General features: G+C 39.8%; 1 long non-coding RNA gene across 1 annotated transcript; it reads left to right on the top strand.

Annotated features, from left to right (window-relative positions):
• The first annotated feature begins 33,064 nt into the window (after positions 1–33,064).
• Positions 33,065–96,346, top strand: LOC309611751. The gene is made up of 3 exons (XR_014234714.1): positions 33,065–33,465; positions 45,549–71,028; positions 71,339–96,346. It is a non-coding gene; the product is annotated as an uncharacterized lncRNA (long non-coding RNA).
• Positions 96,347–144,179: the final 47,833 nt, after the last annotated feature.

Here is a 144,179-nt window from a genome sequence, read left to right as displayed (position 1 = left end):
AATATATTGAAGGGAGTTAAGATATTGAAATCAAAGACTTGAATTGAACATGATTGAAATGTTGAAAGAGAATTTGACAAGGGGGTTCCTAAATTTCCTGAGTGTTATTCCAGTTTTCCACCGTAAAGGAGAATAAGACATGGTCCAGGGCTCTGTTCCAGAAACCCAAGCACCTATCTTGGTCTAGTTAAACAAACAAACAAACAAACAAAAAGAGAAAAGGAGAGACAGAATTGACATGGCCCAGATTAGATTTATAATTGAAGAAAAGGGATCACAGCTAATTTATGATAGGTTATTTATCGACACCTTCATTCAGTGATTGTTTTTGCCTTGATGTCCTGTATATTTTTCCTATTTCACTTATGCCCCTCAAATATTTTATGGAATTAGAAATAAGTGAAGAAATAAATAAATATGTATTGTAACATTTGTTTTTAGACCATATTAATATAGTTTCACCAAACAACCAAGCAGATGTTTTCCAGGTAGGAAGAAACCATACGCACTGGTATTGCTTCAGAATATTTCCAAAGGTGAGACGTTTCTCTCAAATGCCCAAGTTTCAAACATTGTATTTAACGTGACAGGAACAAAAATACATTTCCTTCACCTGTCTTTGCAAATGAGTATCTTCTTTACCAGAATGATATTTTTCCCTCAAAAGGATGGGTGGGGTTGGAGGTGCATTAGTTTTTCCCAGTTGCTCCATATGAGGTACCTGTGCTGCTTCTAACAATAGACACCACCTTTTAACAGGCAGAAACCCATCTGCCTGCATCAGCTGTCAGGATGACTTGGAATGCACAGTTTTCAGAAATCAGCTTTAATTGTGGGCCTCCAGTGAATAGAGTCAATTTCCATGACTGTAGGGCCTCTTAGGCAATATAATAAAATAAGTCATCAGGAGACTTGACATTACCTTTTAACTATTAACTCCAAATTACGTATTTTAATAATAAAATGGCACGGTAGAAAGAGAAAGCTCTCTGGTGAAAAGATATGTGTTTAAATTCTATTGTTAATATTTTAGTGGACGTGCTACATTGGGCAAATTACTTCAAATCTCTGAAATATATTTCAAAATTTTTCAACAACAAAATGATAATAACCCATAAAAACCGGTATGGGAAGCAAATCATACGCTATATCAAAAGTGCTTTGTAAAATAGAAAACCATATTGTATTAAATCAAGCAAAGAATAAATCAATTTCATGATGAAAATTACATATATTTATGTTTTAAATAATAACATTCAGCAGTACAATAGATCATATAACACAAAAAGGGTATCTTTTTCCTACACCAGAGGAACCACTGCCATCAACAGCTTTTCAGAAACTTTTGTCTTCCAAAGATAATTTTTTGCCACAAGTATGATTTGCAAGATGTTGGCACGCTTTGATTAATGTAACTTAAGAAGGAAATTATTTTGCCATTTTATAAAATGCATTTGTTATTCATAAAATTCTTCCCAAATAAAAGACATAAAAATTTCTGTACTTTTTTCAGTTAAAGAAAAGGAACTCAATAGAGCTATGTTAATGATTTGGTTTCTTAAGTTTTATAAATACTTATTAAATAGTTAATGGGTCAGTAAGCACATATGGGTTTAGCAGAAGAACAGTCCCCAAAGATGTCCACCCACATCCTAATCCTGGAATATGTGACTATGTTAACTTACATGGCAAAGGGAAATGATGGTAGCAGATAGAATTAAGTCTGCTAATCACTAGTTCTTAAAATAGGGAGATTATACTGAATTATTCCAGTGGGTCTATTGTAATCACAAGGGTCTTGAAATGTGGAACAGGTTGACAGAACACTCAGTGTCAAATGATGTGACTTAAGAAGACTCGATTGGCCATATTTGACTTTGAAGCTGGAAGGGGCCATGAGCCAAGGAAGGCAGGTCGCCCGTAGAATCTAGTAAAACGAAGGAATGGATTCTCCCTACAGCCTCCAGAAGTCAATGCACCACCCAATATCTTGATTTTACCCCAGTGAAATCCATGTCAGATTTCTGTGAAATAATCTGTTTCCTTGCCTCTTCCAGCAGCGGTAGGCAAGTAACTGCGTTACTGAATTTGAAATTGCTTAAGTATCTGAATACTATGCAAATCTTAGAAATACAACTCAGCAAAAGAATATATGAAAGTTAATATCTGCTATACTTAAGTGAAAAGTATCCATTTATACAGCTGTGAGAATCTCTTCTCTTGTGTCACAAGAAGAGGAAAAGAAAATCTATTTGCCATTTATTTAGCAATTATGTAAATGATACTAATGAAAAGTCCCGCAAAGTCTACTCTTTGCAACAACTTTCTGTCCCGATTTGTTGCTACGGGAATTTTTATATTCTCCTGCCTCTGATGATTTCTCTTCTCACTCTTCCTATTCTTCCTGCCCGCTGCCCCACCGCCTGGAAATACCACATATCTGCTTTTCATCTCTACGTGTGTTATTTTCGCTGGTGTCCTTTTCCGTTCCCAAGGCTTCTACGACGCCTTCCATCTTGATAGAATCAACCATACACCTTCAGCTTGGATATTTTTCTCAAGTTGAATTCCAAACTGTCCAACTACCTCTCGGGGAGCCTCCCCCCACCATATCCAATCTACCGTATGAGTCTCCAGAAACAAAAATTCAGCACACCATGAACTGAAACTTCAATCTCTCCTCTACCCATATCTTTTTCGCTTGGAGTCTCAGGGAACACCTTCAGAGTCTCTATCCTCCAAGTCATTGCGCCAAGAATCCCAATGTTGTGCAATCTCTCCTTCCATATCTAATCAGCCACTGACTCATATTCCTGCAAATTCTCAAATGACACTCTCTTAGTTTCTATTCTAAGATCCCACTGGAAGAGCCTTATTACAGCTGGTCTTCTTTTTTTTTTTTTTTTTTACAGCTGGTCTTCTTTTTTTTTTTTTTTACAGCTGGTCTTCTAATTGGTCTTCCCACCTTCTGTCACTTCCTATCCTAATCAATGCTGTATTGTAAGTCCAGTGCAATTAGGAAAGCATTACTCTTTGGCTATAATATCTTCATGTATTGCTCCTGATAAAAGGCCAGCTCTTTGCAGTGACATTCTGTACTTCCACAGTCTGGAGCTAGTGTATCTTTACATATCTGTCTCTAATTACTTTCCTGATACACCAGAGTTTCTCACATACTTTTGTCTCAGTATTCATTTATACTCTTAAAGACTACTGAGGACACCAAAAATTATTTTATTTGTGTGTGTTATATTTATAGATAGTTAGAAATTAAACTTAAATTTTTGAATTATCTATTTGATAATTCATGTAAAAATAACAGTAATATGCCCATCATATATGAACATAGTATTTCTTGTAAAAAAAACAACTGTAATTTCCAAACCCCAAAAATTTTTGTAAGAAGAGTGATGTCATTTTCCATTTTGGCAAATCTCTAACATCTGACTTCATAAATGAAAGCTGGATAATCATATATGTTTGTTGATCCTATCCATTGTCATATGTTGATTTGTTTAAAATATACACAGGAAATCCTGTTTCCCTCAAATATGTAGTTGGAAAAAGGAGGAATATTTTAATAGCCCTTCAGATGTTTGTGACTATTCCACTTAAATGCAAACCAAAATTCAAGAAGCAGTAGTTTCTTAAAAGTTTACTTTCAGTGTGAAATCCAAAAGCCTATCAGTTAAGTTTTAGTATGCTTACCTTAAATTGTCTTGGTCTATTTTGCACTTTGAATGGATCATTTACCTATCATAATTTTGTAACATCATGCATTGGTCATTTAGAAAATAAAATATTACCTCACTGAGTTGTGCAAATCTCCCAGATGTTGGCATGTTTCATTGTATAATAGCTAGAAACAACATTTTACAATGGTGATTCATTAGTATCATCAAAAAAGTCTTTAAGTATTGGGATGCATGGTTGGGTGCTACTGCCTTGATTCATGGTAAGGCATTGGCAGTTTACCCGTCACTGTTTTTGTATCGTCAGGATGAACATCAGCAAATTTAAAAAGGTGGAAAATGTCTTGGTGTTGTGAAAATAGCTTTGACCTCATGGTCCCCTGACAGACTCTTAAGGCACCTCAGAGGCCCACAGACCACACTGGTACTCCCGCTCTGTAGTCACATTTAGTGCCTTTCAAATAATTTTAATTATTTTCACACAAAAAATATGGAGATAATATTATAAGGTTTAAAAGAACTGCTTCATTTCCAGGGGGAGTTGGAGACATGGAGCTCCTTCTTGCCATTTCCCCACCCCCCCTCCTTTCTGCTGTGATCCCATCCCAGTTTCCAGAGTCACAGTCTTGGAAACCAATATATTCACTGGTCCCGTTGGTATTGTATCATCTCACCGTCTCCGTACCATTGCTCACCAGCACTCGTCTGCACACCGTCCTCGCTAGTGGAATCACCCCAAGCCCCTGATTCAGAATGTTTCTCACCCTCACTTTGGTTTTTAGCCATAACTTATGAATGGCCCATCACCTGCCTTTCAATAGAATGAAGTCTCCTCCAGGGCAGGGACCATACCTAATATAATTTGCCTTCCAGAAAACACAGAGATGGTAAAGAGTTTTTGAATTTAATTGAAAATGTTACCTAGAAGAAAATAATTTTCCTGGGGTGTTCGATTCTTTTCAGGTTGTGCAAACTTTCAATGCTGCTACTGTGTAACTATCTTCCAATCTCAAGGGCCTTTCCCTCATTAGGTCTTAGAAAGGTTTCTGGTCAGGAGCTGATTGTTACAAAGAATTGCAAACCAAGATCATCCCTGTTTTAAAAGTTATAATTGGATGAAATTACAGAAATGCTTAGACAAGCCTAATTACAATCTAACACTCACTCTACATTCAGGCTTTTCAAGTACATTTCCCTGGGGTGTCTTCACCTGACCTGATGTATGCTATTGCTTCATGAGAATTTTGAGAGTATTCTCCGCATTCCTTTCCAGTGATGTTACGTATACGATCCCCCATACTCTCTTAGAGTCCTTACAGGTGCAGGTACCCTTTCTGGAGACCTCATTGCAAGCCTGGATGCTTAGACTCTACACGGTGCTCCCTGCCAATTACTGTCAAGGATCCTGCCGTTGTTTCCAAAGGGCCATGTAGCTGCTGATGGGGAAACAAAAGCCAGTAAAGCCAATGCAGCATTGATTAACTTGTTCCACTTCTTAGGATTCAAAAATGACTCATTTATGTCAAAAATGGAATATTTTAGGGGTAACAGTTGTATCTAAGAGGTTCAGTGTGTAACAAGGAAGAAGAGGGTTATGGTTCAGGAACCCAGACTAGGGAAACCACATTGGCTGTCACGGGGAAGACTTGCAGAAAGTTAGGGGATGTCACACCTCACCTACTGTATTGACACTCTCAGTAAAGCAGTGGAGGGACGACAACATTGGGATGAAGAGCAAAAATGCTAAATTTTAGGACATGGCCACCTTTAAGTCCATTTCCTTCCTCTTTTTCTCCTTCTAACCTATAGAATTGGACATCTGGCACCAAAATGTGAAATAAAATTTACCATCCCTAATACATAAATAATGGCTAGAGTTTAACACACACATTTTGAATAGGGCGATGGTTTTAAAAATTCCTAAACATTACATGAACAAGATGTTGTGCATTTGGAAAATAAGCAATATGGAAATGTTTCCTGGATTATTAAATTGCACACACAGTAACTCATCTTCAGCCCTTTAGGGTCTTACAAACTCACTTCTATCATCTTGTATCTCATCCCACCCCTGTGAGGCAGATACTATTTTCATCTTAGTTTAGTCACAACTTTCCTGATAAAGGTTCCGTAGCGTGTCAGGTAGGGGTGTATTTGATTGTTTTTCTGGAATCGGACAGTCACGGTCTGTGTGGTGGACCCAGGAAGTAATCAGAGCCCCGGATGTCTTCGTTTTTCTGCTGACATCATTTGCTTCCGTCTTAAAGGTTCAGAGATGCTACTACAGGTCATGGATCTTAGTTTCTGGCAGGAAAAAGAGGAAAGAAAGGAAGAACAAGACCATTTACTTCCTAGCTGAGTCACACCTTTTTTTTTTTTGGCTACATTGGGCCTCTGTTGCTGCGTGGGCTTTTCTCTAGTTGCGGCGAGCAGGGGTTACTCTTCGTTGCGCTGTGCGAGCTTCTCATTGCAGTGGCTTCTCTTGTTGTGGAGCTCGGGCTCTAGGCACGTGGGTTTCATTAGTTGAGGCGTGTGGGCTCAGTAGTTGTGGTGCAGAGGCTTAGTTGCTCCACGGCACGTGGGATCTTCCCAGACCAGGAATCAAACCCGTGTGCCCTGTATTGGCAGGCGGATTCTTAACCACTGCGCCACCAGGGAAATCCCTGAGCCAGCACACTTTAAAAGGTATTTTCTGGATGTACACTAGTGACTATTTCTGCTTACCGATAGTGGCCACACAGACTTGCAAAGAAGACGAGAATGCAGTCTTTTGTTGTGCATTTTGCCATCCCAAATAAAAGCCAGTTCTGCTCCTAGGGAAGAATGACAACTAGCAACCACTCTGCAGATTGTTATTCTGTTACAGGGCTGAAGCTTGAAGCTAAATACTCTTCTCTCACTCTGCCATGTTATATTTGAACCTACACCAAGGACTGTATGTGTGTGTGTGTATGTATGTATATATATATATATATATATATATATATATAAAATGTTTTAATTAACAAAAATTTATACAATTTTCAAGGTTACTTTCCATTTACAGTTATTACAAAATATTGGCTCTATTCCCCCTGTTGTGCCATACATCCCTGAGCCTGTCTTACACCCAATAGTTTGTACCTCCCCCTCCCTCATTCCTTAATTGCCCCTCCCCCCCCCCCACTGGTAACCACTAGTTTGTTCTCTGTGTCTGTGTGTCTGCTTCTTTTTTGTCATATTCACTAGTTTATTGTATTTTTTAGATTCCATATATAAGTGATATCATATAGTATTTGTCTTTCTTTGTCTGACTTATTTCCCTTAGCATGATGCCCTCCAAGTCCATCCATATTGCTGCAAATGGCAAATTTTCATTCTTTTTAATGGTGAGTAGTATTCCATTGTATGTGTGTGTGTGTGTGTTTATATACACATTATGAGCAAAAGATTTATATATATATATATAGTAAATAATCTTTACTTCTTTCAATTTCCTTCCATTAAATATATCCTAATTTGAAAACTTACTGTATAGAAAAGCTTTAAAATTACAATTTTTTTCAGTCCTTTCGTGAGCTCATACACACTTAGGGCTTCAGCTTTTTTATTTCTACAAAAACCTTTCTTCAGTCTTTCTTTCTGAAGTTCTGAACTTCACCAGTACTCACATTACACTTTTCAAACTACTTGTAGGTCGCTTCCCACTATCAAAGGAAAGTCTGTATTCCTACCTGATCAAACTTGTTCACTGTGTCCAATGGCTCCATCATTCTCCAGTGTTTCAGAACAAAATGGTCCCATGTCAATGGTAACCCAAGATCTAAATAGAACCCAACAAAAGTCCCCCCTGAAAAAGATCCTCAGATTCGGGATTCTGGCTTTCCACGTGTTACAATAAACCAAATATGAGAGACTGCAATCAAAGATCAGCAAACATACAAAAGAGCCACCATGTACATGAGATTCAGTTAGAAATGCAAGCAGCATATTTACACTTCCTGGTATTGGGATTATAAGATAAATATTATTTAGTGTTATGCATATCAGATATGTATATTTTTAAATTGGTGAACTGAGAAGGCAACAAGAAACTGTCCTAAATGACAACATAGCTTTGAAAAATAACAAATAAAACATTTATATATAGTCTAGATATACAGATATAGGTATAGGTAGAGATATATCTATTTAGATGGGTAGATATACATAGGTATAGATGTATCTATCTGTAAGTATATAAATGTGTGTGTGTGATATATGAGATATGAGACATAATAACCCAATTAATTATTTAACAGTTGATTAAATAAAGAGAAAATACATATTCTCAGATAAATCCACAAAAATCACCCAGAATGCAGCCTAAAGTCACCAGCGTCAGAAAATTTGAAGAAAAATTCAAGAGATAAAGGGGTAGTATGAGAAAGTCTATCCAACATCTAATGGGTACTCCACAAGGCGAGACTACAGAGGGTAGGGGAAGGGCAATACTTGAAGAGCTAATAACAGGGACTTCTTTAAGACTAATGAAATGCATGAGTCTACAGTTAGAGCCACAAAATCCACAGGAAGAACAACATGTGACAAACAGAATTAAAACAAAGAAAACCACGTTTAGACCAACTGTAGTGAAACCAGAGAACTCAAGTGAAGGAGAAATTTTAAATAGGAAAAAGACAGCTTTCTTACAAAGGAAAAAAATTACATTTACATTACACCCTTCAACCTAATAATGGAAGTTGGAAGACGGTGGACAATACGTCTTCAAAAAGATGAGATAAAAATAAATGCCAATTCTCAATTATGTATGCCAAACATGATCTTGTGGATAAAAGCAAAATAAAGGTATTTTAATATACATAAATTGAGGAATTACTATCAAAACACTTAATCGATGATAATAGCATGTGTGCAGAAATTCAGGGTCAGTGGAAGAAAGAATCAGCATAACAGATTCTAAAGTTATTTTGTTCTTTAGGATGGGACTTAAGACATAAACTTCAGAACTGAATAATTATACATGTTAAAACTGACAGTAACAAAATGCATAGAAATAGATGTTTTGCATTTTATCAGTTAAAGGAGTACTGGAATTGTAAATTATTTTTTTAAAACAATCAAAGGGGAAAATGAAAATAATGTATTGAAAAATCAAGAAAGTAGACAGTACAAAGTTAAAGGGGTGAAATGAAATATTCAACTCAAAATAAATGTAAATCTCTGTGATGATCTAGATGGGTGGGATGGGGGTTAGGAAGGAGGTCCAAGAGGGAGGGGATATATGTATACATATAGCTGATTCACTTTGTTGTACAACAGAAACTAACACAACATTGTAAAGCAACTATACCCCAATCAAAAAAAAAAAAAAAGAATGCAAAAATAATAAATAAATAAATGTAAATGGGGAAAACACTAATATGAGAAACATAGATTTAATAAATAAAAATATTACTAAATGAAGTTATGTACTATTTGCAAGGGGCACAATTTAAACAAACAAAACATTGGTAATAAAATGACAAAGATATATTGAGCAAATAATAATGAAAAAAGGCTTCGTAAATGTTAAGACAAAAAGTATTTTATGGATAAACAAATTCATTACAAAATTAATTTTAAAAAATTCAACAAGAAATACAGAAAGAACACGCACGCAGGGCCAGCTTCCTGGGTGTGCCCCAACGTGGTCATACAGAGTCCTGCACTAAAGAGGACCCTGCATCTTGGTTTTCATGATTTGCATTAGCCATCTTTAAATTTTTAATACTATTCACCTTGAAATTATTTTTATAACTGAAATTCAGTGAAACATGGAACACGTGCCAGTGGCTTGGAGCTTCAGCTCACACGTGGTCATGCCTTGTACCGCCTCTCCACCTCCCAGGGACAAGTTTCTGATCCTCCTCACACCTGCCCCCAGGAGCCCTGGTCTCCACCCGGCCTCCTCCTTCCCTGCTTCCTTGGTCACATCAATCGGGGGTGCCCACTTTCTGCCATTTCCCTCTGCCCTGAGAAGTGGACTGTATATGCACATGGGAAAGATGTGCATGGGTCCCACGATGTCTTAGAGCAGAGTGGCAGGACAGCACCGTGGTGCATTTGGCAGGTGACTTGATGGGGTCTCTTGCTCGCCCCCAATCCAAGTACCTGACCTGTACCAGTGTGAGTTTGCAGTGTACTGGGCATTATTCTTGGGTCAGGGCGGCAGGCCTGTGGGAAGAAGATATTAACCACTCTGCCCATGACCAGGGTCCTACACTTTTCCTTCGCATTGGGCCTTGCATAGTATGTGACAGACCCTTTTTAGATGCACTGGTTAAGTGGCCTTAAATGAGCAAAAATGAAAATATGATAGAATTGCAACACAGATACCATGCCCAGCATTATATTGGAAGATTTCAATACATCTCTCTCTCTCTCTCTCTGAATTAGTAGGTTAAGGGCATCCAAAAGTTAAAATGTTACATACAAATGGAAAATAAACATCAATAAACTTGATTTATTAGATATTTATAAAATATTGTACCCAGCAATTATCTACTGCTGTTCCAGAGCACATGTAAAACATTTACAAAATGTTGCCAGATGCTAGGCCATAAAGAAAGACTTAACAAATTTCAAAAATAAAAACCAAACAGTGTAGTACAGAGTACATTCTCTGAAAGCAAAGCAATTAAGTTAAAAGTTAATTACACATAGAAAATCAGAACTAATAAAAGCCCCACAGGCTCCTTGGAGAAATAGCTGATCCTAGATCTGGGTCATAAAAATAATAATGTACCTGAATCATCTCCTATTCCCCCAAAGGAAGGGAGGGCTCAGAAAATGAAAACAAAGAGTGGGGTTTATTAAAAGGACCCAAGGGGCCCCCCAAGGCCAAAAGAAGAACAATTAGAGAAACAAGATAAAAAATGTAATATTGGATTAAAACCAAGGGTATAAAACACATGTCCTGAGTCCATAGTGGTATAAATAAATGACTTTATAAATAAATTATTATGGGAGAAGAGACAAATCTTCTTTACAGGAGAATTCCAAATAACATATGTGGATAAGGTGAGTTAATTCCCTTCCTCACCGCTCATTCTTCATCCCCGTGTGTTCTATACTTAGTAACTTGCTTCAAAGAAGAGAGTATGAAAGGGGGATACACAAAGAAACTTTATAGTGAAAAAATTTGGCAAACACTCCATCACCCAGGTCGTCAAGGGGAACACCTACAGGATGTCATGTTGATAACAGGACTTTTGATGCTCCGTGGTATGAAGGGCACTTCTCCTCTCTGGGATTCTTCCCCAAAACCCATAACCCCAGGCTGACCATGAGAAAAATCTCAAGTCAATACAAATGGAGGATTATTCTACAAAATACTTGGCCTTGAAACTGTCAAGATCTTGAAAAATAGGCAATGTCTGAGAAACTATTAGAGACCATAAGAGGCTAAAAGACATGTTGATTAAATACAGTGTGGTGCCTTGGATAGAATCCTGGGACATAACAAAGGCACTATTAACAAATAAAAGTAAAATCTGAATACTGTAAGGAATTGAGTTAATAATACTGTATCCATGTTAGATTTTTATTTGTGACAAATAAATGAACCTGGGATATGGGAATTCTCTGTACTATATTTGCAACTTTTCTACAAATCTAAAAGTATTTAAACTATTCAAATATTTTTTTAAAGTTTGTTTAAATAATCAACAAACCTCTGGAGTGATTCATCCGAGAAATAAAGAGATAAGACACAAATAACATTGATGATGAAAAAGGGAACTCAGCTACATATCCAGCTGTCCTTAAAACAGTAAGAAAATGCCATCAAAACCTTTAGGTCAATCATTTTGAATGTTTAGAGGAAATGGGCAAATTCCTAGAAAACGGTTAACTTAAAATGGATGAGATGAAATAGAGGAATAATTATATAACATTAAAGAAATTGAATTTGTAACTTAAATACTTGCCTACAAAGAAAACAAGAAGCTAGATTTCCATAGAGGAGATTTCATTGAAAAAAAAAAATCTCACAATAAACAGATAATTCCATCTTGTGGAAACTCCTCCAGAGAACAGAGAATGAGACAGCATACCTTCTTGTGATTTATGACAATGGCGTAACCTTCTTGCCAAAACCAAACTTGGGGAGTAATACGATAGTAGTAAAAAGGAGGTAATGACTGGCCAAACTCATAATGAATCTCAATTACATGTTAAATCTTAAAGAAAGCATAGCAATCCAAATAGTGCAATACATATCCCCAAACCCTAGGTTTACCCAGGACTACACTTGTGATTTACAATTAGGAAATCTGTAAATAGTCTCTGCTGTATTATCTGATTCAAGGAGGGGGAAAATACATACAATCAACATTTGGGGGTGTAAAATGGATTACACTAGACTGAACAGTGCCTGTAGGAACACTTTCTGGGCTTCTCCTCGGAGACAGAGAGAATCACTGTGCTCTGTGTTGGGGGCAGAAGGCCCAGGAGCAGGAAGTATACTCCTTTCTCCCAAGGAGCTCGTTACAGACCCAGGGACACAGGTCGCAAAGAGAAAAAGAGCTGGTGGCGCACGGGTTAAACACCAGCTCGAGAGAGAAACAGCTGTGTCACTGAGTAGAACAAAATCAAATGTTTACTAACTGGTGTCCCTAGTTCTAGACTTATACCATCCAGACCAATTTCCCTATACGTAAGAGGCAGATGTTTGCTTCTAAAGATATTTCAGAAGCCCCAAAAGTAAAAGTAAAAGAAAAAAAGTTTTATCTTTATCCACTTCACACAACTCACGGTGCAAGTACTCCCCACCTATTAGATTCCAACACTCTACTTTTGTTTAAATAAACTGAGGTGTCAGGGAGGGTTGGGGTGGGGCAGTACTGGACATTTATTAGAAATTCAGGAAAGATACAAAATTATTAATTCTTAGAAAATATCACATATCGACACTGAATTACATGCAATGATACAGTTTTAACGGCAAATATGATATGACACTTGTCAATAGCGAGAAAAGGGTTGTATCAGTTACATTGTTTTTAAAATGTTTGGCACAGAAGAATTTCTGCACATAAGAGAAGTCTGAAGCAGTTAGTAGCAAAAAATGGTAATAGGATTTACTTTTCTTCAAATAATAAAAGCAATATATCTTACGATGAAAGGAAAAACATAAAAAATACAAAGATGAAAAAATCACTTATAATTTCACTTTCTAAAGAAAATGGCTGTTTTTATTTTATTATATTCCATTCAAAGCTCTCTCGGATTTATGTATTTTATAGACATGCTCATTTTTTCTCTGTCAATAGATAGATAAATAGATATAATAATGTGTTTGTATATATAGCATGGTTATAAAATTGAAAAGCTTTTCTTTCTTCTTTTTATTTTTTTAACTAAAAATCCATTTGAAATATAGATCTGTGGTAGAACTCTACCAATTACAAGAAAACGCAATGATGAGGCCCAGGACTAAAACTGTAGCCCCTGTCACTTGCCTATATCTTTAATCAGTAATTAAAGGGTTTTGCTGATTCCATTCAATAGCAGTTTCTTTCTTAATGGTCTGCAGTCATTCAGCTAGATCAGTGATTTAATCATGTTATCATGCCACCGGCTTTGGTCTGAAATCCTTTTGTAGAATCCTTTACAGTTTAAAGAGGCTTATTTTCAGGTTAGAATGATCTGAAGGGTTGAAGATTAAGGTCTAAGAAAACCTCATCCTCATGTACAATATTTACCCAGTATTGATCTGAAGCCAATCTGAAGCCAAATATACACACTAAAATCTCATTGTGCAGTTTCAAGAACACATGAGCATGGTTTGTTACAGAGAAATTGCCACCTTCTAAACCTTTTAGGGGCCTGACTGAAAATTTACTCTTGTGTTCTCTTCTTTTATACTTGCCTCCAAATGTGGTTATCCTTAACATATGTATGCTTGCAATCAAAACACAAATATATCGTAGTGTGGACTTGATGTTGAATTTGCTTGGCTAAAATCATCTGGGAAATATAAAAGGCTTTTGAAATTTTTATATAATTTGAAAGCATGATCACTTTTCATAGACATTCCACTTTTTTCTTTAACTTCAGAGATCTTCACTATTTAAAAAACAAAGAAAAAGGACATGTATGATGATAGCCCTGGATTATCATAAAATTATGATCATCACAAAGTATCAGAAAGAATTTTGTGCTTTTTATCAACGTCATATAAGAGCAAAACTTCATCACCATAAGTCTTGAGGCAGCAAGGATTATCTTCTTTGGAGTAGTAGATAAACCAGCAAAACGCCGAAGATGAAGTGTTCCAATTGGATTTAGGCAATTGGGCTTCTCACCTTTGCTTTCAATGAAAACCATCCCATTCACAGGCCTGCTATGTGAATATGTGTTTATTTCACTTGATGTTTACATCATCTCAATGAAAAATATGATATTTTACATAAAGTGTGTCTATATATGTAAATATATGAATGTATGTCTATGTGTACATGTATACATATCATGATGTACAAATTTTAAATTGTGAAGTATTTTATGAATACAGTCTTAGTAAATCTTTGCAACAAAATGACATCTCTATGTTAAAAATGAGAAAAGACAGTCAGGCAGAAAAATAACATGTCCATAGCAGTTACGCAGTAAATCAGCTTCCATTCCTTTTCACCGGCTCACTGTCTGTGCTATCAGCTACCATGAAGTGGTCTTTTTTCCCAGGTACAGTCAGCTGTACTTCTTCATTTTACTCACAGCATTAAAATATGCTACATTAGTTGTGGCTGGTCCTTGCTGCCCACCATGAATACTTACTCTTTGATATGAATGATCCATTGGGTCCGCCATAAGCAAGAGTCAAATTCATTCACAGTGATGATATATTACAATCATTTTTATCATTTTTTTAACCTGGGTGTTTTGTCCAATAAACTGGGAGTCCCATCATCATCATGATTCTATCTCCAGTATTTACCATGACTATATGTTCATTGCCACATAGATCTCATCTCAAGTGTCACCTCCTCTCTTCTGGCCTCCTCATCTAAAGTACCACCTCCAGGTTGCATTTATGCATGAAATTTGTCAATATCAAACCACCCTCCTTGTGTGTTTGCTTGTGTATGATCAGTTTGCACTGATTAGAAGGTAAGCTCTGTTTTTGTCTTCTTTGTTCTGGGATTCTCCACACTAAGAACAGTGCCTCGCATAGTAGTGCTTGGAAGGATTATTGTAAACTAAAATACACTGATTTGTTTTTTGTTTGTTTCCAAAGAATGTACAAACCTGACATTTTTCTTGAGCAGCAAAAATAAGACACATTTTTAGTGTCTGCTGCCTTCACATGATATGTTCTCTTGTCACTTAAAGACTGGCTATGGGTGACGTCACGTAGATTTGTTCACAAGAACCGAGGAGGCTACAGGGAAGCGATGTTATGGACACACGCCTGAAGATTCTTGAGAAAAGTATTATCATCCCCGTTTCACATACATGCACAATGAAGCTCACATATTTTAGAAACTTGTCAGAGTTACACATGTGATTGGAAACAAGCTGAATATAAATCCAAGGTTGTGCTTATTCCAAGGAGCTGTCTTTCATTCTCCCACTGTTAAAGGTGCTCTTGTTCACCTACCAGTGTTTACGAAGTCCTATATTTGGGATGCTTTTTCTATAATAAAATGTTATCATTTGTGAAAAGAAAGAAGGCCAAGTTAGAGAAACACTGAAGGGCAGATCACCTCCCGAAGGCTGGCTCCCAAGGTGTGCCCACAGATGGAGGTGGGGCCCTATGTGCTCACGGAGCCTACAGCAAGGCTCACATCCATTCACACACACACACAGTACTTCATCCATTGCATGTGTACAGCCTAACCTAAAAACTGTTACACTGTACCAACATGCATGTGTTTATTGCTTAAAAATATTCAGGTATTTAACTATCACAAAGTTTTTAAATATATCCGACATTCCATGGACAGTTTTCATTTTGCTCAAAACTCACTAGAATTTGAAATGGGCAGATCCAGTTGACACCTCCTGTGTCTCTTTCAAACTTCTGATTTTCCCTATGGTAACCCCTGGTCTGAATAAATAGAGACATTCTGATGATTTGGACTCATCTAGCTGATGATACCAATTACACTGATGACACTTGCCACAGTATATTCATTGTTTTTCTCCTTTCTGGTGGCTTATCCGTCATTCATCAGCCCACAGAGTACCAAAAACCTTGCATGGGGTGTGGGAAGGCTGGGTCCCGTGCATTAGTGCCTTTTGCCTCTAGCCAAAATATCTTCATGAATCCAGGTCCACGCATGTAAGAGGGATCTCAGAAAACTAGAAGTTGTGCAGATGTGAGTGACTGCAAGATTGAGAGGTTTTAAACCATATATTTTAAGAATTAGTTAAAGAAATTCCAACCCCTTAGCTTGATGGAAAACAGGCTGGGGAGAACATAAAAAATAACTTCATATGTCAAGGACACTCAAGCAAAACAAAAGAATAAGACTTATATACTATCTGGCCTGAAGGATTAAGCCAAGACCAAAAGAAACTCTTAGGAAAATTTTCACTTCAGTTTAAAACATAGCTATTTAAAAATCTAAGTTGTCCAGAGATGAAAAGATGGTACTGAGTTTGCTTTTAGCAGCAGAAGAAAAAATTATTTAGTAACTGTCATATGAAAAGCAACGTCCTGGACATTTTTGTTTGTTTTTTCCATAATAAGCTAATCAGGAAACGAACTGTACTCTTAATTTTCAGGGTAAAAAACAAACTCATCGAAGTTAGGCAAATTGCCTTGGGTTACCCAGCTAACTGATGACAGAGCCAGAAATCAGACCTAGACCTTGGACACTGCATCTTCTGGTCTTTTCTTTTCTCATATTCTCACCAAGGTAGATCCTCAATGATTGTTTCCTTCTGTAGAGGATTTCAGAACACAGTGTGGGTGGCCTGCACGGATTCAGGTTTGGTACAGCTGCAGGTTTTGGCTACTGATGATCCAAAGGGGTTTGGGCCCACGTCAGAGGTTTTCTTGGAAGGAAGCATGCAGGGTCCCAGAGCAGGACCGTGGCTCCTAGTCTGCTCCTGCTGGGATGAGCAAGCTTCAGTGGCAACGGCAGAACCACTGGATTATGACGAAGTACATGATCTAAGTCATCAAGCCACCATGAAAACAACTTGGACTCCAAGCTTGTAAAATTATTCAAATTGTTTTTTTACACTTGAGGCATAATATCAAGAATAATATTGAACCAAATCTGTCAAAAGGGACAAATAAAACCTGATCCCATTTGATTTTTAGTTTAACCTATGTTATTAAAAATAAGTGTCTTATTAAAGGAACAACCAGGAGCTCAGAGGCAAGGAAACAAAGACAGAAATATGGCAGTGAGTGTATCCCATTTTAAATTAATGGATGAATATGTGCTTGTTGTTCAGCACAGGAAACTCTGGGTCAAACTGAAGTTTGAGGGAGAAGAGAACCCATATTTGGACCAGCAATGTTGTGTGATTTGAAAGAGTCTTTGGGGAGATACCAATGGCCCCAAGCATCCCACTGTCACATGGGATATCTAAATGGGAGTAACCAGTACAGAAGTGTCTGGAATCTGGAAGCTGTGAAGCAGATTTACTCCCAAAGCAGGTGGTTTTAAATCTCCTGAAACTGAATAGATTCTATGACTTGCTCTGGATTATCTTTATAGTACTTGGTTCTGTAAAACAAATCCGTATGCTTAATTATGCATCAAGTCTTTCTGCTAAGGGCTACAGGGAATGCAAGGGCAGGTAGACCGGGTCTTTGCTCTCAAGTATCTGTCGTCTTGGAAAAAATAGAGAGAACAGAAGAAAACTAGGATATCTCAGCACCTAAATGAAGTGATAAGTAATTGGAAATTTAGTAATAGTAATGCAAGGGTCCAGTAATGGAACCTGCCTTGTACCCGATATGGTGTGAGGCTCAAGAATGAAAAGTCAGTATTCTCATTTTGCTGGTGAAGTAACAGAGGCATGGATGGTAATTTGCTGAAAATGACAACTTCTCAGTAAGTGATAACACTAAAGTCATAACTATGTCTGACCTCAAAGCCCATGTTCTTTGTGGTCATTATATTGTAAGGCACAGCCCTAGCTGGGAGGTCATCTGACTTTCAGAGGTCAAAGTAGAAGTTTCTCTTGACTGACATGTTCTCAAGTGCAGGCTGTCTTACCCTTCCTCCCGAGGACCATCTCAATCCAATGTGTTGTTACATGTAAATCTCTTGGGCATAAATGTCTCCCTACATATTTTTAACTCCTAATAGGTGTTTGTTTAATGCCCATTTTCTTGTCTGATGCTAACAGAAAATGCCCACCATCAATGCCTTAAATGTCTTCCAAAGAACACAGCACCTCTAGTTACAGGTGTTTAGATGGCGCTACACAGCAATTGTTGTTGCTGTGGCTTTTTTCCTTAATGTTTTTCCCCCCTAATTCCTTGACTAACTTTAAAGTGGTAGAAAAAAGATTGAAATTTTACAAGGCTAACTAAAAAAATTAAATAATTATACCCCCAAACTTCCAAGTTACTATTCAGAAATTATTTTTATTTTTCTTACTGCTTAGGCATTATTTCACAGTACTTGTTTCCCCAATTGTGAGGGGAATCCCATAACTAATTTAATAAACAGATTTAGAAATATCAAAAGAAAAAAAATGCCAATCATTAAATTAAGCTCAACCTGAGTCACCCACACAATGGTTGAACCTGGAAGGATTTGCCTCTAAACACTAACTATCTCTCTGAAGAAGGTCAAAACAAGCAAATTTGATTAAAAAAAAAAAAGCAGAAAGAGACTTTTATGGTTTATTGGGGAATTCTCTCTAAAAATATTTATCTAAACTCTTCAGAGTTGTTCTTCAAGATAATTTCCTCAAAAAATAAAAAGCAGAGTTGGCTTTGGAAACGCCTCTTATCACAATATTTTCCACAGATACTGATATGGTTCTAAGTCTTCTAAGTCTTTCAAACAGTGTCATCTGTTCTTTTGATTTGCTCTAAGACAGAAATTCATGAACACCTAGCCACCTGCCTTCTGATGTACTAGAGAGAAAAACTAATTTAGGTCTGCTCTGACTCATTTTGTCTTCCTTCATGACAAAAATAGCTTCTCTGGTTGTACAGTTCCTTCTAGGGTTTTCCCTGAAATGCTGCGAACTGGTTCTTGTGAAGAAGAACTCTTATGAGTTCCTTTGGTTTGAGAGAGAAAATCATGAGAGAGTCAAGGACGTGAGCAGGGATGGGCAGGGAGGAAAGATCAAAAACATCAAAAACAAGTTGCCCAGAGGTGGGAACTGTCCAAGAAAGGGAAGTGATGGCAACAGGAGTCCACTCTCCACGAGATGCTAAACCAGCCAAGAAAGACTGAATACTTTAAGCATGGAGCACGATAATCATCAACTTAGAAAGAAGAGAGCAAAGTGCAGCAGTGGTGAAACTGGGGGACGTATAGCATCTCAGTACAGCCCTGTTAGGACAAACAACTACACGCACACTGGTGCAAGGTCCTGTGCTAGGTTTTGGGGAGCCAGCACAGAGGACATATTCTTCACCCTCAATTCTTATAGCCTAAGGATGGGGAGGGAAGATGTTCATGGATGAAGGCAGCACACTGGGGTGAGGGGCGGAAGTTAGCAGAACAGACCTCAGAGAAATAGCACATCGCCTCAAGCATCATAAACAGGGAAGAGAAAGTGACCAAATTCAGAGGCACGAGAGAAAACATGACCCTAGGAAGTGCCAAACAGCTTGACCAGGTGATAAAGGAGGTGGAAGAGGTGGAAATAGGGCAGATCAGACAGAAAGGTTGAAATTAATCTAAACATTCTTAGTATTTTCTTACATCTAACACCTACTCAATGAACAGATGTTAACTGTGATCACAGATGAATTCCTGTGATCGCCTTGGTCTTTGAAAGACATAAAGGTGAATATAAGAAAGCATTTCTGCCCGCAGGGCTCACACTGTCTTTGGAAAGACCCCGGACAGAGCTGACCACCCACTCCTGCCCAGCTGTCTCATCAGGACCCATAATTGAGGAGGTCTTTACTACCGTTCCCTCCATTTCAGATGAGTAAAGGCATAAAATGTTTAAGGAGCACATCTAAGGTAATCCAATCATTAAGGGGCAGAGCCAGGATCTGAATTAAAACCATATTGTTTCAGAAAGAGCCCTTTTCATACAAACTCTAATTTCCAGTTTTATATGTGCATCATGTATGTTATCATGTAGTTCTATTTGTGTACCTGTACGAGAGACACGTATAAATTCACATACATGTACACGCACACACACACACACACACACACACACACACACAGCCATATGAAAAATGGAACATTTAATGGTTTGCTATAGGATTAAGTACAAGCTTAGCATTTAAGACCTGACCTACTGGGACCACCCACATGTCCACTTTTACCTCCTGTGGTTGCTAATTATCCTTAATTTCAGCCATGCCGGAATATTTGAGATCTCCCACCCCACCTAAACTTTGCTTATATTTTGTCCACCTTGCCCAACAGAGACCAGGGCTCTCTTCTAAGCTAGTGGAGTCCTATGTACTCTTCACACATAGCACTAAACCTACTTTCCCTGTGAAGTTTCCGTGAACCTCCTCCAAGAAAAATAATTTCTTGCTTCTCCCAAACTACTGTGTATGTTTCATTACTGTACTATTTGTCACATACTAAGGGTTATGTTTTCATTTATATTTTTACTGCTAGCTATGAACCTGCAAAGGATATACACTTGCTTCTCTGTCCTCATCAAACAATATGGTCCATAATACAGAATAAGTGCTCAATACACATATTTTGGGTGAAAAGAGCTCCCTGATTCTTCCTTAATGGGGTGTTAGTGGTGGTGAGGACAAACGTTCTCTAGCCAGGAGATCAAACATCAGATCTATGCTTTGATTTTGTTGCTACATTTTTTTAGGTCTTGAAATTCTACCTCTTCTTTCTATAACGTGTTTTTTTTGTCTTTGGTATGCTTTTGTTTTGGTGGTTTTGTCTATAGATTTAGTTCCATTTGACAAATATTTATTAAGTTGTATCAAATTTCCAAAACTTTGACAAGTTCTTGGGATGAAAAGAATAAAATGTAGATTCTAACCCCAAAGGGTTCTTGGGATAAAGAGAAGAATAAAATGTAGATCTTAATCTGGGAGAGGAGACATACTTGTAAACAATAATTAGAACAGAATGTGGCAGATAGGAGAGGAAAGGAGTGAAATAGTGAGTGATTGAGGGGATTAGGGAAAGCTTTTCAGAAGAGTTGACACCTCAACAGTCTGTTGAAGAGTGAGTTGTGAACTAGTTTCCAAGGGGGTGAGGGGTGTTTCCAAATCCCCAGGGTCTCTGTGTGGACCACTTTCCCACACCCAGCACACTGATTTCATAAAATATACTCCACGAATTCACATCCACGAAAAGAATGATGTGTTTTAATTTTTAGAGGTATTTTATAATTTTGCTTTGAAGATATTCATTATTGTTGGCTCTGCTTTCTTGGCAATTATAGATAATTTAGCCAAGCAAGTATGGAAATAAGAAAATATAACATCTGAACTCGTATAAACATAATATTTTTTTCTAGAAATTAGGAATTACAGTAAACAATAAAGTTGGCATAATGTATGTGTTGCAGACAAAACATTGGTTGCTTATAATTTTACTGTTTTTCGTTTCAAATTTTGAATCCAGCACAGATTTTCAGGATCCGGTCATTTAGATAAGCCCCTGGGATTTGGGAATTCTCTCTTAGAATTTCCAGTGGATGCTCTGGCCGTGCACAGAGGCTGGAGGAATGCACACACAACAGGAAGAAAGTGTGCAATGGCCAGGACACGTGAAATAGACTTATTAGTTAGGAAACCATGAAGGTTTGAATATTACTGGAGAATAAACACAAAAGGCATTTGCCAGAAACTCACAGATTGTCTTTGTATTGACAATCTCTGGTTAGTACTAGAGTTCTGCTTCTCTTGCTGCAAATTTGCTTTCAGAATGGTCTCCTTCGCTTCTTTACTTGTCTGTGTTTCCTCCCTTGCACACTTTTTTTTTTCTCTCAGAGGTTCTAAGCACTCCATTTCTCACACCAAATTGCACAAGGCATTTACCTTGTCTATTCAGTCAACATCTGCTCCAAGCCTAGGAGTAGACCTCTTTGTCGTGGTGTCACTGGTCCACTGCCTAGCTCACCACCTCCTACTGGGCTCTGCCACTTCCCAGGGACATCTCTACTGAAACCATGCTGTTCTATCCCTGTCCAAATCTGAAGAGACGGGTTGATGCCTTTACTTCTGGAAACCCCATCTTTTAAGCAGAAAAAGGCTGTCTGATTTAGGGACACCAGAAAAAAATATCTCTATCAAGAATATAAAACAAAATTATTTTCTAACATTCTGACTGTTTTCATTGCCTTAAGTAATCCCCCAGCCAGAAAATCTGCCATACAATATCAACTTAAGACCAGCTCCTTTTGTTTCTTAACCTTTTAGAACATTTTTAGGAATTTTTTTTTCGTTTGAAGCAAGCTATGTTTAAATGTTACTATTGTCTGAAAAAAATATGGTTTCTCACTATCTCAAAGGAGTTGTTTGCAATAAAAAACATATTGCCTATTGTGTTGAGTTGTCAAGTGACATCGATATTATTGTGTTTACATATTAAAACTGTTCATGGCATCAAGTGATTAAAACGGTTAGGACAATTATTACTAATATATGTATGTTTTTGGTGATTGAATGACAATACATGTCATTTTAAAAGCAGCTGGAATTTAATAATAAAAGAGAAGGTGAGAGTTGTGCAGCAACTATCACTCTATTGATTATTACACCAAAATCCTGTTAAAATCCAGTTTGAAAGCTTGGGAAAGATTTAGCAACGTCGGGCATTGATGGTTGGATCTGTTTACAATGATCGAATATAGTCAATATTTTGCTAAACCAAAAGCAGGATTTTGGCAGGACTTTCGATATTTTTATTTTCAACATGCAGTCTTTAATGTACAGTTATCATTAAACCAGTGAGCTTCTTTTATAATTAGCCTCCTATGCACACTGTCACAGCGGTTACTGAGGAATGATTTGAGAAAGGAGAGTGATAGGAGCTCATGGCTTGAATCGGTTCAGAGAAACGCCCTATGAATGGGTCCCTTATGGCCTCCAAGAGCATGCTTTGATCCTCTCATTCTCCCTTCTTTCTCTCTTTTTTTTTTTTGGTTGTGTTGGGTCTTCGTTGCTGCGCGTGGGCTTTCCCTAGTTGTGGCGAGCAGGGGCCACTCTTCGTTGCAGTGCACAGGCCTCTCATTGCAGTGGCTTCTCTTGTTGCAGAGCACGGGCTCCAGGCACGAGGGCTCAGTAGTTGTGGCGCGCGGGCTTAGTTGCTCCGCCGCATGTGGGATCTTCCCGGACCAGGGCTCGAACCCGTGTCCCCTGCATTAGCAGGTGGATTCTTAACCACTGCACCACCAGGGAAGCCCCCTTTCTCTCTTTATAATCACACGTGTCCTTTATTTCTCTGGCCCGACTTAGCAATTCTCAGTGACCACTGTCACCAGCACAATCTGAGGGGACGTGGGATGAAAACCATGGGAGTTTTTAGACGCAAAGGGCCCCTCATTACTTCCTGTCCAGAGTCCTCACGAATGTAAGGGGACACGAGGCGAAGCAACTTCCTCTCACGATGGCGTGAAGAATTCTGCATTCATGGAAACAGGCACTTTGTGGTTTTACCAACATATTTTCAGACCGTATTTGTATCCAGGGGTGTAAACATAAAATCCAACGTATTAGTTTTACTTGTGTAATGCTTTGCCAATATATTTGTGTACCTAATGTTTAATTAGGATTTGATATATTTTTTCCGATTAAATTTTTTTAGTTTAATTTTTATTTTATATTGGAGTGTAGTGGACTTACAGTGTTGTGTTTGTTTCAGGTGTACGGCAAAGTGATTCAGTTATACATATGCATATATACATTCTTTTTCAGATTCTTTTCCCGTATAGGTTATTACAGAGTACTGAGTAGAGTTCCCTGTGCTATACAGTAGGTCCTTATAAGTTATCTATTTTATATATAGTAGTGTGTATTTGTTAATCCCAAACTCCCAACTTATCTCTCCCCACCACATTTCCCCTTTGGTAACCATAAGTTTGTTTTCAAAGTCTGTGATATTGTTTCTGTTTTGTAAATAAGTTCATTTGTATCCTTTGGTAAGATTCCACATATAAGTGATATCAATATGGTATTTGTCTTTCTCTGTCTGACTTACTTCACTTAGTATGATCATCTCCAGGTCCACCCATGTTGCTGCAAATGGTATTACTGATGATCTTAAATTTGATAGATTGATGACCTTAAAGTGGCTTGCAGGATTTTAAAAATGAGGATAGTTTTACGTTTGATTTAAATTTATAAAACTAATACTCGATCAAAGTCTTTATAGTACCAATCACTAGTCCCTAAGTCCTAAAAGAAAAAAAAACATGATGGTGATTTTTTGACTGCACAGAGAGATTAGTTAGAAGCACAACTGAGTGGTTTATTAATCAATAACAATGTTGAAGAAGCGAGATTAATGCAATTAGAATAATTCACATAATTCAGCTCTTGCACACTCATAAAAATCAAATTGCTCATGGTTGGGTGTACAGATACTAAAGAATGATGTTTCTTGGCTTCTTGCTGGATGAAGGGCAGAACTGACATAGGAACATCAGGGCCCAAACAGCAGGGTCTTAGATGATCTGGTGAATATTCATTCTTCTATGCTTTTATTTTTTCCCGAGTAAAATAGACATGTACTTTTAAATATCACATTTTTAAAAATCAGAATCCTGAGATTTTGTGTAATCAGATTAAAAGCCAGATAAACTTTAGATATTTACTATTAGAGAAAAAAGAGGGGTCGTTAGTGGTTGAGGTGTTTTAAACAAGGGGGCGAACTCGTGGTTGCTAAATAATTGCCAGAATAACTTAAACAAGAACAGTACCTTCTGACTGAAACATGGAGGGCTTTTTTCAACTACTTTTTTGCCCCCCCGTTTTACTTCTGATTTAATCAAATTATACTAATAACTGATTGTCTATTTGTAAAAATCAGTAATATTTTCAATAACAACCCTCTAACTACCCTCCTCCCATCAGATCCTGGAGCTGAGACTTTCTCAGTCGGACCCTCCCTGCTTTCCCACTGCCTCTGTTCCCACACCTATGCTCAGCTCCTACACAAATCTTTGTCTTCTCCCACACATTTCCCATCTGTTTTACCTCCCTGACTTGGCGTAGACAAATGACTCAGCATGTGAAGTTGTAATTCTATTTCCCACAAGTATCCCCTGCTCATTCTCAAGGTCCAGCGCACATGCTTCTTCCAGCCTGAAAAATTCACTGGCACTTTCAAACAGAAAACCTTCCTTCCCAGCTACTCCTGCCTGATTCTATGCGCTACTCAAATGCCTTATATCAGGTGCTGATTCGCAGCACAGTGACTGACGTGACTGTTATTTCATTCTCCACTGGATTCCATGCTCTTTGAGGGCGGTACTCCTACGTTATCCTCACAAGCGCTTTGCCGATGGCGACCAGTCAGAACATTTTTTTACATAAAAGTGTTCATACAAGTAATTAGAATAACCTTTACATGTAAATATTTACATATATTAAACTATCTGTCTCCACCTTCACTCACTCATGTACTCCCAAAACAGGTGCTATAAACCTACAACTATTAAACCAGATCATGAAAATTTACCCCAAAACAAATTAAAATTGTAAAGAACCTTAGGTATCACACAGTTCAATTTCAACTGCTATCTTCCAGATGAGAAAATGAAAGCCCAGAGAGGAACAGAGATTTGCCCAAGGCCCTGGCTAGTCTGACATTATCTTAACTTCAAAGATACTGTTAAGATATCGTTACTGTCAGGGAAGAACTCCCCCTCTTCCAAGGCTCTTTTTCAAAAGAGCATGGATAAGTTAGGGGAATATTATTCAATATAGACAAACCCTTAAAAACAACCAGCAAGAAAAAGAGAAGGTCCAAAGACATGCCCATGTCTGGGTTCCTCATGTAGTTAAACACAAATGGCAACCTGCCCCTCCTTCCTTTGTACCTGTGCTATGTGCCCTCCACCAACACCTGGACCAGTGGATCTGAAGTCACCCAGGTGAATCACAGGACCCATGGGTCAGCCAGAGTCATTCCAGCTAATGCTTAGGAGAAATTGCTTATCACAGTGTGAGGATTCAAGCAGGATTCACAGGCCTGCCTGGGCCCTCCACCCATTTTCACTGGACTTCTGAGGTCCTTGTAATTCCCACACGTATGTAAATTTGCTGGTCTTCTGTTCTTCTAGCCCTGTCTATGTTGAGCTGCCAACCTTGCCCTCTGAGGGGTACCTTTACATTCAGAAAGGCCCGGTGGCTAAAATCAGCATTAGCAACAAAGATTCCTGGCTGGGAGTGCCTAGACTTTCTAAAGAAATGGAGATGGGAGTGGTATTTGGATTACCTTTAATATTAATATATTAAGGAGCTGGAAGATAGTCCTTGGGAGAGATGTAGGCCACTTAAAGAAAAGTAGTTTTTAAAAAAAAATTTTTTATAGAAGTATATTTGATTTACAATGTTGTGTTAATTACTGATGTACAGCAAAGTTATATGTGTATGTACACATTCTTTTTTTGTATTCTTTTCCATTATGGTTTTATCATAGGGTATTGAATACAGTTCTCTGTGGTATACAGTAGGACCTTGTTGTTTATCCATTCTATATATAAAAGTTTACATCTGCTAATCCCAAACTCCAAATCCATTCCTCCTCCAAACCCCTCCCCCTTGGCAACCACCAGTCTGTTCTCTATGTCTGTGATTCTGTTTCTGTTTCATAGACAGGTTAATTTGTGTCATATTTTAGATTCCACACATAAGTGATATCATATGGTATTTGTCTTTCTCTTTCTGACTTACTTCACTCAGTATGACAAACTTTAGGTCCATCCATGTTGCTGTAAGTGGCATGGTTGCATTCTTTTTTATGGCTGAGTAGTATTCCATTGTATATATGTACCACATCTTCTTTACCTGTTCATCTGTCGATGGACATTTAGGTTTTTTCCATGTCTTGGCTATTGTGAATAGTGCTGCTATGAACATAGGGGTGCATCTATCTTTTTGTCCAGATATATGCCCAGGAGTGGGATTGTGGGATCATATGGCAACTCTGTTTTTGGTTTCCTGAGAAACCTCCATACTGTTTTCCACAGTGGCTGCACCAACTTACATTCCCACCAACAGTGTAAGACGGTTCCCTTAAGAAAAGTAGTTTTGACTCTGGCTATAACATGATGCCTCATTGAAACATCATTACCTACAGGTCACAGGGAGAAGCACAGGAAGCTCCTCCTCTTCCAAAGGATAATTCTGAAATTCCACAAATAACAAAATACTTGTAAAAAAGCATTATGGCGTCAAGAGTGGAAAAATCCACATTATTAAAGGTCTTTATAACTTATATAAAGGTTATATGACTTCATAACATTTCAAAAGAGATTCATCCTTGTTTTCTTCAGTATATAAATCAGTGTTATAACAGGTGGACACAAATGGCATTTAAATGTGAACTTAAAGCTCCCAGATGCAGCATTCCTTACTTCACACTGACATTTTATTAAATCAGGTGATGGCTTACAGAGTAAATGATGCCCTTGTATGATACGTGGCGTGTTAACATTTCTGATTTGAAGTATTAATTGTAATAAGCTAACTCATGGTGGCAGAGACATTTGCAAATCTGACACTCAAAGCTTCAAATTCTGATTTTAGAAGGACAATTACTGGAGATAAATCCTGAGCCAAGCACTCCTGATGCTCTTTAATTGACGTTTCTGGTCACCAAGAAGAAAAGTTTGAAGAGATGTGTACAGGTGGGATGTTTAAAGCGGTGTGATGGATTGTATAATTCAGTGCGGCACTGGGAGAAAGATGTCCGTCTGTGGGTAAGTGTGTGAGCATGGTTATGATGAAGACAGAAATCACATTGAAAGGATGCAAGTTTGGCAAGAGGAATCATATGAACAACAAAATAAGCCCTGGTCTGACTCACTGATTAATCTACCTAGGCTAGATGTTTCATTTAGGGGTATATTTCCACAGTCTGGGACAAAATTCTAAACACAGAAAGAGGAGAATCAGAGCAGCTTTTATTAAGAACAGGAGCAGCATGTACAGGGTTTAATTAAAGCTACTTTAGAAATCAGAGAGCTAATACAGACCCTGTCTGACTTTTCAACAACTGTATCCTCCCAAATGTCTCCCTAATATATCATTAAATTATATAATCAGTACATCTTCTTTTTGTAACACCAGGAGTTCATTGCCTTACCAAAAAAACATGTTCTGATTATGGTGTGAGTATGTAGACATATGCATGTCTTTAGGTCAGGAAAGGGCACTATTTTGCCATCAAAATGTTCAAATTGTAAGCCATCACTCATTCTCTGTTCCAGCTTTCTTTTCTGCTCTATCTCTGTGTTTACTCATTCAAAACCTTTCAGTATTTTCAAATTCCTAGTATTAACATTCCTTCCTCGTAATGAGGGTGGGCGTATGACTACAGCACAGACCCTTCCCTCATGGATCTCATAGTAGGATAAGTGGACACATAGGCAAATGATCAAAGCAAGTTGTCGCACAACATGTGCTGGAATCCTCTGTGACCATAGAAGAGGGAGGTTGTTGTCTTAATTGGTTTGGGCAGCTACAGCAGAGTTTCATACACTGAGGGGCTTAAACAGCAAACATTCATTTCTCACAGTTCTAAGGCTGGAAGTCTAAGATCAGGGCTTCAGCACATTCAGTGTCTAGCCCCTGGTTCAAAGACAGCAACTTCTGCTGGGTCCTCACGTGGGGGAAAGGGCGAGGGAGCTCTCTGGGGTCTTTTATAAGGACACTAACTCCATTCATGAAGGCTTTGCCCTCATGGATCTAATCACCCCCCAAAGGCCCTGCCTCCTGATACCATCACCTTGGGGGCTAGGATTTCAATGAATGCATCAGGGGGAACACAGACATTCAGTCCATAGCAGTCATCATGATAGACTTCCTGGATGAAATTATATTTATTTGGATTTTGAGAGAAGCAGCTTGGTGTGACAGAAATAGCCAGGATTTTATAGTCAGAAACTTGTGTTTAAATCATCGGACACTTGGGAAGAAAATCTCTCTCAACCTTCCATTCATAGCTGCTCAGTGCAGATGATGATACACCTATCCAGTGGGTACATGCAGTAAATGATTTGAATGTGTGGTAATGAAGATGGCAGACGCATGGCACGATAATGTGTAGCAGAGTTAATACTAGTTATAATCATAACAGGTAGAGAGCATGGCGGAAGGGAAGAGCATTTAAACAGAGGTTACAGACTGCAAAGCCCTGGTATGAGGAGAGAGAATGGTATCGCCATGGAAGGGCAAGATTGTACAGCTCTCCTCCCTCCACGTATGGTGGGGTGGCAGAAGGGGAGCTGAAACATTAGGAGGGAGCAGGCAGTGAGGGTCGTGTTTGCCACACCGAGGAGGATGAAAATTCTTGTGGAGACAGTAAGAAACCAATAGAGGGGTTTGCAAAAGAGACTGGTGTGATCAGATTTGTGTTTGAGAAAGAGGACCTGGGCATTCGGTGTATAGAATGACTAGGGTTGGTGAAACTGTGTCTGGGAAAACAATTAGGCAGTCATGGGAGACGGTGAAGAAACCATCTAGGTCATAGTATGTAGACTAAATTAGAGATATGTCATGGGGAGTACTGCCAGGTGGAATGCGGAGGGTGGTAGAGAAAGACATCTGTGGGACTCTCAGGTTTCCAACTTGGCCCATTGCTGGTGCCCACATCTGAGATGGAAAAGAAAGATGGTGAGGGAGGGAAGATTAATCCACTTTTGCACACGTGGAGTCAGAGTTTCCTGTTGGGTGTTCAGGTAACAGCACATACGAATCAGCAGCGTGTGAGAGAGGTCTGCTTATGAATAGAGACCTAGGCGTGGTCAGTGTCTCTGGCAATGAGATTTGGGGCATGGGCGATGCATGTGTCTGTTCATATGACATAATCTTTGATGCTACCACAGTTGAATTCAAATAAAATTCACATTTCAAGGGCATATCACAACAGTCATCAGTTTGCACACACAAAACCAACTCAGGATTACCAGTGGTTTTTACCAGACAGGATCCAAAGGAAGCTTCAGAACATTTCATACCTACCCCTATTCTTTTAAAGCCTACACCACTTGCTTATGAAGGACATAGAGATGCTGAATTATTATTTTTTGTTCCGGTAGGTCACTTCTCATTAGTGATATTAAATATATTACTGTTATTAATGTTACTATTAATAAAGTCATATTTAATATTGCAAACATTCCTTTCCAAGTCATAAAAGTCAAATAATTCATACCCAAATTTCCTGACAGACAGACCTCAAGTCTAGTTTGTCTCACGCTAAATCCCATTCCCGTTACACTTGTCAGGTGCCTTCATGTAAGTTTTATAGAGCAGGGGTTGGAAAGGAGAATTCATAGTTCCTTTCTGCTACTATGTATAGACTTGGGTCTTAGTCTGGGTCATGAATTTGACTTTTTGGTATGAAATAACTTAGAAAACAATTCATATGCGACACAAAAATTCCTGGGACATTTGAATTGAAGTCAGAGTTTGGTGAAAGAGGAGAAACATGGAGAAGTCTTTAATGATGCTCACCCAGCGATTCTAAAGCTTAGCATCGCGATGCTCAAGGCTTCCAGCTTTAGAACACACCACTGCACGTTTTAATTTTCCCTAGCGCACTAACTTTATTTTTGAGAGCACTAGAGATAAACCGACATAGGGGTTGAATCACCACCCATTATTAATACACTAATTCTGTAAAGAGCTCCCGGCATTTGCGAGTTGCTGGAAATGACAGTGTAGCTAAAGGATTGTTCAGAAAAGCCACATACGTGCACGAGGTCTTTTCTTTTTAGCGCAATTGTGTTTACCAGATAGATGAAGCTCTCTCTCTCCTAAGAGTTTAATTTTTTCTAACTGCTGAGCATCGTGTTTTCAATCTGGTTTTGATATTAATTAACATAATCCTTTAAAAAACATTTAACTATGTGAGCATATTTCTCATTTGAAAATATAGAGGGGGTCTGGGCAAGATGGCGGAAGAGTAAGACGCGGAGATCACCTTCCTTCCCACAGATACAGTAGAAATACATCTACACGTGGAACTGCTCCTACAGAACACCCACTGAACGCTGGCAGAAGACGTCAGACCTCCCAAAAGGCAAGAAACTCCCCACGTACCTGGGTAGAGCAAAAGAAAAAAGAAACAACAGAGACAAAAGAATAGGGACGGGACCTGCACCAGTGGGAGGGAGCCGTGAAGGAGGAAAGATTTCCACGCACTAGGAGCCCCTTCACGGGCGGAGACTGCAGGTGACGGAGGGGGGGAGCTTCGGAGCCACGGAGGAGAGCGCAGCCACAGGGGTGCGGAGGGCAAAGCGGAGAGATTCCCGCACGGAGGCTCGGCGCCGAGCAGCGCTCACCAGCCCGAGAGGCTTGTCTGCTCAGCCGCTGGGGCGGGCGGGGCTGGGAGCTGAGGCTCCGGCTGCGGGCGGATCGCAGGGAGAGGACTGGGGTTGGCGGCGTGAACACAGCCTGAAGGGGCTAGTGCGCCACGGCGAGCCGGGAGGGAGTCCGGGAAAAAGTCTGCAGCTGCCGAAGAGGCAAGAGACTTTGTCTTACCTCTCTGTTTCCTGGTGCGCGAGGAGAGGGGATTCAGAGCGCCGCCTAAACGAGCTCCAGAGACGGGCACGAGCCGCGGCCATCAGCGCGGACCCCAGAGGCGGGCCTGAGACGCTCAGGCTGCTGCTGCCGCTACCAAGAAGCCTGTGTGCGAGCACAGCTCACTCTCCACACCGCCCTCCCGGGAGCCGGTGCAGCCCGCCACTGCCAGGGTCCCGTGATCCGGGGACAACTTCCTGGGAGAACGCATGGCGCGCCTCACGCTGCTGCAACGTCACGACGCCTCTGACGCCGCAGGCTTGCCCCGCCTCCTCCTTACCGCTCCCTCCCCCCGCCTGAGTGAGCCAGAGCCCCCGAAGCAGCTGCTCCTTTAACCCCGTCCTGTCTGGGCGGGGAACAGACGCCCTCAGGCGACCTACACGCAGAGGCGGGTCCAAATCCAAAGCTGAACCCCAGGAGCTGTACGAACAAAGAAGAGAAAGGGAAATATCTCCCAGCAGCCTCAGGGGCAGCGAATTAAAGCTCCACAGTCAACTTGATGTACCTGCATGTGTTGAATACCTGAATAGACAATGAATCATCCCAAATTCAGGAGGTGGACTTTGGGAGCAGGATATATTAATTTTTCCCCTTTTCCTTTTTTTGTGAGTGTATATGTGTATGCTTCTGGGTGAGATTTTGTCTGTATACCTTTGCTTTCACCATTAGTCCTAGGGTTAGGTCCGTCCGTTTGTTTTTTTTTTTTTACTTAAAAAAATTTTTTTTCCTAATAAACGTTTTCTTAATAATTTTTTCCTTATTTTCTATTTTTTTAGAATTTAAAACAATTTTTTAAATAAGTTTTTTCATATTTTTATTTTAAAAAATTAAAAATTTTTTTCTTAATAAATTTTTTCTAATAAATTTTTTTCTTATTTTTTATTATAAAAAATTAATAAATCTATTTTAAAAATAATTTGTTTCTTAATAAATTGATTCTTAATAATTTTTTTCTTATTTTTTATTATAATAGCTTTATTTTATTTTATTTTATCCTCTTTCTTTCTTTCTTTCTATTTTTTTCTCCCTTTTATTCTGAGCCGTGTGTATGAAAGGCTCTTGGTGCTCCAGCCAGGCATCAGGGCTGTGCCTCTGAGGTGGGAGACCCAACTTCAGGACACTGGTCCACAAGAGACCTCCCAGCTCCACGTAATACCAAACGGCGAAAATCTCTCAGAGATCTCCATCTCAACATCAAGACCCAGCTTCACTCAACGACCAGCAAGCTACAGTGCTGGACACCCTATGCCAAACAACTAGCAAGACAGGAACACAGCCCCATCCATTAGCAGACAGGCTGCCTAAAATCATAATAAGGCCACAGACACCCCAAAACACACCAGCAGACGTGGACGGGCCCACCAGAAAGACAAGATCCAACCTCATCCACCAGAACACAGGCACTAGTCCCCTCCACCAGGAAGCCTACACAACCCACTGAACCAACCTTAGCCACTGGGGACAGATACCAAAAACGACAGGAACTACAAACCTGCAGCCTGTGAAAAGGAGACCCCAAACACAGTAAGATAAGCAAAATGAGAAGACAAAAAAACACACAGCAGATGAAGGAGCAGGGTCAAAACACACCAGACCTAACAAATGAAGAGGAAATAGGCAGTCTACCTGAAAAAGAATTCAGAATAATGATAGTAAAGATGATCCAAAATCTTGGAAATAGAATAGACAAAATGCAAGAAACATTTAACAAGGACGTAGAAGAACTAAAGAGGAACCAAGCAACGATGAAAAATACAATAAATGAAATTAAAAATACTCTAGACGGGATCAATAGCAGAATAACTGAGGCAGAAGAATGGATAAGTGACCTGGAAGATAAAATAGTGGAAATAACTACTGCAGAGCAGAATAAAGAAAAAAGAATGAAAAGAACTGAGGACAGTCTCAGAGACCTTTGGGACAACATTAAACGCACCAACATTCGAATTATAGGGGTCCCAGAAGAAGAAGAGAAAAAGAAAGGGACTGAGAAAATATTTGAAGAGATTATAGTTGAAAACTTCCCTAATATGGGAAAGGAAATAGTTAATCAAGTCCTGGAAGCACAGAGAGTCCCATACAGGATAAATCCAAGGAGAAACACACCAAGACACATATTAATCAAACTATCAAAAATTAAATACAAAGAAAACATATTAAAAGCAGCAAGGGAAAAACAACAAATAACACACAAGGGGATCCCCATAAGGTTAACAGCTGATCTTTCAGCAGAAACTCTGCAAGCCAGAAGGGAGTGGCAGGATATACTTAAAGTCATGAAGGAGAAAAACCTACAACCAAGGTTACTCTACCCAGCAAGGATCTCATTCAGATTTGATGGAGAAATTAAAACCTTTACAGACAAGCAAAAGCTGAGAGAGTTCAGCACCACCAAACCAGCTTTACAACAAATGCTAAAGGAACTTCTCTAGACAGGAAACACAAGAGAAGGAAAAGACCTACAATAACAAACCCAAAACAATTAAGAAAATGGTAATAGGAACATACATATCGATAATTAACTTAAATGTAATTGGATTAAATGCTCCAACCAAAAGACATAGACTGGCTGAATGGATACAAAAACAAGACCCATATATATGCTGTCTACAAGAGACCCACTTCAGACCTAGAGACACATACAGACTGAAAGTGAGGGGATGGAAAAAGATATTCCATGCAAATGGAAATCAAAGGAAAGCTGGAGTAGCAATTCTCATATCAGACAAAATAAACTTTAAAATAAAGACTATTACAAGAGACAAAGAAGGACACTATATAATGATCAAGGGATCGATCCAAGAGGAAGGTATAACAATTGTAAATATTTATGCACCCAACATAGGAGCACCTCAATACATAAGGTAAATACTAACAGCCATAAAAGGGGAAATCGACAGTAACACAATCATAGTAGGGGACTTTAACACCCCACTTTCACCAATGGACAGATCATCCAAAATGAAAATAAATAAGGAAACACAAGCTTTAAATGATACATTAAACAAGATGGACTTAATTGATATTTATAGGACATTCCACCCAAAAACAACAGAATACACATTTTTCTCAAGTGCTCATGGAACATTCTCCAGGATAGATCATATCTTGGGTCACAAATCAAGTGTTGGTAAATTTAAGAAAATTGAAATCGTATCAAGTATCTTTTCCGACCACAACGCTATGAGACTAGATATCAATTACAGGAAAAGATCTGTAAAAAATACAAACACATGGAGGCTACACAATACACTACTTAATAACGAAGTGATCACTGAAGAAATCAAAGGGGAAATCAAAAAATACCTAGAAACAAATGACAATGGAGACACAACGACCCAAAACCTATGGGATGCAGCAAAAGCAGTTCTAAGAGGGAATTTTATAGCAATACAAGCCTACCTCAAGAAACAGGAAACATCTCGAATAAACAACCTAACCTTGCACCTAAAGCAATTAGAGAAAGAAGAACAAAAAAACCCCAAAGCTAGCAGAAGGAAAGAAATCATAATGATCAGATCAGAAATAAATGAAAAAGAAATGAAGGAAACAATAGCAAATATCAATGAAACTAAAAGCTGGTTCTTCAAGAAGATAAACAAAATTGATAAACCATTAGCCAGACTCATCAAGAGAAAAAGGGAGAAGACTCAAATCAATAGAATTAGAAATGAAAAAGGAGAAGTAACCACTGACACTGCAGAAATACAAATGATCATGAGAGATTACTACAAGCAACACTATGCCAATAAAATGGACAACCTGGAAGAAAGGGACAGATTCTTAGAAATGCACAACCTGCCAAGACTGAACCAGGAAGAAATAGAAAATATGAACAGACCAATCACAAGCACTGAAATTGAAACTGTGATTAAAAATCTTCCAACAAACAAAAGCCCAGGACCAGATGGCTTCACAGGCGAATTCTATCAAACATTTAGAGAAGAGCTAACACCTATCCTTCTCAAACTCTTCCAAAATATAGCAGATGGAGGAACACTCCCCAACTCATTCTACGAGGCCACCATCACCCTGATACCAAAACCAGACAAAGATGTCACAAAGAAAGAAAACTACGGGCCAATATCACTGATGAACATAGATGCAAAAATCCTTAACAAACTACTAGTGAACAGAATCCAACAGCACATTAAAAGGATTATACACCATGATCAAGTGGGGTTTATTCCAGGAATGCAAGGATTCTTCAATATACGCAAATCAATCAACGTGATACATCACATTAACAAATTGAAGGAGAAAAACCATATGATCATCTCAATAGATGCAGAGAAAGCTTTCGACAAAATTCAACACCCATTTATGATAAAAGCCCTGCAGAAAGTAGGCATAGAGGGAACTTTCCTCAACATAATAAAGGCCATATATGACAAACCCACAGCCAACATTGTCCTCAATGGTGAAAAACTGAAACCATTTCCACTAAGATCAGGAACAAGACAAGCTTGTCCACTCTCACCACTATTATTCAACATAGTTTTGGAAGTGTTAGCCACAGCAATCAGAGAAGAAAAAGAAATAAAAGGAATCCAAATCAGAAAAGAAGAAGTAAAGCTGTCACTGTTTGCAGATGACATGATACTATACATAGAGAATCCTAAAGATGCTACCAGAAAACTACTAGAGCTAATCAATGAATTTGGCAAAGTAGCAGGATACAAAATTAATGCACAGAAATCTCTTGCATTCCTATATACTAATGATGAAAAATCTGAAAGAGAAATTAAGAAAACACTCCCGTTTACCATTGCAACAAAAAGAATAAAATATCTAGGAATAAACCTACCTAAGGAGACGAAAGACCTGTATGCAGAAAATTATAAGACACTGATGAAAGAAATTAAAGACGATACAAATAGATGGAGAGATATACCATGTTCTTGGATTGGAAGAATCAACATTGTGAAAATGACTCTACTACCCAAAGCAATCTACAGATTCAATGCAATCCCTATCAAACTACCACGGGCATTTTTCACAGAACTAGAACAAAAAATTTCACAATTTGTATGGAGACACAAAAGACCGTGAATAGCCAAAGCCATCTTGAGAACGAAAAATGGACCTGGAGGAATCAGGCTCCCTGACTTCAGACTGTATTACAAAGCTACTGTACTCAAGACAGTTTGGTACTGGCACAAAAACAGAAATATAGATCAATGGAACATGATAGAAAGCCCAGAGATAAACCCACGCACATATGGTCACCTTATCTTTGATAAAGGAGGCAAGCATATACAGTGGAGAAAAGACAGCCTCTTCAATAAGTGGTGCTGGGAAAATTGGACAGGTACATGTAAAAGTATGAAATTAGAACACTCCCTGACACCATACACAAAAATAAACTCAAAATGGATTAAAGACCTAAATGTAAGGCCAGACACTATCAAACTCTTAGAGGAAAACATAGGCAGAACACTCTATGACATAAATCACAGCAAGATCCTTTTTGACCCAGCCCCTAGAGAAATGGAAATAAAAACACAAATAAACAAATGGGACCTAAAGAAACTTAAAAGCTTTTGCACAGCAAAGGAAACCATAAACAAGACCAAAGGACAACCCTCAGAATGGGAGAAAATATTTGCAAATGAAGCAACTGACAAAGGATTAATCTCCAAGATTTACAAGCAGCTCATGCAGCTCAATAACAAAAAAACAAACAACCCAATCCAAAAATGGGCAGAAGACCTAAATAGACATTTCTCCAAAGAAGATATACAGATGGCCAACAGACACATGAAAGAATGCTCAACATCATTAATCATTAGAGAAATGCAAATCAAAACTACAATGAGGTATCACCTCACACCGGTCAGAATGGCCATCCTCAAAAAATCTAGAAACAATAAATGCTGGAGAGGGTGTGGAGAAAAGGGAACACTCTTGCACTGTTGGTGGGAATGTAAATTGATACAGCCACTATGGAGAACAGTATGGAGGCTCCTTAAAAAACTAAAAATAGAACTACCATATGACCCAGCAATCCCACTACTGGGTATATACCCTGAGAAAACCATAATTCAAAAAGAGTCATGTACCAAAATGTTCATTGCAGCTCTATTTACAATAGCCAGGACATGGAAGCAACCTAAGTGTCCATCATCAGATGAATGGATAAAGAAGATGTGGCACATATATACAATGGAAAATTACTCAGCCATAAAAAGAAATGAAATGGAGGTATTTGTAATGAGGTGGATGGAGTTAGAGTCTGTCATACAGAGTGAAGTAAGTCAGAAAGAGAAAAACAAATACCGTATGCTAACACATATATATGGAATCTAAGGAAAAAAAAAAAAAGGCCATGAAGAACCTAGTGGCAAGACGGGAATAAAGACACAGACCTACTAGAGAATGGACTTGAGGATATGGGGAGGGGGAGGGGTGAGATATGACAGGGTGAGAGAGTGTCATGGACATATATACACTACCAAATGTAAAATAGATAGCTAGTGGGAAGCAGCCGCATAGCACAGGGAGATCAGCTCGGTGCTTTGTGTCCACCTAGAGGGGTGGGATAGGGAGGGTGGGAGGGAGGGAGATGCAAGAGGGAAGAGATATGGGAACGTATGTGTATGTATAACTGATTCACTTTGTTATAAAGCAGAAACTAACACACCATTGTAAAGCAATTATACTCCAATAAAGATGTTTTAAAAAAAAAGAAAATATAGAACCTGCAGCAATAATTTATTTCTACTAATAGAGTTGAGTCTTCTAGTTGGGTATATATTAAAAAGTTGTTATTTCTAGAAGATTTGTGTGGTATGACTGATTAAAGAGTTCCATCACCAGTGTCAGGGACAGGATTGTATCTTCTTTCTTGTACATTCATGGGTTTAGGGGTCAGTTTGCTGTGTGAACAGCAAATTCACCTCACTATTCACCTAACTGGAATGTGTCCATTTCTTCTAGGGCCAACGAGACCAGATACAACTTGCAAGATGTTGAACACAAGCTCGGCTCAAGAAGTACTAGGCAGAGAAAAAGCAGAAAATTTATTCTTTTGGTTCAGTCCTTTAATTATTTATTTATGCCACATATATAAATATATACATATATATACGTATATATATATCAACCTTAATGTAGAAATAAATGGGGGAAATATTGGGATTCATCAGTTTTTCTTTCAAACATTTATAGGAATTCTGATTTCAATTTCCATATATAAAGTAGTTAATGGAGGCCACATAGATGTTTTCTTAAATGTTCCTTCCTAATTTGAGTTAAATGCCCTTTAAAGGTATTGGCATATGGTAAATACAGTGTCGGATGAGTCCAGTCCCCACGGATGTTGTAATCTTCAGGCTCCTGCAAACAAGCTCTATTACAGCAGTTCTCCGTCAGAAGCATTTGCCTCCTAAGAGATATCAGGCCATATCTGGAGACATTTTTGATTGCCTCCACTAGAGGTAAAGGGGGTGATACTTGTATCTCGTGGGTAGAACCCAAGGATGCTACTAAACTCCCATAATGTACAGGACAGCCCCCCGCAATAAAGAATGAGCCAGTTCAAAACAGTGCTCTACGTACCACATCACAGGTAAATTAGTACATAGCGTTAATACTGTAGACCTGTCCCCACTAGAGTTCAAGCCTAGAGTGTGGTCACATGATAACAGGGATAGAAATATGCTACACTTAATAGGGACAGATGAAATAAAAACTTCCATCTGGCTTCCCTGCTGAGGCCTGCGGAAGTCTTAAAGACTAGATTTACTGTGGCTTGGGCAGGATCTACAAGTGGAGAGTTCCAACTGAGTATTTATTGAACTTGGCATAAGTACTAGTTTTTGTTGGAGGTTTGCATATCATTTTATTAATTCAACTTTTACCATATTCCAATATTTTTGGTTAACATGGGACTTTAGTGGGCCATCTGCTTTTGATGTTGCAGGGTATTTGCTGCCAAAGATTTGGAAAGATTCAAAGAATAAGATGTGCATATTGTCTCAGGAAAATAAATAAAATAATTAAAATGTTGCATTTACTATTGTCCAACTGAATTTTCAAAACTCTCATTTTCAATTTTTTGCTAACAAGCCTTATGAGCATTTAAATAAATCCACACACAGTGCCTTTTGATATGAAGTTTTCTACAGGGTTATGTCGGTGTATGTGTACTCTCCCATACTATATGCATTCTTACGCATCTTACGCATTCCCATACGCATTCTTCCACGTCAAGAAAACTTTCCATTTAATGTGAATTTTAACAATGTGGGGCGTATAGATATTTTTAACTTGCTGAGACAAATCGTGTGCATAGGTGCTCATTACCATTTACTCACATGTGTAAGAGATATCTTGCTGCCTAGAATGTGCTGATTTGGTGAATGAGACTGAGGTGCAATCTAGCACTTGGGAACATGGCATTTCCAAGGAGTTATCTAAAGTTCAAGAATTCCAATATAGTCAGTTCATCTGCTGCTCAAGTATTTCTTCCCCAGGGACGATTGCCATGAACAAATTTCTTAAATAGAACCCCTGGCCTCTCTTTACCTGCCTCACTATGCTTTGTTTCGCTTCATTGCATTTATTACTTCTAACATTTTAGTGTATATGTATTTGCTTATTTTCTGTTATCTGTTTTCCCCACTTGCACATGTGTAACTCACTGAAAGTACATTTATTTCCTATTAGCTGCCGTATCCCCAGAAGCTAGAGAGTGTCTGGCATTTGCTAAAGGCAAAGTAAAAAATGTTTTGAATGAATTCTAGGGTGAAGATTCACAAGATTTTATAGCTATAAACAGTAATAATAATGGTTTAAATGTGTGGACCACTTCCTATGTGCCAGGCACAGTATGTAAATATCTCATTGAATGCCAGTCACAACCCACCAAGGAAGATGATATTACTATCCCCAATTGACAGAAGTAGAAAACCAAAACTCAACCAAGTTTAGTAATTTGCCCACCTAGAAAGGAGGGAAGGTAAGATTTTAATCCAAGATTTTGATTCTGGAACCTGTGAATCTAACCGCTACGCAATACTCCGTCCCTCGTGGATGAGGTTAACCTTCGAGTTAGAACTTCACTATATTTACCAGCATCCTAGAGGTAACACAAAGGTATGTGCTTTACAACAAACACTTAACGGGCAGTGCACAAAGAATTTGTGATATGACAGTCATAATGAATTGGGATTTTATGTATCCTCTCTCCACTTAAAGGCAAATCATTTAGCTCTGGTCACCAAGGAACTCTCAAAGAATCATCCGCCAAAGAAGCACAGAAACGCTGCGTATTGAGTGTGTGTATATTTGGCATCAGAATCAGCAGACATGCTTTTTTCTTTCTGAGTTACAGCCCAACCCTACTGAGTTAGAGGTGCTGCAGGTGAGACCCAGGTGATTCTGACCACACTTGTTAAAACATCGGGCAAGGAAAAATTCTTTTTTTTTTTTTTAACATCTTTATTGGAGTATAATTGCTTTACAATGGTGTGTTAGTTTCTGCTTTATAACAAAGTGAATCAGTTATACATATACATATGTTCCCATATCTATTCCCTCTTGCGTCTCCCTCCCTCCCACCCTCCCTATCCCACCCCTCTAGGTGGACACAAAGCACCGAGCTGATCTCCCTGTGCTATGCGGCTGCCTCCCACTAGCTATCTATTTTACGTTTGGTAGAGTATATATGTCCATGCCAGTCTCTCACTTTGTCACAGCTTACCATTCCCCCTCCCCATATCCTCAAGTCCATTCTCTAGTAGGTCTGTGTCTTTATTCCCATCTTACCACTAGGTTCTTCACGACCTTTTTTTTTTTTTTCTTAGATTCCATATATATGTGTTAGCATACTGTATTTGTTTTTCTCTTTCTGACTTACTTCACTCTGTATGACGGACTCTAACTCCATCCACCTCACTACAAATAACTCCATTTTGTTTTTTTTTATGGCTGAGTAATTTTCCATTGTATATATGTGCCACATCTTCTTTATCCATTCATCCGATAATGGACACCTAGGTTGCTTCCATGTCCTGGCTATTGTAAATAGAGCTGCAATGAACATTTTGGTACATGACTCTTTTTGAATTATGGTTTTCTCAGGGTATATACCCAGTAGTGAGATTGCTGTGTCGTATGGTAGTTCTATTTTTAGTTTTTTAAGGAGAAAGGGAACACTCCTGCACTGTTGGTGGGAATGTAAATTGATACAGCCACTATGGAGAACAGTATGGAGGTTCCTTAAAAAACTAGGAAAAATTCTTGAAATGTCACACCAGTCTTGCTGATGGAGATCCAGCAAATATGTGAATGTTTTATAATTCTATAATAAAATACATTGCATATTCCTTTCCAAGCTACTTTGGCTCAGTGACCAATTTGACAGATACAAACTCTTCTCTCTCTAGAATGTCCTTTATTTGCATTGTTCCTAGAAAGACTGGTGATATCCCAATACTTACCTCTGCCTGTGTTTGTGCTAAGTTAGATAATAGCAGTTCTGCCTGTCTCCCATAGACACAAGACGCAGTTTATGGAAAACAAGATGATTTTAGAAACTGCTGAAGTTAATGCAATTTCTTCAAGCAGGATCAGTCAACTGAAGTTTTTTCTGATGCTCTAATATTTCTAACATGCTACAGATGTAAGGAGATGGATGCTTAGAATTTGGTAGAACATTAATCCATTATTAAATGCTCTTTTAAATATTCAATAATTTATATCAACATTTTAATTGCCACCATCCGCTAATTAATGCACTGTTGCTGTTTGAATTTGGAGGAATATTACTCCCTTGCTGTCTTGTTAGGTCACTTTGGTGCAAAGATTGCCAAGGCCTTGGTTTTGATCTGCTCCATGGTCCCTACGAGTGATCTTCACAACGTGAGTTATTACTTATAATAAAATTTGACAAGGGCATGGCGGGATCGGGGGAACTACCAATGAGATTGGGAAAACCACTTAAGACACACGTTGTGCAATTATTAACTTAATAGGCCTTGAGTCACAGGCATATCTATGGTGACTGCAGTAATACGTGAAGTCAGTATAACAGTATCAAAATGGTTTTTGCATATATTATTGAATTTGATCTTCCCAACTTCTTTATTTGCATCTGTGCTTTTTGGCACTTGACATAAAAGTATTTGAGACTCAGTTGTCTATCATCACACAACTTGTACATGATAGAAACCTACAAGAAATTTGTGTGTATTTGTGTTTAAATGGACACATTGCTGCCCTTGTTTATCTGAAAAATAATAATTTACCAGAACAAATATATACTGATAAAAGTCATTTTTTCTCCTACTTTTCCATTTTTACAGCTTTTGAAAGTGTTCTCTTTTAGTCAGTGTTCCTCTTTATCAATCAGTTTTAATGAGCTATGTCAAAGGAATTAGAACACTGTATAATGGTTTAATTCACAGGGTTTTTTTAGTTAAAAAGTTCATCTTTTTACAATAGCACCTCCACGAGGAAAAAAAAAAAATAGGCCCTATGATTTTACATCACTCTTCTCTGACCCCAAACTATTTTATTTTATAATTATCAACAGCAGACCCAGTTGAGGCTGAGAAAGAAATGTTGGGGGAATTAATTTTTCAGAATTCGCCAACTTTGTCTCTTACCATGGCAATAAACCTTACTAATTTAACCTAGGGGGAGAAAAGACGACGCCATTTAAAGAATAATCTAATTTCCTTGTCTATACCTAAAATAAAAATTGTGATTATAGCAGTGATTCCCAAAGTGGTGTCTGTACCCGAACCCCCAGGGGAGGGCAGGTCCCTGAGAATCTTTCAGGGGCCCTGAGAGGCAGAAACTATTGATAGTTTCACAAAAATACTAAGATGTAGTTTGCCTTTCTAATTTTGTTGGCATTTACCCTAATGTTGTAAAAACAGTAATGGGTAAAACTGCAGGTGCCTTAACTAGAATCAAGCCAGTGACACCAACCTGTACCCCTAGTCATTATATTCTTCACCTCCACACACTGTACAGAAAAAAAATAAAGCCAGTTTCACTTATGAATCCCCTTGATGCAGCATTATTATTACTTTATTAAATCTCAACATTGAGGGTATGTCTTTTTATTAGTCTATCTAATGAAACAGGAAGTATACATTAAGCTTTTCTGTTACATGCTGAAATACAATGGCTGTCTTAGGAAAATCATTCTTGTGACTGAGTTTCAAGTTGATCTGGTCATTTTTTTTTTTTCATGGAACACAATTTTAATTGGAAAGAATGACTGAGAGACAAACGGTAATTATTGAGAGTGAATGTTGGACAAAGGGGTCTTGAAAATGAATAAAGTAAGGCTGCCACTTCAAGGAAAAGAACTGAGAGTATGTGTTGCCTATGATGAACTTGGAACTTCCATTAAAACATTAGACATTTGGATAATTTGTAGCCAAAATAATCCAAAATAATGTAAAGACACATTCAAAATGCAAGAGAGGCCAACGGATTGTGCAAAAAGGCTCATTGGTATGATTTCAGATTCTGCCTTGTAATCAACCTTATTAAAGTATCACTTGTTGAGTTTTGGAATAATATTAAAGAAGATTATCCTCAATTATCTGAAAAGACTATTAAAATACTCTTCTTTTTTCCTCTACATATTTGTGTGGGGCTAGATTTTCTATATATGTTTAAAACAAAACAACATATAAAAACACATTTAATGGGGAAGCAGATAGGAGAATCCACCTGCCTTCAATTAATCCACCTGCCTTCATTTAATCCAGAAATTAATGCAAAAAATAATAATACACATATGTGTGAAGCTGGTAATGATTTTGCAAAACACATGTCCTCTCATTAAAGTGACACAAATATCTATTTCTCTTAATCTCCATGGCATCTCATAATAAACTAAGTTTATCTACTTTAACCAGAACAGAAGAGAGATACACAAGGACACAGGACATAATGTGGGTCAGACAGACAGAAAGGAAACATGTATTTTATTTTACCTACAAGAAATAATGTTTTGTTGTTTTTTTAGTATTGCTTTAGAATTTTTTCACACCTCTCGAGAAAACCAAGCAACCCTGAGCCTTGCTTGCAGTAGAAGATCCCTCTTGGTGATATCTCTGCTTCCTTAGGGAGTTCTACACTGATGCATCTTCCGTCACAAAAACCATAAAGGCAGCAAACTGGTCAAAAACCAGGGGCTTTGCCAGGTGATGCCCAAACCACTTAGGGCTCAAATACAATAGACTCAGCTAGGGCTTGACTTGGTGCTCTCCTGCCTTCATCTCATTTCTCATGTGGAATATGTCGTCAAGGGAGCGCCCTCGTAAATTTAGTGTAGCCTGAAAGGTTGACTTTTCAGGTAAAGAAATGTCCGCAAACGTTTATATCTTTATAAAACAGATAACTCATAAGGACCTGCTGTGTAGCACAGGGAACGCTTCTCAATACTCTGTAATGGCCTATGTGGGGAAAGAATCTAAAAAAGAGTGGATGCATGTATATGTATAACTGACTCACTTTGCTGTACACCTGAAACTAACACAACATTGTAAAGCAACTATATTCTGATATAAATTTTTAGAAAACTTTCTATCTTGACAATATGCTGAGTGTGCTGATGCCATTTCTGATGCCAAGCCCAGGGTCTGAGGAGGCCTTTTCAACCACCGTCCAGATCTCTCAGGAAAGGTGAGTCTTTAGATCACTGGACGCTATTTCAGTGACATTACATGACCTAAGATGTCACTATGTTTAAACCATTGACATCCGGATGCCTTTATGGCAAAGACAAGGTTAATAACTGCTTAGTATCCTTGTCTGAACTCCATTTGTTAATAAAATGACTCCAATTTTTGTGAGTGAAATCCCTGCTTTTTTCCCCAAACAGGCCGAATGGTATAATGATAGGATCATGCACTTTGGAATCAGGTAGAACTGAGCCCTAATACTGACTCTTATTACTAACTGGACACATAACTTACCTCCTTGGGTCTTAGTTTCCCCAATTAAAAACAGGAAAGGGGCTTCCCTGGTGGCGCAGTGGTTGAGAATCTGCCTGCCAATGCAGGGGACACGGGTTCGAGCCCTGGTCTGGGAAGATCCCACGTGCCACGGAGCAACTGGGCCCGTGAGCACAATTACTGAGCCTGAGCGTCTGGAGCCTGTGCTCCGCAACAAGAGAGGCCACGATAGTGAGAGGCCCGCGCACCGCGATGAAGAGTGGCCCCCGCTCGCCGCAACTAGAGAAAGCCCTCGCACAGAAACGAAGACCCAACACAGCCAAAAATAAAATTAATTAAAAAAGCAAAACAACAACAACAACAACAAAAAAAACAAAACAGGAAATAATACCATCTACCCTGCAAGGATTTTGTAAGGATTAGCAAAAATGGCATCCCTCATGCAACATGGTAACCTCCCCTTAGGTGGTAGGTATTACTACACGCAGGACCTGGAAAATTGCTGCCCTCGCTCTTTCTTAAATTTCTCCGTGTTCATCCTAATATTAAAAGTTGTATTTAAAAGATTTGAATTCCTTTTCACTGTATCAGGTATATTGGGTAAAAAAAAAAAATGTCATCTTTAGGAGGTAGGGACGATATATGTTTCGTATGGTCTGAGAACGTGCACTGTCGAGGGGGGAATGCTTTACAGAGCACTGGGGACATCAGATGGAGAACAGGCTGTTCATACTGCCAGCGCAGAGATCCTGACACTCTAAGCATAGGCCACGACTGGGATTAAAGCATGCCGGGAGAGGGCCAGTGCTGGGAAGGCTAGTAAGGGGCACTGTGGTGGAGATTCCTAGGATTCCCGAGTATCTGTTCTTCACTCTTTCCAGGCACGTGCGAGGAGTCCACGGCACTGCCTGCTTGCACTGAGCTGGAGTCCTTGACTGGTTCCGACCGCTAGGCTGGGAGGGGAAATGATGTGTGCAGTTAGGGCCGCAGCACTTCTTTGCCACAGAAGCAAGGAAGGAGGCCACAGTCTCACCCACAGCTACAAGCTAGCGGTTCCTTTCTCAGACTGGGTTCCTGGGTGGCGGGGAGGGGCAGACATCCTGCCAGATAATATGAGCCAGGCATGTGGAGGAGAAGTAAATTTCTGTGCTAGTAAATTTCTGTGCTAAACTGTTGCAATTTGGGCGGCTGACGTGGCAGGGTCATTTGTTAGTGCAGGGCCATCTAAACTAACCCAACTGATACATTTCAGGAAATTGGGACAGGAGACTGAGTGGTAACTAAGGGGGATAAATAAAAATGCTACATTGTTTGAAACAGAATAGTTAGTGTTTTATGGAAGACAAACTATAAAAAAGGGCTCAGTGATAACAGGAAAATACATCTGGAAAATTTACAAAGCAACAGTTGAATTTTTAGAAGAGAAGGTCTGCTGCTTAAAGAAATGGCATGCAGGTTTCTTCTGGAATGATGTGTGGTTTGGGAGAAACGATATTATAGTCAGACAGACCTGAGGTTGAATCCTGGTGCGTGTGTTCAACTCTGTGAACACGGCAAGTTACTAAAATTTCTCAGCTTCAAATGAGAATAATACTGAAACATTGGGGTCACTTTGAACATTACAATAATAGATGTATATAAATACCTAGCATTATTCGCAATAGCAAAAATATGGGAACAACCCAAATTCTCATCACTGGGTGAATGGATAAAAAAGATGTGGTACATAGTACACAATGAATATTATCCAGCCATGAGAAAGGAGGATATTCTTCCAAGATTACATATTGTAATGGGTAGCAAATAACCCATAGAGATCAAACACACAGTGAATATATGTCTATATGAATAGAGACAATAATATTGCACTATAAATACATAATATGATAAACATTGCTGCATCAATCATATTACAATACACAAATGTATCATGCCATACGCCTTAAACTTACACAATGTTACATGTTAAATTTATTCAATAAAATAAATACCCAGCAGATAACTTAGACTATGATAGACATTCAACAGTTATTAGTTTCTCTCTCTATCCTGTTCCTCCAGATGAATGACCAGAAACCCCATCGGGAGTTCTCTCATAGTAATTATGTATTACAATTTTTAACAGAAAGTGTGACTTCAAGAGGATGTTTGGTTAGGTACCAACATAGGCGCAATGATTTTGCCATTGAGAACTAAAGGCTTGCTTCAACCTGCAAAGGATTTTGACCAAAAATTTAAGTCTTTCTAGCAAATTCCATCCTAAGCCACTCTCACAGCTTCTTGATTGGCAGTGAGTTTGTATACGACAGGTGGCCTTGACATTTTTGGCTCTATTTCCCCTCAGAGTAAAACGTGTTGCTGTTTTTACATCTCCCTTCTTTTGAAAAATAAAACATGGACTCAGATACCACAAAGCTTTGTTCCTTTGTTTCTTTACATAGTTTGGGTAAACAGCTCACTGCCTATTCCAGGCTCCCAAGACCAGAGGAAAACAAGCTCCTAGCTTTTGGTTGGTCCCAACAGGTAATGGCCGAGCAGAAGGAAACAGTCCCCACCTGGATTAGGGCAATGGGGCCCCAGGAGCCTCGCGTCTGCGTGTATCACTAATCTTCAGGTTTGTGGGTTCTGCCACGCAGTGGGCTGAATGGAGAGAAGAGAGTAAGGTCCTTTGAAATTCCCCAGAGTGGGTGGGATGTCAGATGTCTACAGGAGGCAACCGTGCCTCAAGAGTGCCTTCTTCAGGGAAGTGCGATGATAATTCTGATCTGCAGAGCAATGGTGTAAATGAGTGTGAATCAATGTACAATACGTAGTCGGCCTGAGAACCCTCCCAGAGACAACATTTTCCACTTAGATCAGAAGTTGTGTTTCTCATCCTCATTGAACAGAATGCACGTTGAGAGGGCTTCTGGTTGAGAAAGAGAACATGTGACCTCAAAGAAGCAGCTCAGAACCTGTTTGTGAGGAGAGCCTGTACTTCTAAGTCGGGTAAACCCGGTTCACCCCTTTACCCGCTACTCCCCAGGTGTGAGGAGTGTCTCTAACGGGGTCTGGGCAGAGCTGAGGGGCCACCCTAAGAAAGACACCGTTTGGTGGCAGAAGAGGGGACAGCAAGTGGAACCCAGAGAGACGGCTTCCGGAGAAGTCTTCTTTCTTTGACACTGAGTTACAGACAAGGTTGGTGTCAAATAATAAGAAAAAGAGCCCAGAAATGCCTGCCCATGTGAGTCTGCTCGGAGCTCAGACAGAGAATGGAATGTGGGGAGGACCGGAGGCTCAGGTGTCTCTCACGCTTCAGATGAAGGTTCAGTTGCTATCATATAGTTATCCATTACTTTTCTGGTGTAAATCAGAGACAACTTTTCACTTCCTCCAAACATTATGAAATAAAATTGCAATGCACTTATGCAAGGGAAGAAGCTTTTCTTTTCTAAATATGTATGTGATACTGAACTTTTAAGGGGGGTGGGGAAGGACAGTGTAATTCACTCAAGTGGGCTGTGCCACTTAGGCACACCAAGGAGATGTTGTGTTGCCTGTTAGTAGGTGGAATTGATTAGTATGACACATAACTCACGGAGAAAATTGCCTGAAACTGACCAATGGTATCTTCTAAGAACAAAAATAATCTTCCAGCCAAATTATTGAGCACTTACTATGGACTTTATTATTTACAATATAATAATAATAAATAAATGGTTAAAGTTTACCTGATGGAATATCGTATAGTATATATTTATTTTAAAAATCAGACCTCAATACAAATTTTATATGGAAACAAATAATAAAATCACATTAAAGGTACATTGTTAAAGGAAGCAAGGATGATGGACGAAGTAAGTACCTGCAATCCAGAGGAATAGGAGAGTTAAGCTCTTGCACAAGGATTGCCTTGAGAGAACAAAAATCAACCCAATATTTGCAAACTGAACGAGTCCAAGAGCGGTGAGCAAGAAAGGGGAAGTGAATGACATGATTCTTGTAGGGGGGGTTTGTTGTGCGATTCACAGAGGAGGTTTCACTTGAGCTGAAGCTGGAATAAGGCTGCATGAGGGTTTACACGGGCCGTTGGAGTGGGTCATAATGAAGGTGACATAACAGAAGCTGAGCTTCCCATCCTTCAGGGAGTAGAAGCGATCATTGAGGGTTTGTGCAGCAGTCTGGAACACAGGAATCCAGAGTGTGGATTACACGTGCGTGCCAGCGAAAATGCACTGGAAATGTCTTGAGACTTTCGGGGTGGCTCTAGTTAACGACCCCTCTGATTTAATATGAGCTGTTGAAAAGAATCACTGCATTTCAAACAAATTATCATACCACTAAAAATGCTCGTCAGCCTGTCACTGCTGTGTCTGCAACTTGAACCCTCTGATGATTTACCTTTCCTGCAGTGTTCCCTTTTCTTACCATAAAAGTGTAGGTAAATAACTCAAGTGCACACAGAAATTCTTTTAATACTTTTCAGGGAGCTGCTTTAAGAGTCCAGGGACCTGTGCCCCTTGACTCAGTAGAACAGCTTAACACGAGAATCTTGGCTGCAAAACCCAAGCATTCTGCACTAGCAGATGGAGCGTGTGGCCATTTTTGAAGAGGAACAAATGTATGAATTTAATTAGAAAGGATCTGACAAGCTCCTTTCCTTTAGTTGCATAATTTGCAATAATTAAGACAATTGGGATAAATGCATGCTTTTTTTTTTTCTTACAATGATATACCGTTGCAACATTTTCTCATTTCTTCTTTTTTTCTGATTTTCTATATGCCTACCTCGGTTTAGGAGTGCATGAATGATACTGTTCATGCAACTTTTTTTTTTTTTTTTCAGATTTGCGGCAAAGACTGGCTGTCTCCGTGATGCTTTGAATACTTGGGCACTGAATCTATGGCTGACCGAGAGCTTGCAGCAGCCTGCCTTTGAGACCACGTGCCTCTCATCACCTTGAGCAGTTTGTCAAGGATGTTGTGGAGTGGAGCAGATGCAGTCTCTTCAGAGGGCAGGTCTCAGTGCATTACGTTATTTTTATGGAGGATATTTTAGAGGCCCAATCTCTGGCCTCACAATATATTAAAAGAAGAACTAAGGACAAAGGAAGCATCCTTAATCTCAGTCCAATTCTTGATATTAAACAGCACAAGTTCTCCAAGGGTCAGTGTGAATGGAGTGTTTGCAGAACTCTCAGTAGACATCAACCCTCTCCAATGCGTTTGACGCATAAGAGGATTAAATAAGAAACCAAGGGCACAGAGGTACCATAAGCAAGAATCTTTTTGACTCTTAGGTATTTCTTTTATTTATAAAATGTATATAATACCAACCTTACTTATACTTCAACCTAAGGCTGATTAAGAGCAATAATATATATACAAAAACTGGAGGCATTCAGATGTAAAGGATTAACACATTATGTGAGCCATTCACTAATCATGGTCTTGGAGGCTCCCCCAAAAGCCTGGGCCAGGCCACCTGTTCCTTGAGGACCCCAGCACCTGAACTGCATTGGACAGCTGAAATCTTTTGTTCTCTTTGTGACTCGTAACTCTTCATCTGCCTGCTCAAACCTGGCCCCTCATGAGATGCAGCGACACATGGAGGTGAGATTATGGATGGTAGACAGTGAGTAGACCTTGTGACTGGGCTTTCCAGCTTCTTCCATGTCAAGTGAAATGACAAAAGGGTCGAGATGTGACCCAGAATATCCCAAGTGACTCCGGAAAGTGGAAATAGAGGAATCCTTTTATGTATTCGCTGAACAAATACATATCAAGTAATTGCCACTTACCAGTCCCTTGTTCAATGTATAAGAATTCAGAGGAGATATAATTCCTGCTTTCTGAGAAGAGTTTAGCTGTGGACATCTATAATAAAAAGGAAAACAACAAATATGCATAATCAGGACTCTGGGGAAGAAAGCAGGGTAGGATTCAGGTAGTGAGTGGTGAAAAGACATCACTGTTACTGAGATGTTTACGATGAGACGTGAAGGTATAAAAGAAGCCACCAGGAGAAGAACAAAGAGGGGGTCATCCAGGCTGAAGGTGCAGCCCGTGTGTGGGTCCTGAGGCAGAAAGGGAGTCTCATTTCTGAAGAAACAGAATGGTAAGTAAGTGATTCTGGGTCCAGCTCACACGGTGCGTCCTTGGGCATGTAAGAAGTTTCTGTGTGGAAATGCACTGGAAACAATGTTTTGAAAAATTTTCGAGGTAGGTTGGTGGCTGTGAAACTGGAGAGAAATTGATGGATTTGAGGCTTGTGAATATATGATTCACAGGACTCTTTGAAGGGAAGAAGAGCGGTTGTTCAGAAATTACTCCAAATATTGAAGTAAGTTTATAGCAAATGATTCGAGATTGGTGCTATTGGCAGAGACAAGGGATGCTGAGGGAAAAGGATTTTTTAGGAGCTAATGACATGGATGTGTTTAGCAGAGTAAATATTAGAATTCAATTTAGACATGTCAATTTTAAAAATCAAAGCTGTGTCTTAGACGTTTACTGGGCAGCTAGATATGAAAAACAGAGTTGGATTTTGTCTGGGTACGAGATGTACATTTTGGAATTGTCAGTGCCTGGGTGGTGGTTAGAGCCATCAGATACAATGCAGAAAGAGAAAGAAAGTCAGGACTGAGGGTGAGGAGGAAGAGGTTCCTAAAGTCTACTGGTTTCAAAAGTCACCAGGCAAATAGTAAGAAAAAAAATAAACCAGGGCAGAGAGAAGCAATAGGAAGCAAAAGCAGGAGTAAGTGAAATCATGAAATCCTTGAAGAGTGATTAAAGAAGGAAGGATGGTAAACTGTGTCCAACATTCCTGAGATTGGGTAAATAAGAAGAAATGTAATGGTGCAGACTGCCATTTATTGAATTTGACAACATGTGAATATCTATTGGCTTTAGCAAAAGCCATTTCAGTTAACTGTCTGGGTGGAACTGACAGACAGAGGGAATAAGAAAATAGAAAGAATTGAGTAGAAAACCTCTCTGAGAAGTGTAGCAACAAAGAGGCTAAGAATCAAAAATAAGAAGGGCAAAATCTGGAAGAAGGGGAACAGAGAACTTGAGTTGTAGTGGGTGGTGGTGGCAGGTCAAGTGACATTTGCTGGGGAGATGCTCGTGCATAGACATGTGTGCCCATGAGGATGAGCCAGGTGAGAGGGAGAGGCAAAAATGCAGAAACTGGAGGGGCTGACAAAGAAAGAGGGGCATGGTATCCTCGGCCCTTGTGCAGAGGCTGGTCTTCCATCAAGGGAAGGAAGAAATGTGAGTGGGTATGTTTAAAGACACCTAGAGCAGTGGTCTGCAAAATTCTTACTACCACACAAAAAACCTTTTACTTTCCCTTCACACATTTTGTCTTTGAAATAGTTTATGTGCAATATTTACTTAGTTAATTGGTGTATCTGTTTTTTTTTTTTTTTTTTCCAAAGACGAATGAATCAGCAATCTGCATGAAATAAAATTTTGTTAACAACTGAAGTATGCACTCTCATGACTTCTGGTCATTGCTTGGCAATCACTATTCTAACTTGTCTATAGTGTATTTAGAGGTAATTCAGCAACTCAAAAGGGAGATAAATGTGAAGAATATGGACATCTTGTGAAAGGCTTCAGGTGTCACTGAAAGCCGACACCCCTTCTCCCCACCTCGACACTTCAAGACTGAGTATGGGAGATTCAGCCAGCTGACAGCCCTCAGCTAAGTGGTCCGCTTATTCAAAGGTTAAGGCCACTTTCTGGGGTAGCTTGAAACCAGTGACTGGTCCATGTAGGTGATACAATTTTCCAGCCCTTTTGTCCTAATATGGAAAAATTCTATGGGCTCATACCAGATTTAGAGTTTTCTCTCAAGTTGGCTGAGGTTTTTATTGTGACTTTCTCACCACTTAAAATCTTCCTCTGCAACCCTGCATTCTCCCCTTCCTAGAACATGTGTTAATCCCACTAACCCTCCTAAAAAAGTCTTATCTTAGAATCTACCTCCTAGAGGACCCATGTTATGGGTAATATTGTGTTTTCCCAAAGGATATGTTGAAGTGCTAACCCCAGGTATCTGTAAATGTGACCTTATTTGCAAATAGGGTCTTAGCAGATGTAATTCAGTTAAGGTGAGATCATTATGTTGAGCCGTACTGCAATATAACTGGTGACCTTATAGGAAGGTAAACGTCATGTGAAGACAGAGACACAGAGGAAGACACCTTATGATGACAGACACAGAGTTTGGGGTGAAGTAGCTGCAGGTCAAGGAATGCCAAGATCTACAGCTGCCACCAGAATCTGGAAGAGACAAGAAAGGATTCTTGCCAGATTCTCAGAGGGAGCATGGCCTTAATGGCACCCTGATTTTTGACTCATAGCCTTCAGAACTATGAAAGACTAATTTTTTTGTTATCTTAAGCCACCCAGTTTGGTGCACTTCGTTATGGCAGCCATAGGAAGCTAATACACCATCATTCAACTGTTACACCAACCGTGGTCCAAGAAAGCAGACACTAAAATTGGATTCTGTAGTTGAACTACCGCTTGGAGGGTCAGCAATGAGGAACCCACCACAGGCAGTATGCGGAACACATATAGTCCTAAGCACAAGTTGAAGCACAATGGTTAGAATTTTCACGAGGATGAACTGGGTTAACAAAACAGTAGAAGGAAATGGACTAAAAGATTGAATACATCAGATGTTTGAGAAACATGGGACAAATAGCTCTTATAAGGACAATGGAATTAATTGGATTGTAGGGAAAATTATTACTTGGAAAAACATAATGAAAGATGAGAACCTGTAATCAGCAATTGAAAGCTAGGTGTAAAAGTCAGAGGTGCATTTCGTAGACATGACTGTCACCTCCTGAACCCAGATGGCACAAGCATGTGTCACCTGGCAAAGAGCTAAGTCCTAGGAGAGGCACAGCTCCAAAATAGGTCAAACTCTTCACCCAGGCAGACCTTCCAGGTCAGACTGGGAAAAAGTAGGTCCCAGGCAGATGAGGTGGGGACACATGCACTGATACACTTGAAAAGTTGCATTCCAGACTCCCCTGAACCCACAGGACCCCAGCAGAGCCCTACTCCTCCTGATAGAGGCTAGTGGTCTCCTTTTCTTAAAGTGAATGTGGAAACATTGGTCTACCAGACAAAATGTGTCCCCATCAGGATCTAGCCCAACGTCTGCTTCTGAGCAGCAGACCAATAACTGGGGAAAGGCAGAGCCTGCTAAGAGAAGACCAAGGGGTCCACTTTACAGCAAGGCAAGAGGCACCTGGCAATAACATCCTTGGTTTCTTTCCCTTGCCCCTCCACACTGAAGCTTGTTGCCAGCCTCTCAAAGGCACAACAGAGACTCTGTATCTGAGACGACACCATGGTGATGGAAGACGTCTCCTTTGGTACAGCGGAGCATAGTGGTACTGCTGGAAAGATTGCACCAGTTGACACTTACGGTGTGCCATCTTTAGGAGCTCCACCTAAAATCATGACCATTGTATGGTGCTGGGTCCCCAGGAATTAGAGTACGTGGGTCTGGGAAACAACGGGTGGAAATAGGAATGGCTCTGCTTAAAGTCACTTCCAGGGACCTACTTTGGGGAACTTGTGGTTTCTGTTCCTGAAACTCTAGTCTTTGCAGGGTTGTAGGTTCTAGTTCCCAAAGGGAGAAAGATTTCATCAGGGGGCACCATGTGTGTCCCACTGAATTATAAGCTATAGCTGCACCCAGGCACTTAACATTCCTCATGGAAAAGCACCAGCAAATGAGAGTTATCTCAGGATGAGACATTCTGAAACTTTTCCCTCTTTTTTCTAATTTTAAAATCAGAATGTTATATTCATAATATTTAATTAACTTAGTATGTGTAATTTTTCTATATGAACTTAACTTCAAAGTTAAAATCAAGGATTATGCTACACAAAGAGCCATTCTATGTGAACTTGAATATAAATTCAGGGATTGGTATTTATTTCATGTTATACATGAGAAGTATGTGACTCAGAATAGACTACTTAATCTTTGAGATCTTTTCATTTCATAATTGTTAATATGAAGATGGTAGGCTTGAAATATGTTTGGAAAGTTACCTGCTGCAATATACTACCTGAAATCATAGAAACATGATGTCTATATATTTTAGTTATGGTTTCAGGAACATATAAAAAACAAAATTGTGGAAAATCTTTCATCTCTGGTATCTAGTATGAAATAGGTTGTTTTGGATATTAAAATGAATAGAAAATACAAAATTTACTTTGATGTCAACTGTGAGTTTATTTTTGAGTAATATTAACTGACAGTGCATCATTTCAAAATGGTCTTTAGCAGGTATTCTTATGCAGTAAAAGCTGTGTTGCTATAAAAAGTTTATAACAAGAAAAGATTATATTAAGACAATGTATAATAATCCTGGAACGTTAAAAGCAAAATGAACCCTGGAGCATCATGATTAGATTCTTATCAGTGCCAGTGCTATTGGAATGGGGCTGTCAATGCTGGCGATTACAAGACTAGGACATCTCAACTCTGGGAGGCTTATATCTGTTCCAAGAGTGTCACAAACTGTTGAGAGCCTCATTAGGGAACCAGCAAAGAAGGGCCGACTCACTGAAATTTGAATCCTAATCCATTAAAGACATGCACATTCTTCGGTACATCCATTCTGCATCCATTCTACGTTAAAAATTAACGAAAGGGAAATGTAAGAATATGTAGAAAATTTAGTCAGGGAATATGAATAGCAAAACTCAGATAAGACCTCTCAAATGCTCTATAGTTGGACCTGGGCAGAGGATAAGCTGAATTCAATACTGGGCAGCAAACAGCATAATAAATATTTATAATTGGCATGGAAAACAGCCACAATACATGGCGGAGTGAAAAAGGAAATCACAGTTTCAAAAAATCATCCAGAGTACATCTGTGCTTTATAAATGATAGTATATAAAATATCTTAAGTTTATTGCTGATATCTGTATATTTCCTTTCACTTTATGGAATTATCAAGCTTTTCCTGAAAAATTTTAAAGAAGTTTATTTTTCAAAATGTGCAACTTGTTACATAAAAAATATTTTGTTAAACAAACAGAGTGCTGTATTAAAAGTGATACACATTTGCCCAGGAGGTTGCATATGAACTATTCACAGTAATATAAAAGATTGCTGTTGAAACTGGTTTTGTGACTCTTGGCCTATTTCTGTAATTTGCTATTTACTAGGAAACACTTCTCATCACAGAGTTTACAACTACCATTAACCAACAAATGGTCCAATTTTCGAATGCATAATATTCTCAGACGATTGCTTCACAATGTCACAAATGTCCTGATTTTGAATTTTGTAATTCCCATCTTCCTTCTCACTTCCCTTCTCTTCACAGTTTTCAAAGAAATCATGCTGTCTTCATCTGATAATCAACTATATTGATAACCTACCAGTCATTACAATGGGGAAAATTAATTACAAAAAACTGTTCTAAAAGAAATAATAATGTAGCAGGCAAGTTTCATTTAATTCTAAACACGATCAGCTGTTTCTCACAATTCCTGTGTGATTTCCCATCTTGCCTGCTCCTATGCGAATGCTTTTATTTACCATTGGAAAGGGCTGCATACAGATGCAATATTCACCAGAAATAATAACACGCTTCCAGAAGAGAAAAGCATCCTCTAGCACTTGAAGAAGTTTAAAAAGAAAAAACCCACTGATGTTTAGACAGCATCTGCTGTTTAATACAAGCTTTCTCATATATTATATAAAGTGAGCCCCTTCTCAAATAGTGAGGCTTTCTTGTTAACCAAATATTACATCCAAGGATACAGAGCCAGGAGAGTTTTACGGAGACAATAAGCAGCAGAGTAAGTATCAAGCTAATAATCTGAATAATAATACCTCTGTTACTAATTAAAAGCTGAGGCTCAAAGAGGTAACCTCCACGTCCAAGACCATACAAGCTATACCTACAACGGCCCAGGTGCCCATCAGCCCTGCCCTATAGCCCAGGCCATCTTTAATAGTCTTTACTGCCTGTGAACATATGAGATGGTCTGAAAGTTATTTTGGGACAAGACATCAAACTAAATATATTTAACCCAATTATATGATAGATTTGGTTTGCTCCTATGAGTGTGTGTGCGAAAGCTTGTGACAGGAAGAAGGTAGAAGATATAAATAATGTCTTCAAGGAGTGTAACATCTATCCTTGTGATAGAAACAACTACCATGATGTCTGATGGAATACATGCTCTACACACAAAGTGCTGTGGCCCTCTGTAACCCCAGCGCTTTCCTTTGCCCCTCTTTTCTCCTTAGAACCCCTCACCATGCCACCGATCATATTTGCTCATTTATCTCTTTTATCAACTGTAATGTAATTTCCACAAGGGCATTGGCTTTGCCCTGTTTTGTTCATTAATGAATCCCTGTTTCTAAGATGGTGATGGTCATGTAAGAGATGCTCAATAAGTGTGTTACAATTTAAGGAGAAAAGCAGGAATAAGTTTACATTTTTGGTTCAAATTCTGGCTGTGTCATTAAATAGCTGTATAACCTCAGACAGGTAATCCTGTCTGAATGTTGATTTTCTCACTTTAAAAACTGGGATATTAGTAACAATTGAAATACTACTAATAATTAGCTTTATAAAGTTGTTAACAGCAAATTATATATGCAAACCATCAGCAAAATGAATGTCTCACAGCTATTAATACATGCATGATAGTGGTGTTGGTGATGATTATGAGAATCAATTAGATTTCTAGCATATTCTAGGTTTTTGGTTTTGGAGGTGATGGTGGTGACAGTGGTGGCATTATTTTTTCTTTCTGAAGACTGAGAAGGTAACTATAGTATATGGTTACAGTGTCCCATCCCAGGTTCCACTGGGACACACCAGTGACCAAGACCCGGTAAACATGGACCAGAGCTCCTCATTTTGACACAATCACTTCATTCCTAAAGGTTTTAAACTTGAAATTAATTAGCGTAAGTTCCTTCCTGGTTCACACAAACATGTGTAATGGGAAAACACTGTCTAAGAGGCTGCATGCACACACACACACACTGTGTGTGTGTGTGTGTGTGTGTGTGTGTGTGTGTGACTAATGTCCTGAATGTATATCTCTCAACCATTTTATTAGGTGGAGAATAAGTTAGTTCAATCCCATTATTGACAGCATCTGATGATAAGTGTACAGTGATTAGAACCCTGTTTTGTGATGTATTTTGTGTACTACTCATTGGCTTTGATCTCTACATGTCCCAAAGGAGGAGCCCATCAACTCATAAAACAATCTTTCTTCCTGTTCACCAGGAGCCCTTTTGAGCTTATTTGCAATTCACAAAAAAAGAATTCTAAGCAAAACAAATGAGCTTGCTCCAGCAGTAGCAGGTTCAACCAAAATAAACAGTTCATGTTGTGAAACTCATCCAGCAAGGGGCACCTGACCAGAGCTACAAGACACACCTTTCTGTTATCAAGGAACTGCTTCTGGAAAGGAGCAAATGTACCTCCACCACAAAAGGACCTGTGCAAGGCATTGAATTACCCATCTCCAAAATCATCATCAGCCCAGCATGCTTTATTGCCTCTATGAATTTGTAAGCCCCTCTTTGCCTAACTTGCCTCTTAACAGAGAGGTGGGCATGCAAAAAACAAACAAACAAAAAAACAAAAACAAAAACATAATGGATAGATAAACTGTCCTGGGGCCATTGAGAACAGTATAATTTAGAAAACATGGCTAGGGGAATTTCTTATAACATCCTAGGAAGTTGACTCCTTTGGAAGATGGTAGAAACTGAGCGTGCCCATTCTGTTCTTCTGTTTTTGCATAATTTTAAGCTTCACCTGAGAGAAGGTTCCATCGAATAGCTGACTGGATGTGAGGGGGCTGTGCTGTACTCTCAGATGACACAGAAAAGTCCCTGCACACACCATGCATTATGAAGACGTAGGCTCTCACCATTGTTTTGACAGCAAAACCCTTAGGTATTGAAGAGCAGACCTCATCTTTGCCTAGCAGCCTGAACACACAGCCTGTCTGAAGCAGTGTCACTTTGAGGCTGCTCTCTTCCTTTTCTCCCTGTGGGCTATATCCTTCCCTCCTTCATCTCCTCTCGTTGCACCTCTCCCTGGGAGGCGAGATGCACAATCACAGGCCAGCCTGGAAATGACACGGCTGTGGTGCCACAGGGCTTCAGCCAAATGTCCCTGGAGTCCACTGTCTCCTCTTAATTGGCCCCCATGGCTCTCTCTCCACTCATGCTCTGCTCCAAAATTAGAAGCATTTAATGCAGACGAAGCTCCTCAAATCCCGCTTCCTGACACCCTGCCCGTCCCCCCTCACTCTAAGAGACACACACTGTTGCAGACAAGCAGCCTCCTTTCCAGCAGTTATGCAAAGGTCAGAAGACTCTAGGAGAATCAGAGAAAAGAAAATGTCAACCTGGGAATTACTGAATGTGTGTATGTGTGGAAGGCCAGATCTCTTAAAAGACAGAGCTGAGGGAAACTTTGTGTTCTTGCCGTTCACTGGGAGCTTTATAAAGTCCAAGCTGCTTAGTCCAGCATTCAGTGCAGCTTTCAGATACCTCCATGGTCTAATGTCATTTCTTTTTCGTCCCACACCTGCTCCTCTCCATTCTATTGTCCCCGCATTTCTGGGAGTTGGGGCTTTCCTTGACCCAGTTTAGATCAAATGTTCATTACTGGATCATTTAAGTGTGGCCAGGAATTTAAGGTCATTTCCTTAAAAAAAGAATGCCTTTCAGAAGTGCTTAAAGAGGACACCGGAAAACAGTTTGTTAAGTATTTATGACTGCAAAAAACAAAAATTAGATCAAGGTCTCTACTCTTCCCACCTTCAGCAGTAACCACAAGAAGAAAAACAAGTTACTAGGTTACATCTGGTGGGTGACATTTGGGAAAGAGTAAACACAAGTGGATAGAGCAGAATATTCTCCAGGAAGGTCGCTCAAAACACGTCTTCCACTTTGATCCTTGCAGCTGTTCGTCTGACTAGTATTCCGTTCTTAAACTTGCCCTGGGGATACAGACCCCAGGCCATGGAGTTGGCCAGGTATGAATGCACTTTCAGAGCAGCATAGCTCAGACTTTGGGGTCACATGGGACACAAGGTACCTCTTGATCCGTCATTTCTAATCCTTGTGGTTTTGAGCGTGGTAGCTAGACATCACTTCCTGAAGCCTCCGTTGCCTCGCTTATACAGTGTGGGTGAGAACGATGCTTACGTCTTGGAATAGTTGGGAGGACGGAATAATGGGATGCAGGAAACACACACAGCACAGTGCCCACTGGTCTTCAGCTCTGATTTTCTACTGAGAGAAATCAGGCAACAATACCACGCGGTACACAGGATGATGGCCGTGATTAATATCCCAGCTTCTGATAACTGCAGTGACATCCAGAATGATTCAACAGTTCAGGTCTCTGTTTCTCAAAGGGCCAGAATTGAGCCCAGAGTGTAAACCTGAACCCCCTGAGTGGTAATTAGAGTCTGAGAAGGTAATGGAGTCTTTCCGTGAAAAATGGTACTATTACAGATCCTTTGGGTCTGCAAAATGCTCAATTAGGACTACACAGTTTTGTAGAGGTAGGTGTCTAAGGCTTTGAAAGCTAACTGCATGCTGACACATGAAGCAGAATTTGAGTGTGAGCATCTTAAAATGTACTTCCTTGTGATGGAAGATCAGGTAAAGCCGTGGATTTACTTTCCCCTAAAAAGCAAAATGCCAGTCGAAAACAATTCTTGTTGTTTCTGTGCTCAAATTAATGAAAACTTGGCAGTAATGTGAAAGACACTGAAAACTTGCTGATTTCAGAACAATAATGACTTTCAATAAATGGCTGACACCCACAAGATATTTGTTACAGCCGCCGTAAGAATGAAATTCAACCGCTGTATCTAATTTGAAAGGCTTGTTGACATTGTGTGAGCTGCATTTTTTGATGATTTATCTAATATTTTAGTTGCCTTTAGGTTTTCATGCTCAGGTAAACCAAACAACATCACAATGGATTATCTTCAGATGTAGAGGAAATTGTGATCTTTTTAAGAGTTATTTTCAAAAAGAAATCCTTACACTGTGTGGAAATTTTTTGTCACATCTAACTTCATAGAATGAAAACTCTTAAATGGTAGTTTCTCTTTTAGGGAAAACAAATCCTATACCATGTTTTGCTCTTAAAATGTTACTTTGAGTGGAAAGTGGAGAAACTTCACTGGGGCCAAGGACATCTCTACTGTGACAGAGCAAGGCTGTATGCCCTGAAGACAAGTTCTCTCCCCCATACTCACTATCCCTCCTGGAAACATCATTGCCATTTTAATTGCTCTGGACCTATGTGCCAGCACCAGACATCTTTTTAATGATCAATGGATGTGAAGCTCAAAATTTTCCCTTCATGCCCCTCATCAACAAATTGATCCCTAATTTCCATCTGATTAAGACAAAAATGTCTCTTCAGTAAGGGAGTTGCTTATCTCCTAGAGAGGTGTATTTGGAAAATAAGAAACATTCCAAACTGGCTAATGGAAAATTTAATTTTCACTGCTATAAGTATAAGAAAGAGCCAATTGTCCATATTTAAAGGGCATTATTTACATTGTCTCGCAATGTTCTAAGAAAAATGTAGTGGTGCATGTGAGATATAACTCTAGTACTCCTCACATGGGTCTAGGCATGCAACCCCACAAGGGTTTCTGAGTTCTCATATGCCCTCTCTTTAACCAAATACCCAAAGTGGGAGACATTTAAAAAATACCTTTTCTGGGGATCAAATGCCAGTAATATTAAGACTGTATTCTATTGTTTTGATGCAAGATATTAAGGCAGAAATGTGTGAGTATTTCCCAAAGACAGGTGCAGGAATGCAGCAAAAGAGAACATGATACAAGTCTCCAATCCAAAGTCCTTTGCATAAAAATTATTTTGTCGATAAAAAGTTGGCAGTAGCTTGCCACTTCCTGCTCCAAATAAGGTTGAGAAGAATGCACCTGGATGCCAGCATAGCCCACAATCACTTCTCTGGGTGAAGTGGGCAAAGGAAAGAAAGGGAAATGATCTTTCTCACCGTGCTGCTGGCATGGCTCTCTGGTGCACCTGACCAGTTTGGGTACCTGACAGGTGCTGTGCGGTCATCACTCTTTTCCAGAGAGCCATGGAAATCCCAGCTCCAGGGCCTTTCAGAAAGCTCACCAACCCCACTCCCGCCCTCAGGCTCAGCCCAAACGTTGTGTGAGTGACATTTTGTGTCCCTTGGCGTTGCATTTAGCCTGGAAAAGGGAGTGGGAAAGCACATCAGTCATCTTCATCCTAATGTGCTCTAATTTCCCTTTCTCACTAATTTTTTAAATTAAAGTATAAAATTTGTAACTATGTGAGGTGACGGATATTAAGTGACCTTATCATGGTAACATTCCCCAGGATATACACGCATCAAATCATTCCCCAGGATATACACACATCAAATCATTCCCCAGGATATACATGCATCAAATCATTCCCCAGGATATACACGCATTAAATCATTCCCCAGGATATACACGCATCAAATCATCATGCTGTACACCTTAAACTTATACAATGTCCTATCTCAATAAAACTAGAAAAAAAATCAAAGTATAATTTTGCTTGAAAAAGCAAGACTCACTGATCTCTACAGATTTTAATTTGCTTTAGGCCAGCCAAAGTTCCTCAAGTTACAAAAACCAAAACCTGTGGGTGGCAGCCTTTCTGTGCATTACAGGTTGTCAAATACTCTAGAGATGAAAGTTTAGGTGTAAGTGGTTCCATTGCAAATTGTGTTCTGATGTGCACTCCTCCAAAAGGAAAAAGAAAAGAAGAGAGAAAACCAAGAAATTAACTATAAACAATGAATGACAAAGCTAGAAACCACAAACACAACCGTCAGTTTGCTGGGCACCCAGCAATATATGACCACTCTTTCAGTGGCAGAGTGACTAGTGACAGGCGTGTTTCCCTGCATGACACTTGGCTTTCTTTTTATTGTAGAAATGGATGGGGAAGCAGGCACAAGCCCAGCTTCCTTACATACTTAGAAAACTCAGTGGTTTTTTAGAAGTGTTCACAGATGTAGTAAACAAGATTTTTTATATCTCCTTGAAAAACAGGGTTTCTAGTGCTTTGCCCTATATTTGTACAGAGATGTACTTAATAGACCCGATTTATAGTGAGGACGGGCCTCAGGTTTGCCTCCTGCGTGGCCACCAGAGGTTGGCTTATTTATTTATTTTCATTTTCAACTGCCTTTGCCCCCGAGGATCTCATTAGAGTGAGGAATGAGGATAAGGAAAGCGTGGCGGGGGGGGGGTGTTATGCTGCTCTTCTGTACCCCAGACACACTCACATTCCTCCACGTGTCCCTGCAAACCTGTGTAGATCCTCAGGGCACAGCACAACAAGAAAACAAACAGGAGATCTGTTTGCTCCCAGGGTCACTGGGAAAGCCGACTGCTGATGCAGATTCCCTCCTTTTTACCTTGAAAACCCAGGGCACATACAGGAAAGTAAAGGTTCTGGCACATCAGTAAAGGGAGGTGACCACACCACGGACAATTCAGTAGTTTCACAGAACCTTAAAGATGCCCCACCATTAAAAAATTATGTAATTAACCCACTGTACAACCCGGACATCAGAATTACTGGTGGAGAAATTCTAGGGTTGTGGAATCCGAGGCAGCAGTGGTCCTTGGTCTGGCTGTTCGTGAGAGTCGATGAGGCCTGGGTGGAGAAATGGCAATGAACTCATTCTGAGAGCCTTAGTCCGAGGCAAGCTTCATCTCTGCCGTAAAGGGAGAGCGGAGGTCAGGTGAGGACCAGGGGTCAGGACGGTAGGGCAGGAGGCGGCCGTGTGTTATTGTTCTACAAGGACAGAGATTTCCTGCCCATGTGAAGAGCTGTCTGGCCACGAGCAGGAAGGCATCTGAGGGACGGCTCTGCGTGTGTGAGAAGTGAGTTCCTACGTAACCCTATCTGACTGTCTTCCCCCAGTCATCCATCTTCCCTTGTCCCCAAGCTTGTAAAGGTGCCAATTCAGAATTAAATGTGAAACAAGCAACCAAAAATGTTAATGGTAGTCAAGAGCTTCATTTCCCCAGGTTTAATCCTGTGTATGAATGAGGTGGCCTCAGTATTCGTTTCAAGCCCTCTGGGTAGGATTGCAGGAGCTCCCCTGTGACTGATGGGCAAATCCAGGGCCTGTCCCCCCAGCTCACATGCAGTCCGGCGTGCCTGCACTGCCCAGGGGGTAGTGGACGGGGGTGAAATAAAGGGACAGCAGCGTGGTTCAAGATCAGGTGGCCGTGAGCATTTAACAAATCGCATAGCGTTCAATGTGATGGTTGTATCTGGAAAACCTCTTTCCTGGTTGAGCTGACCTGGATGGGTTCCCAGATAGCAGCCTTTGGAAACTGCAACTGCCAGTGAGTAATTTGACAGAAAGAGTTGAATCATTTTTTTGTTTCAAACACCTAGGACCTCATACAACTTGACTGGTTCAATTGTTTTGAGATGTATTCCTATTTAGGTATGGGGATTAGTTTTGAAACTGTGTGCCCTCTGAGTTCAGCACGATGTATACCTCACATTTCTAGCCAACTCTTAACATACAGCAAGATGGTTTATTTTTATTATGTTTTAATATGGAAGCAGACCCACTGCTCTTCCTCAGCCTCCAGAAGCTGACCAGCCTAACTGCTATCACCTGAGACATTGGTTAGAAATTTTTCTATTCATAGAGGGAAAATCCTGAATATTAAGAGGGGACACCCAAGAAATCTGGGTTCACTATTGACTGTTGTTAACTAGTTGTATGACTTTAAACAGGTCTCTGGATGCCAATTGATTAGCACTAGACTGACCATGAACTTTATTGATTGTCTGTACCAGATGCTATCAGAGTGAGAGAGGGCAGTACTCACAGTAACGGAAGGATGGTAAGCATAAACCAGAACAGTCCCGGGCAGGACACAACACGTGGTCACCTATTATGTCAATGGATGCCGCTAATGTTTCGACCACAGGGAAGCTGTTCAGAGAGACACTTTGCCCTCAGCACTCAGCAGATCAACTACGTGTCTTACATATTGTGATTCCAAGGAGGACTTCATTTGGAAGAAAAGTTCCCATAGGGGGAAGTGTGTCCTGAGGATCTCAGATCGAGAGAAGAAATGGTAAGAGAGTAGAAGGCAAATTCCAGTATGAGAAGCTATATGGCAGCCCTGCAAAGGGAGTGATCCTCTATTCCACTGTGAGGAGGGAAGGCCAGTGTGGACCCATCTATCACTTCCCAGGAGTGGAGGTGGAATTTGGGTGGCAACAAAGTAGAATTTGTCCCTTTCTCTATGTCCATAGAAATAGAGAGAGAGAGAAAGAGAGATCACCCACAGACCCAGAGATGTGGCACTGAATTCACCCAGACCTATATGTTCCTGATTTGAAGAAGAGAAATATCGCCTCTGCTTATGTCTCCTGTCTCCCACCCCAAGCCCCCATCTCTCTTCTTTCTGTGATTTTCCTTTTCTGCCCCCTCACTTTCCCTCTTCCCTGTGGATACCTGGGGCATGGAGCTCCCATAAGCTCCTTGAGGTTGGGAGACTTCTCTGTCTTGTTCAACTAGAACACCCAGGATACCATCTGGTACATGGCAGGTGTTCAAAAAGTACTGTGAAGTGACTAAAGAATGAGCTCAACTGAAAAAAAAAAAAAAGAAAAACCAACATGAGCAGGAGGTTGAGGACTCAGAAAGAAGGAGAGAAAACGTGGGAACCAACCCCAGCCTGCGTGTGCATCTCACTTTCTCCATCAGGTGTTCACCCTTCCACCTCCTGGAGCTCACTTCTTCTGCCATCTCCCTCGACCTCTCCCCTTCGGGCCTGACATGCTCCTCATATCTGGGTATCATAGTCTGAGCAGCTTATAAACTGCACAAGTTTATTTCTCATGGTTTTGGAGACCGGAAGTCTGGATCAGGATACCAGCACGGTCAGAGGGTGGCACTCTTATTTAGTTTTGCAAATGGCTACCTTCTCACTATGTCCTCTCATGGCAGAGAGAGATTCTCTCTCTGTCTCTCTCTCTCTCTGTTCCTCTCCCTGTCTCTGCCTTTCTGTCTGTCTGCCTCTCTCTCTCTCTCTCTCTCTTTCTCTCTCTCATCTCTTCTTATAAGGGCACTAATCCCATCATGAGGGCTCTGCTCTCATAAACTGAGGACCTCCCATAGTCCCTGCCTCCTAATACCATTACCTTGTGGATTAGGGTTTCAACAAATGGATTTGGGGGACACCAACAATGTCTATAGCCTCTTCATTTATGTATATACAATGGAAGACTACTCAGCCATAAAAAAGAATGAAATTTTCTATTTGAGGCAACATGGATGGACTTGGAGGGCATTATGCTAAGTAAAATAAGTCAGACAGAAAAAGACAAATACTGCATGATATCACTTATATGTGGAATCTAAAAAAACACAACAAACAAGTGAATAGAACAAAAAAGAGACAGACTCACAGATATAGAGAACAAACGAGTGGTGACGAGTGGAAAGAGGGAAGGGGGAGGGGCAATAAAGGGGTAGGGGATTAAAAGGTAAAAACTCTTTGGTATAAAATAAGGTGCAAGGATATATTGTACAAATAGGGAACATAGCCAATATTTTATAATAACTAGAAATGGAGTATAATCTTTAAAAATTGTGAATCACCATATTGTACACCTGTAATTTACATAATATTACTGTACACCAGCTATACTTCAAATCAGTCAATCAATCGATCAATCAATCAATAAATCAGATCCAGGAGTAAGGCAGGAGAGTACTGTGTGATATGAAAGTTTTCAGGAGGCAGGATTTAATGATCCATATGTCCTCATTTTGGAACTCTGGAAGTTTGAATGCGCGGTTTATGCTTGGAATTTTCTATAACTTAATTTTATGTTGATGACAGCCAATAATAGTGATAATATTGATAATAGTGATAATAATAGTGATAATAATAGTAGTTGGCATGCACTGAGTTCTCACGCTGTGCTGAGTACCAAACTCAACACTTTACGTGAAGACTTTCACTGCATTTTCAGTCATCCTTTGAGATCACATTATTGACCACTCGTTAGGGGTAAGGATGCTGAGACAAGGCTTGCGCTTTCACGGGAAAGGTCTGAGTGGAAAGAGATGAAGGGCTGTGTCCCGTGGTGGATCGCCAGGGAACTTAGTAGCATCAGGAGCGGATCGCGGATTGCGCGACAGGAGCGGAAGACGAGTGGCCGCTGCTCCCAGCACCCCCAGCGCCCTCTGTGCCCTCTGTGTCAGGGTAAGTGATGCCTTTCGAAATTAATTATTTGACTGTCTTCCCTTGCATTTACTTGTCTTTCTTAAATAATGGAATCACAGCCTGGGAAAAGGTCCGTGATAGTATTTTTCCCCTATTCCCAGATGAGCAATATTGAACTAAACTTGTATGAGAACGTGTTCTAAATGGCTGTGTGTCCTATACAGATTACTGGACAGAAATGCTTTAATGCCCCAAACAGTCCCGAAAGTGCTTTGTCTACTTATGTTATGTGATTCATTGATTCACTGTAGAACTGAATTAACAAATAAAGAGATAGCCAGAGTGAGATTTCTTCAAAGTAAACCAGAAAATCAGTGGCAGAGAAACAGACCTTCCCAGAGTATACTATTGATCAAATAAAACTCTTTATTTTCTAGTCAACTCTAATGTAAAAGCTTTTAAAGAGTATAATTGACAATATATTATATTAGTTGACAATACTGTAAAATAATAGAGATAATTTTTAACTGTATGTGAATTTAATTCTGTGGGTCTTTTATATGATTACGATGACTTTTTTTTTTTCCTTGTTAGCAGGCACTTTATTCATTTGATCTTAAAATCAAGGTTAAACAAACTCTGCATTTCAACCTCTATATTCCCAAGGTTAAACGTAACATATGCTCTATTCTTGAGCCCTAATTATGCTCCCAACCATTTTTTTCATGTATTATGACTCCCAAACACACTGTGAGAAGAAGAAATTACAAATTTAACAATTTTTGAAAGAATCCAAATCCAATTAGATAATCATCTGATTTATACGTTATATCTGCAGAGTGAATCACAATGTAAAAAAACGAGCTGTAATAGTTTTGGGAAACGTTCCAGAGACACCAGAAAGACATCATTTACAATAAGTTATTACAATTTCCTTTTCTTTGTTGTTTCTTTATATCCTGTAATTACAGTATTGATTATCTGAAGGATTAGTCCATGACTAAGTGAACATAACCTGCTTTGCCTGGTTAAATCAGTAAACACCTCATGTCACTGATTCCTAACATTTTGTACCAATTAGTAACCAGAGAGTAACTGCTCATGTATCATGAGCTTATCATTAGATATTTGGGATTTGTGAGAATTGCTTCATGCACATGTGGAACTCATCTTTCCCGATGCACGTGAAATGCTTCCTTGGAATAACAGATTGTTGAGATCGACATTTTGGCATTTTTGTCTGCTAAGAAACAAAAGCCAAAGACATATAAATGAGCTGGTCTCAGCATTTATACCCCGACTCTCATCAAGGACCTTAGACCTTTAGGGGCAATTCCAATAATTTGCTTAGTATTTCGCCCTAGAATTTTCTTGAGGAAAACCCAAGTCATAAGCATTGTTTATACACACCCTCACTGGAAGAAAATGTAGGCTTGAGTTTCAGATTTTTCTTAGAAAAATAGTGGAGGAACCTCAAGCCTAAGCATTGCCACCCACCTGGACTTGACATCTTCAGCCAATGGAGTGCTCATAAATGTTCATCCACTGCGGTGGGTGGGTTGTTTAATTTGTGTTACAGTAAGTCCCCTACATAGGAACCTTCAAGTTGCAAACTTTCAAAGACTTGAATATGCGTTCCATCAATGTCAGGTGCGAGTGGAATTGCAGCTTGCCCTCCGCCTCCTATTGCTGACGATACTTCAGCTCTACCATCTCCCATCTCCTCTCCCTCCTCCAGTCAGTAACTCTTCCTGCTGTTCCTCGATGCCAGCCCCTGGATGCCAGCCGTTGTACTGTACTGCTGTACTTTTCAAGGTACTGTACTGTAATATTAAAAAGTTTTCTTTATTTTTTGCGCTTATTTTTTCTGTATTATTTGTGTGAAAAGTATTATAAACCTATTACAGTACAGCACTATAGAGCCGATTGTGTTAGTTGGATACCTAGGCTAACTTGCTAACAAATTGGACTCACGAACAAATTAGACTGACATATGCACTCTCGGAACAGAAGTCGTTTGTATGTAGGGAACTTACTGTATTGTTCTTAAATTCAAGAAGGATCCTTAATTCTTTAGCTGTCTTTAAATGTCTTTCAGTTTCAAGTGAATGGAATCCTCTCAAATCAAGCAGGTCCATTTGGCATTTAATCCAGTGATGGACTACCTCTCAGGCAGAAAGAACTTTTCATAATTCAGAGTACTTTATGCAGAAATCCAAGAGCCTGCCATATACTTTTCTTCTTCAAATAGTTCTATCATAGCTTCATTTTCACACTCGATCCATTTCCTAGGAGTTCTAATGTGTCTTTTAAGTTCACATGTTTTCACTTCATCCTTTTAAAATACTCTTATGATAAACTTAATATGCAACCTATTTAAAAGCATAAATAAATACACCCAAGTGAATTAGGGTCAGAGGTCATGTTTGGTTTTACAGGCAAAGACATCATTTCTTTGAATAAGAACATCATAGAATTGCCCAGCCACAAATTGTAGGTTTTATGCCAGATCCTCTCCAACTACAATGAGCTTTTCCATTTAAATTATTTTTTCACTGGTGGAAGATTGAATAGAGCAATAATCCTCTGAAATACTCTGTGGAGCCTTTATGTATAAGAAGTCTGGAAGGTACTGCAAATCCTTATTTTTTAAGATCAATATAAATGGATGCAATCTGGTCATGTGTGCACGCATACACACATGCATGCATAAACAGGTAGCCTTTGCTGGTGGCTCTGAGAATAGATGTAACTCTTTTGTAAAAAAAAAAAAGTCAAAAAATAGCAAGAATCATCTATATTTGTATACTTTTACATTCCGTAAATTGAACTCCTAGAATTTATTCAAAAACTAATCATTTAATAAAAACATAAATATATACAATGGATATATCCCTCCAATACTATAAATAATAACAAAATATGGAGCATTACAATACATTAACATTATTATTATAGAATCCATATAGAAGAATAGAAATTGTAACATATTGTTCCAAGAAAAGAGTAGCTTTGCCACTATGATTTCAATTATGTTAAATTGATTACATTAAACATTTTAAAAAGTAATATCTTATTTTGTTTTCAGCTAAAATAAATGGGTTAATTGTAAAGAGATAAGTTTTAAAATACTGGTATTTGGCAGCTAAACATTATTATAAAACAAATAAGTTTAAAAAGCCTAAGAAAACCCCAGTGTCATCACATTTTAATTATAACATGGCATTAGTGTCACTCAAAAGTTTTTTTTTTTAAATTTTTATTTATTTATTTAGTTTTGGCTGTGTTGGGTCTTCGTTTCTGTGCGAGGGCTTTCTCTAGTTGTGGCGACTGGGGGCCACTCTTCATCGCGGCACGCGAGCCTCTCACCATCGCGGCCTCTCTTGTTGCAGAGCACAGGCTCCAGACGCGCAGGCTCAGTAATTGTGGCTCACGGGCCTAGTTGCTCCGCGCCATGTGGGATCTTCCCAGACCAGGGCTCGAACCCGTGTCCCCTGCATTGGCAGGCAGATTCTCAACCACTGCGCCACCAGGGAAGCCCCAACTCAAAGGTTTTTGAAAATTTATTTGTGTAAAAATTGTTAGATAGAAATTAAAAGGACGATGGCATCTGTGTGAAGATGAAAGTTAGGGTGATTAGGAGAGCAGTGGAGCCCTGGTTTTCGTTTTGATAAAACAGTGACTTCAGAATTCATTACTCTGATCTTGACATTTCAGGGCTAAGAAGCCTGCAGGTACCACGGGCACACACGTGTCTGTTCCACTGGTCCTTGTGTTCAGCGCGCGGTGAGTCAGGAATCAGGGAGCGTCCGTAATCCAACACAGGCAGCAGGACCCCGAGTATCGGATTTCCCCAAGGCCAGTCAAAGAGTGTGTACTGTTCAGAGGGGAACCATGCAAAGAGTGGAAATTAGGTCAGTGTGTTAGAGAACTAATTAGAACGGTCCCTTTATAAGAATCAGAAAATGTGTACTAGAGCTATTTCAGTAGATGTGGGGAGGATGTAAAAAGTAAGCAGAGCTTCGATGTGGACGCGGGGACACCTTTAAAGACAGAGATGCGTGTTTCAACTGTGAGGAAACACAGCTGTATTTGTTTATTAGGGGAAATAGTAAGTTATAAAAGCTCTCCCCGAACAAAATCACTTTCCTCCACTAAATGGAAGATGAACATAGGTGTCACATGGCAGACAGGCCATCGCCAATCCCTCTTGGGGGTTGGGGATAAACTTAGCAAAACCTTCAAATGTTTACTGTATAATGAGGTGTCAGAAACCTGGCCTGCTAAGTAATGTTGCCTCAAGAGTCTGAGAGGAAGATGGGTCTCAGCTTATTCCACACTAGGGACCAAATCAAACCCTTGGTGATTTTCATCAGCTGTCAGGAGCAGGCAGATATTTTTGCAGGGCTGGGCAGGAAATTAGGCTATTAAATTACAGCCTTTCTCCGAGAGGCGCTGTCGTTCTCTTCCCCCTTCCTACAGATGTTCTATCAAAGCAAGTCATTGTGGCCATTTATCTTGCCAAACTTAAAATACCTTCTCCAGAACTAATTTTTCCCTCAGTACTTGAGGTCTTTGTACTCTCTGTCTTGCTTCCCTGATCTCGTATGGATCTAAGATTAATTTGCACCAGCTAGGAGTTCAACAACAAAATCAATTTCAATTGGGTCAGACGGGGTCACTGTGGGCCCAGTAGTGTGAGGAAAGAAATAGATTATTATCATTCCAGAAGCACAATGCTAAGGTTCAGTATGAGGGGAGAGAAGCACATTCCCATAAAAGCAATAAATAATTCTTTTCAAAGCGTCAGAAACAAATAGGAATTGGGCTTGTTTTCCACCAGCCTTTACAGAAACTATACATACGCGGGTCAACTACGCCCTTGAGGAGGTGAGGAAAATTATCAAATGCGATTTGTGGTACCTTTGGTAGAATTGCATTAGGACCGTTTGCCCCTGTCACTGGCAGGACCACTGATAGATGTCCTGTCCTCTCTTTAGCATATTTAAATTAAGCACACACTTTCTATATAGAAATACTCTCTGGCATTTCACATGAAGCATCTTACAAGAGGACTTCAGAGCACTTCTCCTAAAAACAAACCTAAACAACGGTTGTATTTATTTCCCTTTGTCATTGAAATGAACCATCAGTGGAAACGGCATCCAGTGAGTAAATTAAAACCAAGCTCAGTAGGTCACATTTTTAACTTTTTGTTTGGTCATTGAGAGTAAAAGAAAATCAAGAATAAGCAGTGAAGTTTTCTCTGTTTCTTCCTTAAAAACGTCAAAATTTACAATGGCTCATGACAGTTTATTAGTTTAAAAATGTATTAGTTGCATGAAAACTATTCCTTATTACTCTTTACCTCTCTTCATTCAAAACGTATTAGTGGGTATCAGCCATGTAGAAATACACTGTGCTGGGTATTTAGAGCAATGGACAGATGAATCAACGCTGGGTCTCATCCTCAATGAGCTTGCTTCAGACTATCCCACACCTAAGAAATATGGGATTAACAAAGTAAGGTTACTTTTAATTGGAAAAAAGGTAATGCATTCTCTACATGTAAATGATTATTGTAGGTAGGTATAGGTATTATTTCATTTAATTGCCACAAACATCCTGGAAAGTTGTTGTATGACTCTGGTTTCAATCACACAGATTGAAATCAGTTCTAGCTTATTTAAACACAAAGGGATTTATTATAGGCTATCGATTGTCAGAAGGACTGAAGAAAAGCTAATCTAGGCTGAGGTTTCAGGGTTGATTGCCTTGATAACACACAGACTAGACTTACACCATCAAGGGAGCCGTTGGCCTGTGGAATCAGGACATGACACTTAATTCATGAACCCACGAAGCAGCCATTGGCTCCCAGAGCACATCACAGAATGGATGTCCCACAAACCCCCTCTACCCCCTAGGATCCATTCCCACATTCCAAGTAACTCTGATGGACAGAAGTGACAGTACATCTAGTATCTTTGCCTCTATTAGTCTGAAAAGCACAGTTTTTAGCTCTCCAGCCTCTACACTCCTGCACAGGTTTGGATCAACCAACCAGCAGTACCTGCCACAGCAGTTATGATCTATTTTTCACAGAAAGGACCAAATTTAGGGAAGATTTATGTAGAGCAAATTCCTTATAAAGCCCCAATGTAGCAGGGCTATGAGTCAAATATAACCCCAAAGCCTCTCTCCACCCCGTTTCACTCACAGTCAACCAACTGAGCAAAAATGTGCTTATGAAGTACTTCCGAGCATTTGTGGATTAAAGGGGAGCAAGACGCTGGTTCTAACTGGTGAGGAGGCCGAGTTCTACTGGTGATATTCACAGAGGTTCTCTGACGGGACAGGCACTCGGGATGTTCTTAGAAAGCACAGAATCTAAACGTGAGCGTGGAGAAGGAGAAGGGCCTTCCAGGGAGAAAAACACCACAACTGGGTGAAGACACAAAGGCAAATGATTACATGAGGGGCGAGTCTCGTTACAATGAAGAGAAGTGAAGAGCCTGGAAGGGGAGAAAGTGCACAGAAACGTGTGTTTTCCTCACTCTGGACTTTGCTCTCCAGTCGGGAGTCTGGCCTTAGAACGCCGCTGAGGTATCTGAGATGGGAAGGGACGTGGTCAGATTGATGCTTCAGGAAACTCAATCACTTCATCCATGCTCCTTCGTAATGGAATAAGAATTTTCCGTAAAGATGTGCTTACAGCACAATCAGAAGTGGCAACTGACCCAGTTAACGGGGCTGGACTCAGCTCCCGTGTGACCTGTCCTTGTGGACGGCGACCGTATGCCTGGAAGTCAGGATCCACGTGAGACGCACGGAGTCCTGTCTCATGTAAACGCAGCAGTGTTCGCTGTACACAAAACACTCATGTCTACAGACCTCTGTGATTGTACAAAGTGGTAGGGAAGGAAGCCCTTGGAATTCACAAAAGGAAGAAAAGATCAAAAAAAGTGAGAAGTGAATACAAATAGATGCTTGTAAATGTCTTTGTGGGGAAAATAATATACCTAAAGACCTGCTGTCCTGCATTTGGATAATTATAAAAGTGAAGTACAGAATGTGTCCATCACCTGGCTCTCCTGAATGTACATGAACTCGCTGAAACGGCATGGAAACATTCCTACATTTCCTGTGACTGGGGAAGGAGGAACTTCAGGAATTCAGTAGAATCCAATCTGCAGGCCACCAGCCTCCGATGGGAAGGTCCTGGAGCTAAATTACTGTCCCCCCGTGAATATGAATGCAACCCAAGCAAACCCTTCAGGAAGAGCAGCAAATCAGGAAGCCCACCCACCTGGTGGGGAGATGCTTGTTCTGTGCTCCCAGAGTCTGCTCTGGTCGTGGTTGAGGCACAGACGTGGGTTCTGGCACACACGTGCAGATGCACACACAGGCACACACACGCACCCTACACATGTGTGCACCAAAGCCCTAAGGTCAACGACATCCTAACTAACAAAAAGCCAGAGCCTTGGAACTTGCCCTTGGGCCCGTGCATTATAAAAGGCCAGCAGGGCAAACATTTACAGGAGAACGTCTATGGAGCTGGTCCTGGGGAAGCAACATTTCAGCCATCCCTTCTCCTGGTCATTCTAGCCCTACTGGCAAGAAAATTTAAAACGAGAAGGAAAAAATGAGAATGCTTATTCATGGAAAAGGTGTCAGATAAAAAGAGGTAATGATTTAATTGAACAAATGTAACAGGCCTTTTAAAATATATGTTTGTGAATGCCGAAGTTTGAATTTTATAACAGCCTTTCAACTTTCTAATGACCTAGGTAAGCCTTAATTTTGCCAATAATGGGGAAGGGCAGGAGGATGAACACAGGGGAAACCGACACAGTTGCCTTGCTCTCCATCAGGGAAGGATTATAGGGGGACATGGGAGAGGGGGAGGGACACGCCGGTCCTGTGTGAGGATTTGGGGGGCAAGAGACAAGAGGTGGCTGCAGCTTTGAGAAGGTCATTTGTAAAAGAAGAGATCAGTTCCAAGGATTTTATACTTTCAGCAATTATTTCAAATATAAGTTCTTCTTCCCTTTCTTCCCCCAGATCTTAAACAAATCACACGTTTGTGTTAGGGCAGCACCAGATGTGGACGTCCGTGTGTGCTGGGGAAAAGCACCCATGGTAAGGGGAGAACCTGGGGAAGAGGCACACATGGGGTTACATTCCTAAAATAATAATAATAAATAAAAGTGAAGAAGCGTATCCTCTTAAAAGAAAAATGAAAAATTCTCATAAACTCGGGAGACAGCAACACCAAATTCGGCAGCTGTAATTGAAGTTCCCTGTCTTTTACCTACTTAATGTCGCCGAGTAGAAATATCTGGATTTTACCCCCTGGACGGGAGTGCTGTGCCACTCCTCCTATTTTCACACTTAAATTTTCCTCTTTCCCATTCAGCTGGTGCCTTAAAACGATATTCACTCTAAGTTGACAAAGCATCCCCATGATATGGAGGTCCATGATAAAGCTGAACTTTAAAGTACATGACCTTGAATGCTAAGGTACACACACACACACAGATATATGAGTGTACACATGTGCACACATATACACATATATTCATGCATTTATGTACACATATGCAAACAAGTCTATGTACATGTGTTACACCTGCATGCACACACATGCATATACACACACAGATATATCAGTGTACACATGTGCACACATATACACATATATTCATGCATTTATGCATACACATATGCAAACAAGTCTACGTACATGTGTTACACCTGCATGCATACACATGCATATACACACACAGAGATATATCAGTGCACACATGTGCACATATACACATATATTCATGCATTTATGCATACACATATGCAAACAAGTCTACGTACATGTGTTACACCTGCATGCATACACATGCATATACACACACACAGATATTTCAGTGTACACATGTGCACATATATACACATATATTCATGCATTTATGCATACACATATGCAAACAAGTCTACGTACATGTGTTACACCTGCATGCACACACATGCATATACACATACACACACAGATACACACATAAGTATAGTTCCAATAGAGATTGTCATCAAAATATGACAGCACTTTTTTAACCCATTAAATGGTTAAGGAGGCGGGGTTTTTGAAATGATCTAACGTTGGCAGGAGAGCAGAAGCAACCCACACACTGCTGATAGGAAGGTAAATGTCTCTATGGAAGCTCATTTGACATGCTTATTGGAAACATTAATCATACCAGTGCATGGCAAGGTCTTCTGTTATTGGGATTTTATCCTAAATATAAACAAGAATTTACATATTGATTTACCTGCAAGGATATTCACTGCAACTCTGTTTATAAATAATGAGAAATTGAAAACAAAATACTCATTTTATAGTAGAGATTTGGTGAAGTAAATGGTGGTGAATACTTAAAATAGGACATGAAGCAGCCATTTAGGATTATATTATATTCATAAATGTAGTCACATATGAAGATATTGAGTGGAATAAAAATAGCTTATAAAACATGTTATGTACTATGAACACATTTATATAATGTAGTTATAAATATATATTGTAAGAGCTAGAATAATTTTTGAGGTGGAGAGAATACTGGTGATTTTTACCTACATTTCACTTATGTGTTTTCAAAATATTTTACTACTAACAAGTATATTAATGTATGATTTTATCATGGGCATATATAAATGTAATTTGTGCTACATATTTACACTCTGCTATTTACTGCTACAGGAATTTCTTCAACTTTTCTCTTTTTCTTAATATGCAGTCCCCTTCAGAAACTGGTCATAATTTTTAAAAAAAGTCTTTATTATAGTTTACCTCAATATTTTGACGATATCTGTAGTAGCAACATGTGATTATGAGATAAATCTGGTAAAACTATAGGCGATTAAGATGTAGCCTGCGATATTTTGGAAAATTTAATAAGTGCAGTTGTTAAAGTACTTCACCAGAATAAAGAGTAAATTGCCACATGATGGCATTAGAGTGAGGGATGTCATTGCCTTCCCTAAGTCACAAAAATGTTACCTTCCTAATCATCTGAAATTCTCATTTGGAGCCCTTTCCCGTCATGTAGAAAATTCAAATGTATTTGCCTGTGTGTGTATGTTTTTTCTATTATGTATTTGGTCATCCTATCCCCTTGCTCAGCAGCCTTCCACTTCAGTGAAGATGATGATTGTGGAAGAGAAATCTCCTTAGGTGTATGTTTTTTGTGGTTAGGACTCATGTGCCCAAATAATACATCTTGGAGAAGGTCAAGTCTGAAGTACAAAGGATCAGGAAATGTGACACGTTTCATCGAGACGGTGCCAGGTGCGGAAGAACCCAAGAAATCTGGGCTGGAGTCCCAGGCCCACCGTTAGAAATCTCTTTGTCTTCAGCCTGATTCTCATTCTCTCTGACTTTAGTGAACTGACGACCGAGTGAACTTCAAAATTCTTTCTCTGCTTCCTTCTTGCGAGTTTCACTTCACATGAATTGGCATGAGGACAAACTGAAGTCTCATGAGAATTTGACAAGTGTTAACATTTATCTAAATATTTAATATTGAATTAATAATGCATTTAATAATAATAAATAACTTAAATATTAAGTATAAGACAATCCTATCATTATCTTTAATAACTCTCTGGCCCCTTGTTCCAAAATGGAGTCACCTTCACAACAAAGCTCTTTCTTTGTCAACTCCTCAAGGCAAAAACAAATTACATGAGACCGAGGTGGGCTCCTTAAGTCTGCATTCCAATGCAAAGGGAGTAAAGAATAAAAATAAATTTTTCATCTGACACGTGAAGCAAAATAAAAATAGCAATAATAAATCAAATCATAATAAAAATCGTATAAACATGTATCACTTTATATGCCCGTGCTGAGCACTGTTGTAAATATTTTCCACAGATTGATTTATATAGTCCATATAGCAATCCTGTAAGCAGATACCATCATTATCTCCGTTTTATATTTGAAGAAACTGAAGGTGACATCTAGCATCTAACAGTCGGGTTCCATAACTGTCTCCTCTAACCTTATCCTCTGTGACTTCTCCATCTAAGAATCATTCTGAAGATAACCAAAGAAAAGAGACAGTTTTATTTTTTGTATGCTGTTCTCATTTGATCCTGTGTTCCAGTTGTGACTTTATAGAACACAGAACACTTTGATGAAAATGGAAGGGATTTCGAAGAAATGCCATTTCTTCTGAGAAGGATTTAGAGTCAGGTGGACCCAACCTTGAAACGTAAGTTCTGTTTCTCATCAGCTTTGTTGCTTTGGGCACATTTCTGAGCCTCAGTTTCTTCACATTAAAGTCAAGGAATAACAAGTATTTTGTGAGGAAAAGTAAAATATTTATGAATAGTCCTGCCACAAAGCCTTTCGGAGGAGGGGACCCTTAAACGCTGGAAGCAGCCTCGCCTACATCACATGGGGAACCAGAGCCTCCACTGCTCTGTAGGGCACCCCCTTGAGTGCCTGACGGGCCCATTTCCTGGGAACTGTCTGGCTGACATCACGTATATTTTCCATCATAACACAGCCCACCATTTACTAAGCTCAACCATATTCTCTTTGTCTGAGTACAATTTGTACTGAGAAACATAAAGATGTGGAATTGGGATCTTAGATAAATTAATGGTACAGTTCAAGGGTCAAAGCCGACAGACTCTGGAGCAGCTCTGTTTATTTCCTTCTCTTAGATTTATTTACTTTTAAAATTTTTCTCCCTACTTATAAACAAATCATAATTGTTTTCATTATTTTGCAAGGGCTCACTTTAGTTGTTTTCTGTTACTTTCAACAAAGAACTTGAACTAGTATGAGATCCAAGAGTCTCTTCTCACTCACTTATACTTTTTCCACTAACACACAGATCAGAGAATTTGGATGACTATCTTCACTGTGAACAATAGTGATGATATTTTGACTATAATGGGGTATAGACACATAGTTTTGCATTTCTTTCCTGAATTTAATGCTCTTTTAATATTTTATTTAATAGATTTGAAAAATTAGTGTTTCATGAGATCCTTTTTCCAGAATTAAATGTTCAATCTTTCACCAAACCTTAATACTTCTAAATCATTACGAGTTGCAGTAAATAAAAAACCCACGTTTATATATGTGTCTCATTTCACCAACAACTTGAAAATATCTGATATGAAAAATTAAAAGAAAATACTCCTGAATTGGCAGAATACTCAAGAATATATTGGTATTCTGCACAATGTTCATTGCAGCTCTATTTACAATAGCCAGGACATGGAAGCAACCTAAGTGTCCATCGACAGATGAATGGATAAAGAAGATGTGGCACATATATACAATGGAATATTACTCAGCCATAAAAAGAAATGAAATTGAGTTATTTGTAGTGAGGTAGATGGACCTAGAGACTGTCATACAGAGTGAAGTAAGTCAGAAAGAGAAAAACAAATACCATATGCTAACACAAATATATGGAATCTAAAAAAAAAAAAAAGGTTATGAAGAACCTAGGGGCAGGACAGGAATAAAGATGCAGATGTAGAGAATGGACTTGAGGACATGGGGAGAGGGAAGGGTAAGCTGGGACTATATGAGAGAGTGGCATGGACATATATACAGTACCAAATGTAAAATAGATGGCTAGTGGGAAGCAGCCGCATAGCACAGGGAGATCAGCTCGGTGCTTTGTGTCTACCTAGAGGGGTGGGATAGGGAGGGTGCGAGGGAGATGCAAGAGGGAGGAGATATGGGGAGGTATGTATATGTATAGCTGATTCACTTTGTTATAAAGCAGAAGCTAACACAACATTGTAAAGCATTTATACTCCAATAACGATGTTAAAAAAAAGAATATATTGGTATTCTGAATGTATTCACAGCATTCTAAAATAGATTTGTAGGACAAAATGTCAATACTTTGATCCAAAGAAGATTCTTTTTTTTAGTGTGTGTGTTCTTAAAGTTTTAACATTTTTCCTCCTCCCATAGTCATTTGGGGCATCTTTCATAATGAAATGCTGTTTTTAAGACAGGCTTTGAAATCCTAAGTGAAACAAAAATTAACAAGATCTTTGATTTGTGGTGCTGTATTTTGCAGGTCTTCGGGATTCCAAAAGTGTACAGAAGGTATAAGGGACATTTCTCTTCATCTGATAGATTCTGGTCTCTTCAAGGCTGGATGTGAGATCCAGGACTCAGACCTGAGATGAAAGGCCATGGCTTCTAGCCAATGACAACCTAACCTGAGGCTCACTGGCATTGTATTTCTAGACGGAGCCAAATTAAACCACATTATTACACATTAGTAATACTACAGCTTCCTAGAAAATTAAGTGTGTTTTGTTATTACAAGAACACACTGGCAATTAGTAGATGTGCTTGATTTAAAATTTTAAGATGCTTATTCAGTGTCACTGTTGTATAATATTATTCTATAGAGTTTCTGTCTTTTCAGCAGTTTCATTACAAGAGAACAACACCTATAGGCAGAAAAAGTTATGACTAACACACATACAATTAAAACATTGTGTAGCAAGCATTCTTTTTTTTTTGTTATGAGACATCTCCTTAATAAAATATGCCTATTATAAGAAGAATAACTTTGTTTTTTAAAAAGTTAATAGGTGGGTTGGTTGGGAACAGAAGCACGTTTTTAGTTAGCTATATGAGAATAAAAAGGAAGAAGGCTGGCCACAGAGGGACCACGTAACCCCTGTTGACACGGATATGATGCTTGCATGTGAAATAATGAAATATACACCTCCTCACTTGTGATCCCCTAAGTCTGATGTGTAGGTAGCCCATGAATGCAAAGTAAAAATAGAAAACGAAATTGCCAGCATTAAAATTCCCGGGAAATTCCTTTTACTCAAGTCTGTGGTGCCCATAAGAGACATATACCAACCAACACTGGAAGTAGCAATGAACCCAAAGCCTTGGCCCTCAGGAGCACAGGGTGCCTCTGGTCTAGCAGAATCACGTTTCTTTCAGCGATGAATTTCTTCAGCCGAGCAGAAAGAAGGGTCCCCTAGAGATCCAGCCTGGTGGCGCAGGTTCCTGGGATGTTGTTTCAGGTCAGGGCTGTGGGGTAGCTGCAACAGGGCTGTCCAGGGTGGTTCAGGGGGGGCTTGGATGATGAGTGAGCACCTGCACAGAGGACCTTGTGCGGCCACCCTGGGGCAGGACCCTCTCGAGTCACCACTGGAGCCCTTGGGTGGAAGCCAGTCCTGGGCTCGCTTCCTCCTCATGTCCAAATATGTCAGGTGAAAGTAAAGTGGACTTCAGTCCAAGGGTTTGCTGTAAACTAGGATCCCAAGTGAGAGTCCCTGTAATTTAGCCACACCTGTCTGCTCAGCTTTACTCTTCTGGGGTAGGTTTGGGAGATTTAGGCAAATTAAGAGTTCGATGAGAACTTTTGGCTGGTACCATTGAACTGTACCCATTGTCAGATAATGATGATAATAAAAGTATAATGATATTTCATCAATTAGGCATTTAAATTCCCAACTTTTGAAGTCCAGTACAGATTCATTGAAATAAGTCACTTCAAAGTGATTTGAGATGTTTTAAATCATACTTATATCTGTAGAGAGGAATAATAATATGTTAGGCTCTTCAAATGTTAAAAAAATAATCACTTTCAAAGAAAATATCATTTTGAGTTACTGACACACATCCTTACTTTTTGTTTTTCAAGTGAATAGTGGAATGAAACAGATTTATTTTAATTGATATTTTCAAGAAGTGAAAAATCTTTAAAAAGTGGTATGTTTTCCCATAAAACCACTAAAAGCAATCAAGTGTTAATATTAGTGATGTGTCTTCAAACACATGTATGATTACGTGTATGGATAATAGACAAAATGTCCTCCGTATGACATTTTATCTATGACTCATAGTTTACCTTGGGGTTCGCTCCTGGTGGTGTACATTCTATGGATTTGGGCAAATGTCTGATGACATGTATCCATCATTATAGATTCATAAGGGGTAGTTTCAGTGCCCTAAGCATTCTTTGTGCTCTGTCTAGTTGGTTTTTTTTTTTCTCTAACCCCTGGAAACCACTGATGTTTTCACTATATCCATAGTCTTACCTTTCTGCCTTGGGGTTCTCATGTCTCTCATGTACAGAAAGAAGAGTTTGCACAGCTATTTCGTAGACCATTAGTTGTCTGTCTCTTTCTGAGCATGTGGCCACCTAGCTAGAGATTACATTTCCCAGTTTTGCTGTAGATGTGGCCCTATGACTAAGTTTCTGCCAATAGAATATGAGCAGAAATTATGTATGAAATTGCCACTGATCTTGTTAAAAATGTTTTCTCCTCTCCACGGTCTCGAGCCAAATGTCGGGGTGAATCTTGATGTCTGCAGATAGAGAACAGACACTGGGAGCGAAGGAGCAGAAAGAGACCAGAAAAGCGCTTCTGAGTAACCCAAGAGGAAGAGCAGCCTCGCCAACCTGCATCAATCGTAATGTTAAATGAGGAATAAACTCCTGTTTTAGTAAAGATTTTGTGATCGGGGGCCCTTTGTTACAGCATCTTAAACTCTACCCTAGTATGCCGTTCTTTTATTAATGAAACTGAACACCACTTTGTTGTGTTATATTATTCTTTTTACATGATATTGGAAACATGCTAATATTTTTTTTGGTATATTCTATGTCAGTTTTTTTAAAAAAAAATTATAATGCTATTTTTGTTAAATATACATGGACGTGTGTGTATTAGCAATATTTTTTCTTTTCATCAAACTTTGAATGAGTTGGCATTATTGGCATTATGTACACTTGAATGTTGGACAAATTCCCCTATACAACTCTCATGGTGTGGTATTATGGGTACTGGTTAAGCCTTTGGCTTTCTTTTCAATATATTTCACAATAATTCACTTACTTCTTCTCTCTGTGCTCTTTAGAATATTAATGTTTTCATTTTAAAAGTCTACTTTTAAATAAGTCTTCAAATTCACGGTCATATATTTGGTAAATTACTCTCATAGAACCCACAATGCTTTCTCTGTGATTATTTACTAATTTAAACTCGCTGAACACGAGTGACTCCTGGCGTGGAGTTTGCACTTGCTGGGATTCTCCATTTGGCTTCACCACGTCAGTGTCGAGCACCAGTAAATGCTCTTTGGCACTAGCATCTAGCGGTTCTCACTCTACAGTCATGGGGATGGGGATTAAGACTCCACCAGGACATAAGAAATTTTAAGTTAGACTTTTCTAGACCCTTTAGAAATCCAAATGAGGGGTTGAGTTAAAAACAAACAAACGAACACTGAGGCATTGCTGGCTGCTATAGATTCAGGCAGTCTACACAGTTTGAACCTCCTGGATCTTTAATCAGCAATTTGAAGAAATTGCAATTTACCCCCGTCAGTTGCTCGTGGGAATGACTGCAGGACTCTCAGTTTATTCAAAGGAGAGCATCAGAAGGGTGTCTGCCTTATTAGACTTAGTTCCACAATGGTTTTCCTTGCAGAAAAAAAAAGTTGATGAGTTCTGCTAGTCTTCCTAGAAACCAGAAAAACAATCCCACCACAGGTATTAAGAAAAGATGGATCTTAAGAAGTCTGAATAGTGCAGAAAAGTCTATTGAGATTTGCAAGGCAGTGTTTATCACTACAGCAGACAAAAACCAACTCAAAAGCAAATGCCAACCCAAATGGAAACATCAACAGAGAGCTATAGACTCAGGGAAGGGGTGCAATAGGAAAAAAAGTGTGCGTTTACTGTCTACATACAATAGGTGAGGTGTTCAGCTAGGAGCTACACATGGACATAGCTGATTGATAACAGCTTTTGTGAACTAGTTCTCCCCATTTTAACTATGAAGAAACAGATGTGGACACAATCACAGATGCATAGTTCTTCTCATAGAACAGAACACTAAAAAGACTTTGACCTGGAGTACAGAAGTCTCACATTTTGTTCTATCAGCAACTAGTTGCATCTGCTTCCCTTGCCTTATCTAAAAAAATGAGAATGAATCATTTGCCATTCTTATTCAAAATATTTGTTGAGAATCACATATTATGATACATACATAATTGTTTGGAAAAGCAGAAACCACCAGCATTGATTTGCTTTTTTTTAAACTTTCTTATTGAAATAAAATATATATAACATAAAATTACCATTTTCACTATTTTTAAGTGTACAGTTCAGTGACATTATTTACATTCACGAGGTTCAATTTGCTTTTGTAGCTGATAAGATTTCTGTTTGAGGCATGGTGTGACTAGTGAACCGAAACATCATGATTGTCTTATTTTGGCTCAGAACAGGAAATAGTCAATTATTGAAAAGGATCCTTCCCAGAAAAGATGGTAGAATGTTTTTTTCCAAAATTAGCTGTGCAGGGGTCTTCAAAAATCACATAGTTCAACTGAGGTATAAACAGATTAAATGTCTTGTCAAAGCCACACCTTTAGATGGTGCAGATGTTGCAATCAAATTTGATGAGCTAAAATTTTAGCAAGATCCATAACTTATGTACTTCAGGAAACAGCATGAGTTATCTACTACTTAATGGCAATTAATGGACTTTGTACCAGAGTTTGGTAACTGCCCTGTACATCGTCTTGAGTAATGACCTTAAATCAATTCCAAACTGTGGAATTCTCATCCAAACACAAAACCCTTTTTTTGAAAGGAACATTATTAAGTGTCTACAGTAGTGATATGTACAATAATTGTTTACCATTAGTCGGGCTTTTTTTAAAACGGCTCTAGCTCTCCAACAGTCTGATTCTAACATTGAAGCTTCATGTTTGTTTTAGTGTTTTAACTGTATTGGATCTTTGTTTAACCCTTTTAACTCAACACCAGGGCCAGCTTTATGAGGCGCAACTCGTGAAGGCACAAAGGGTCCCACACGGATGCTCTGCTGTCCCAGAATTCCTAAGAATGTCATCTTGGAGCTCGTGTTTTGTAAGGGAAGTCGTATGGCATAGCAGGCAGGTGATCAGAGGACAGACAGACAGTATGTGTCCACCTCGCGTCTGTCTTCCTCTCTGTCCTCCTGGGGCGTTTATGATGCCATCAGGAGCATAGGATTCCAGAGGACCCAGGATGTGGAGTGTGGGATGAGACTCAAAGCAATGCAGGCCAAGTGTGTGACATCTGCCACGGAGTAAACAGGGCCACTGACGGCCCCAAGACGCCAGAACTTGCTTGAATGCAGAGAGAAGGTAATGGCGTTCTGAGGAACACCAATGACCAGGGAGTCTTAGCCTGTTCTTTCTCACTCATTTTATTTCTCTGTGTTTGCCAACTGCATACACTGAAAATGATGGAAGGAAAGGGAAAGATGGACAGCCCTCAGTTTTCCTCTCAGTCCTTCGTTTCTCATCATAAGCCTAAGGTGGAGAGCGTTGGGGGGATATGTGTGTAACAAGAAGTGAAATAAAGACAGAGAGTTTTGTGCTACGTTTCCACTGGTAAGAATGAAACATATATGCATGTGTGAGCCATGGAATATAAATCGTATAATTTTGGTGATTTTGCATACGAGTTAAATGGTGAAATACAAGCTAATAATTAAATTAAAAAAATCTTTCCTTATGGAGAATATTAAAGAAGCAAATAAAAACATCGTAAGTTGAAAAAGAAACTACACAATAAAGGGAAAGCTATATATTTTAATATTTTTAATGACAACCTTTTTCTGCTTTTTGAACACGGGGCCCTACATTTTCCTTTGCCTTGAACTTTGCAACTTATGTAGACGACTCTGCTCAAAGCACTACCAAATTTGACTTTGTTAAATGTTAAACGTGGTGATATATTATGGTTTTGATTCTAAGTGAAAGGCACAAATGTTGTATAAAATTCTAAATTGTTCCTGCATTTTTTTCTTTTTGTGTTTCAGTGCAAATAAGAAAAAAAGAAAAAAGAAAAAAGAAACCCACATGAAGTAAATTTACCTTGAACACATCAACCATTAACAAGAACAGGCAAAGTACTAAATATGTTTTTATTGTAATTAATATAGTTTGAAAGTTTTATCATTTCTCCCAAAATACCTAAGTTCATCAATCTCCAGTATAATGTAAAATATGATCCCCTTTAGTGACAAGTCAGACCTTATGCGTCTCAGTGAAGGATCTTCACAGCACCAAGGTTTTGCCAGGGGCTGTGAAAACCATCTCACCCTTCATGGGCACCCACAGACCAGCCCCTTTATTTTGTCTTCTCTTTTCCACCCACTGGATGATCGCTCATTTCTTATGTAGTTCTCAGGCACCACATTGCTACCTTTAACCTCAATCTAAGCAAAACCATCTGCGAAAACAGTTTTAGTAGAGAGGTTTTGTTTTTGAAATGCATTAAAATAAATGCCTAATTTTCGAAATAAAAAAGGTGTGTAATCCTTTTCCACTTTGATTCCACATGTATATTCACTTAGGATGGGCAGAAATAAAAATTAGTTTGCTGACTTTTCAATCTTGAGAAATTTCTAAAGTAGAAAAAAAAAAGTTTTTGCATCACTTGGTGACATGTTTTATGTTGATGATTTGTTCAAACCCCTAACTGTCTTTGACTGAATAACACACAAAAAAGGAAAATATTATCTAGGGCTTCACTCTCCTCCTGCGTCCCATGAAACGCTCCACTTGGCTGTCTTTCCTGGATATTTCTTAGGAAACCTGCAGTCTTACTTCTCCCTCTGTTTAAGATTCTCACCTCCTCCACCTTCTCAGGGCAGTGAACGCCACTATGTGGGGCACCAGTATCTCAAGGAAAGCATCCCCCCCTCCTCCTTGACCTGTTTCTCGAGCATTCCATACCATAGACTGGCAGCTCTTCTGGAAGACCTTCCATCGCCTTGAACCAGAATCTTTTTCCTTGAAAATTTACCCCTCGGTCCTTACTTCAGTTTGGAGGTGGGAGAAGGCGGCATAAACGCACTTGTTGCATTTCACTCTCCAGTGTAATTATTCTACTTCCTACATCTCCTCCGGGCCAGGTGTCTCCTTCAGGATCCTCCCAGAGGGCAAGTTAATCAGTTCTGTCTCCACTCTCCCCCTCTCCTCTCATCTCATCAGGAGAAAAAGCTCTTCTCCTGGATCTGAGCAAATGCCGTCATCGTTCTCAAACTGGCTTTAGAAATGGATCGGTTTTGAAAATGCATAAATTATTTTGTACTTTGCTCATGACAAGCCAGCCCCGGCTGTGATTTACAGAGTAACTGGGAGTGGCTTGCCAGCAAGCTTCTGCCGGCTCCTGCTTTGGGGAAGGCAATCATCTAATGAAATCCATGAAAATGGCGTTAAAGAATTTGGGAGGAATTGTGCAAATGCAAATGCTGTTAGAAAAGGGGCTTAAAGAACCCCTCCCTGTCTGCCTGGGGTGAGTTCATGTTGACTCACAGCACACACTTTCACAATCATATTTTCTTGACTCAAATAGGCAGTTGGCTTCTCTCCCTTTATTTCAACTGATCTAACTCAAAGCTTTGAGGGGTTCCAAGACGGATAATTGGAAGATTCACTCTTTCACTATTTATCAGCTGGCAATTCAGCATTTCGTTTGAATATTCAGCTTTACATGAAGACACCTTTATCCGCCTATGAATTTACAGTTTCCATAAACTGAAAGCATTTCTGTGGCTGTTCTAATCCACAGAGGAAAACACTTTTTTGGAGCAGAGGAGTTCAACCAGAGGCCAATCTTGGAATATATGTGAGGAAGAGAGAGAAACAGGAGAGGAAGAAATCTCGATGTTCCATTGGAGAGAAATAAAAATAGCTGTGAATGTTATCATTTTCAAGTCGGTACTAGGAACTGGGAGATGTGATCCAAATACCAAGCTACAGCAGGGTGCAGCCTCACCAAATAAAGGCCTGTGGTAGGCGTGTGGTGAAGGAACGTTATTATCAGCCGTGTCCAGAGCGGCAGGCGGCCAGGACAGCCAGCAGTGCTTTCTCCCCATCTGCTGGCCCTGCCGGCCTAACTTTGCAGATTCGTCTAAAGGGGAACCCTAGCATGGCTGTCAAATTGTAGGGGCATGGGGGAGGCGTGGGGAGGGGTGAACATTTCCCAAACCCGGGCAGTCTTAAACACTGTTTTCCTGAGCACAGGAAAGGAATCAGGCTTGTTGCTTAAGATGATAACAATGGAACATCTGCCTTTTTTGTTTCGTTCCAGTAATTTGAGATTCTCAGTACAGCCCCTCTTTCAAAAATGACAGTTGATATTTAGACTCACATAGCATCTCTAGTCTGGAAGAATGAAAGAGCTAACGCTAACGAAGAGAAGCCTCCACATTCTCAAAGCCCCGTCTTTGCTTAGCATCTCCTGTGCTGAAAGAATACCCGCCTCCCCTGCAACACGCTACTGGGGATGGGAGGTTAGGATGCGTAAGATAGATACATAGATATTACATATTTTGAATAAAAAGAAGGATTTAGGATGAAAAATAAGAGACAGATTTTAGACGTAAATTTTCTTAATTGGAGAAACCATCTATCCTGTGATAAGGCAAAACTGGCATCAGTGTTTATAACGGTAGATGCTTGACACAAATCCTTTGCGTGTTTGGGCAACACCCCTGCAGAGCCAGCCGTTCAGTGCAGAGAGAGCTTTATGACAGACTGAAAGCATAGCCATTTCCTACCTCGTGCCCAGCACTGTATTAAACACAAGGGACCTTCTAAAAAAACCTCAGGCCAGATCCCTAAACTCTAGAGCTGGGAATCCGTACACCAAATGAGATTTTCATGAAAGAAAAATTAAAGGCCACTGTTTATGTGTGCCAACCATGGGCAAAGGGTTAGTGGTAGTACGGAGAACTACTGCTTCTCCACTGGGAGACGTTCCATTGCCTTTCTCAAAGCACTGCCAGCCTCACATTTGGGCAGGGAGGTAGCTTTTAAGGAAATTACCCCCATATTACTATTGCCATTATTGAACGCAGCAGACTAAGTTGTCTACCATCTTGGCTTCAGCTGGATTTCTCTCCCAAACCTCTTGCTAAGTTCATTTCTAAAGACTTTGTTTTAATATTCAACATGAAGATCTGTATCCCACAGATTCACAGACTCGCTAAAAAAACGTGTTATTGTATTCAAACAAGTCGAAATAACATACACAAATTACATACTCTCTAAGCCTCTTTTTAGGTGTGCCGCTGGCTTGGGTATTCATACTGGAATTTACTTTTTTCTTTTTTGGTAAATTCACATCTTCTAACAAGACTTGGGGTAGATCTCTGTAATACTTCATATTGATGTTGCAATATTACATATTAAACTTCTTCCTTAATTAAATTGAAAGTGTGAGATTATATTAGAAAGTTAAACAGTAATGAAAGTGGCTGCCATCCAACAACCACAACTTTCTTTCTTTTCATTTTGCTTGATGTTGCTATAAACGCTGTTTTGAGCTTTCTCTTTTTCTTGAAGCCCATGCCTTTTCTCCTCTACATGAATAGTTCATACTCCTCATACTTCCCAAATAATTATTCTCTTATTGTGCCAAAAACAGGCCAGTGATGTGTCAGGAAAACCATAGCATCATGCAGGACAGAAAAAATATGGAAAGCAGATTCACTGAGGAGTGTAGGTCTGGGGTCGAACTGACTGTTCTAACTCCTGCATTCGCATGTGATTGATACTGAGCACGGCTGTAAGATGGGTTTAGACTCGTCTTTCTCTTCGAGGAAAAGCAAAATTCAGGAGGCACACACTCCGCATGGCTGTGCCTATCGGTACCTCCTGCCTCCAATTCACCACGTTATGTTGATGTACGAAAGGTCTTCAGGGCAGGTCACTGCCACCAGACCGCTTGTTATTCTCTGTCTTAAGGTATACACTAGAGAGTTTTCAACCGCGTTATTCTGAGACCGAGTCTGCAAGTAGGCACTCTACCAGGGCAGTGATGCAGCCCGGCTGGCGGCGCTCCAGAACATTCAGGCCGAACATAGGCCGTGCTGTCTAAGCAATGGCGTGTTGTGCCTGCCGCCTTGACAGCTGCTGGAAGACTTTCTATTATGACCCCACTTAGAAAATCACAGCACAGTGAAGTATGGACTTAGAGTGTGGCAGAAACGTGTGAACCACTGTGGAGGCAACTGTATGATCAGCCACATCTGGGTTACAGGTGTGAATATGATGCTTGCATCGCCTGCTAATTAATGTCTAGAGAAACACATCCCTAGTGAAGTGCTTCCCCCAAAGTTTTAGTGTGAAAGGGAATCACAGCCTGTGTTTGGAGACTTACATCATGTAGCCACGCAGATCTTAGAGGGAAAAAAAGAAACACATCTGAAACTTAATTGACATTTTTAAAGATATAAAATGAAGATGATTTTGTTGTTAATATCACATTATCCCAGGGAAACATTCCATTCCATTGACGGAGATTTTTGTTCCAAAACCCAAATAAGGAGATGAAAGCTGACAACTAAGAAAATGTGCATTGAACAGGTACACATTCTGGGTGGGACTTCAGGTTGTTCAGAATTTCTTTGATGCTCTGGTTACCCAAGTACTTCTTTTATAGATATAAAAGAGTGGCCAGCTGCTGTTAACTTAACAAATGTTCAACTAAGGACTATGGAAGAGCGAGAACTACAGTGCTGGTACCCTGGATTCCAGTGAGCAGCTCGTGGTGGGCTCAGCCTGTGCATGATACGAGAAGTGAGTTCCCACGGAAGAGTGTGGGCAACCATCCTGGTTCCATGATGGGTTCTACCTGCCCCCATGGAGGATCAATGGACACTCCTGTCACTCTTCATTCTGCTAGTCGACCAAGAGAAATACAGGCTAGGCTCTGAAAACACAACTGGACAATCCCCCAATCGAAACCTCTTATGCAATTATTATTCTTTAAGAGAATCTAATCTAGAGAAACAAGAAAAGCTGTGGAGAAATCTCAACTTGTGAGAAAGATCAGCCCTTAGACACAGACTTAAAATGCAAAGGCTGTGTAACATAGGTACTTTCACCTGTATTGGTGTGTTTTGAGTTTTCTTCAGATCACAAGGACTTTTCATGAGTTCTACAAGTGCCTCTTCCTCATCTCTCATTTCCCCTTTAGATTCAGAATGCATTCAACATTTTTTTTTTCTGTTGACTTGGAAAAAATTACCTATTCTTTGTTCGTAGGAGGAGGAACTAAGAGTTTCCCAGGAAACACTAGGAAGTGTCTGGTATCATAAAGATTCTGCTGGTCTTCTTCATTGGGTTTATTGCCTCCTCAGTCTCCTCTTTTCACTGAACTCATTCGCTGGGAGGCTCCTTTATTATTTCCTCTTAAGTCTAGCTCAAGTCATGGTGCCTTCTAACTCCACTCAAAATTCTGTAATAATTACATGTTTTCTAGCAAATAAAGCCCAAATACCTTAGTTGGTATTTAATCCCCTTTAAAATATAACCTCTGTTTATGCTGGTCTCATATCTCATTAGCACCACAAAGATCAATATTTCAAAAACCTGTGCCATGCCCCGCAGAAATCAAGCTTCACAATATTTCCTCTGTTTGAAATATGCCTCCTTCCTCTTCGTCCTTGTCCCTCAAATTGCTACTTATCCTTTAAGATTTCTTTCAAAGTCTATCTCAAAATCTCCATAAATGTGTATCTTAGCCAAGTAGAATGACTTCCTCTTTTGAAACGATATATATATATATATATATAAACAGTTCTGCCAGAACTGTACCACCTTTGTCCAGGGACAGGTAATACATTTGTCTTACTCATATGTGTGTGTCTCCTATAGAACTTAATACATTGAACATACAGCTAGTGTCTAATTTGTTCATATGTCATCTCATTTAATCCTCTTTACTACCATGGAAGATTAGTATTGGTAATAACACTTTATAGAAGAAGAGGAGAATCAAGGAGGCTAAGTTAATTTATCAAAGGTGTGGTTTTCTTCAAGGGCAGGTTTGAAATTTGACCCCCCTTGTCCCTCCAAGCTCTAGGTGTGCTTACTACATGACATCTTTGTTTTGGAAGGAATGGTTTTGGATGATTGTTCAAATGACTAGTGTAATGAGGTACGGCACCTCTACCAGATTACCTCAGTACTCTCGGTTGTAACTTCCAGAGCCAAGAAAATGTCATGTTAAGGACATATACTATTACTGTACAGCTTTACAATATTAACTCTTAAAGATTTTATAATTAATTTCTTCAACGTTTGAAGCAATTAAGGGCAAATGCAGAATCAAGTTACAGAAACATCACTGACACAGCATCATAGGAAGTTCTCCCTGTGGTGGGTTATCTGGAACCACCTGCACATTTCCAAAGATGCCATCGTACCTCTACTGTCACTTGACAGTCAACCCTCCATGAACACTTGCAAATGGTGGGAAATTTCAAACCTGCTTCAAGGAGACAGAAAAATAATGGCACCCTTTGTTTCTTGTGTATGCTACTATTGGAATAAGTTAGTATTGTGTAATAAGTTACTTATGTGTGTAACTATTGGAATAAGATATTTCACCTTCTCTCCTTTTATCTCATCTTTTCTTTACTTATACTTTTATCAAATATACAGCAAAAATTCTCCTTTCTTTGTGAACTTTACAGCACTCTTTTTCCTAAATAATATAAGAATTACAAGATGTTGATTACTAAACAACAATGCTAAGAAATTTACATGCATCACCTATAACGTTTATACTGATTCTGAAATACAGGTTTATTATTCCCATTTTACATATATAAAGAAATAAAAATATCTGCTTTTTGTCAAACTTATTAATTGATAGATTTTAATTATGAATGTATTTTTTGAACTAGACTATACACCTGTTGTTAGAGAATCAAATACTCCCCATAATACATTTATGGTTTTGTACCTGTATGTTGCTGCATTCAAAATTAGTATCGTCACTATAGTAAAACAGGTAGAACCTCAGGTTGGAAATATCCAAAATTAGAAGTACTAATGTGATCTTTATAAAATAATTCCCTTTTCTCATACATTCTCAAAGATTCAAAAGTAATTGATCCATTCATTTTCTTCTCCTTAACCTTTAGATATATAAATAGACCACATCAATGGGATTTACTTGTTTTTAAAAATCATGAGGATGTGAGTATAAAATGGTCTGAGCTCACAGAAATTACTATAAAAGAAAGTACACAAGATTCGGTATACTTTTCATCCTATGATAAAGGTAAAAAAAATAAACATGTAATTACGATGAATCATAAACCAAACAGTATTTGTTACCATGTGTTCTCACTCTAACTGCCTTGTCAGTTGAGGAAACTGAAGTTTCAAGAAGTTAAGAAACCAACAGGCAGAACACACACGAACTCCTTCTTGTATTGTGTTTCATACGCAGCCACACGTGCATGTATACGCAGACACGTGTGCACACACGCACGCTTGCACACTCTGTGTTAGCTTTCAAGGTTAGTGCCTGACCCTCCCCACTGGTGTGGTCCAGCTGCAGACTCCAGCCTCTCAGCGTTCAACTTGAAGGGACACAGCGCCTGCCCCGTGGGGTGGGTGGTAACTCTTCCGTAAGGTTCCACGTGATTCTCCTCCAATACCTGGTTATCTGTAGTTTAGTTCAAATTCTCTCGATGCAAAACAAAACCAAACAAGAAAAAAAGTGTAGTTTGTGTGTTCTGACTGGAAACTGATAAACATACATACATACACACATACTTCTTTCATCCTAGTTTTGGAAGAAGAAAAAAAGCAAAGGGGAGACACAGTTGGACCACGTTCCTCCTGTCTGCTCCGCCAGCTTCCTGGGAGCTGTGCTGACTGCGTACGTCACCTCAGCTGTAGGACCTCAGTTTCCTCTTCTGTTAAAAAAAAAGGACGTTCTACAGCCAGCTCCAGGACTGCATAAATTAGTTGACAAGATGTAAGCAAAGGGTCCTAGTACAGTGAGACACACTGAGGCACGTAGCAGGTCCTTGACAAGTCAACTGACTCAGGGAGCTGCTGTGCAATGACTTAAAATCCCTCCCTTTCCTCAGTCAGTGACAGTGTCTCTAGCTGTTCCCACGTGGAGGTGGGCACCTGCAAACAGGAAATAGAGCCCAAAGATCCACCCTGGGGTAAAGTGAACCCCAGGAAGAGAGAAACAGCTTTCCAATGATGATAAGCAAAACGATTCTGAGTTTAACTCTTTGGAAAAGTTATTTCATAACTATGAATAATGGTGAAGTGTGATTCTGTGATGAAAAACCTATAAAATATCATTCCAACTGACAGCTTTGGGATGCATTTTATAATGTTTGTGGTTGATGATTTACTAGATATGACAGTATCTTTCTGTAATATAAAAAATATACAAGAACTATCATTCCACCAAGACTACAGAAGAACAGTTTTTGTGATACTATGAAAGTGCATGCAGCTCAGCAGAATTGGAAACAGTGTTATGAGGCATTCAATATACCATGAAAAATGAGCTTTTTCCTATGAATTATCATTCTAGGAGGCTACAGCCCAGATAATTCAGGGATATTTCTGAGGGTCTGCTGCATGGCAGGAGGTGTGCAGGGCCCTGTGGAGAGGACGGTGGCCTTTGTCACTTTGTCACTGAGTGCTAGGTCCTCCCATTCATCACCTCTAGGACCCCCTAGAGCAACAATTTCAGACACGTAGGGGGGGCTTGATCATAGCTGGGGGATGCTTCTTTGAGATCCCAGAGAGATAGATGGATTTTTATCACACTAACATGTAGGAACACTCCCAAATTTCCAAATGTATTGATTCTAACTAAACAATAAGCAATGGCACCAGGTCAGGATGGCCCCTACCTAACCAGGGATGCCATTACATATCCCATCTCCCCAAAGTGGTGATGTCCAGGTGAAAATCTATGGGAAGTTACTTCCTTCTGATAATAGTTGTCAGCTCGGACTGCTGTAACAAACATATCAGGGACTGCAGGGCTTAAACAAGAAACATTTATGTCTCAAGGTTCTGGAGGCTGGTAAGTCCAAGATCAAGGTGCCAGCGGATCCACTGTCTAGTCAGAGCTCTTTCTGACTTGCAGATGGCTGTCTGTCATCGTATCCTCACGTGGCAGAGAAAAGGGAAGAGAGAGAGAAGAAGCAAGCTCTCTCTTGGTGGCTCTTCTTATAAGGGCACTAATTCCATTCACGAAGGCTCCACCTTCATGACCTAAGCACCTCCCAAAAGCCCCACCTCCCAATACACATTGATGGGTAAGATTTAAACATGAATTTTAGGGGGAACACAGACATTCAGTGGATAGAAGAGTATTCCTCAAATCTATGCTCTAGGAACCATATTCGTGCATTCTGGCAAAGGATTCTCAAGTTTCAGCTTGAGCATATTGCTTACATTAAATGAGTGAGTTCTCTGTCACTATTCTCCAAATTAAAAGTTATTGCAATAATGTTTCCTGAGGCCCCTGGTTTGATGACCCCTAAACTTTGTCATTCAGGCAACGTTGCAAACTCTGAATTAAAACACTAAGTCTGGGCTTCCCTGGTGGCGCAGTGGTTGAGAATCTGCCTGCCAATGCAGGGGACACGGGTTCGAGCCCTGGTGTGGGAAGATCCCCCATGCCGCGGAGCAACTAGGCCCGTGAGCCACAATTACTGAGCCTGTGCATCTGGAGTCTTTGCTCCGCAACAAGAGAGGCCGCGATAGTGAGAGGCCCGAGCACTGTGATGAAGAGTGGCCCCCGCTTGCCGCAACTGGAGAAAGCTCTCGCGCAGAAACGAAGACCCAACACAGCCAAAAATAAATAAATAAATAAAATTAAAACAAACAAACAAACCAAAAAAAACACTAAGTCCTAGTCTCCTGGGATTTGGGGACTGTTGCTTGACATCCATAACCTTTGTTTTCCCATTTGTATAATTTGTTTAATAAATGAGCATGTTCTCTGCCAGGCTTGTGCCGATTGTTAATGAGAAAAGGTCATAGATTAATTTATAAAAAGGAAATAAATGAGTCTGGGTAACTTCCATGTGCTCAGGACTATGTGTGTTGCTATTTTGGAAACATTATTTTCACTTTTTTTAAGCCACACAAACAAATTTATAAAGGTTAGGTAATTTGTCCAAGGTCCATGAGAAAGACATTAAATAACTAATAGAGCCTGAATCCCACCCAAGTTTGAACACAAAACACTGGCCATTTCTACAAGGCCATACTCTGAAATGAGATCTCTTCCAGCACACATATGAAAGTCTGTGGCTTTGAAGAAGACCTTCTCTACCTCCTCAGACATATCAAAGCTAGGTGCTGAATATAAAATCCCCAATTTTATACTTCTCAAGTTAGTGAGAAAAATCAGAATTGCAAACTAGTAGCTACAGCTATGAAATCACAATGATTATGAAGATGTTCTGCAGTCTATAAAAGTTACTATAGATTGGTCCTGTTAAAATCCCTGTTTATTTCTGTTGCACCGGGAAAGGATAAACGGAATTGCTTTTTGCTAGAGACAGAAGATTATATTCTCATCTGAGGGTGAATCCAGTTGCAGCTGGGCCTTTATAATTGTGACTCATTTAAAATGCCTCGTTATTAAAACTGGATTGTTTTGGATTGTGACTTTATTCAATTGAGGCAATTATGTATTCTGTGTGATTCAAATCAATGATTTCAGGCAGCAGTTGATTATTTCAGCTTAATTTGTTGTGCCTTTTGCTTTTTTAGACAGCCATTGGATATCAAAGTCTGAAATTAGATTTGAATTTCCTTCTGGGGAAATTTCACATGTATATTGCTTTAGCTTTCATAAGTGTCATGGTGCTTTCCTCCCTATGCAAGTTCATACACAAGCTCAGGGAATATCTATCCATTGACAGTATAGGTTCATAGATTTCTGGGCAGTAGCCTCTGTCCTCTGTAAGGCAGGGCTGTCTCTGAAGCCACGGGATAGTTAAGCACACCCTGTTGGGACAGGCCCATCATATCTACCAGCCCAGCTCCAGAGCACTTTGATGAAGCAATTTCGTCATCTGTAGGCTCTCTTTTCTCTGCTTTCTAGGAGGAAATATTCAGAAGTCAGTGGCAGCCCCAGGAAATGCTGCCGTGAAGATGAAGCCAATATGTGCCTCTGCAGGGGGAAATGGCCCAAGCCCTGCTCGCCAGGGGTTGCTGGCAATCTGTGGTACACAGGGACGATGAGACATATTCTGGTAAACAAGTCTTCCCTCCAACTTATTAAGATGCCTGCAGGCTCGAACGTGTCCTGTGGAGGTGGCCATGTCCTCATAGCCTCGCTCATTGCAGAGGTCATTTCTATTGCCATGCCCGGCCTCTTCCCGGTCATGCCCTGGGGGTTGGCAATAAAATCATCAGATCCGTGTGTGAAATGATGATTTTTAGTTTTGGAAATACATAAAATCACGAGAATGTGAAACTCATTTCTAGCATTGGGATACATATGCTTAATAATCCATCGTAGGAGTTATCCGACAAGGGAGAAAAACACTGTGGTGAATGAGATGTGCTAAAGAAGGGTGAGGATCTCCATGGACCAAGTCAGTGTGTAAATTATGAAAATATTCATGTTTATAGCTATCATCAGCTTTGGTTTTCAAAAAAATGGAACGAAGACTATGAGAGATTGCAGAGGCAGTAAGTAGCCTAATTGGAATTTGAATCAATATACGTCTGACTCCCAAATCCACACACAGGCTGATTCGCAGATTTTGAAACAGCAGGTATCTATCTTAAAAGATATGCAGGTATATATACACACTACCAAATGTAAAATAGATAGCTAGTGGGAAGCAGCCGCATAGCACAGGGAGATTGGTGTTTTGTGTCCATCTAGAGGGATGGGATAAGGAGGATGGGAGGGAGACTCAAAAGGAAGGAGATATAGGGATATACGTATATGTATAGCTGATCCACTTTGTTATAAAGCAGAAACTAACACACCATTGTAAAGCAATTATACTCCAATAAAGATGTTAAAAAAAAGATACGGAGGAGATAGCATTTTAAGGGAATTTGGGTGTCGTGATATTTAAATGCCATTTCAACTTAAAGGATGGATGATTTTATGGTTGATTGAGCCTCCTGTGGGAGATGAGAACTGAGGTAAGGGAGGTTTTAAGAAAGTACTGAGACTTGAAAAACAATCTATTCCTGTATTATACAATTTCAAATTAAGACCAAGAAGGTCTTACAGAGATGACTCATTGCCCTAGGGAATCATGCAACCTAAACCAGAAATTGGTATGGCTGTGACCTCGAAGCTCCAAATCCAAGCCCTCTGCTACTTACAGAGAAGAATTTATGGATAAAAAATTTAAAATTATATCAAAATAAGAAATGCTTGACTATTTAAATGTGGTCAAACAAGAATCACTAGCACAGGCCAAAAATCATCTCAGTGATTCAGTGTGCATACTGTGAGCTGCAGCAGCGATTCCTGAACCAGGTAATAGATCTACACCAGGAAATAGATAGCCTAAATAAATATACAATCTGAACAACAAAGGCCCTACCTTGTGTAGGTTTTCCATTAGAAACATCCATGTATTACAAAGGAATCTTTTCCATGGGAGGGAATGACGACGCTCTAACTCGGGCTGGGGGGCGGATTCAGTGTAGGATCATAGCCCGATTCTGTTCCATTTTTAAAAACATGGTGTTACAGCTTGAAATCTTCGATCTCCTGGACATTCTTGGATGCCATGTGAAAGACCAATACTATTTTACAGCTCACTAAGCTTAATTTGTTGATGTCAATCCCAATCTAGAGAATCGATAAAATGCCAAACTCGGGGGGAGACTACTCAATTCTCATCGTGGTTTATTTAATTGTATTTTGCTTGTTCTCACCCAAGGAACATTTCTAAAGAAAAATAATATTTTTAATGGTTAGCAGATCAGAAAACACATCTTACTCTCTCACATCCACTTTGTGTGTTCTCTGTCCCCGGGCCACCTTTCCTGTTCAGCTCCTTATTAATTATCTAGACTTTTGCAGTTGTCTGCTTATAATACGTCCAACAATTTCCACATGAAAATACTTAGCTGCCATAGTTTTAATTTCATAATCTTGCTTGCGCATCCTGCCAATTTCCTGGAGTGAGGAGGGAGGAGACACAGTGCTTTCCTCACTAATTATAGGATTGTTTTAAATTCTGTAGTCTGCTATTTAGAGCTCCATCCAAATAATTCCATCTACTTGTGTAGCCCCATTCCTCACGATACCTTCATGTGTATTTTCTACAGCACGTAACTGTGGGGCATCTATCTCCCCTGCTCCCATGGCTTCAGATAATACCTAAGTACTTATAACCCTCAAATCATGAACCCAGGCTGTTCTTTTGATATTATATATATATAATTTCTGCCTCATTTAGATGTTTGACAAACAGTATAGCTTGAAGATTCTTGTGTTTTGTTTTGTTTTTTTACCCAAGCAGTTACTCCTTCCTGTGTTTTACATTTTAGTAAATGGCACAAACATCAATCCATTAAATAAGGTGTCACACTTGATTCCTTTCTCTCATTCTTGAGTGTCCACAGAATCACAGTGTCTTTGGTTTATATATTAGCTCATTTTCCATTGTCTCTATTGCTCTGTGTCCCGACTATACTATCTTTGTCTCTGTCACCAATTTTCCTCTCCAGGAACATGGGAGTAGCCTCCTAATTGACCTATAATCTCACCACGGTCCAGCTATTCCACACTTCCACAGAGCAGTGTTTCCAAAATGCAGATCTGATCTTGACATTGAGACCTGGTCTAAATGTCCCAATGAGGCAGAATCTGGATTCTCAATGTCATTTGCTCTTCAGGACCTGTTACACAGCCCTAAGCTCCACTATTGTGACATTTATCAAATTTCAGAAACATGTGCTTAAGTTTTTGAAACAAGTCCTTTGCATGTTTTTTTTTTCTCTTTGCCTAAAACACTGCCCCTTTGTAATTCTCAATCACCCTTTAGATTTCTCCGTAGAGATAATTGTCTTCAAGGATTATTTGATGGCACTACAGCTAGATTAAATGTCTCCCTCCTATGTTTTGCCAGATCATCTGTTCTAACTCCTAACATAACATTCATGTGATTTCAGAATTACCTGTTAACTGTTTGCTTCTTTCCCCACTGGAAAATATACTCCTCAGGGACAAATTTCTAAGGTGTATTCACTGTGTGTTCTTAGCATACAGTATAGTACCTGAGATACAAGACAGACTCAATGTATTCTCAATGAGTGAAATGTTCCCCCCTTCCCGGGGCTCTCACCAGTAAGTCATTCTTTTCTGTGTCAGTGTTAAGCTCCCTTCACGCAGTGCATTCACCTGATCTCAGATCCTAAGAAACATTAAAAAAAAAAAAAAAGTAGCTTACCTTTCTCTTCTTCTCAGAAATCCTTCCTGAAGACACCAGTTCATGGTGATCATTCTCTTCTTTAAAAATCTGCAGAGCCTATTATTAAAAAAACAAAAATTGGCATCTTGTTTTATGTCCTTTCCACCCTCTCTTCTCCCCATGCAATAAGTTCATGATTTTACCTAAGGGAAGGTTTTGTTTTATTCCCCAACCCGTAAAAATATTAACGAATATTTTCTCATCATTAAATGACTTCCAAGGACATAGTTTCTTCAGAATTAGAAGCCATTTTCTTCATACTTCTTCAGAATTAGAAATACCAATACCATTCGTCTGTAACCTTCAGAGCATTAAAATAACACAGCAACCAAAAGGCTCTGGTGTTTTGTTTGTTTCTGAGTCTGAAAAATATTCATGAATTGTTGGCTTTTTGTTGATTTACCACTTGTAGTCAGTTCAAGGTCCACTGTATCATGACAACTGTGTCCCAGAATGAGGAGACATATTTAACAAATTAGGTAGAATGTATTTTGCAAACTCAGCTTCACATCGATTCTTGATGATTCCAAGTATTAACTTGGGCTGGGCAAACCCACCATCAAGCCCAGGAGCCCTGATGTTAGCCCAGATGTAAGAGCTGCCATTCAACTTGCTTTTCCTGAACTACAATGTCAACTTATGCAGGGCCAAGCAACTGAAAATCCTGAAGCAATTTAGGAAAAGTAACCAGCAAGCAACCGACCTGATATTAGGGGATGCCCTATATAGACCAGGATAAGAAGTCAATTATACCTTTGATGATTCTAAAAAAGAAAACTCTTACCAGAAAGTCAATTCTTGACTCAATGTCCTGTATTTAATATATTTCATAAAGCTTTAACTTTTTGGTCATGGCATGATTAGATTTAAATTAATAAAGTAACATGCATAGAGTTGCTACTTATGTTGAGTAAATATATGATAAGATATAGGTAAAGGTTGTTTCTCATTGTCACTTTATCGGTGTGTCTAAACCAAGGCCTTTCCATCTTTCCTGCATGTATCCACTCCCATCCACTAAAGTCAGACCTCATCTTTCTCTAAAGATCTCCACTCTGTTCATTACTTGTCACCCCAGTAAAATCATCTTTATACAGCCAGTCAAACATGAGCTTGGGAGTTGGATTTAGATTTAGATAACAAAGCTGATGGATTCTTGTTATTCACAATTTAAAAAATGAGAGAGTGACATGGACATATATATACTACCAAATGTAAAACCGGTAGCTAGTGGAAGGCAGCCGCATAGCACAGGGAGATCGGTTCCTGTTTTGCCATGACCTAGAGGGGTGGGATAGGGAGAATGGGAGGGAGACGCAAGAGGGAGGGGATATGGGGCATATGTATGCATATGGCTGATTCACTTTGCTGTACAACAGAAACTGACGCAGTATTGTGAAGCAGTGATACTCCAATAAAGATCTATTAAAAAATAAAAATAAAAAATAAAAATATTGGAAACAGACGGAATGTTTTTGGCTGTGAATATAATAATCAAACAGTAACACACTCATGGAGCAATACCTCTTGTTAATAAACAGGAGGTCTGCTAATCCTCTAAACAAAATGGGTGAATGTCAAATGCACTATGGCTGGGGGAAAGCCAGGCTCAGAAAGGTTCACATTATATAACTCCCTTCCCATAACGTTTAGAAAAAAGCAAAACGATTGGGACAGGAAACAGGGGAGACTGTACTACAGAGGGGGTAGGGCACTTGGGGGAGGGGTGATGGGATTCTTCTATGTCTTGATTCATTACTTATCACTCTGCCTTTGTCAAAAAGTCATAGAACTGTCACCAAACATGGTGATTTTTTACTGCAAGAAACCTCACTTAAAAAATTCTCTAGGCCCAAAACTTGATAAACATAGGGAAAAAATAGATTAAAACAAAACTAACCATTGCTTTGAATGAGTCTAAAAATGCCTTACCAGGTTACAGCGTTGACACTTTTCTTTCTCAAATTTCTAACTCAAATTTTGATTCTAATTATTTAATTATTAGAAATAGTAAAGTGAAAATATTTTATTTCAAGTAATATTTTAAATACTGTGATTTGCACAGCAGGCAGAGCAAAAAATTATTGCAGTTTGATCCAGGAAAGACACATTATACATATCTTATTGGGAAGCCATGGAAGTTTAGGAAGAAAGACTTGTGCATATTCTGCTAATGACTTATTTCCTGTGTTGTTCTCAGCACATCTGCTCAGCTTTAGTCAAGGGCAGATCACTATTTTGAGAATCTTATTCCCGTTGGGAAGGATTTATAATAATTTGTGATGCAGCAGGATGGGATTACAAACATCACATGGAATCCTTTGACATCTGAGCACATGAATTTTACTCATCAATCCTTGTCTGTTTTCTGTTTCATTTTGTTTTGTTTTTTTCTCTGAAATGCAAACCCAGTGTTTGCTACTAATACAGTAACTTTGCTCAGACCTAAGGTAAATAATTTGTGTGAGGAAATTCTAACCTATTTTAGACAGAAGTTTGAAAGGATAGGCAACAGAAGCAGTGATTCATAGGAGAGATTCCTGCAGTGCACAGGCTGAGAAGAAAACATTTTCTTGTTTCCTCTCCGTCAGCAAGTACTTGAGAAACCTTAGGGAAAATCCCAGTCTCTTACTGGACTTTATTACCACCCCCGTGTAGGTGCTAGTCCCCTGGAACCTCACCAAACACTCCTCTAGCCTAGTTAACTCCAGGAGTTAATATGACTTTACAAGAATAAAGGAATCAGAACAGCATTGCAGCTTAAGGCCGATGCCTGGAATCGTCAAGGGCAATCTTTGTCTTTGACTTTGGTCATGGCAAGGGACGAGGAAAAGCCAATGACGTTAGTAATAATTGCTAGCACTCACTGAACACTTAGAACTTGGTAAATGGTGTGCTAAACAGCTTCACACCCATAACTCATTTCATTGTGGCATCAACCCTACAGACCTGAAGGTCACAGAAGTCATCCTGCACAAAATTATAGCAGCCTATATGTGTCCATTGCCAAGTCTCATGCCCAGAGCTGTGTGACCCCCAAAACCTACTAACCAGTAACTAACCAGTAAGCAAGGTATATCATGTACTAAAAAAAAAAATGGCCTGAACCCTGAGTTTCAATTTTTTCACCTGTAAAATTTCAATAGTTATGAAACAGAAGAAAAGCCACATGGGCAAGTTGTTATTGAATGTATACTACATGCAAGATTTCATGATAGGTTTGGGGTTTCTAGGAAGTCGTAATGTGATTAAAGATATGGGTTTGTATGATTAGGTTATATAAATGTAACTGCATAATTAATAATATGTGGATAATTTGTTATAATTTTTAAACCTGTGGAATTTGTCTTTAGCCATCATTATAAGGGATGTATATTTTTATTACTATAAAACAATATGACATTCATTAAGGGGACCGGAGAGGGGGAATGGACTCAGGGCCTTGTTCCAACCTCACAAGTTGCTAAACAGTGTTTAATTATGTGAGGGAGGAAGTGCTCTCGTAGCATAGAAAGACATGGCCAGGGTATTTAGCTCCATAAATGTGCATGTATTTATGGCTTAGAAAAGAATCTTGAAAGGGAGAAAAGCTTTTCACAAATTTCAGGAAAAATGATTCAGCAAGCTCTGAGGAATTAGAGAGAATTTTGAAAGAGTGTAATTATATTCTTCCTATCTAATTTGCCAAGGCAACTAACAAGAAAACATTTCAAATGGAAACACTCCTTATGTGGCCAGAAAGAGGCCATTATTATATAAAGGGCCTAATCCATTGGGTTTAGAGTGTACATAAGCAACATTACACAGAAAAAGGAATAAACAAAAATAATTTAATTAATGACATGTAAAAGTAGGATGTTTTGACCATGAAAGTCCCTCAGATTTGGCACAGTCCTGAGCTATTGGCAACACACAACTATGGGGTAGCCGCATATGGGGTGAGAGAGTTCTCTTCTATAAAACACCAAGGAATTCTGTGGAAAGTTATATATGGGAGATGGAGTCATCTCCTAGAGCTGTTATAATAAGAACCATAGCTGAGTGAATTAAACAACAGGAACTTATTCCCTCTCACATTTCTGGAGAATAGAAGTCTACAGTCAATGTGTCAGCAGAGCTGGTTCCTTCCAGGGGCTGGAGGGAGAATGTGGTCCAGGCCTCCTCCTTGGCTTACAGATGCCCGTCTTCTTCTGTGTCTTCATACTCTCTCCCATCTATGTGTCTCTGCGTCCAAATTTCCTCTTTAATAAGGACACAGTGATATTAGGTTAGAGCCCACCCTCATGACCTCATCCTAACTTCATCATCTGCAAAGACCCTTTTTCCAATTAGGACCATATTTATAGGGGGCTTAGGACTTCAACATATGAATTGGGGGAGACCCAATTCAACCCATAGCAGGAGAATTTTAGCACAACTAAAATGAGGAAATGATAGGACTGGCCTAAAGTGGGCAAGCGTGAGTGTGTGTGTGTGTGTGTGTGTGTGTGTGTGTGTGTTTGCGTCTCAGGTCCACCAGACCCTATTTGTTCCCCCTCCTTTTTCTGACATAATTACAACTGTTGGCTGGATGACAACAAACAATAATTCACAAATTCAACTATTGACTGCCAGCTCCTTTTTCAAATGTCTGCTATGTGAAACACTTGATACAAGGCCTCAGAATCTGTAACAGAAAACATATTTCTTTATTTTAGGTGTTTACAATTTAGTTGAAGAAAGGTATCTACACAGAGAAAGGTAGTTGAAGTAAAATCACTTTCAAATGAAATAGTTATACAAGAACTTACAAAAGATATAGAATTAGCGCCAGACCTTATTAAAAATATTAGTAGGGCCTGAAGACATTGGTCATTCCTTCTATATATATTCCTTCTCTTTTTTTGAGAACTGAAACATGGAAATATGGAAATGCAGGATTTGTAGCTCAGCCCCCAAGGATTCCAGTGCAGTCCCATTGGAAGCCAACTTTGCCCCAGATGAGTGAGAGGAGCAGACCTGCCATTTTGAAACGCTCTCCTAGGCGTTTCTGCTTTACCTAAGCCATGCTGAGTTCCCATTGCTACGGCAGTTCAGCCTTTACTTTAATCCATACTATATGTTGTCTGTAAATTAAATGATATATGAATCTTATAAGCTAGTACATGCAAAAATGCTTTATAGACCATAAGGACATTTGCAAAATGTGATTTTTAGTACAGGAGAGAGTAACCTCTACAGAGCTGATGATGTGATTGAATACAGGGATTGAAGGAAAGAAGGATACATTTCTATCCACTCCAAATTTGGATATAGAGCCTAAATAAATTGTCAAAGAAATAAAATCTTCTTAGTAAAAATATGTAATAATAACAATGATACCTCATGAAATTGAGAATGCTGTTGTACCATTTCATCCTTATAATATACATACAAAGGCAGGTCAGTATGGAAATGTTTCTCTTGGCAGATGAACAAAGTAAAACAAAGAACAATTATGAAAATTGTCACCCATTTGTGGTTAACCATTTGTGGCAGGACTGAGAAAAGTACTCAAAAGTCCTATTTTTCCCAGGTCCATAACCCACCTTTCCACTCCTACAGAAACTATTTTTAAAAGAGCAGATCACACATCACAGGTGGGCTCGGAAGGGAGAAACCCAATTATTAAAGTAATGACTTTTTAAAACTCTATAGACCTAAAAAATATATATATATTTTTAGAAATGTTTCCAACTCTTTTGTGGTTGTACAATTATCTGTGAGGTTGTCCAAGAATCCCCTAAATGATGGTCCTTGCCTATAAGAAATTTCATAAGGAATCTTCAGGTGTATAAACATAGACACAGTTAATGTTACATGAGACAAGTCTATCTCCATTTCCATGGGGATGTCCAGAAGGAATTCTGAATTATAAGTTCTAAACAGTCATTTGCAATATTGAAAATACATGTTGATATTTCTCTCAGATAAACTCTGATCTTTCCAATTAGAAATTCATTCAGAATGTCTAAATCTTCCCTTAACCAGAATACTTTTCTTATTTTAAAATTTAAAAAGTGTTGAGAAGAGCCAGTTTTCGGTGAAGATTCTCCATTCAGTCAAGGGAGCCTCAGAATAGAAGAGGTGGCACAGGCAGAGGGAGAGGAACAGGCTGATGGTGTCAAGGTGACTCATCTGTGCAGGTTCCTCAGGACAGTGATGGATTCTCCCTGCTGACCTGGCTTAGACAAGGGGAACACGTCTGTTGGATGTCCATAGGATAGACAGCCATGGGGTGGAGAGTCAGAACAGGACACTGCAGTGTCTCTATCAGAAGATCTTAGATATTCCAGAGGAAATTAAAGAGGGGATCTTCTGACGGAGGCGATTATAGCACAGACAGGAGGGAAAAGGATCATGACATCTTCAAAGAGGCAGAAACAACTTGGAAGAGCACCTGTGACAAGGAAATAACCACAAAAAGCAAGTTGTAGAAGTGAACTGAAACAGATGAATAAAAGCAGGGGAGGGCAGCCCGTGTACCAGAGTTGTGGTAACTTCCACAGCCTAGAAAGGAGGTGGAAAGACTATCGGCAAGATCGCTAGATGAAGAGGGAAGAGACACTGAAGGCTGATGTCACTGGTGTCAGTGGAACGTAATTCTGCTTCACAGGTACTGGACCATTGTATGAAAAGGCTTTACCCAGTTCCAGTTACTTAGGAAGAGAAATTAGGAAGGTTGCCAGATAAAACATAGAAGGTGCAAAGAAATTTTAATTTTAGATAAGTAAAGAATATTTTTTAGTACTGGTATGTCCCAAGTACTTAAACTAACACTTTGCAATATTTGAGACATAATAAGGAGGTATTCATTATTTAACTGAAATTCAGATTTACCTAGGGACCCTGTATTTTTATTGGCTAAATCTGGCAACCTTATTTGGGAAAAAAACAGAAAGACTGACTTCTCACACTAAAACCTGCATAAGTCATAACCCAAAATAAACAAATGTGTTAGCACTAACAGAGTGGATACATAGGAGCAGGGAAGTTTAGATGACATTTAGGTTCATGTTCAGTAGCATCTTTGGTCCCAAAGGAACTTTGAGGTATCAATAGTCTATCTTATTTTCCCTGGGAAAATTAAGAGACGTCTAAGGCCTTCAGAGTCGATTATATGATCTACCTGAGCCTAAAATTGGTGATCATGCAGCCAACAGCATTCCTAATTGGTAATAAATATAATAGCAGTTTCTAAGACTTTGTAGAGAAACAGAGAATAGAGTTTTATGTGATGACATACTTGTAGAGAAAAAAAGATAGGAAAGAGGCATCCTTGTACCAAATGCTTGCTGCCTTTCAAACTTTCTGAAACAATTCCGTTCAGCAAGTAGCCCAGCATGGTTGGGAAGGTAGTGATTGCATAAGGCTGACTGACGATGGCTATTTTTTGAGCCTCCATTCAGGTCACACACTCATCCTGAGATGAGTCTCACACTGGTTAATCCCAAGCCCTGCCTTCCTCGTGCTGGCCGAGTAATCCCCCCCTGTTCTCCTATCACACCTCACCTTACCTCTCACTTAATCCTGAACATCTGGTGTCCAAGTCAAGTGCTCACTTGTCAATCTCCATACCAGCCCATCTCCCAGATTATCAGCTCCCACTGGGCAGGGGTCAGACTTTACTAGGAACAATAAAAATGATGAATGAACTGCCCCATTATTTAATTGTGCATTATTTACTTAGTGTGAACAAATACAAATGAAACACAAACACTCATGAGTGTATGATAAAGCCTTAGAATATAAAGCCAATCCAAACAACAAGGAAGGCAAGAGAAAGGTAGCTCTGAGCAAGTCTGGTGGATCCGGGATATGGTATTGGTAGAATAGGAGCCACGAGGAAAGACCCCAAAGCAGACTCGAGGGTGTTGATGGGGAGAGTCAAGAGAAGGGCAGATAGACAACAAAATCAGGGGGCAGACAGCATGGGGGCCAGGAGGGGCTGGGGGTTAAGGGGCCCCCAGATATTGTGCCCTTGGTAGAAAATAATAAGGATTTAAAGTGGAAGAAATGTAGGAAGCAACATGAATCCAAGAAAACATTTAAGGCAAGGTCCTTAGGTCTCGTACTAGGGAGACTTAGCTGGACAGCAGAAGAGAAAAACATTGTCAGATATGACAAGTAGCTTAGAACAAGAGGGCCTAGAAAATAGCTTTTCTGGAGATAGAAACAGAGAAGTTAGGAAGGAAAAGACAGTTTGGGGAAGAAGATAACTCTTGATTAGCTTTGCTAGAAAAAACCAACAATGGCATATATAACTCAGTAATGCAAACAACCACATTCCCACTGCTACTATTAATTTAATTAGAAAAGATCCCCCATTTTTAACAGTTTTTATTTAAGGAAAACTCAAAAGAATGCAGCAGGTGATCTCTGGTGGAGTCTTTAATGAGTCACCATTTTAGGAAGTAAACACAGCATATAAAACTAGGAATATCCAGAGAACCTGAGATTGGTGGCCACAATTTTCACACTCCCATACTTCCAATAGTAACTGAGTAGTGACGTGTGTAATGTAAGTCCCAAAACCAGTCACTTAAATGTGGAAATAAAGCAACATTTAAATAGGGGAGACAGCATTTTGAATGTTTGTCATGTGCTCAGAAACTCAAAACAGCAAGGTAGTAGACTGTACTTTTTAAGTGTTTTGATCATTGACAATGAAATTTTACATTTGCTGCCGCCATAATGAGCTACAATGGTAAATTAAGAGCTTAATTTAGATTTGTTAATAGAAATCAATGAATGAACAATTCAAGATTTATCCTTTAAGTATAATTTAAAATATGTTGCCTAAACATGGCATAATACCTGTGTACAAGCAAAAAGGAACCATGAGGAGAAATCCCTTTAGGTTCTCAACAAAACAGACCAGATTCAGAGTCTGGCAGGCTGGTACATTTGCTCCCCAGCTGAAATAGCTGTACCTTGTAGAGTTAGTTTCTCAAACGTTGAAGCTTTATATTGTTAAGATGACACTCCAGGAACAATTTTTGTAGACCAACTGGTATGACTGAGTGGTCTCCAGGTGGCAGGCACCTGCATCCTCATTTGCATTAACACAATTCCTCTTTAATCTGGTGATGATGTAAAGAGCAAAGACAATTTTTGGCATCTCACTTTCTTATTCTGCTTTGGAAACTGCCTAGACGTACATTGCAGGCAATTTGCTCTTTTCAGCACGCACAAAAGATGGATTCACTTAGGCAAAAATTAGAGTGACTAACTGCATATCTGACCTCCAAAATGCATCTGTGTTTCTTTTTTCTTTTTTTTTTTTTCTATTGTGTAAGCTCAAAGGATTTATAGAGCTGGAGGGTTCCACTCAAAAACACCAGCGTGAGTCCTGGTCTTTTGTCATTCTTCTTCCCTCCATCTCCCCACACCTTCTACACATGCCCAGAGGCCCTATCTGACCAACTGAAAAAAAATTAAATCTAGGATTTAAGGCCACAGTACAGGTGTTATATAAGAACCTGTCCTATTAATGTTATGTCTGTTCTTATACAGCTAGCAATGAAACATTTACTGTGAAAAGGCAAAAAAAAATAAAGCAATAAGAAGTGTCTTTTTTTATGAGTATTCACTACAAACTAAATCATTTCTGGCACTGTGTTTTATTAACTGTGCAAACTTCTCCAATTTAATCTCTCCGAACTTCTCTTTTGAAAATAGAGACAGTTACCAATCTTAGGGGACATGAGAAGTAAAAAGAGAGCAGTAGTAAAATAATGTCCTGTACTACAGGTTGGTAAATGCTAGCTCTCTTCCCTTCTCCAGTTCTGGTCCTACTCTGGACAATCAACGTCAAGCCTACCTGGCCGTAACCAGGAGAAAGTCGGTGTCATCCAGGCGAGTGGAGTCTTGTCCTGTCACAGCCCCTGCATCCCGACCAGAGGCAGCTGTGGCTGGAACAGGAGCCCACACGGGAATCACAGCTGTGTGGCTGCGTTGCTCTGTCTTTAACACCAGACACAGTGAATGGTGAAATGATGGTCAAGCAGGATTTACGTACAGTCAGCAGCTCCTTATCCCAAAGGTCTGAATTTATAAACAGGCTAAAAATGAACGCCTTTCATCAGCTTTAATTTTCTAATGCAGTGACCCATCCTAACACTGTGTAGTAACAGGTCCCAGAGTGACAATTAAAATAAATCACCCTATAGAATATGCCATTAGAAGCATTCACGCCTCATCAGTAACCGAATTGTCTTATATAATGTATCTTAAGAAAATATTTATAACTTTAGCTTCAGCTCCCCAAAGCACAATCTGATTAATATTCTGCCCTTGTTGTAGGTTTCTCGGAAATTGAAACATGGTTCAAATATTACTTTCCGGGTGACAGCCTAATTTTGTTTTAATGAGGAATACCAATGGCTAATCAGGAACCAATAGCTATTGATCTGAAATGGATGACCTTCCCACAGAGCCCAAGAGGAAGATGAACCTTTGCACATCCCTCCCTTTTTAAGAAAAACTCTTGAATGACTGAGCCCATTTTTCCCTTTCTTGATAATGCGGATAAAATCTTTCTAAAGGGACTTTGAAACATAAAATCCATTCCTCTTTCACTCTTTAAAAAAGTTTATCCTGGGCTTCCCTCGTGGCGCAGTGGTTGAGAATCTGCCTGCCAATGCAGGGGACACGGGTTCGAGCCCTGGTCTGGGAGGATCCCACATGCCACGGAGCGGCTGGGCCCGTGAGCCACAATTACTGAGCCTGCGCGTCTGGAGCCTGTGCTCGGCAACGAGAGGCCGCGATAGTGAGAGGCCTGCGCACCGCGATGAAGAGTGGTCCCCACTTGCAGCAACTAGAGAAAGCCCTCGCACAGAAACGAAGACCCAACACAGCCATAAATAAATAAATAAATAAAATAAATAAACCCAAAGTTTAAAAAAAAAAAAAAGAGTTGAGGGACTGGTCATTCGTTGGTTATAAAAAAAAAAAAAAAAAAAGTTTATCCTAAGTGTCAAAAGAATATATTGACAGAAGCTGGTCTGGGGTGAAGAAGCCTTGGGGGTCATTCCATCATGACTCCTCACCCTTTACCTCTCAAGGGAGTCTCAGGCGGCTTGACCATCTCCTGATGAGTCTCTCAGCTCCTATTGGCTAAGACAGCCAAGTATAAAACCTAGAGAAAGACACCAAAGCAGCATATTTAAGTAATCGATTTACTTTGGCAAACACCGAAAAGGGCTTTGAGGTGACCTGTGCTGCAATGAGTTGTGGCCACAGCTGCTGTATTCCAATTGACACAGAAAAAATTAGGCATAGACCTTGGAGACCAAGGCACGGCGTCTTGTTCAGCTTGGGCGGCTGTAACAAAATGCCACGGACTGTTCGGCTTAAGCAACGTACACTTATGTCTCACGGTCCGGGAGCCCACAAGTCCACGATCAGGGAGCCAGCACTGTGGACTTCTGGGGAGAGATCTGCCCCTGGCTTGCAGGTGGCCGTCTTCACAGTGCTCACTCCTGGCAGGGAGAGAGCCCTGGTGTCTCTTCTCATAAGGACACTAATCCCATCCCAAGGCCTCCATCCTCAGGATCTCATGTAGCCTAATTAACTTCCAAAGGCCTTATCCCTCCCCTCTGGGGGTTAGGGCTGCACCATAAGAATTTGGGGCAGACACGTACAGTCCATAACACACAGCAAGGAAATGTCTGGCAGCCAAAGACCTTGTTGATGTGGCCCTGCTCCAGGTAAGAGGTTTGAAAGGCAGCTAGTCAGGGATTGACTCATCCTGGGACCTGAAGTTCAGGTGGTTTCCTCATTCCTTGAAGACTATACTGCTGGAGTCTTAGATGTGTGTATCCTCATATATATGCTTCCCACATATTCTTTTTGTGGTTGATTTTCTAGTTTGACAGTACACTGAGATCTCAGCAATTAAGGTGAGTTCAAAGAGATAGTTTTGTGAATCATGGTCTCCAGACCAGATTTTGTGTTCTGACCTAGCTTACATATACTCCACGTTTCAAAGAACTACACAGGAAATGCGGATACAAGGGGACCTCTAAACCCACGGCCAAGAGGAAATCAGATCAAGTGTGCCTTCTGAGGTCCAGGGCACAAGTGCCCAGACTCCAGCTCTGCCATCTGGCATTTAGAGTCTTGGCTTTTGAGACTCTTTTCTTCACTACTAAGGAAAGATATAAATATTCTGAATTTGAAATCTCTACATTATTTACCTTCCTAATTTTCCATGTCCTCTTTTGCTAAATAGATAAAACACCTGCGAACAACCTGAAAGGGTAGCAGTAAGAATTAATGGGATTACATGTACAGCAATGTCAGCTTTGAGAGAGAGAAGCATTAATATGAATAAATTGGCCTCTTCTGAACAAGTGTTTTATGTTAACAATTTTCTAGCAAATTTCTCCCTGACTCATCACTGGAAGCCTTTTGAATGCAAAAGCCTTGACCTTTTGAAGAGGACTTCATCTTCACGATTTGTTTTCTATGGATTTGTCACACCACACAACCCTGTCTCCCACCCTCACTCTCCTTCTAGCCGACGAGTAGTCACTCAGAGAACATCTTCTGTAAGATGAAGAGGCTTTCAGAACACTCTGGTTCTGAGAGGAAGAGGGAGAAGTAGGAGGAAGATATTGCTTCTTTACTTCAACATGGAAACGTAAAGACCTTCTGGATTATAATTAAAAACCCCGGGAAACTGCTTTTCGGGGCCACACAAGGGAATTTTGGAAAATAGTAGTCGCCATCGGGACCGCGGCTTTCTTCTCTGCAAAATAAAGACATTGGATTAAATGATGTCTACTGTCCCTATTGAGTTCTAACATTTTATCCTTTACTGTTTGCTGGGCATTTAACTAGACTCTTGAGTTTGGTTTGGTAGAAGGTGGCAGGAGCTTGAGAGTCTGCACAGTGGTCTCTGGAGGAGAGCTCTTCCAGAAAATTCTTACATGGCAAAAATCCATATATTTCCCACTCCCTTGATTTTACTTGTCTCCCTAACCCTGCAATCATCCCTTCCGCAGACTGGTCCGTAGGGAGGGGAAAGAGATAGATCCAACAGAAATCTTACCTGAGCGTAGAGGATAAGAAACCCTCCCTACTGAAAAGTTTGCATTTCAAAGCATTCCGTCTTGTGACTACTCAAAAGAGAGAGAGCTTTTTGCTACTTGGTGGAGATTTGTCTTTGTCCTGAGGTACTTATTGGCAAAACCAGACCTTGAACCATTTCCTAAGAAGCCTCAAAGTGTTTGGGTGAGAAACAGCAGAGGATGCCAAGATGACCCATTAACTAGTTTGCTTAAGGCCACAGAGCGCTAAACTGCAGAGCTAGGAACAGGATAGAGACCCCGGGGTTTTCCTGGCCACCTGCCGAGCTCCAATCCCTGACTCCCACCAGCCAGGGCTTTCTCTTCCTTCAGCTCAGAGACACTGGCCGCACCGGCCCAAGGCCTGAGCTTGTTTGCAAAGCTTCTCTAACTCTGCACTCCCACTTGTTGCTGTGGTGACTGATGGACAGAAAACAGGGGCAACCACTTGTCTATCAACTCAGTGAAAACCAAGTGAAGACTTTATCAGACAGATACTGGAAACAAATATATATGCAGCTATTTTGTTAAGAAGGTCTTTCCCTCCTTATTGCATTTGGTTTATAAGATTTGGAAAATGATACAGGCAAGAGATGTATGCATCCCGTGGGCTCAAAGGACTAACAAAATGTGGAGATGCCCTCCAGATGGGCCTGGAGCTGGGGGTCACTGGGCCACCTTCTCTTAATCCAGTCCCAAAGCAATCATCAGACGCATTGTTTGTACCCGATGAGTGGCAGGCGTGGAGCCGATGTCTGCAGAATGGTCAAGAGAGAGGTTTTTACTCTTCCTGGAATGTTCAGTGCAGGTCACAAGCTCTTGGGTTCGCCCACAGCTCTGTGACCTGGAGACTACACCTCCGTCTGTGAGCAGGAGGGCCCTAGAAAGGGAGGGAGGGAGGAAAGGAAGACCACTGTTCAAAGATGTGTAAGCAAGGCAACTCCAGAGATTGGAGAAAAATCCTAAGCTCAATATGAATCTGCGCTCACGTTTCTTCAAAATCCTATATGTCCTCACTCTGCTTTAAAAAACCCAAATTTAAAATCACAGACAAACTAATATGCTAAGATTTATGAAAGAAAGATAACCAGAAGATGGAGTTCCACCCCTCATCTCCCACTCAAATCAAAGGCTTTGGAAATTATACATATATGAAATGAATCTGCAATATATGTCTTCAAATATCAAAATGTTTATAGTTATTATGAAGTGCTGCCATAACCAAATCAGTTTAATAATGGATTGACTAACGCAATGCTCTGATATTGGCAGGCCAGAGTGCTCCTTTTATATAAGACAGCATGAATGCCCACATATTTTACATCTCTTTTTATTAGTTTCCTTTGTTCTCATGTTTAATTATTTTAAAAGTATTCCAGTACGGTATGTGTCTTTCTCCAAAGCATTTACATGTCTATGACTTACTCTTACTTAGATATTTCATCCTGCTGCACAGAGAGTTTGTGGAAGAAACCCTCTTCCTGACTTGATTACCCAAGTTTAGAGTATCAGGTTCCAAAGTGACATGCCCATGGTTTGCAGCAAAGCTATGGCTAAAGGCAGAGAACAGTTTAACACAGCTGGTCAGTGGCAAAGTAACAAGGAGGTCTCCGTGCCCTGATTCCCTGTGAAGGCTGAGGTGTGTGGATGGCATTGAGTTTCCTTAGACTCGTCCCGGTTTCTCTGTACTAGCAGAGCAGTGACGGTGCCAAATCTCTCTGATTCGTGTGCTAAGACAGTACAATTTTTTAAAAAAATATTGAATCAGAAAAGTATTTGTCGAGTTCTGTTGTTGTTCCATAGCAAAAGGTACCCAATTTATGACTGAGAGCATTTGACTCTGCATTCTGAAAGTGTCTTATTACATTTGAGTTTCAGGCTGACGCATCTCTCGAGCTTGTCCACCACAGAAATGAAAGCCTCTCAAATGGCATTTATGTGCGGGATCTAAAAGGTATGAGACAAAGGCATGCATTTCATTCAACAAGAGTTCTGCTTTCCCAGAAATGATCACACTATCAGTTCTGATGATTTCAAGGTTATATGGTGTCTTAAAGAGCCGCGCCTCCTGCTAAAGTGAAAGCTTGAGTGTAATGCGTTTTGGGGTGCATATCTGTGTGCACACATGTACGTGTGTATGTGTACACGTGTGCATGCACACGTGCAGGTGTGTTTGAGAAAGTAAGCCATCACCTGCTTTGCTTTGTGTTCAAGCTTTTATAACACACTACATCTGATCAGCCAGTTTCCTTCATTCCGGGGGACGGGGGTTGTTGTTACGGCTCTGGGGCCAGTATCCCAGATGAGGGACACTCCTGTCTTGTCCTACGTTGTATTTTGCTGTCCTTCCTACTGGCTGTCCTCTGAACTTAAACATGGTTTGTACTGTCCCCGACCTCACAAACATGTCAAAAGTCTTAAAGCCTGTGTACCCTTTGGCCCAGCCATGCCAAATCCAAAGATGTGCCAGAAGAATCACTAGGGATGTGAGCAAAGATATAGTAATAAAGGATGTTTTGCATAAATACCTCCCAAGAGAGAATTGGTTAATAAACCATAGTTTGTCACATCTGAATATATAATTGCTTGGAACCTTGTGCTACTCAGGTGATGGGGAGAAGGAAGGGTGAAGTGGGAGGCCAGGAAAAGGTGAGAGAAACCAGGAGCTTTAGCAAGTCTAAGGGGAAAACTTGGAGAGTGTTTTAGTAAACCAAAGTAGTTAACTGACATTTGTGTGTTTTTCTTATCTCCATTACGTCAAGAAATAGAAAACATTCAGAGGAAATTGTGTGGATAAAATGCAGGGCCATGCCAAGTCCATGTGTGGGTACCCGTTAGCACATATATTCAAAGTTCAAACATTTCCCTGAGGAAAAAGGTCTTCTTTCATTGGTGTTGCCCAAGCTGGGAGATGATTGGGATGAGAGAATTTTGAAAGAGTGGACCTAGAGGTGAGACTCACAGATTCAAAGTGCCTTCTAGGAAGAAGAGGAAAAAAAAAAGACACTTTCATCAGCTTTAAATGAGGATCAGAAACCTAGTGGCTGCGGGCACGTTAGGGCACTGGTTTTAACCGGATCATCCTTACCCTGCTGAAGTGATTGACCACTTTTCCCTGAATTCTCGAGGCTTAAGGAACGGCAGACAAGAGTGGGGTTTAGTCCCCAGGGACCTACAAGGGTAGGTCACTCCTTTCAAATGACCTACAAGGGTAGGTCATTTGAAAGTCACTCCTGGATTTCTCGAGGACACCCACGCTTGTACCCCACAGCCAGGGATTCAGAGTCAGTTGGTCTGGGGTGGAGCCCAGATATTTGAATTTATTTTTAAAGTTCCCTTGTGTTTATAATAATATAAAGGATCATTGTAAAGCTCTTGGCCTGAGGCAACTGGAAGAATGGATGCCTGAGTTTTGCATCATTGCCCTAGTTTACCATGTAACTGCTGAAGCACGGATTTATTCTGTTGTCTCAACAAATATTTATTCAGAGAAAACAATGCTCCAGATGCTATTCTGGACACTTGGTACATGTTAGAAAAAGAAAAAGAATCGTTTCTCGGCCTTTTGGCTAAGATCAAGTGTAAAAGAAAAAGAAAAAACATTGTTATGGCTAAGCTTAGATTATATCAGGGGATACAGACGATTAAGCCAAAAGCATGACACACAAATATTATAAAGTAATATATGCCATTAAAAAAAATAACAAAGTGAGCGGACTTGAGATTGTACAAGGGGTAGGAAGCAGATTTCGGTATTAACATAAATCGTATTAGCCTTCACTAAAAGCTAGACACTTGAGAAAAATCTTGAAATTGGTAATGAAAGGAAAGACTATTCCAGGCAGATGGGACAGCTAGTGCAAATGCCCTAAGACTGGATTTGACACATGTGCTCAAGACACAAAAAAGGTGACTAGTGATGTTTGAGCAGGATTGATGAGGTGAAAAGATTACAACCTAATTTGGAAAGATAAGGGGAATCACATTCATTATAAAGGGCTGTGCCATTGTAAGGACTTTGGCTTTTACTGAGCAAAATGGGAAGCCAAGGGAGAGTTTGCAGCCAAGATCATCAAACATGATTTGACTTATATATTTAAAAGCACCAATTTCACTGTTATATTGAGTCTGAAGTAGAGATGACAGATGTAGAAGAGAGATCAGTTAGTAGACTATAGCAATTCCCTGGGCCAAAGGTGGATGGTGGCCTGAACAATTGTCTCAGAGGCAGAGGTGGAGCTAAGTGGTCAAACTTTGCACATACTTAGATACTAGAGACAGTAATATATTCTAGAGATTAATGTAGAAAGGCAGAGAAGGATAAAAGGTGACTCTAAGGTTTGCTTTTGGTCTAAGCCAGCTGGAAGGAGTGTATTGTCTTCAACAGAGAGAGTGATGGTTGTAATAGAAATGGTTTTGGGGGAGAGCATGAGTTCAGTTTACGTTATGTTGAGTTTAACATGTTTAGGAGGCTAGTGAGATGCCAGGTATATGTTGGATCTATGGATGTAGAGTTGATAAAAGAAATTTGGGCTCGAGATATAAATTTGGGCATCAGGAGCATAAAGAGGTAGTGTTTAAAGTCATGAAAGGAGCATAGTGTAGCTTTTTGTGTCTTTTTTTCTTTTCTTCCTCAATTGGAAGGACAATTCTGGAGGGCAGGTTCTTTTTTTTTCATCTATTATATTATTTAGGTATTGATATATTAATTTAGGTATTGATACAGGCAGATATTTTATAATGTATGTATCCACTCACCTATCCCCAAAGTGTAAGATTTAAGAAATAATTCAGTGACTATTTTAGGGTTGTGGTCCATGACCTAATATTCATTAGAATTCTAGTATTCATCCCTAGCTAGACCCAAACACACGGAGATGAAAGCTTTATTTCTGTACCAAACTCACTTTTTCAGTTGACTGATAAACAGTAGTTTTTAATCACAGCAGAGAAGCTGAAATAAACAGGTGAAATTTTTCTGAGAACATGGCAGGCATATAACTAAAAAATCTAGGGAGGGATCTTACCCTCTGTGTTAGTTTTCTGTGGGTGTTGTAACTAATTACCAGACACTCAGTGGCTGAAGACCACAGAACTTTATTCTTTCACAATTCTGGAAGATGCAAGTCCAAAATCAAGGGCCGGCAGGGCCGGGAGTCCTCTGAAGGCTCCAGCGAGAGTATTTCCTTGACGTTTCCAGCTCCTGGGTCTCCAGGCGTTCCTTGGCTTGTGGCAGCATCACTCCAATCTCTGCCTGTTTTCACACGGCCTCTTCCCAGTCTCTCTGTGGCTTCTTTTCTATTAACCAGGACACGAGTCACTGGGCTTACGGTCACCCTAAGTCCACCATGATCCGATCTTGAGGTCCCTAACTTAATCACATCTGCAGAAACCTACTTCCAAATAAGGTCACATTGTGAGATTCCAACTGAACACCAAGTTTCGGGGGACACTGTTCAACTGACTACACCTTCTAACCCAGCACTCCCCCTAGTCTAAGAAAATAATAATGTATTTAAATAAGTGCACGTACACAACAATTTCATCCAGCATTGTTTGTGAAAGCCGCAAGGAAGGAAATGTTCTAAATATTCTAAAGGAAAATAGGTAGCATACATGATAATATGAACTTATATAGAACTTATATAGAAAAATACTTAATGACATGAGGGATTGTCCATGGTACTTTAAAAAAAAATGCCAGTTTATATGTACATTATAATTACTTTTGGAAGGGAAAATAGAGTTTACTATATGGATACAAGTAGGAAAAACTGTGAAAAGAGTACACATCTACATTTAATAAAAATTGCTGGATTTAGAGATTATAAGAGGTATTTTTAATGCTTATTTTTATATGTATTTGAATAATCTAAATTCTTTAGAAGAAGCATTCTTTATTTATAGTTTAAGAAAAAAATTCAAGTCTGTCAAAGAAAAATACAACAAAAAACAACCTAAAATGGAATACTAAAAGGAAAGAGAGATGAATTCTAATTGATCTGCTCTTGTTGAATTTTAGAATTTGAATACTAGATCAATTGATACACATAATTTATTCATCTGTACTATTAAATGAAATAAATTCATGATAAAGAATAGTGAATAAAAGATTATAAATATGTATTAGTGTAAAAGTAAGCAATAGCTGTGTTTTAATTTCAGTATAAAGAATTCCTAAGGAACAGAATAAAAATTATTTTGTAAATTAGTGTGAAAGTTGAAACATTCCAATATTAGATAAGGTCTTGAATGACAAGTATATATTTTAGTCACTTTTCTCCAGTCTACATTTAGTTCAGATGTAGGTGCATTGAAGGAACGCTAAAATATTTGTTCAATGAATGAGTGAACATTGTAGGAGTCTTAATCGATAATTAAAATATATTTTCAATGATCACTCTTGTAAAGACAAGAGTGTCCTATAACTAACCAGTTTGGAAAAACTATCTCAAAGAGCTTTCTACTGCCCTCATTTTTTACAGTAATCCATCATAAAAACAACCCTTCATCTGGGACCCTCCACCCCACCCCTCGTTCTTTCCCCAGCACTCTGCCAAGTCCTGGGCTCCTGGAGAATTTCAAACTTCGCTAGAGAGAGATCTGGTTTTGAGAATGCTTATATTCTGGCTTTCACTCCAGTGTTACTAACAGTTGGTTCTGGGTTGTGGTTGTAAGGAGGCTTTGTAAATCAGCTTATGTTCTTTATGGTAAAGCTCAGAGAAACACATATGTCATGAGGATGTTTAATCACTGTAGAGATTTGATTACTCACAGAGAAGAGAGTGCAGCCGCGTTGGGAGTTCTCTCTTTGGTCATCCACATACCTGAACACAAAGAAAAGGGAGACAATACAATTTTGAGTTAGCCATCAAGTCATTTTAAAATCAAACCTTTCCCTTCCTTTTTCCTATGAGATTGAATCATTCTTCTGAGTATATGTGTTTAAATCACAAGACGATCTTGGTGCCCAAGATGTAAGCCATCTACAATTTTACTTTAATTATTTGCCTCTGCCCATCACTTAAATACTGGTGTTCCCTTGTGTTGTAACCATAAGGTCTTTGTTGCTCCATCTTTATGCGGAAATTAAGTGATCCTATCAACTCCTGGAGATTTAACTATCATCTTTTCACAAAATGATGACTAGATCTCTCTATTCCAGATTTCTTCTAATTTCCAGATCTGTATCCCAATCTGTATCCCACATATATTTTATGCCCAGCTGAATCCATTTCCACTTCCTAAACCTTTCTTTCCTTTAGTGACGAGAGAGACAGAGGGCTTCGTCTAGGAGAATGACTTAACGGATACACCAGGTCCTCAAGAAAGAAATACGCAGTAAATCTAGATTTCTCCCCTCTGTATTCCTCACTTCCACTATTCACACCCACAGGGTTTAATGCATTAAAAAGGAGCTCCCTAAAATTTTTCTCTACTTCGTCTCCACTATCTATCTATGTATCAGCCTCAAACCGTCTAACAGATGGGTACTGTTCTTGTCTCCAATTCATTCTTCCTAGGCTGGGCTAACTGTTCCAATGTAATCCCTCAAAATATTATCAATCCCCCATTCTCAACTTGGTAAATGCGTCACCACACTCCAAAAATGTACTTTAACTCAGGTATGTCCCCCATAGGAGAGTGCCTCTAAGTCTTAATTTCAAATTTTGTTATCATCTATCTATTTGAAGAATACGTGTAACTCTGGATAGATATTCTGACATAATTGGTCTGGGATGGAACACACGTACTGTAGGTTTTTCAGTACGTAGGCAAGGTTTGGAACTCCTGGGTTAAGATGTAGCAGATGCTATGAATCGGTCCTTAGCCCAAATCTCTGTTTTGTCCTTTCCACCCTCACCGTATCTTCATATTCAGGTGGAAAAAGTTTTGTGAGCTGAGATTAGATTCCATCAAGGTAACAGATGCTACTTTCTTTGGTTTGTTAAGAGGCCTCCAAACACCACCCCCTCAATCCGTTGCTCCATCAATCATGGGACACAAGAGATCAGATTTAAGGATTTGTATTTTCATGCACTCTCCAACAGCAAATCTGTGTTGGACTGAGGAGAGGCCTGTTTATTTGAAGGGAAGCAGGACACCTGCACTTTGGAGCTTTTTCAGACACCACGCTGAGCAGACCTGAACTCCTTATTGATAAGCTGAGTGATCAGTGGCCAATATCTGCCAGGAACCCAACCCCAAAATCCAGGAAAGAAGATGGGAGCTGAAAGTGGTATTTCCAGAAGAATGGCTAAGATGGGGCTAAAAACAATTGAGAAGAGGTATCATTAAAAAAAGATGAAGAAAATGGTAGTTTTGCTTGTGGACTAAAGGAAAAACTTATCCATAGAGTTTCATAGTTTAACTCAACTGACTCTTCAGTGCATGAAGAGCTTGCCTCCTCTTGACGTTTGACCTAATCAATGATATGGTGTGAGTTGATGGTTTTCTTCTTGACACTTGTCACTATTTGCATGCACATATTATGTATGCGATGTCTATTTGTTCAGTGTCTTCCTCATCCACCAGACATGCCCTCTGGAGTCTGTTTTTCTCCTCCCCAATGTGAAGCATCAAGAGGTACTTGCTTAAATCAGGACGAGGCCCTGTGTGTTGTGTGAAGAGGGGGTAAGACCACATAAGCATGTTATACTCTGTCCACATATATAAACGAAAGACAGAGTCTTTCTAATGAAAATAAAAAACAACACCCCTGGGCCTTCTGCCCCAAGAATGATGCTTAAATCTTACATTTCTCATATTTCAATATGACAAGAAGATGAATATGCTCTTTTTGGATACCTTCCAGTTTGAATTCATGCTTCCAAAAATTTATATTTTGGTGACAGGAGCCCCAACTTCAAATGAGAGCATATTTAAAATGTGTATCCAGTGATTTCTCTAGGCTGTGGGATTTCTATATCACACAGTGATATGTTTTCATTTGAAACAAAATTGGTGGTTCACCAGACTACAAGTTTTGTGTGGGCTAACTGACAAATTCCATCACCACTCAGAATTATTCTGGATAACATCGCTAACCTGACTGTTGATTTGCACTTATTCAGTATTCAAGGATTGTTCTCTTTCAAAAAGAAATTTTGCTGTAGAAATAAAAGATGTACTTTTTTTCCTTTAAAAAAGTTTCAGCACAAAATAATTTGGATTCTTGGTGAAGAAGCTCAAGAGTGAAATTGAGTATATCACTCATTTTTGCAGCCAGTTCCTCATTTCACACCTTTTAGGCTCCAACTCAGATTGACCATCCTTTTCCCCAACTGATCCATCCCAAACCCTCGATAATGTAATAGACAAAATGGAAACAATTGAGGCTTTCTCATTTTATTCAAGCATTTCTATAATTGTTGCACATTCTGACTTGGAAACTCTTAAATGACTAATATAGAGTTTATTTCACCAAGGAGAACTAAATGCACAGGCACTTCTATCTGACAACAGTGGTTCAGACTGACTAGACTGTTAAAAAAAAAAAAAACTACTTAATGAAAACATAATATATATGCTCCAACTAAACGTGATGCGTCTCAAGTCCACATAAAAGATAGAGATGCATAAGCAAACAACATAAACCCACTATGTCAATTTAAAAGTGGTAAAACATTCACAAATGCAGAATATCTTATAGAGCATTTTAAGTCGATGCATTTTACCACCTGCTACATATTAAGCTCTCAATTGTGATGTCATGACTCAAAATGTTACTCTGGCTTTTTTTTAAAAAACAACAAATGATTTTCACACACATGCCTACACACACACACACACACACACACACATGCACACACACACACATACTGCCTTAATTTGAGTCAAATTCCATGATATAAATCTACTCAAGCACGTTAAAGTTATGTTCAGAGAGATCCTTGCTCATACATCAAGAAATATCTCTTTTAAAACTGCATCCATCAGGTTCTTAATAGTAACTTAAGGGACTTCCCTGGTGGTGCAGTGGTTAAGAATCGCCTGTCAATGCAGGGGACACGGGTTCGAGCCCTAGTCTGGGAAGATCCCACATGCCGCGAAGCAGCTAAGCCCTTGCACCACAACTACTGAACCTGCGCTCTAGAGCCCACTAGCCACAGCTACTGAGTCCACGTGCCTAGAGCCCGTGCTCCGCAACAAGAGAAGCCACCACTCCCCACAACTAGAGAGAAAAGCCCAGGTGCAGCAACAAAGACACAACGCAGCCAAAAATTAATTAATTAATTAATATTAAAAACCCAGGAACTTAAAATCTTCTTACTTAAAGACAGATACTAACCTTTCTATATTTCTAAATAAAACAAAAACTTGATAACTAGATGATAAATCAGATCAGATCTCATCACATTTTGAAAAGCACAAGTGGTCTCTTTTTTCCACTACAGATGATTGTCACCAACGTGGATACTTCTGCCTTATGTAATAACTCAATGATATCTTTGGCCAGAATATCAGGAAAGGGATGTCAGGAAGATTTTTGCCAACTAAAGTTTTGTTTATTTATCTTAACATTTAACAAAGAATATTAGCAGGGATTAAACAACAACAACAACAAAAAAAAAACAAAGGAAAAACTCACCCCAAATCCTCATACCTTCAAATGAAAGACTTTATCAAGATTTCAAAATACTATTGGAGACATCAAAAGAGCTGTTAGATAGCTACTTAGATAAAAACCTGTGTTTTCAAACTCATTTTCTATAATCAATATACCACCACATCTAGTCAGAGGAAGGATTATTCTTTCCATCAATGTTATCCCCTTGTTTCGGGAAATTAGGAAGAGTGAGGGCCGATATGAAAATCTGCCTTATCACCATCTGGGAGGTGGGGAAATGCACACTGATGAAATCTATTCCCATCTTTCGGATTTATCAAGGATTTCTGAAGTAAGAACGGTGTCACTATTCTGAATTTATTCAAATTTCTCATAGAGGTGCTTTTGGGTCTGTTTTGCTCCAAATACAGTGTATTTAAGAAAAGAATACCAACACCTTAAAAATATGAAACTCTAAGGAGTCTGCTATAGAGATGCCTAAAATCTCATATCACATCCTCTTTTGGATTAAGGTAAATTGAAGAAACTTGTTAAAAAAGGGAGTAAGACGTTGGATAAAAATAAACCCCACCCCTCTTATATAGATAGTTGAAATGAATACCTCTAGAATGGAGGCTGTGCAGTCTGTATTTTCAAGAAGTGATTCCTCAATCAGGTTGTCAAGGTAGCAGGTTTTGAGAGAACGAGGCCCAAAGCTGGTGGGTTGTGCAAGGCATGGGGGTAGGATGGGGCTGGCATGTGAAGGTCCGCATTGCTACACGGCATCGAGTGGCTTAAGGGATGGGAAAGGATACACCTTGTGTAGACACAGAGACTACCACCAGCAAAAGACATAGACAATTGCTCAGTTTGATCCGTCCCCATTCCACCCACCTTCTCACCCCAATACCTGCATTTTACAAAGGAATAAACAGAATGGATATTGTAGTTTCCCAGGCTACATGGCCAACCACTGGACAAGAGAGCCTAGAGCTCAACTTCGGGCTTGTCTTCCATGGCACGAGGATCTCCTCAGTGCTTCGAGAATTACATTCATTTCAAACAAAAAATAAGAAGCAACAGGGAAAGGCCCCATAAAATTCTGCCTTTCCCTGAAAGACAAAATTCAGAATGGAGTTAAACGCAGAGTCCCCAAAGGGCCTTTTCTCATCACACAAATTCATTCTCAAAGCAAATCATTTGAAACCAACAAAAGGTACTGCAACCCCATCTGACAATATGGGTGGGTTTGCTGTGATACAACTAAAAACCAGTGGAGAGAGACTGGGAAACTTATTGGAAAGTGAGGGGAAGTGATATAATCTACTGATGGACCTCAGAACATGTGCTGTGTTAACTGGAGACTCAATGAGGCCATGCCACAGTGGGCAGATGGAGTGTTTTGACAACTTGTACAAGCTCATTTGAGAGAGACCCAGGAGGATTCAGAAAGGGTGCCAGGCACAATCTGAAGACTAGTTCTGAGAGTCACCTCTGTCCCCACATGGCCCTGTTCTCCTGGTCAAACCCTTTAAGCCTTTTGAGCTGCAACTCTCTCATCTTAAAATCCAGAAACAACATGTATCCAACCCAGTTCTGCACAGAGATGCTATAAAAGCCAAAATGAGATATGCCAGAAAACACCTTATCAGCTCTAATTCCTCTACACTTCCATTCATCATTTTTTGAATGAGGAAAGAAATGAATGAAGTGAAGCTAAACTAAAATATCTTGATCCTTGCTCTGCAGAGATAAAGGCCTTATGGAAAGGAGTTACTATTAGATGCCCAAGAATTGTTATTACTTTATTCTGCTTTTGCTTACTTCATATTGGTCAGGTTTGCATATTACTGGTTAAGATTGAACTTTGCTTAAGAAAAAGTTTCTAGAGAGTACCTTGGTCCTAGTTGGCCAAAGACCATCTTGGTATTTGTTTATGGCCAGAGATTTTGGTAAAGAAAATGGAACCCTGATGGATCATGCCATTTGAAAGAAGGGAATTTGAACAGTGGAGAATTTCACCCCTTTATTCACCAGTTGTCTTCAGGTCACACTCTCTGTCTCTTCAGCCAGAAACTCCACAGAGAAAAAAAATCCACCCTGCTTCTCCTGGGGATACCTGCAGAAAGTCAACTATATTTAGGCAGCCCTGATTTTCTTGAGTGTTTATCCTTTGTAAGGGCTGCTACTACACCAGAAGTCTCTCATGGGTGTATGTGGTCTTGCTGGGACCTGCTTCTCTGGCACTGCATGATCCAAAATGTCCAAAAAGAGTGGTCCAATGAGAAACCTTAAGAAGGAAGGAAAAGAGAAGAGGAGAAAGGATCTTTGAATGGAACAATAAAACTACATCTTGGAATTGGGTCACTGAACCCAGATCAAATCTGACAATGGATTTTGTGAGGTGGAGGAACAGCTGTGTGTTTCTGGGTGTATCACCCAGCAATCACATGCGTGGTTGGCCTCTGCAAGCAGGGGACCAGCAGATAAGGCTGTGGCTCCCACAGTATGTGTGTTGTTCCAACTTATTAATAACTTGATTATTATAAATTTACCAAATTAATTAAACTATCGCCTCCTTTTATGAAATGAGTTTACTTCAGAAGGAATTTTTAGAGGTAATCTTTTTTTGTAATGCTGTGTACTTTACCTTGCTGAATTTCTTCTGTAGATACTTCTTTGAGGGTGTGCAATGTTTTGGAAAAAAATTGTACTGGTGACAAATTCATGAGAAGAAATCAGGGCTTGAGATGGCGAGCATTCCCATGCAAGTGCGATCTGAGTGTTTTGTTTTTGTTTTTGTTTTTGTTTTTGCTTTTCACTCCAGCTTCAACATGATTTGCAATTCAGAGTTGTAACTTGTTATGGTCAAAAAAAGTCTCTATTGTCCTCTGATGCATAAGGATGCCGGTGGATTGACTTTCTCTGACTGAGGGGGGAGGGTGGAGCTGGTAAATCCAAGTCAATCCTGGCATGGGCAGGCCAAGGGCCTGGTTTATCTAAGGTGCCATCAAAAGAACACTGAACCTCAGGAATATGGTCCTTCACTGCCCGAGCTGACTGCCTCACTAGCAGACCCTGGGCTGCCCACTGCGTACTTCTCAGTCTCAATCCCTTATTAAAAATGAAAAAGAAAAAATATTAATTTATATAATCCCTCCATTAAAAAAGAAGAAAAACTATTGACATACTTTAGAGTTTTAAACTCTAAAATATTGTAATTCTGTAAATTCGTTGAAAGTTAAGAGCTGCCAAGCCTTTCCCCTGTCTCAGCTAAGAGTATGTTTCCCTGGGAATGACTCTGAAATTTGATAAGACACTTGTCTCAGGTCCAAGAAAATTACCTTAACCTACCTTACCTTTTCACAAGAACTGATAGGGAAAACTAAAAACTGCCCTGAGTCTAGACAAGTCTGACACAAGAATGTACAGAGTATTAAGACAAAAGTTTAGATCAAGCTGATAGTTTGAAGCGGGGAGATAATCAGGTGTCAGAACATAAACACGAATCCAGATGCCAATTCAGTGAGATCATGAAACCGTTATATAATAGATTGGGCCTGACATGCAATGTACTGCTGGACCAGTGCAAGTTTGCCTTGGGATTCTGGCAACCAGTTCCATCAGAAGACCCTTATTACAGTCCTGCCTAGTGTCTAGGCTTAGAAGCTATGGAAGAAATAAGAAAGACAAAATTATAAAAATGGAATTTATAAATAAACATGAATTTTTAATGAAATTAATCAAATTAAAGCAGATAATAGTTAATAGATTATATAAAGAGCTCATGAAACATTATATGAAAACCACTAAAGCCTCCAAAAATGGGTAAAGGGTATAAACAGATGATTCACAAAAGCAAGACTGGTTAATACAAATGCTCGCTTTCCCTCAAAATCAGAGAACTGCATGTTTGCTTATCAAATCAGAGCACATTGATACACACACACACACACATACATGATAAAACTTCAGTGTAATAAAATGGATTCATTCATGCACTGCTGATGGAAGTACAAAACTAATTAGTTTATTTAACAGCAATTTGACAATATGCGTCAGCTATGTATACATACAAATAAAACATCATTATAAATAGGATTAAGAAATTCTCATAGGGAACATACACTACTAACAGTGGCTTCTGTGTTTTGTAGCATTATATGTAGTTCAAAATTATTTTTTTGTATTTTCTATTTTCTTAATTTATAAGAAAAACAGAATAACGTTTATTTATAAAATGATGCTTATTTATTTATAGAAACATAAACTCCCTCACACACTTCCTACGCATGAACTTTCGTGTTAGTTTGACCCAGCTCATGCAGTCTATGGAAAGTTTATTCCTAAAATAAATTTTTAAGGCTATTACAGAATTAAAATGCTGCTTTGATATTGAAACAGATCCCTGCGTTGGAAGGTGCGTTCATATTAATACGTAATAATGGGTCCTAGGGAAAGAAGAATGGTTCCCATAGAATATCTTTCAAAATATTATTTAAAATAAAGTCATGCTGCAAAGACATGATTACATCACTGCAGTGGAGGTTTAGCACATCTAATTAGGGTTTAAGCAAATTTTAAATGCTCGACCCGTGTGTCTGTGTGAAAGCCAACAGAAGGCACGTGGAGTTGGAGGTATCCTGCAGCCGAGGCCCGGTTCTGAGAGAAAGCTTCCCCTAGGCCTTGCTGTCCTGGCGAGTCCTCCACCTGCCAGCAGGTGTGTCACCCAGGCTCCTGGCCCATGAGAGCAGCCCAGCAATGAGTCCTCAGCCCCTGTATCAGGAAGACTAACGAGAGCAGCGACCTCATTCCAAATTACCCATGTATTAAAACATTTCCTTACACCTTAAATACGGACTCGAAATCTTTCAGCTCCATCACAGTAATGAAGAGGGCTCGGCCACAACACACACCCTTGGGAAAACCAGCTCCTTTGGTCTTTAGTGGGTCGGGGCTACTTCCTGTCTCACAGATTTTTCTCTCTTCCCTCAATTCTTTTATTTCTCATCCTTTGTTTGTATTCTGAACCCAAAGTCTTTAATATACACTCAGAAACAAAAAGAACTGTCTACTTTGGAGCAAATAAAAACCAAGCCACAGTAGCCAAGCAACCTCTGCAAAATGCAAACCTCCCTGTTCCCCAGAACCTGAAGTTATGCTTGAGTTCTTTCTTGTCATTTGCCCATGATTGACAGGCAACAGGATTTAAAATGCAGAGCCATCTGACAGCTGCAGTACAACGCTCAGGGAGAAGATAAAGCCAGTGTTCTCAAATCAGGGGCCGAGGCCCAGGCTGCAGCCCAGCCGGCTCAACATGTGTGCACATCCATCCGAGGTCGAGCGTCCCTACCTGGTGGGCTAGATGCTGCCCTGTGCTTCCTTTCCGTGGGGCCGCTGACCACCTGTGCAGGATGCACAAAGATAAACTCAGCCCATCTCATGTATCCATAGAAACGTGACAGATTGTGGACCACTGAGCCACATGCCATACAGTCTTTTACGTTCAATAGTGATCTTGTTTCTGTTATGATTTCATCCATTTAAAAATGAGCCAGGGCCACGGAAAAGAAACTTATCTTCTCAAAACAGACTTTTCTTGGAAACATTCCACTTACTTATTAGAAACTGACATCTACTTATAATCAGCATGGTTTAATTGCTTTAAATAATCTCAACCTCCCTTTTAAGAGGCCAAAAATAATGGGTAGACTTTTCTACCGCTACTCAGAGCTCAGGCATGCACAGTTCCTGTGGTGTCCATTCCAAGTGGAATGTATAAGATCTGGGTGAAAATAAGATGAATTTCAGTATTTCCATGTAGGTAGCTGCTGCTCCTTTTTCCCTCCTTTTGAGAATTAAGAAATTACATATGATAATTTCATGTTTTCTGAGTAAGTGCTTTGACAGCCCAGATGGGCACACATGCATCTTTACAAATTATTATTTGTTTCAGATAGTCCAAGCAACCTATCCCTTCTTAATTAATTAAATCAGTTCTCCCAAGAAATGTTCTCCAAGTTATAAAGCCTACTGTTGAATATGGGTGGTAATTCATTTATGAACACTCTATCCAATTAAAAAAAATGTATAAAACCAAGAACTTTTTCTTTTTGTTTTACAGATTGCTGGAGTGAACTGTCCATTACTTGTGATGTGTCCACAGCTCCTGTAAACTGCGATGTGCAAATGCAGCTCTGGCACATCCCTGATGCCCCCCTGGTGAGTGTGAGTTTCATTTGTGAAGATGAGAACAAAGCTTGTTCATGTCAAGGCCATGTGACTTCAGTCTGACCCAATGAGAGAGGGACTAGCCTACATCTAAAACTAAGAAGAAACAATTAACTCTCAGAGATGCAGTAGGAAGTGATGTATTCCTAGAATCAGTAGGATTGCAAATACTGTCCATTACAACTACTTTACTTGTACTTATGTGTGAGAAATGGGTCCTGTCTTTGGCAGTTCCTGTGTGAAACCAAACCTCGCCAGTCAGGAGCAGGCAAGTTCATCAGCACAGATTGGGGAAAGAGGGCTTAGGAGACACAGCTGGTGTGGCAGGTTTGGCATTGCTGCCTCATCATCTCACCCATTCGGCAGGATGCTGGATTACATCGTCTAGAGCTGACTTAAAAAAAAAGATTTGGTTCCTTTATTTAATCACTCTCCTGCTGCCTTCTTTTCCTATTGACAAAAATTGTGCTCTGGCTAGATGAAGGTGCACAAATTTAAAAGTCATGTTGGCATCTGGTAAATGTTCTAGAAACACATCTATAGTCATGGTATTCACCACCTGTATTCTAGAAACACATCTATAGTCATGGTATTCACCACCTGTATTGAATTGTCATTAAAAAATATTATTTTTCTACTGAGACCCCCATTATACTTAGTAGACTACTCTAGTATGCTCTAATTGCAATACATTTAAAAAATCATTCTACATGGGAAACTGCAGGCCTCCCATGAATTTTTAAGTCTCTGCTACCTGCAAGATAAAATTATTGGCTAAACAACAATCCCCAACACTGTGTTAGGCATACTGACCTTACACAGCAGTATCAAACTTGGGGTACATTATTTTAAAGTACTGGGCTAAAAATTATACAGCGATAGCTTTATTTTACTGAGGATAAGAATTTCCAATTTACTGCTGTTTTTAAGCCTACTAATCTTGGTTAAAACTTTTATTTGGGAAACCAGAACTGTGAAGTGGATTCTAGCTACATCTTCTTCTCTAAGGTGAGTATTGATTACTCATGCCACTCAATAATATCTCAGTTTATCCATCCAATTGCTAAACAGTAATGCTTCTCCCTTTTCATTGCAAGCAGAGGTGTGCAGGCATAAGACGTAACATTTCACAGAGTGCCTGGGTTCATGAGGGGTCAGCAGGTACTTATAGCAGGTGAAATTAGATTACGTACCGGCCCTCAGTCTCCCCTGGCAGCTGTGCGCGTGCTCCTTCCGGCTCTTGGGCTGGGCGGAACCTCACTGGCCCCTGAGTCCTGCTGCAGGTTCTGAAGCCCACAGGCTGCCCTGGGCTTGTGGGTGAGTGTACCAGGAACTAGAAGGCCCCTGACCCTGGCAGAGTCAGGCATCCTTTGGCTCCAGGGCTCCCTGAAGGCCTGGCCAAACTTTCCTTCATTCACGGTCTGCCTTGCATTGTGCTCTGGCAGCCCGTCCAGTCCCTTCCGGCTCCCTCCCCATTTTTTCCTCACAGGCATTTGTCCTATTAAATGTCTCACATGCCTATTCTTGACATAGCCTCCAAATCTCAAGACCCGGGCTAACTCCCATCTCAATGTTTTCTCCCAGCATCTTTATTAAGGCACGTGTGTAATGTGTCTCTTCCTAGGACGTTCTATCAGAAAGGCTATACAGGATCCATTAATGAGGCAGGATCCTTGCAGAGGCAGTTCCAAGGACTCCTGGAGAAATGCCCTTATTCCCTGGACACACTGTTGCTTCCTACTGTGCTTCACAGCCTGTGGTGTGTGGGCCAGGCCTTTCCTACCCTCATCCACTCCAGACCTGAGCTTTCCCAAATGATGGCAGCTGCTCCCAGGTTCCCCCTCACAGGATCCGGGCTCAAAGGAATGGGGTCTGAAAGAGCATCAGCTCTCCTCTCCATTCACTGCAGGCATTTCACTGTGGGTTCCAGGACTGGGGAGAGATTGAATGCCCTGCACTCTGGAGGACTCTGCCCTTCAGCTTAGTTGGTTTCAGATTTTTCTCTGTGACCAGGCACTTACAAGGCATCATACTCTGGATTTTAGGTCCTGCTACATTTCCTCCTCACGGGCACTAGAGGTCAGCTGGATATAGAACAGCTGGAGTCTCTCACCCATTCCCTAGGAGATCCCTTCCCCCTGGCCAGAGAGGACATAAGTTTGCCAGATCCCCTTAAACTCAGTATCTGCATGGGTAGACTTCCTACCTGAGGATGAGGGTCTATTTCCCTGTCATGGTCTCTTTCTACTTCCTACCTTCCTTCTTGTATGAACTCAGCATGAGAGCCTTTTAATGTCATCCCAGTAAGAAACATGCTACTGTCACCTACTTATTTGTCCTGCTCACCACATGTCTGGCATAAAGACAGCAGTGAAAATATCTACTGGAATTAATGAATATTTGTGGAATAAGCAAGTTGTTGATTAATTAAACCACTGGATTAAATGGGTGAATTGGAGGGATGGATTTAGGTGCCAATATATATGGCCAATATGAACAAGTCCAAAGTGGAAAAAAAATAATCTTAATCATCTTTGAATATCCAGCCACTTACTATGACCCTTGCATGTTACAGATGTTTATTATGTTTGCTGGATGGACAAAGAAATAAATGGTACTTTGGACAACACCTTCTGACCAGGCTTTGGAATTAAATATATGTGGGCTCAAATCTAATCTACAACACTTACTAGCTTTGTGACTCAGGTAAAATCTTAAATGCTCTCAACCTTAGATTTCTTATTTATAAAAAGAGTACAATAATAACTACCACACATGGTTGTCATGAAGATTATATTTGATAACAGATGTTGTCTGACTTGGGAATGTATTATTTAATATTTCTAGTGTTAGAAAATATTCATTTTTTCTTTCTATTTTCTTGCCTAAACTTTGTCTTTATAGTTACATCCTACTTTTAGCACCATAATCCATTTGTCTATCCACCCATCCATCCATCCATCCATCCAACCGTCCATTCACTCGTTTTTCCTCTGTCTCTCCCTCCCATCCAGTCATCTATCCATTCACATGTCCATCTGTACATCTATTAATCCATCCATCCATTCACCCATCCATCCACTCATCCACCCATCTGTCTGTCTGTCTACCCATCCATCCATCTCTTTTCCTCTGTCTCAAACTCTCTCTCTCATTTGCAAACTCTTCCTCTTAACCAGATGTTTCCCCTTCGATTTACATTTATACCAAAGATTCTTGTAAATGAATTCTCTCTGTTTAGAAAGATGAAGCAAGTTCTGGAGATGGATGGTGGTGATGGTTGCACAACACTGTGAATGTGTTTAATGTCGTTGAACTGTATACTGAAAAATGGTTAAAAGAGTAAATTGTATGTCATGTATATTTCACCTCAGTCAAACAAAGAAACTCTCCCAAACCGTCCACCAGTCAATTACATTCTTCCTTGAACTTCCTGCTCCCCTTGTAGCCATGTCTCTTGAGTCATCTATACTTGTTTTATATTTTTCTGAAATTTCTTTCAACTTGCCTTTCCCCCTCAGTGATTCCACTGTAACTACATCCACTAAGGCTCCATATGCCATTCTAAGAACCAAATCTTCAGTGGACTGTTGATGAGAACTGACCTTGTAAGACCCCTGCAGCATCTGACTCTCTTCAGCGCTGCCTCGTTCTTAGACTTCTTTCCTCTCTGTCGTCCTATCTAAAGTGGATCCTCTACTTTGCACTGGATCCCTTCTAGCCTCTACTCAAGGGCCTCTTCCAGTCCAACTGGAACCTCCCTTTCCTGCGTCGTGTGTCATTCTCCTTAGAATGGTTATTCCCACCAGTGTGTAGACATAAGTTATATTCTTTCATATATTTTAAAATGTTTCACGTCACTTCCCCTGTCATTACTGCTCCATTTTGCGGTGAAACTAAGTCCTCAAAGATGTTGTCCACTTTTGTTGTTTTCGTTTTCTCTTCCCATTTTGTCTTAAGTGTGCTTCTCTAATCCACGAAGTGTCGTGTTCAGGTCACTGGTTACATTGGTGCCACCAAGTCTAACAGTGAATTCTCGGCTTTCATCTCACTTGACCCACCAGCAGCCTTTGACACAATCAACTTGTTCTTTCCATCTGGAGGCATTTCTCTCTTTGGCTTCTTTTTTTTTCTCTCTCTCTCTCTCTTCATTATTCTCCTACTTTTTGGACTATTTCTGACTCAGATTTCTTTTCAGATTTAATACAGATTATTTTTCACACAACCCTCATCCAATCCATCTGGAAATCCTGTTGACCTTGACATCAGTGTGTTGCCATAAATTATCACCTTCACTACGACCACCCTATTCAAGCCACCATCATCCTCACCTGGAGAATTCCACTCGCTTCCTGACTGGTCTCTTTACTCTACGCTTGCTCCCCTAAAAATCCCTCTCCACACACCATTCAGAGTAACCATGGTAAAGTCTGTGTCCGATCAGCTCATGCCTGTGCTCAGAAGCCTCCTCTGATTTCCTATTTCTTTCAGAAGAGAAGCTAGAGCTCTTAGTGTGACCAGCAAAGACCCTCATGATCTGGCCTCTGCGATGTCTTCCCCGTTTGTCTTTCCTTGTTTTCCAGGGCACAAACAGCCTCTTCTCCATTCCTCCAGGACGCCAACCAGGCTCTTGTTTCAGGGCTTTTTCTGCAAATATCTGCATGACTCCCTGTTTCCTCCCTCGGATTCTTTTTAATTGTTACCTTCTCTGAGGATCCTACCCCGCCATCCATTTAAATTGCAAACCCTCCATTCCAAAGACAGCGCTCTCTGTTCCTCTTCCTCTAACTTGCTTCTTCCATATAGCATTTAACAACTTCCCGTGCATCACTTAACTTACTTACCTGTTTTGTTAATATTGTATTTGTCTCCTCCATTAAAAAGTAGGTTTCAGGATGGTAGAAAATTTTCGTTTGTTTTCTTCAGTGATGCATCCCTCATTTCTAGACCTACCTGGTGTATTTTAAAATATATTTGTTGAATAAATGAATAAAGGTGTCTCTGGACATTTACCCTACCGTAGTGCTGGAACAGGAAAGAATTTCTTCTCTCTTTAAACTAAAATGGGACATATTTAATTCCTAACCTCTAGCTCTTGGCAAAATCTTTGATTAAATTTGCTCTTCCTTTCCACATCTGTACTTTTCTCCAATATTCTTGAGTCTAATACTTTTATTTTCCCCCAAACAACACCTATTCCTCCATTTCTACCGACACTGCACGTACCTGGAACACTGTCAAAGCTGCCTGACCCTTCACAGGGACCTTTCCCTGGGCTTCTGAACTCCTAAAGGAGTGGTTAAACTCACTTGTTTGAGGGGAAGTAAAGACTTTCTTTCCAAAATTCTGTGATACTTGAACACAATTCATTCCACCACTCAAACAAGAAATCTTGCTAGCAGAAAATATAAAATATCAACAAGCAGAATATAGTTAAAAATTGTAGTGAAAAAAATCTTAAAATAATATTTTCATGCTTTTCCATTAATATTCATTGGCAACTTCATTTGTTCATTTGTTTTATAATCTGCTGACTCTCATGAACAGAGCAGTGGCAGCAAATGACAACATTTTAAGAGGGATTTATAGGAGCCAATCTTTACCAGCTGAAGCATTCCATAAAATAAGGTAACATGCCTCATTTGATTTTAGAGGAAGGATAACTTGCTCTACCTTAAAGAATGCCTTATTCTCCTGGTTCAGAAGATAAAGTGCGTCCTTCATAGCAAGGAGGGCACAGGGGGCCTGAAACACTTACCTCGGAGAACTGATTTTTCATTCTTTTCTTCCTCTTCTGTCCTCTCTCCCTCTTTCCTTCTGTTCATCCTGTCTTTATTTCACACCTCTTTGAAGCAGCAACTGTGTAGTTATAAACTGTGTTAGGAACTGGGGATGAAAACCTGACACAATTCAAGAGTTTCTGCAGCTTTTATCTTAGTTTGGAAAGAGCATTTAAATGCAGTAATCACAGACCACAAATGTCTATGCCCGTCCCTCATGCTCTCCTGTTGTGCGACCACTTATTTCCAGAATGTGCCATGCTATGTCTGTTTTCTCTTCCACTGCTCATGTTTTCCTCACTTCCATTTTTACTGCTTAGCTCATTTCACCTCAGGTTCAAGTTTTAGCTCAACATGGAAGTCACCTCCTCCAGGAAGTATCCTGATTACAGATGCCCATGGCTCACAGCCTCAAAGCAGAGAGAAGCCCAGGACCATACCAGGTTCATACGCTGTTCTGGCCCAGGACTTTACACCTAGTGGTCACTCACAACGAACACCTGTGGAGTGACTAGCCAATGTTTATTTTTTGCATGGCTTTTCACTATTAAGTGTAGTTTTTTCCTAGTGTCCTTTTTCTGTTCCAGGAACAGACTGTGGATAGCATGTTACATTTAACTGTTACGTCTTCTTAGACTTCTCTGGTCTCTGACAGTTTCTCACTATTTTCTTGTTTCTGATGACCTTGGCAATTTTGATGAGTACTCGTCAGGCATTTTGCAGAACACCCTCAATTTGGGCTTGTTTAATGTTGTTCTTATGGTTAGCCTGAGTTGTTGGCTTTTGGGAGGGAGGTCACAGGTGCGTTCCTGCCCTCATGCCCTGATAGCCTTGCATGCTATCAACCCATCAAAGTGCCCTCTCACTGACGGTGCTCACCTCGGCCACCTGGCCAAGGTAGCAATGGCCGGAATCCCCACTGTAGAGTTGCCATGGTTCCCGCTTCCCACATTCTACTCTTTGAGAGTAAATCACTAAGTCCTGCCCAAGTCAAGGGACGGGGAGTTTAACTTCACTCCCTTCTCTGCAGGAGATTTTCACTCCCACCTCATTTATCCATTTATTCAGTAATAAATATGGACTCATGGGGAATGTTTCTTAATTAAATGTGATGTGAACAATTGTCAATAGTCCAGAGAATATGATATTTGAAGCATGGTAAACTGTGAGGTGATTAAGATTAGTTCCTTTCCAATTTCTGCATCATTTATTCATTCAGCATGTGTGTGGTAGTGGCATATGTGTGTTGGTGTTAGCGATGGGTATGTGTATGTCGAATGCATGTGTGTGGTATGTGCAAGCCAAGTGCTGTGGCGGGTGAATGGAACACGATTAGCCATATAAGTGGCAGCCGCCTTCATGGAACAGACAGTACAGTGACATGCGGCCAAGTGGACGGGCCTCTGTAGTACCTACTGTGAGGCGGGAAGGAGCCGTGTGCCCTGCGACAGGGACCACCCCGTGTCAGGGTCTTCAGAGATGGCTTTTCTGAGAAAGGTGAACCAAGCCGATAGCCTGAGGACTCGGGATGCCTTTGAAACCTGCCGTCAGCCCACCCGTCCCGGGACCTGTGTTATCCCCTTCTCCTCCCACCCCTGTGGCCTCCCACCCTTGGCTGGGTCACCTTCTCCTCTGCCCCCTCCCCAGAGGTCCTGCATTTCTTCTGTCTCCCTTTCTCTTCCTCACTGGAGACTCTGCCCTGCACAGGAGATTCCAAGGGCTGTGTGGGATTTCTGCTACAGGAGACTGACAGTGAGACTGCATGAAGTGCTATGGTTTTGGAGACAGACAAGTGAGTTCAAACCCTGACCCTGTCAGTCCCTAGCGACCTGATCGGTCAATTTCTCCCACACAAAATGAGGCTTAGCCTGTTTCCTGCAGGGAAATGAGAATGGTGTGTAACTTACAAGGAACAGAGTAGCTCGTCAGGTATCCTATACTAAGTGTTACTAATGGGTGATTCATAATGGCTTTCTAAAGAAAAATTTAACCCCAGGGGAATGTTTTCAGTTGGAGGAAATTAAAGAAAGGGTAAGAGTAACATATTTTTAGCCAAGAATATCAGTGACCTTCAGATAATACCTGGAGTAACCTGCTGTACGAACAAACTATCTTTTCTTTTAAGAAAAGTCCTGGAAATCAGTAAACTAAAACCTTGTATAATTCCAAATTAGATGTAAGACTTGACAAAACGTTTAGTTAAAATATAAAGTCAGGCTTACATTTGCTCACAGAATTACTTCCATAGTATTTACAAATGTCAGGATCCAAGAGGCCTTTTTTGACTCAGTGAATGGGGAGTGAGGTCGGGGGTGGGGCTCCTCCCTTTCTCTGTCCCATGTCCCGTCCGTCTGGCTGTGGCCAGGAGAGGAAGAGCAGTGGTGACACGGGTCCACCCCAGGCCGTTTTCAGCCTGTCCTTCATCCAGCCGTAGCCTGACACGGGGAAGGCAGAGCGTGAAAACGGGCAGTGCTGAATTTAGTCAGTTTCACGGGTGGTGATTCGGAGAAGAACCTTCGTGATTGCTGAAAGAATCCCCTTTTTAAACTCCTTTTGTCTTTTTTTTTTTTTGCTGGGAAAAGACTGAAAAGAGATCATGCTATCCACATAGACTGCTTTAGCTGACATTTCTGTTGGGAACAATAATAGTCCAATGAATTGGTGTGAATGACCTCCTGTGATTGCTAGAAGGTCATCTGTGTGTGCTCCTATTCAAGCCCCCAAAACCAATGATGCACCTGAGTCACCAAATTCCTATGAAATTTTAACAGCCCTCCTTTCTTCCCTGTGAGTCAACAAGCTCTGGTTTTCATTCTGTACTTGATGCCTATCCTATGGTTACTGAAGTGGTCTTTGCTGTTGTGCATGGTGTTTCATGTGAAATGGTGTTCACCAGACAAGCCCGTCCAACAGGTAAGGCTCTGACCCCGGTAATAAGGAAACCCACCAATTCACCAGAATCTTACATCAGTAAGAACAAAACAAAGAAAAAGGCATTGAAAATGGACAGGTGTTCAGAGCCCACATATTTTAGCAAATAAATAGCAGTTTTAAAATAAGGCATTATGTGCAAGCCAACACCATTTGACTGCCCTTATGTCTAAGGCACTCAGCTGGGTTTCTTTCTTTCCTTCCTTCTTTCTTTCTTTCCTTTTTTCTTTCTTTCTTTCTTTCTCTTTCTTTCTCTCTCGCTCTTTCTCTCTTTCTTTCTTTCTTCCTTCCCTCCTTCCTTCCTTCCTTCCTTCCTTTTTTTGATAACCCAATATTTGTATATCAAGGACAGATTAGTGTTTTGAGGAAGAATAAGGATTTCTTCCTTTTTTGTTTTCTGCTGAAATGTACCAAACTTGTCAGACTCTAAAATTATTTTTCCATGAAACTTAAAATTAAAAGAAGGTCATTAAGCTATTAAAAATACTTTGTGTGCATATATTTATACACATATATGTATATATATATATTTCTCTCTCTATATATTTATCTAAATAAGATCCCATTATAAATTAAAGCAAACAGATTTTCTAAAGAAACATCATCTTTCAAAGCACACTTTTAAAAATAGTCTCTCCTATCCTTGGAGTAGGTAGACTGGCAGAACCAGACGAGGTCCGGGCGAGGGAACAGAGGTCGGGCAGAAGTCGATGACCTTGTCTGAGTTCACAGGGCATCTCAAAGCAAGAAAGGGCGGGGACAAGTGAGCCAAGGGGCAGGGAAGCCAAGAAGCCGAACCCAGAACGAAGAGTTGAAAATAACAGTAAAACTAAGGAAGGCGACAGACAGGGATGGAGGTTCGATGTGGCGGTAAGAGTTCAGAATAGGAAGAGAACATTTCACAACAAAGGGTTGCCATATACAGGGGAGAGATCTTTTCTAGTCCCACGAAATTCGGGTCTCGTTTGAAGATTCCACTCACACAGCAGTAGAGGCGAACGTAGAGGGGCTGGGGCACCTGTGCTCCTGATCATGGTGCCCCTGGAGGGCCAGCACGGGGTGTCACACACGTGTCTCTAAGCCTGCCACCGTCCCTACGTACCTGTGTACCTGCCTGTCACCTACATACCTGTGTACCTGCCTGTCACCGTCCCTAGAGTAAAATCCTGTTTGATGGATGAGCCACTGTGACTAAGAAAGTATATGTTACTTTCCTATATTTACAAAGAGGTAGAGCTAGAATTCTAACATGACTCTCAATTTCCTGAGACCATACTCCAAAGAAATAGTTAAAGATATTTTGAGAAATGCTGACTAAAGACATATACTTTTCCCCATATGATCACTTTAAAGGAGTCAGATTGTTTGGATACACATCACACATCTGAGTGTTTCTTGAGCCAAATGTGTTCACTTATGGCCACACTCTTCATGTACCTTTCTCAAGAACTGCCCAACAGAATTGGCATTTATAAAATAGTTTCAAGGGGGTGAATACGGGTTTAATAAAGAGAAACATTGAACTTTAACAGTATTTGAAAGCTGAAGTACATCCAGAAGCCTCTGGGAAAGCACTGGAGGTTGGACCATCTAGTGTCTTGATTGACAGAATCAGATGATCGGACGGAAGAGCAGACTGCTTCACTTCAAAGGATGAAAGTGAGTGTCTGCAAAGTTTTCCATACATTGCTGTGAGTTTAAGGTAACATTTAGTTGCAGACAATAGCGAATTCCATTTATTAAATAATTGTGAATGAGTGTATATTTCTACTGACCTTCACAATGGTTACAAAGCTGTGCCATCTCACAGAGGAACAAAGGAGACGTTTCACTTCATTCTTATAAATCTGTACATCCAGGAACCCAGGCATCTGGCGGGACTAAGAGGATGGATGCAATATTGAGAAAGTAGTTGTGGAGACACGTGTCTTCATAAAGTGTGGGTGTGGAGCATTTCATGCACCTCATTGCTCCTAAGGAGGAGCCAAGTGGGACTGACATGGGACAGGTGAGCAAAGGTACCTGTGTGTGTGTACGGCTAGTTAGAAAGTAGATAAATTAGTTTGCATGGACTAGTACTAATTTGTTTATTTCTTAACTAGCTTATTTTTTCAGTCCAACAACATTTAAGTGATAAATTCTGCCTTTTTCAAGCTTGTTTAGACAGCTCTGCCACTAGCCATTCCAGAGCTGAACCCTTGAGCTCTCTAAGAACCATAATATTTAAATTATTAGAACAGCTCTTTCATTACTAAGAATAAATGGAAATATTACTCAATAATCTTACTCATTGCTGAACAGTGTGTAATGGATAGAACCTGAAAGAATTCATAGCAAAATGAGAATGATATTTTAAATCATCAGTTATTAAGGATAAACCTACTTTCTAATACAAAAGGAATTCAATCAAAATAGAAGCTGTTCAAAGAACCTCTTGTTCCTTCCTGCTTCTGTCAACCATGCTTTATAGACAGTGTGCATTTATGTAAATATCCACAGATCAAATGGACAGAAAGATTATCCAAAAGAGAACCATAGTTACACCCCAGCTCAATCCAAGTTTAAAGCACCTAGAAAAAATATCCAAATCATCATTGGTCCTATTTTGACTCCACCTCTGGTACTTTCTTCAATAAAAGTATTTTACTATAATAAAAATTGAGTCAAACTTTTACAAACTTAATTTAGAAAGTAGTTACAGTAAATAGTAAAATTAAGTGACCTAAACCACAAAGTTAAAGAATGTTAGAAAAAGAAGAAGATCACGATGAGGCCTTTTTTTAAAGGCATAATTATTTGCCAGATACTGTGCAAAGTGTAGCAAAAGAATCATCTCATTTATCTCCACAACAATCCTGTAAGTTAGGTGTTTTTATCATGTCATTTTATAATAACTTAAACCCATTTTAGGATGGGAAAACTGAAGCAACAAGTTAAATAAACTGTCCATGGCCTCCCAATAGAAATAGAATAACGAGGGAATAATGAGGGCTTGAACCTAGGTTTCCCTGATTCCAACATCTAGGTATTTATAGATCATATTAGAATATTTTATCTGTAGTTATACAAATGGAAAAATAAGACACTATAACAGTGTCTTAATAGTAAACAAGCCTTTAGAATGATACAGAATTTTGTGCAAGTACACACACAAAATAGGCTCATGGAATCTACATATAATTAAAACTATGTTATATATCTTATAGTTTAATATATTCAAATAGCACAATGTTTGTGAATTTAGATACCCATAATTGAGTTACCAGTACGTTTGAGGTTGAAACTTACAAAATATATATTAAGAAATTCATATGGAATTTTCAAAGATTTTGGAGATATAATATTTTTTCAATATCGATTTCTCACTGAATTTGTTTTCTGAGCTTTGTCTTCAAAGTTCTTTAATTAGAACAGACAACTGGTTTGCATGAATAAAATCAAGCAAAAGCTCCAGCAAAACTCCCTCCATAGAGTCAAACAGAACTCAGAGATGTTCTCGAGCCACCATTCTTGAGGCAAAATACTGCTGAAAGATCACAGGTGCTCAGTTTCAACAAACAGATGTTTTCAGAGGCAAATAAGTGGCACCATGTTTAAGTCTTATCAATAAGATGGTAAATATTCATCCCTGGGATTCTACTTCCTGGGCAACTCAACAGCCAGAAAGGACAGAGACCAGTTTAAAGTAAATTCCTTATTTCATGAACATAAATATTTTATCCCCTGAATCATTGATGTGAAAGAATCACACTTTCAGCAACTTATTAACTGGTGAGGAAAAAAACTAGGCGGGACCAAGCAAAGGAGGAAACCAGCTGAGCACAGCCTCTTACATGGGTATCAAAATCAATGAGTCTTATATCTACAATGGAATATTATTCAATTCTTAAAAGCAATGAGCTATTGAGCCATGAAAACACAGAAAGGAAACTTAAATGCATATCACTAAGTGAAAGAAGCCAATCTGAAAAAGGTACATACTGTATGATGCAAACTATATGACATTCTGGAAAAGCCAGAACTATGGAGACGGTACAAAGGTTCTAGGAAAACCACCACCTGACCTCCCAGGGGACACCTAGAGCTGGTGCTGGAGGAATTGAAGATCTCAGTGCCTCTGAAGAACAGGTTTCAGGCAAACAACACGAACGACAGAACTGCTTTTCTACTTTATTGTCCTGGTCTTGATTGATCTTGACATGATCTGAAAAATAGTGTGAGGGTTCTTTTCAAGGGTGGCAATGAAAATAAATATGTGTGGGTGTGGATTCAGACACAGGCAACTGGGTAAAACTTTTGTTTTCTGTGGGTTTTTTTCACTGACTTATAAAATTTGACTTCTCCAGTCAGAATAAATTTTGATAATAACAAAAATTTAGAATTAATAGAGAGATATAAAGGAACAAATATGTGTCTATTTTTAAAATTATTTTAATATATAATCTAAGAACTAAAAATATTTCTTTTCAAAAAATGGAATTCT

The sequence above is a fragment of the Balaenoptera borealis genome, assembly GCF_965194805.1.
Source record: "Balaenoptera borealis genome assembly, chromosome: 15".
In the NCBI taxonomy this organism is placed as follows: domain Eukaryota; kingdom Metazoa; phylum Chordata; class Mammalia; order Artiodactyla; family Balaenopteridae; genus Balaenoptera; species Balaenoptera borealis.
This window is presented reverse-complemented; position numbering and strand designations above follow the sequence as displayed.